Genomic DNA, 144,179 nt, shown 5'->3' with positions numbered 1-144,179 from the left:
ATGTGTCTATTTAATGCTTTAAATGAATATAAAGCTGAATAAGGTAACAAAGAGTGTATCTGAAGGGGTAGGAGCATTTTGAAATGATACCTTTAAAATGTGCACACATTTTTCTGCCAAAGACAGGATGTTGTAAATATAGAAGGAATAATAAGTTGTTAGACTAGCTTTGTGAAAGTGGTCTTTGATCCTAAAGAACATTGATTTTACCTCTTCATTCTGTTTAGATAGCCCTACAATTTCAATAATAGCTTTAACAAGACTAGCTTAAAACATTTAAGAACAGTAATCCTCATGAATGTGACCTTCCTCATGCAATGGTCAACAGCTTGTTGTACAGGCTTTCTGTCTCCCAAGCTGGTCAGGAAACTTCCTTCCTTCTTCTATCTCTCTCTCACACTTGTTGGCTCTGTGTCTGCAATAGGAGCAGCTGTACCAAAATGGTGGACATGTTAGATGGTGCCCAGAGCCCTACTGCAATCACCAGCTATGTCAGTGGATGTCTGGGCTTCTCATGGATCACATCTACTAGTCTCAGTGATAGGCCTTGATAAGATCTTTGCCTCTCCCACAAAATGACCACAATTGTTAGATGTGGCTAGATTCCTCTGTCCTCTTTAAGGGTCTTAACTATCTTGACTGCCAATGTTCACACCCAGAAAAGCTCACATTGCCTTCCTATACACAGAGGCCAGAGAGATCTGAAGATCACTGTCTGAAGTGTAAGACAATGCAATTGTACAAAGTCTTTATGACTATGAGAGGGCAGGGAAGCAAAGGCAGAACTGAAGCACTGTGATGGGGGTTATTGGAGGTGCACGCTGTAGCCATGAGAACCTAGTGATTAACAGGCCAGTTGTATTCTTCCTTTCCAATTTCTCTGTTGTTTTTGTTGTGTTTTTTTTTAGGATTTGGTCAAAGACACAAAATATTTTTATGTATATAGCATTTTTTGGAAAAGAAAGAAGGGGAGTTTAAAATCTTCATTTCATTACGACATTTTTATTTTTTTTTTCCTCTGGAATCAGGGAATCATAAAATATCCCGAATTGGAAGGGACCCACAAAGACCATAGTGTCCAACTCCTGGCTTCACACAGGACCACCCAAAAGTCAGACCCTATGTCTGAAAGCGTTGTCCAAAAGCTTCTTGAACTCCGTTAGGCTTGATGCTGTGACCACTGCCCTGGGGGTCTGTCCCAGTGCCCGGCCACCCTCTGGGTGTAGAACCTTTCCCTAACAGCCAGCCTGACCCTCCCCTGTCCCAGCTCCGTGCCGTTCCCTCGGGTCCTGTCGCTGTCCCCAGAGAGCAGAGCTCAGCACCTGCCCCTCCGCTCCCCTTGTGAGGGAGCTGCAGGCCGCCATGGGGCCTCCCCTCAGCCTGTTCTGCTCTGGGCTGAACAAACCAAGGGCCCTCAGCAGCCCCTCATACGTTTTGCCCTCCAGACCCTTTACCCTCATTGTAGCCTTCCTTTGGACACTCTCTAATAGCTTTATGTCCTTATATCTCAGCACCCAAAACTGCACACAGTACTCGAGGTGAGGCCGCACCAGTGCAGAGCAGAGCGGGACAATCCCTTCTCTCCACCAGCTAACCTTGCCGTGCCTGATGCACCCCAGGGTAGAGTTGGCTCTTTTGGCTGCCAAGGCACACTGATGACTCACATTTGATTTGCTGTCAACCTAAAGACATTTTTACTAGGTATTTTGTTCCTGCTCTATCCACTGCATAGGTAGCAAAGCTGAGGGAAGCTGTTCTTGACAGGAAATATTAAGAGAGAACGACGAAGCACATCTTAGCATAATTACTTCCCCAGAAAATAATAATATACTACACTATAAGATTTTGTTTTCAGTTTTCTTTCTTTCAGACACATATATTCCACTGGGAAAACTATTCAGCTTATAGAGATTGCTTTCAGAAGAGGAGAGGTTGGGGAGTGGAAAATGGGCAGAACTTTTCCTGTATGAAATTTATCTCAGGGCCTTTCTGTGTTGCAGCTGTTTTAAAAAATGTTCACTGTGTGTGCTTGAATGTCAGGACTGGAAAAATGCTGCCAAAATATTTCTCCCCACAACTAAATTGAAATTTTAAGAAGTGGTTTATAATTGAAGGAGAAACTCCTCCAACACTCACTCAAGTGAAAAAAGATAGATAGATACGTCAAAATAGAAAATTAGGACAGTTTCTGATTCACAGGAAAACATCCAATCAAAAATTCATTTACTTTACCTCAGGTGAACTAGATTACTCTCTTTATAGATTCCTATCCTTTTGCACTAGCAATGCCAGCACCATATCTGAATTAACTCTAAGGTCAGCCTGCCACAGCTTGAAGTTTTACAAAATGGGGAAAAAAAAAACAAAAAAAACTTCCAAAAATTCTAAGTTGGGATATAATCAGGGACAAAAAGAAAAAGGGAATACTTTTCCATTTTATGTTCTCATGGGTTAGTGCAGTTTTGAGCAGCTATTCTGAAATGATGAGGCAATCTCATTGCACGCATGCAAAGTTTAGGTTCAATGTAGTGAATAGCATAACCTATCAGCATAACCTGATATTTTAATTACTCACTGTTTGTAGCAACTTATCTAGGTTTTGATTCCTTTGGACCTATTTGCAGATAGCCTAGCAAACTGTATAGATCATTCTCACTAGACCACAGTAATAACGTCATTCATAAATTGAAGCAATATATTCAAATTATATTCCATAACATGTGCTTATCCCCAAGTTACTACTGGCTAAACTACATACACTGAAGAACAGCATAATGGTATTGCTTAGCCAGCCTGAGTAATTAATTCCTAGGGACCAAATTCAATACTATAGAAACTCCTGGTGGGTAATGCCATTACAACACAGTGAAATTCTTCCCACTCAACTAAATGCATCTGATACTCTAAGTTATGGATGATGGCAGGTAGAAGTTTTGTTGACTAGCAAGAAGAAAGGTATTGGGATTGCGTTATCCTTCTAATAGTTGAGGTGTTCAGAAAGTGAGAATTGCTTCCAGGGAAAACTGCATCATAAAATGTACCCCAAATTTTGTACAAGAACATAGACACACATTTTCATTGGAGGAAGTTTTCTTTAACTTTTGCTTTTTTAATGTTTGCTTTTAAGCATTCTTCTTACATTCTTGCAGCCACACTTGAAAGAAGGCACTACACCTTACTGGAAGTTGAAAATGGTTTGAGTAGAGGCATCCATTTAGAGGTAAGGGCAAGGAAACTATCTCCTAGTTCCTTTGTAAATCTACACTCACACTGTTGCTGGCTTCATATATGACCACTTAATCCTACCCTCTTTCAGTTCATTTGATTTTAGGAGGATATTGCTTTTGCAGTACATTAATTAGCTTTGGAACAGGTAGCAAGCTTTTCCTTTCAGTTACATGTCAAGATGTCTCACAGAACAGCAATCATAAAAGCTTACATAATGAACTTTGTTTTTTTTTTTTTTTTTTTTTTTTTTTAGGGAACAAGTTTCAGAGTTGATGAATCTATTTTGGACAAAATGTTAAATAATTGTAATAGAGCAAAAGACCTGCCTTTTGTGAATAAATTAGAGAGGAACCCAAAAGGTGAGGTAGCAGGGAAAGTATTAAGATACAGTGCTTCATTTTCTTGCCCCTCTCTTTCAAATTTCCATCCCAGTAGGATGCTGCTAAACTGGAAAAATAAACTGAAAGAGGAGACAAAAAATGCCATCCATACTGAGGAGCTGTGTCCTAAATTGGAAGAGAAAAATGGAAACCGGAAGCTAGTATTTTAGTATGTTCACAATAGAAAGTTGATTCTTTTATATGGAGCGTGTGATAAAAATCAACAAGGCTTTAAACCATTAGAAAAGAATCATGCTCTTTTCAGTATAACTAGTTTGCCTACCATAAATCTGGATAAAGAAGCACTTGATTGAATAAATATTGAAAATATTGAGATGGGAACAATTCAGGGGAGGAGAAACTTTACAGGAATTGGAAAAACCTTTCCCATGGTTGCTGCCTAGATAGAAAAGTTAAATTTGTTTCTTTTTTTTTTTTCTTGTTCGTCACACTTTTTTTCTAATTTCTACTTGCAATGACCAATATAGGTGACTTGCTAAGGTTGAGCTGTATGGCCTCCTACAAAAAAATGTTTATATTTAACTAATATTTGAACTCTGTATTTGGACAGAGCAAAATAGGGAGGTGAAGTCTAGACAGAGACAATGTCCTACAGCAAACTTTTGACTTGCTAATGCAATGCTTTTCATTATTCCCCATAGGAATGAAACAATTGTACTGATCTCCTTCCTCAGTCAGTGATCCCAGGCCAGAAACCTTAACTATTAATACCAGTTGGGATGAACTCATCATGATGCTTTCAAAAGCTTTGTGTATCCTTCTTACCTTATATTAGTCAGAGTAATCTTTGCAGAATAATAGATCAGCAGAGAAAATGGTGTAGTGGAAGGTATCCCTGCCCATGGCAGGGGGATTGCAATTAAATGGTCTCTAATACCCCACATGACACAATCCATTCTATGATTGTACAATCTAATCTTTACATATTTTTATAGTCTCATCCAATGACAATTTTAGTTAATTATTTATTTACTGCTTCAGGTGTACATTTCTTGTCCCAAACAGGTTCTATACAAAAATAGGTAGATAACCTTTATATGCACTATCAGTATTTTTACATTATGAAAACATGTTGGATGAACAGTATGGCATCTGCAACACAGAACAGGTAGGATCCACCTCCAGTAATTTTACCTTTGTTTAGAAGAGGGATAAGTATAAATTCTGCCTCGGTAATTTGACCTCCTTCTATAGAAAAGTCACCTGCTGTAGTGAATGCATAGTCTTAAACTGGGGAAAACAAGGAAACCCTGAAGAAAATAGGGAGGCTTGTCACCCTGTGTAGTTTTTAGCTGAGAAAATAAGGAAATCTTAAAGAAAACAGGGAGACTGGTAGCCTTGAGCTAGCAGAAGCAAGGGAAGTAAGTGATGAAAGGTAAAAAAGCAAGGAGAAAAACAGCTGCAGGAATATTCCAGACTGACCTATGGTAACTTTTTGCTCATTAAGGACCATTAACATATTGAAAACACACCCATCAAAATGCTAATGCATGCTAATATGGGATCCCTCCTGGCTGGTCCTCTGTAATCTCTGTAATGCACAAACTCCGTAGAGGTAAGTTAGGTGAGCTGAAACAGCCAATTAAAAGTAGCCAGGTAAATAGTTTCACAAGTTTGTTCTATATAAATAACAGCAAGCCAGGATTCAAGCCAGAGGTGTGCTTCCTTTGTGAAAGATTGTCAAGCACATGACTCTGCAGAGTTACATAATTAATTATTTAATTAAAAGACCTTCATGTGCATTCTGACTCTATGCGCTTATTGGTGGCGTGCACTGGGCACAAACCTACAGATAACAGATGAAATTATACACTTCACTTGAGAGAGAGAAATAGCAACGTATTTTATTAATAAAATGTAGCAATCTAACAGAGCAGAATCAAAAGTAAGAGTGACTTAAGATCCAAGACGGCAAGTTACACTAGATTATTTACTGGAGCAGCAAAGAACACTTAATTACGAACTACATAAAAGGCATTACATAAAAGACATTAGATACTACACAAAAGCCACATAGAGGACTGGGTCAGATGACATTACATCATGGAGACCCTCATGTTGAGTTATGGGATCTGGAATGGAGTCCCTGTCTGAACTCCAAGGAGTCTAGATATGACTGGATCCTATCCCACTCCCAGCCTTAAGAGTGAAACCTTTTTTCTTTCTCCAAACTGCTCCACAGAGGAGTCCACGTACAGCTGAATCCACCTTCAGTCCCAGACTTGGTCAATGGGTTACGAAAGCTCTGCAAGGTTTCTACTGGCTGTTAGCCCATTACAGGACGCAATCTAAAATATGACTTAGCCAAGCATACAAAGGTTTAGTATGCTACTCATCACTTACCAAGGATCAGTCACAGCAAGCAAGTCTCAGCTTCCTTAAGAGGTGTCCCTACTCATGGGGAGGTCCTGTCACAAAGCCCACTCTTATGCAGGAAAGCTCAAAAGGCTCTTGGGCTGTTTCTATTTATGGGGTAAGATGATTGACTCATAGTCATACTGTTTACCAGTTGATCTCAGTAGGCACATTGCTCAAATTAGCCCACAGCTGTTGAGCAAGATGCTTGCACATTAATTTCTCCCATTAGTCCCTCCAGTATCTTGCTTGAGCTGGACAATAACCAGTATTGTGGTTGCTGAGCAGGGCTCTGTAATTAGCCCTCAGCTGCTAAACAAGGCTTTGCAATTATCCCTCAGTTGCTGAGCAAGTGATTTGGGTCAGACAGTCTGACTGAAGGCAGGGGAAGCAAGGGGAGCACACTGTCATGCTTGGTGGATGAAGGTAAGGCAGTGGATGTAATCTTTCTGGATTTTAGTAACATTTTAACTACTGTCCCTCAGGGCATCCTTCTGGACAAACAGTCCAACTGAGAGATAAACAGGTTCATGCTATGCTGGGTGATGAACTGATTCAATGGTAGAGCTCAACATGTACTCGTGAATGAGGCTACAACAGTCACCAACAGTGTTCCCTAGGACTCAGTTCTAGGGCAAACTGTGTTGAATCTCCCACCAGACCAGCTTGCCAAAAGCCCCATCCAATCTGGTCTTGAACATTTCCAGGGATGGGGCATCCTCAATTTCTCTTGGTAACCTGTTTCAGTGCATCACCATTCTCAGAGTAACGAATTTCTTCCTAATATCTATTCTAAACCTACCCTCTTTTAGTTTAAAGCCATTATCCCTTGTCCTATCACTACAATCCCTGATAAAGAGTCCTTCTCAAGCTTTCTTGTAGGCCCCATTTTGGTACTGGAAGGCCATCTTCCCAGAGGCCTTTTTATTAGATCATTTAGGAAGGTCATTTTCCTCAAAGTGCTCTTGATTAACTTTTAATAAAGGAACATGCATGTGGTTATAGAAATCTGTCATGTAGCCTCTCTCAATAACCTGTTCTCATTTGTTTTCTTCTGTTGTTCAAATGTGATTTTGAGGAGATTTGGTGTATTAATAAGCCTAGTTGAAAACCAGCTCTTGTGACCTGTCATTATGTTGTTGGAATGAATGCTTTTGTTAGGTCCTCAGATGTATTTTCAAATACTCTACTGATGTCTCCCTCTGAGCATTGAAGGCTGCATCAATTATATGACTTTCCACATCTTCATGTAGTACTAATGACCAGATGCATTCCTCAGGCTCTGCAAATGCCTTGTTAACACTGTTCGTTCTTTGGACTAGACTCATTTCATCAATAATACAGACAGATGGCTTGGTACGGTTTCAGCAGGGATCAGATTCTCTCCTACCCTTTATCTAAAGGATTTTTTTTTTTTTTAATAGCAATCCATCTGATGTTGCCTTGCACTTGGAATGCATCTGTAGGGTTTGCTGGTTCTTTCTCAGTTTCCAACTTTCTGTGTTAAACAGCAGTTAATATATTTCCAAATAACTTCTCAGCTGCTTTGAAAATTACTTAGTTTCTAACGTACTTACAACCTGGTGTTGGCTTTCTTTTTTTTTTTCCTTTTTTTTTTCTGTATGTGTCTGGTGAGAAAAAAAAAGAAAAAAAAAAGAAAAAAAAATTCTATTTAGTCATCTCGACATGGCATTTCTGATAAAGAGTCTAATCATCAGAACTATAAATGTAAACATTGTGTACTCGCTCCTCCATTCTCTGTACTTTCTTCTAGTAATAACTAGTAGATCCAGATACATACCTATTCTACAGCATTTCCAATAAAGCTGCAGCATCTCCTCAGTCCTTGCAAACATTAGGTATCTGCACAATTTAACTTCAGGTTAAATGGCTGTATTGTATCTCTCCTTTGTCTCAGGCAACTGCTTCAGTGCTCAACAGTTAGATAGCTACTGACAATTTCTTGCTTGAGGTTCCTCCAAAGGAGCTTAAGGAGTCAAAGTGGAAGTTATTTCCATGCTGATCTAAGAAAATTCCTCGTATATATCATTGTGAATGGAATATAATGACATTGCCCTTCAGAACTGCATTTTGATTGCAAATCTGAGATGTACTCAGAGACATAGCATTAATGTCTCCAACTGACAGCAGATTGACATTAAGTTATTTCATATTTGCATGAATTATATTTTTTTGAGTTTACTTATTTGTCAGAGTGTTTGTTGTCTTTTCTTCTGCTGCTTAATGCCAGGGAGCATGCTTGTGCATTAAACTCTCAACAGAATTGCAGGTATTGTGAATGTCACAGAACTTTGTTGACATTGTGCACATAGGAGCAGGAATAGCACTTGCATAGCTCCCCTGATACTCTGTTATTGAATTTTCACTTTGATTATTGTCTTTGGCTATTGGAGAAACTCCTGCAGTGCTAAGAATGTTGCCTATAAAAAAAGACCAATGATCTGTAGACTAAGCCTATCTGATTCAAAATTTGCCTCGTGACACTTTACTGCTTTTTTTCCAAAGACAAGTGAATGTTCATAGAGATGAATGGAAGTACATTACAATTCATTCTTTTTTATCATTCTTTCTCATCACAATATGTGACTCTAACTGAGCTAATCACTGTCAGGGTTACTGGACTCACTATTGCATGCTGTAAGGGAAACTTTCAGAAGCATAGCTGTGATCAGTCACCCCAGGCACATTATGGTCCTATGTGTTTTAATTGCTCCTGCAAAGTTTGTACCAAGATCCAGTAATCAGTTATACATACTGTTTAATACTTCTATACAGTAAAAATAAAAAAATAAAAAACTAATTTTAGATGGAACATAGTGTTTGGGATATGGAAAGGCTTTACAGTGAATGTGTGCATTATATTGATTATGAAGAAGATGCTTTCATTTGACTTAATCCCTCTTCCTGTTCAGTGAGTATCTAAAGGCAGTCTAAGAGAGTTTACTGTCCCACATCAGGACAGAGTGGCAATTTTTTTCCTGTGCCCGATTCATCACAGGGTCTGAATGTGGGTTTCCTACTTTTCTGGGTACTTACTGGTTTCTCTACACTTTTTACTCAATTACCTTGAGCAAGACACAAACACATTATTAACCCAGAGATTGTAATAATTGTTAGGAGCTTATATTGTTGTGATGTGGTGAAAGGACAGGGGCTGGAGTGTGTGCAATTGTCCTCCTCTGATGGTATTGTGATGATGTTATGTTGACTTTGATGTGGGGAATTCTTTTTGTTGATATAAGTGGAGTTTGTGAAGATTGTGTGATGAATATGTGTTTCAATGATAATTCTTATAATTCCTATAAAATCTGGAAGTCTTACATAACAAAAATATTAATCTTCACAAAGTATCTGGACAATGCGATGGTAATTCTTACTACTAGGAATTCAGTACATAATGTATACAATAATACAAAATTTTTTGTACAGTGCCTGAGCATAGAGATTAAAAGATGAATTTTTAGCTTTTCACACATAGCTTGAAAGACAAACATCACAAATTAGAAGTGGTTGCATCAAATGAAATCAGATGACCAAACTTAACACAAGGACATTTTCTCAAGGAATAAGTTCTGGGCTATCAGAAAGCAGTACACAAAATAGCTAAACACAAAGAAGAGTGAACCAAAACCTCCAAATCAATCAATCAATCTATATATATATATATATATATGTATAAAGGTTTTATGCAAGGATCTAGGGTTGTATATTTCAAAACAAAACCACATATATAAAAATATTTTATGCAGAGGTCTAGCTTTGTGTGTTTCAAAGATGACGTATTCCTGGGAATAGTGGTGTTTGTTAAAACAGTTATGGAGTATGAATCTGAGTGGTTGCCCCAGAATCCTGCTCCAAAGGGGGACATTTTTTCTGTACAATATGTGTGGATCATAAGGGACAGTGGTCATACCCTACTCTTTGATGATGTTTATGAACATTTTATTAATATTTCATTTAAAGTTAATAGATGTTCCACCAAACTTTCCTTACATGTTAATAAGCATTGACTAAATTTTTAATTCCAGTGGCTACAAACTGATAAATTGTTCCTAAAAAAGCCCTTCAAAAATTGACGTTTTTATCTTTCATAAGTCTTCAAATATTTTAACACATACTAGGGGAAAAGGACTCTGCACAATTCCTGGATTTTTCCAGTAGAACATTTCAAGCTATTTTTCATCTTTTGTAGCTGTACTTTTAGGCGTGAAGTATCAACTTTTTGCCTACAGAACTGCAGTAAAAATTGTTCCACTAATATAGGTATATGGACCCTATAGCCCTGTAGCCGGGTAAGATGTTATATAAGGAGGACACATGAATCTAGCTACCACTGGTGTGTGCACAAATGTGTTCCCTCTCACAGGCAAGGTCTTCCTTTGATTTCTGGAGACATTTAAGCCTTCAGACTCACCACTTTGTACACTTCTGGCCTGCTTCTCATTGCTGTATCTGATACTCCACTGGTGGCTGTACAACCAAATTATTTCCAGAATTTATACTTTAAACACGGGAAGTTGAAAGAAAAAGAAGAAGGTTCACACTGTCTAAATTTTAGTCATCCAACTTAGCTGCTTAGAATTGCTTTCTAGAAGTCTCTTTGCTAATGCCATAGGAAATATCTACCAGGAAATTCAGATGTGGGAAATGTCCCATCATAGATGCCTATATACTCTAAAACACCTGGTAAACATTCTGCTGTACTAAAAGAATTCACTTTGGGAGAAGAAACCTTTACTTTCTTTGCAACAATAAATCTAGGAGAAAATGTTCATGTGTGCTGTGCAGGGCTGACAAAGGGGGAAAAATAGATTGTTCACTAATTCATTCAAATAATTAGTTATGGTATTGCATTGAGACATAAGGAAGGTAGAGTTCAGTATAGAGTTGGCTTTAAATATTCTCATGCCTTGAACTAGCCTAAAAGAAATTAGTGGTATATTAGAAAAATATATAAGACCAATACACTGCTAAAAGATACCACTGTCAGAATAATTCCGTTTTAATGTGTTGAAGATGTGAGACCTGCTTTTGCAGGATGAGCATTGCTTACTTGTGGGGAAGAACAATGTGTAATTGTGGGGAAGCTATGTGTAATACCTCTAGCTGCTGTTCCTACCCTACCATGGACATACATGTCACTGTTAGAGGCCAAAAGATTTGAGTACACTGAGTGTATATGCTCAGCTACAGACAAGGATAGTTGCAAGGTCACCAACAGAGAGCAAAAATGTGATCAACACTCATGTTTCTAATTAAAAGTGTTTTGTTCATAGAGTAATGACACAGAGAGCATGCAATGTCACCATGGTCCTGTGGTCACGAAAGGAAGACTACGATAAAAATGACTCATATTCTAACACGACAAATAAATCAAAATAACTTCTGGCAAACATTTTCCCTATTTTTAGATGTGTTGTCTGCTGATGTTACAATGATATAGCCAAGCATAGGAGAAAAATTGATTTTTCTTCCCATGAAGACATACTTCTTTAAATATCCTACTATATTTCACTAGCTTCTTTTCCATGTGCTAGAACAGGTTATTTGTGTATGTTTCATCTGGACTCCTTCTTACTCTGTGAAAAGTACATTGTAGTCCTGGCTACACTTTTGTCACTTTTTTTTTAATATTATTGTTTGCTTTACTGAAAAGAAGTCCACATTTGCCTCGTCTTTTTTTTTGTTGTTGTTGTTGTTTCTTTTTTTTTTTTTTTTTTTTTTCTGGAGGAAATCAAATATGTTATTTCTTCTTCTTTTGTCACTTATGTCTATTTCCATGGCACATTTCAATACCATATTTTTTAATTCTAGAAATTTTTTATTTCTTTATTTTTTATATTCTTTTTATTATAATATTCTTTTTATTTTTTATTTTAATTTTTTAATTCTAGAAATGGACATGTTTGAAACTCAGCTGTAAACTTTGTCATAGCCTAGCAAGATGATTCTGATACTACCTTAAAACCTATGAATACAGAGATGTAAAATTCGAAGTCCTATCATTGTATTCCTGACTTTATATCTTAATATATTCTGTGACGCATTAATGACTTAGATTATACTTGCCAAGTTATGGTTTGAATTTACTTTATTGAATTCTTACCTTTATATTATATATATAATTTTATATTTATTAATATATATTATTTTATATTTATATAAAAGGATATATAGTTAAAATTCTGTCCCAAAAGATTCATTTGAATCTACAGACTGCATTTTGCATTTCAGAAATGGAGTCTGCAGGATATGATAAACTGTATTTAAGATTCAGGCAGAACCATATATGTGAAAGAATAAACATTCATATTAAAATATATGGGCAAAAAGGTGTATATGCAGCAACAACAATTTAGATTTATAATGCTTTGGTATTTTTGCTGGGAGCCAAATTTTGGTGTCTGGGTTACCTCTGTTTTGGCTTTATTTTCCTTGATTTTGAGCTTGAGAAAGGAGTATGGGAATGGGAAAAATGAAAGGAAAAATGGAAGGAAGATCTTAGTTAAAGAAAAAAAAAAAAGTATTCTTTATGATGGGCTGCTTTGTTGTAGTTCTGGAATTCCCCTGCCAAAAGAACTGAAAATTTCAAGTGATCATCTCCTGCAGGCAAACACAACCCAAATAATAGACTTTAACTAGCACACACATAAATTAAATTTGGACAGTATTTGGCTCAGTATAAAAGCTGAATTGTCAGCTTGTACAGAGAAAGAGAAGCCAACTATGGTACCACTTTGCAATACCCTTCATCTTAAGGAGAGAATGGATTAAACATGACTAGTGTGATGATGTTTTGATTTCTCATGGATGCTGTGTGATCTGCTGAGGATGCTGCTCATCAAATTTGTCAAAGAATTAGTTGAAGAATCTCCGCTGCTATCTGAAAGCACACAACTCCTTAGATCCATGGAGAACTACACCCATCTTCTCTCTCTCCTCTGACATACACAGGTTATGAGAGGACCATCAACTATCTAGTTTTGCTGTAGTTAACTGCTTCTCTTTTTGGGGAAAGTCAGGCAAGTTTCGGTCAGAGTTGACACCTGCCATCTGGTTCCTCAGTCTTTTCTCATTCAATGGCACATATTTTCCACTAATTGTTCCAAGGCCCTTTCTATTTTTCATTATCCCCTGCTCTTAAACAGATGGTTTCAAAAACATCTATTCAATAATAGATATATATTTGGGCAAACAAGGACCGTGAGAATGGCTGAAACTACCAAAGGGGAATGGTGAACGTCACTCTGATGTCTCTGATGGTGTTAATATTGCTGTTCTGTTGGGCCGGACGACTTTTCTGTCCCTTTAGGTTCCTTGTGGCTGTGGTATATCATTCCTGACAGAATTCCTCTACTTGTGTGCTAAGCTGAATTCTTCCCACCTTTTTGAATATGATCAGAATTAAATTATTTCCTTGCTCAATACCAGAATGTACCTCTTTGCCTCAGTCTTCAGTAGTGGTCAGGCTTCGACATCTCTCAAGTCCCCAACCCTCTAGGTGGGGACTGGGGGAACAGAGTTCCTCCCACTGTAAGTGAAGAGCCCAGCTGTTCGTGATCTCCTGACACAACTTAACAGCTACAAGTCTGTGGGCCCTGATAACATGCATCCCTCGGTCCTGAGGGAATTGGCTGGTGTAGTCGTCAAGCCACTCTCCATCATATTTGAAAAACCATGGGAGTCATGTAAAGTCCCCAGTGACTGGAAAAAGGGAAACTTCATTCCCACTTTTAAAAAGGGCAGAAAGAAATACTCGGGGAACTACAGACTGGTGAGCCTCACCTCTGTGCCTGAGATGATCATGGAATGAATCCTCCTGGAAGCAATGTTAAGGCACAAGCAGGACAAGGTTGTGATCCAGGACAGCCAGCATGGTTTCACCAAGGGCAAATAGTGCCTGACCAATCTAGTGGCCTTCTATGATGGAATGAGTGGCAATGGAAGAGTGACTGATGTCATCTACCTGGACTTCTGTAAGGTTTTTGACATGGTCCCACATGACATCTTAACCTCTAAATTCATTTCTAAATAAATTTACTCCAAGTTGGTAAAACCAGGCCCGGATCACTGCTGCTTCCTTCGCTTTTCTCTTGTTTGTGCCTCAGCTCACATTCTAGTATCTTGTGGGTGATGAAGTAAAGACATGACCATCTAAAACTTCATCAGCACCAAAAATTCCTGTTTTCCATGTATTCCTATGCACGTACCCACCCACAGACAAGTTTGCTTTTATAACTGGGGTCTCATCTTCATGTGTCATTTCAGAAGGGTGTGAGGCGTCATTGCCACTTGTCATCAAAAGCTTTGAAAACAGCTGCCCAAACAAGTAACGCCCACTCATGCTCTGTTCTATTTTAACCACTGGTGTCACTGTCTATACCCACAATGATTTTTCTACTTACTTGGAGCCTTGTAGTCCCTATGACAACGATAGAAATAATCTGTGACATGGTTTGTGTTGCTTGGCACTCTGTTGCTGATTTGCCTACCCAAACTAGAGAGCGAAGAACCTGCCTTATAATAACTGTATTTCTTTATTCAGGAAGGATGAAGATGTCCGTGATGGTGAGCTGTGTTTGTGAACTGAGATGTGTCTCATTATAACCTTCTGAGGGATGACTCACCTTAAAAAGAAGTGATTCATGCTGCTTTAGAAGCAACTTCTGCTCAACTTCCCATGCATTAAAAAAAAAAAACAACTCACATTATTCCCATCTTGTAGATGTGTGGAAGCATGAATACGTGCTAATATCATAGCTCCTTCATGAGCCAGAACAATAGGTGATTATTAGTCCTGTTTGAAGGTTCTCCATCCTCATTCTTCTATTGGCAGGAGGCATCATATACTTTCAGGAAGGTGTGTCATATGGGTAACATGCTCAGTAAGTCTTCCATTCTTCATGATATCAGCAAGGTCCCAGCTTAAATGCTATTCTGGTTTTGGGTTCCGATCATCAAAAAATGACACAGTTCTTTTCAAACAACCACAGAAGTTACAATAGAGGATGACAGAAGATCTTCAAAAACATCCCAATAGCCTCAAAGAACAGCAGGTGACATTTAAATTCTGTAGAGAAATGAGTCGTTATGATTGTCTTCAAAGTATGTAAATGACTGCTGTGAAGTGCAAGAGAACAAATGAATAAATAGATTGTTCTGTGTTCACTATGGGTGAGACAAAGCTTTGGAGGCTGCAAATACAGTAATGGAAATTTAACTAGACTATTAGCAAAAAAAAATATCACTAGCATTGACACATGGAATAAGCAACAGAATGTAGGAGGGATGAGACACTGAGGAATTTTAAGTTGATATTAGATGTGTCTATTGGGTGGGATGGGACTAGAGATACATTTGTGCAAGGAGTTCTACATGGTTCAGCTTTATTTTTCTGGCCTCCTTTATCCAATTTTTTATATAGACAATAAGATAATAATACTCATCTCTAAGGAGTCTTCTCAGGGACTTGATATTTTAATGTATTAGATCTTTGTGGTCATTCAAGCATTGTAGATAGTTATATTTATTCTGGTGAATTTTCCAACCCTTTGTACCTACAAGTTCTTTTCGATTATCTGTTGCTGTAACTGTGATACAACCTTTTGAGGCCCTGAAATATTTGACATGAAATGGTTTATACAGTTGCCTCTTTCACCACAGGGACATTGGTAAGCAGGAGAAAATATCTTGTGATGGTAAATCACAAATTTTAAGAAGGCTGTAGATGGTGGCCATGCCCTCAGTAGTCTCTCTCTTTGTCAGTAATACTGATTGAAAGTGATGAATGGCACATGCATCTGAACATGAGGAGAAAGCTCTTTATGAACAATGACATTTCCCTCTTCCATGAATCAGTGTGCCTTGTGCTGGTGCTCAGCAGACCTTGTTTGATAACACAAATAAGCCCAGTCCTTGTTTTTCTGTATTATTGTTATGAGCTATGAGACTAGAAGCGTATGGTCAGCATTTGTTGATTTGTGTTCATGTATTGCTGTTTCACATAATGTCACTAAAAGTAATTTTGCTTGCCCAGCATGTGCTCGAGAGGCCTGGACAGAGGAAACTGCCGTACCTGTCTCATTTTCCTTACTAGAAGAACTCTCCTCATCCCCATGACAGCCTCGGTGCAGAAAAAAAACATCCTGCTGGCACCCTCACCAAGACCAGTGACTCCAGGCTAGTACATTGCCATATGCTGTGAGGGAGAAGCAGCACTGGACTGCATCCGTGTGGAACATATATTGTAACAGCGGCTGACAGAGCATGACAGCTAAGAGCCTGTCATCAGATCACAGAATTACAGAATCACAGAATTGTAGGGGTTGGAAGGGACCTCAAGAGATCATCGGGTCAAACCCTCCAGATCTGGAGTCAGCCCAGCCTGCTCCCTTGCACAACTGTGCTGGTGGAGAGAAGCCTTCACATCCCCACTTCCTGCCTCCCTGCCCTGTGCAAAACAACACACTCTTGCTTCCCACCCATTTAAATTTTACTGTCTGGCCCCTCAGACCAAATTCTGCATTCGTGTCAAGTTCACTCCTCTAAGTGCAGAAAAATTATTTATTCCTACCACCGGCTAATTGTACTTTGGTGAACCATCACTGAAGTTATATAGATTAATAAATACTCCTAATAGGACTATAAACCTAAAGAAAGTTCTAACTCTCTTGCCCCTAGAAAACCCCAAGGAATTGTAATAAAAAAAGGAATTAGCCCTGTATAAGCAATTATACTTGATTCTGCATGCATTTTTACTGCTATTAGCACCTTGCTGTAAAAGCAGCATTTCTACTTCCTACTAATAAGAGGAAACAAACTACATTTTCATATCCATTTTTTTCAGTTTTAGGGCTTTAGTTCTTTCAATTTCTTCTATCATATAATGAATTTCATCGTGGCAACAAATTGTGATTGCATCTTTCAACCAAGGACAGATCAAAGTCTAACGCTGTTCCATCCTCAAGGGAGTTAGTAACTAAATTATCTGATTAAATTCTAAGTAAGGAGAAGTGACAATATGCATACATGTACTGTACATATCTGAGTCTACCTGAACACTTCTGGTCTTTTTATGCCTGTTATTTATCTAGAATCATGTCGTTATTTATCTAAAATCATGTCGTCAGATTTTCATTACAAATCTGGAATCTCTATTGCAGACATGCCATCTTTATGTCTGCAGGCTGAAATTAAACTTATTTAAAATAAGTGAATAATAAGACTGGAGGAATCTGGAACCTGTAAGAGGTGTAAATTAGAATGATTGTGGCACGGATCACTGTAAATTCTTGTAGTAACCAACAGACAAAGTAACATCTCTTTTCTGTACTTCGGTCTGCAGAATGGTGTCTGTGACCTGGCAAGAATTTATGCTCTACAGAAAGGCTTGTTGGAAAGAAATTCGAGAGAGAAAAATAATAATAAGGTACAAAACCCTTTGCTGTTAGAATATTGGTATCAAATTGGTCTAGGGTCAGGTGTCACCGGAAGATACGAAGTTAGAATTGTTCATGGACTTTGTAGTTTCTGGTTATCCACTCCAAACAGGCCCACGTCACAAAGATGTTAAAGAAATACTCTGAAATAAGAAATACTTACTGCTCTAAGTCAAGTTTCAGTTGATGTCCAGGCAGTTTCTGATATGTAGGCAAAGTACTTGCAATGAAGATTACTCTCCTTGGACGTAAATTCTGAATAAGACCAATATGCCACCAGTTGTTACATGGCCATGATCTGACTACTGAAGTTTATATAGCAAAGTATCAATATCAAGCCAAACTTTTTTGTAGAGATGGAACAGTCTTTGATTAGGAAACATGATGAATTGGTTCCACTGTGATACATGAAGTATACATGAGAGTGAAAGCATCATGCTTACCATTACCGAAGTGAGACTGCAGAGTTAGAGGAGATGAGGTGGAAGGAAAAAGCAATGAATTCAGGGGAAAATTTTAAAAAAGGCAGGGGAAGGGCAGATGGGTGGCAGAAGAGAAAAGATAGATGGTAGCTTAGCACAAAAGGATATAATAAAAGGGGTGGGAAAAAAAGGGGGAAAAAAAACAAATCGAAACAACAAAAAGACAGGGAATAAGGAACAGATAAAAAAAAAGCAAAGATAGAAAAGGAATTTACATGAGACAAGTATTATTCTTTCACTTACAATCAGAGTTGACTGAAATGATCAGTTATTTACAGTTGGAAATTGAGGTCTTGGGTGGCATGAAGAAGATGCTTCCTATTACTTCATGTAAAAGGTGAATGAACCTGGAAAAGGAACGTATTATTGGAAAATACCTAGATAAAAGTCATGGTCCGAAAGAAAATCATTTTATGTCTCAGAATTCATGTTTTTCTCTTTTTGTTTCTTTCTTTCTTTTTAGGGGTGTGGATGGTTTCTTTTTTCTCACCTGAGAGAGTAAGAGGAGGCATGGGATAAATTTCTAAAGTAGGAGTATACAAGTTATATCAACACAACTCCTTAACGAAAATATCCCTGGTTTTCTCCAGGAAAAGAAATAAAAAAAAAAAAAAATAGGAGAAGTAAAGATACATCAACTATTGTGAATTATGAATGGTCAAGTCAAATCCAGGATAAATTCATGTGTAAGTGAGTAATGGGGCTCTAAATCAAGAGTATATCCTCCCAGATGCTTCTATCACTCAAAGAACAACACAACTCTAACATTTCAGGTTGTAATATGCAAAATGAAATTCAATTGCCCATTGATAAATGTGGATTCAGTTACTCATTTGACAAAACAGCATCAACTGTGAAATAAAATATATGTTTCTTTGGTCATTAAAAATAGCTAGGGTGACTTACACCGTCTCTATTCAAAAGTTAATGGTCTACTGCTAGAAATAAAGAAGACAGAAGAGAAGACCTGTGTTACAAAATTTGAATGGAACAGGGATAAAGTATAGAAGGAAAGAAGAGCAGGGAAATGGGTAAACTTGGGGGAAATCGATGTCCATCTATCTAAGGTGGAATACATGGGAGACAGTGATCAAAAACACTTTCAGGAGAGAGTCAAACTGAGTCAAATTGTATGATTTCCAGTAAGGTATCTAGAGTGCAGTAGAGTTTCCAAAGCACATGGACTTGACTCCCAGAAAAGCATGAAAGTTAACGCAGAGTCATGAGGGGTTGAAAACATTATTACAATTTAAACTGAGAGAATCTCCCTACACAACTTAAAATAAAAGTCAGGCTTTCTTGCCAAACTCTTGAAATAAGTACGAATCAACTAGACAGGCTTTTATCTCTACTATTGTTTCTATTCCGATAGTGAAAGTAAGAAGGCTGGAAAAAGAAAAAAAAAGGAAAAAGAAAAAAGAAAAAAAAAAGAAAAAAAATTGAACTTCCAAATAGAAAAGCAGAGAAAGGCTCATCCAGGACATAACTCATGGAAAATTCACTCAATAAATTAACACACACTTCCATTAAAGCATATGTGTAATTTACTCCATAGTCATCAGAGAATTAAGTCTGTGCTACACATGGATTTAGTGGAACCACAGTACACATACAAGATTAAACACGTGTTCAAATGCTTTGCTGAATCAGGGCATGGGTTAGGTGACAAGAAACTGTGGTTCTGCTCTCTCTGCACTTACTAAATTTGGCAGAGTTATGCAGGTTACTTCCCTTCTGTTATCATCTGTGGGAATACCATACTGTAGCACTGACATACAAGGAACTAATGAATATTTCATGAAACTCTCAGTTATTGTTTAATCACAGCTCCTTTATGAGCTGATGGAATTTGTGTTGACTTGATACAAAGGGAAAATAGCATGGCACTTTCTGAAATGTAATAGCGAAAACAAAGCCAAAAATAAACTAATTTAATATTTAAAATGTGAGAAGTGCAAAGGAGAAATATGAAGAAATGATTTAAAGTTAAATACAGACATTTAGAAGTCTTTACCAAAAAGATCAATGCAACAGCATAAGACAGAAGTGCTTATTTCTACAATATGATATTTCTATTCTTATTTATGTTGAGGATCAGCTCCTTCCATGAATATCCCATGAAACTACTGATTAATCTGAGTCAGGGCTAAAATGAATTGTAAGTAGAATGAATGTGACAAGTACATAAAATGCTGGTCCAAACTGCTCAACTTTTTTTCTAAACCTATCCTTATCTGAGAATATGCAGTATGGAAATTATGGCTATTCAAAAAATGAAATCTTTTCTTTGCCTACTAAACTCCTACTATCACAGTTAACAGCCCAATCAAGATTATTAACTCTAAGGTTAAATTTTTAATAATTTATTTAAATTAACTGGATGCAAGGTTTGTTCTTCCAGACCATTGTTATTGTGGCCAGTCTTAAGCAGAAACACACAGTACTTCAGATTTCTTAACATCCATGTGCACAATCACTGTGCACATACTGTGTTCTCTTAACTGCTGTACTAGGGCCTAATCTAAAGCCCTTTGAAGCCAATGAAAAGACTTCCACTAACTTCAAAGGATTTTAGGTCCAGGGTATTTTCTTTGCAAGGCTTTAGTACTTGGTAATATCTGGTCTAGTAGGGAAAGAAGGTGAGAGGGAAATTGATAGCAAGCTTAGGAGATCTTCCTCAAAGAACTATGTGTATCTGGCTATTTCAGGTCAGTCACTGCTTAACACAAAATTGCATTTAATTGTCCAGGTCCTTGCAAAAACAAAACAAACAACAAGCAAACAAACAAAACCACACACAAATGAAAATACAGCTTTCTTAACAAAAAAGCCAATGGCATCCTGGCTTGAATCAGGAATAGTGCAGCCAGCAGGACCAGGGAGGTGATCGTCCCCCTGTGCTCTGCTCTGGTGAGGCTGCACCTCGAGCACTGTGCTCAGCTTTGGGCCCCTCACTACAAGAAGGACATCGAGGCCCTGGAGCTTGTCCAGAGAAGGGCTACGAAGCTGGTCAGGGGCCTGGAACAAAAGTCCTGTGAGGAGCGGCTGAGGGAGCTGGGTTTGTTTAGCCTGGAGGAGAGGAGGCTCAGGGGAGACCTCATTGCTCTCTACAGCTACCTGAAAGGAAGGTGTGGGGAGCTGGGGGTCAGCCTCTTCTCACAGATAACTAGTGACAGGAGAAGTGGGAAGGGCCTCACATTGCCCCAGGGGAGGTTCAGGTTGGAAATGAGGAGACATTTCTTCTCAGAAAAAGCAGTCAGGCACTGGAACGGGTTGCCCAGGGAGGTGGTGGACCTGGGGGTTTTTAAGGAAAGGTTGGATGTGGTACTTAGGGATCTGGTTTAGTGACTAATATTGCTGGTAGGGGGATAGTCGGACCAGATGATCTTGAAGGTCTTTTCCAACCTATGAGCAGCTTGCTAACTACTCCACTCTATATTAGTGGAGAAGTAAGGCAATTAATAGTGGAGATGCAAGCTGTTTTTGGAGGTGGCTGGGCGTAGCAAGCAGGAGTGCCTTTACCCCAACTGTCCTGAAATGTAGTGGCTATGGTGCTGGATCTTCTCAAAACACGAGAATTTTTCTAGCTGCTGTTTTCCCTGTCACATGCATGTTCCAACACCTCAGATTTTTTTTTTTGATTTATTTATTTTTTTTTAATGGTTTCCATCCCTCTCTGCTATGCCTTAAAAAGAAGTTTCTGTTACTACTATTTTGCCTTCTCACATGAGGCAAAGAGTCCTCCTGTGCATTCTGTTGAAAACTGTGGAATCTAGTGGGGAGATGGTAGCTGATGAGTGTTTTGAAGAGCTCAGGTTTTGACAGGAGGGACTAAAACCTCTATAATCCCTACTTCTGGCACATAAGACTTGCAGTGGAGCTGGAAGCACAGGCTTTATTGCTGAATGGTGTGCAATCCTCTATCAATTAAAACAGAAAAGTTGTCCACATTCACTTGCCAATGAATCATATTATTGCAGTGGTTGTAGAGTGTCACTTTCCTGCAGACCAACTGGAAGTTGACCACCACTTCAGCAGTTACCAAAATCTTTTCTCCTGAATTTTAATGTCACTAATTAGTGTTACTGAGTAATTGCAAAAAAAAATTTGGTGTGATTTGTCTGATATTTCTTTACAAGTAGGGCACGATCATTTCCTAATAGGATGCCTTTCCACTAAATAAATAGCAGTCCAGTCATAAATCAGAAGAGCAGTAGTGCAGGAATTTCTTGGATTAAGATACAGTCATAAAAACAAATCTTGATAGAAAAATGAGTGGACATTTCGGACTTATGCATGATACTGAGCTGTGCATTCACACAATATTTGGCGAGTGTACGTTTTTAGTATGAGACACAGCAAGAAGGGTAAACCTAAATTGTCTTGCACTGACAAGGTGATTTACCTGCTGGCTTCCTGCTTTAGCTCTTTCCTTACACAGCTATTCTTTGAGGACACTGCATTTCAACTAATTTGCTTTTTATAAGACTAGGTAGATATGATTTTGTAATTAACCAGAATGTAATGAAATGTGGCTTATCATTTATCATGATTAGCTTAATATTCTATTTAATGAGTTTTAAAATGCTGCCAGAAAGCGGAATGCACATCCCAAAGCAGTAGAAGTGCCTATGAATCCCAATTGCTAATAGCTGGAATAATAATTGACTTGCATTGATGTGCCATTTTGTGTGCTGTTATGGTTCATGTTATGTCCAGGCGTCACTACTGTATCCACTACTATCTGTAGCACTCACATTTTATTTATGCATTCTATCTCAGCACTACACAAATGTCCGTCTTCTTGTATCTCTTGTCTAGGAGGGCCTAGATCCAAGACCTACTAACACCAATGGAAAGCTTCTTCCTGAGCTTCCTGGGCTTTGGATGAGGCACACAACTCACTGCCAGAATGATATCAAGTATCCCTAAATTACTGAGCCATCATTTTGACAATTTTGATAACATTTTTGTTATTTTCAAAGCAAGTGATTTTTCACTAATTATGATGATGATTACAGTATTCATCTCCTAGCTGGGAAATTGTTCTTGCAAAGGAAAAATGCTAGAACACATCTCATAAGGAACAAATGAGTATCCCAATATACAACTACCTTAGTTCCCGTAGGTCTGTTGGGGAGCTTGTTGCCTGAGCAAGTTTCAAGCAGACCAAGCAAAAATGGGGGCACACAGGAAAATACATACAGAGCTGTCTGTTCTGCATTACTTCTTGAATGAGACAAGATTTATTTGAAAAATTGTTTGCTGAGACTAGCTAATTTGGTTTAATTTAACTTCCAGAGTAGTCCTCTGGGTTTCTAGGCAGATCACCTCAGGGTCTGAGGCTCTGAGACCCCAGTGTCTGTAGCAATTTCCAGAGACTATAAACAATGTCACGTTTTCGATGCAGGTCACTCACGATTACCCTTCTAACAAGGTGTGCAGGGGGTATACTGGCTTCTTTTCTCAAAAGCAAGTACTGCAGAATTTGTACGGCCTGTCCACAGAGGGTACCTGGCTTTTAAACACTGTTCTTACCCAGGCCCAGTCATCAGACTCTGTTGACACAATGAAGAGGCAGGCACATCAAATCTTAATACATTTTACTGTCCTATGTCAATCTTAAAAATTAGCAGTCCTTTCCTCAACTTTGGGATCTCCCAGATCCATTAAAATTAATATGTTAGTAAGGCATTATTACAGTGTGGAAGATGGCTTCAAAATAAAAGTGTTTTTGAAACTCTGGGCATGGATTTGTTTCATGACAACAAAGGTCACATTAGAAGAATAGTATCTATAAGCCGATAGGTAATAATGGTTCAAATTTTTCAGAGGAAACACAAAGGCTGCCAATGAGTGTTAGAGCCTTGCCTTGGCAAGAATCAAGGCCTAAGAATGAGCTTTTCAAATATTTTTATAGTTAACTGCCCAAATTCCATGTAATAGGAGAGAAAAATCACTAAAACTTTTTCTCTTTAAATCTTTCCAGACGTTGGATGAAGAAAGAGAGAGGCTTTCTTGGAGAGGCTTTCTATTTTCAAAATAGCTTATTTTTAGCTGAAACCATCAACCCTTGTGGCCCAGATGAAACATTTTGTGATGAGGAACAGCAGTTTGCTGGTTGGTAGCAATGGTAGTGGTAGTTTGCCTTATAGCAGTGTTGCAGAAGCATTGTCTCTGCAGGCCCTGAGATCATGGAGATCTCTGCAGTGAGAGATTTGGACAGCTGAGGGGCATGTGGAGCTTGTTGGGCAGTGGACCACCGAGCCACCTGCTTAGCTACCCACTGGCATGGAATAATGGTACAAGAGAGAGCTGGCTCATCAATCTCCTGATATGCAGGGATTTCTTACCGGTGGTGTTTGGGTCTGTTTTCAAGAAAGATTTTGTTCTGCTCATGTCACCCAACATGCCTACACCACTCTTACCCAAGACAGAACTTGCAGATGACACCACTTATTGCAGAGAGGCCTAGAAGCATGACAATATCTTTGCTACGTTGGCTGCTGCAGCTCAGCCAGGACAGCCAGACCATGGAATATCATGGCTTCCATCTACACGTTACCACAGAAAAAGCTGTTACACAATGATCTCCAGGAAGTTCAGCCTGAATTAACCAGAATAAGAACTACTGGGTCACATTCATAAAAAGCTAATGTTAAACAAATTTCCACCCACCACTTTTTCTCTGGATTTCCTGATGGAGCAGGCAGAATGGCACAGTGGTTTGGTGGAAGTCAGGGCAAAGCCGATGCAGTGGCTATGTGTGTGTTAAGACATAGAATAACATTGGGAGTTGAGCATATCTCAAAATTAGTAGCCTGGATTGACCCATTTCTCTAATTCCTTGGTTTGGATACCCCTACAGTAGCCAGGCTTGATCAAATATTTCTACTGTCTGGCCACATGAAATTATGCACATAACAGAGCAGTAAACAGGACATCGCTTGTTCAGAATTACAAGAAAAACTGTATTTGTGATGGACCAAATTGTGATGGCAGCTGTCCTGGGAGATTGTGCCATTAGCATCCTGTCTGTCAGAGTAAAACACCTTGGATCAGGCTTCACAAGCTGAAAGAGAATTGTGTCCTCACCTCTCCCAACTGGCAAACATAAAACTGAGCAGCCTTGGCATGTTACATATGGGGAAGACTGAACCATGATAAAGGGGGAGGAGAGTTTCCAGCTTGGCAAGCCCTGGAGGCATGCACCTGTTCTCATCCTGAGCCATCCAGAACCATCTCAAGCTCTCAACCTTTCTTTTCCCCTGGCACCACAAGAGAAGTTCATTACACAGCACTATCCCTTTCCCTAACATCTCACCCAATGTATGGAATAAAGGGGATGTTTCTTTCATAGCAGAGGTAATTATCTGCATATCATCTAGTAATGAGGCCATAGCAGAATTAGAAAATTGAGTGGATTTTATATATTGAGCAGAAAAGGGAAAGGGAAGAAAACTCACAGCTCACTTCTGTGCGTTACCCTGCTGCTGTTCCTCCATCTCAGTTCAATTCAAAGCTCAGTATCCCACCAAAAATAGCTTTGTGGCTTTTGCTATGAAATTAACCCTTACGGGTGTACTTAGTAGACTAGAGCAAAAGAGTATGAGACCTTTCTTTCCTCACCCTTTCTAATGTCTCCAGCAGCTAACATAAGACCCAGGAAGATGGAAGCAATGTACAAAACCTATGTGATACTGCTGTCCTGCCAGTTCACCTGGGTCAAATACACTGCAATGTTACTGTAAACTCCCACAGCTGATGTGGGGCATGGTCTAATGGTCATTATGTAAATTCACAAGTGCTCACCCCTTTTAACATAATCCCCATTGCACTCAAGACTACAACAAAGGTATAAATTGAATCTACTCATTTTACACTCAGGTTCATCACTCCCATCTTCATGTTTTCCTCTTCAGTATCATGCACTTCTGCAAAATCTCCGTGTACTAAAGCTGAGTTGTTGTCCAAAGCAAGAAGGAATATTGCTGCACAGAACAAAGAGAAAGGAGAAAAATAAATAGTTGGGACCAGGTCTATACGAGATGGTTCCTATGCTGTCTCTTGTGCTTTGCCTTCTTTATGCATCACCATCCAGTGGGAAAGGCTTCCAGTTGCATGAACTGCTGGTATTCAAGCACAACAGCATTAAAAGTGGAGGACAGTTTTAAGCCTGTTATAGAGACCAGATTATTCTCTGTGTAAACTGTGATCCTGAGGGTGCAGGTGAAAGGTGATCTTGGAAACCTATTTGGTAACTTAGTTTGGTATTAGTCATGCCCAGAGGGACTGCCAGGCTGGGAGCACCGCAAGAGGACAGGGCTAGTGTTTGTCACATTATGGACAAATATTATAGACAGAGTCTTTATGGCAACAGCCATGGGCCAAAAAGATGCCCACAATGCCCTCTTCCCTGAACTTACCTCTCATGTATCTGTGCTGTCCTCTCAACATTAAATAGAGCCCATCCTGGTGGAAAGCACAGGATCATGCTTTGTGAGCAGAAAAGTTAGGGGCTTGTGCCATTTATATGCTTGTTATTTACTTTAGCCTATCTCGTTTTGCAGTGCACATGGGAAAACAGCAGCTCAGAAAGCCCTCTGTGGAGTCATAAATAATTCTTTTGAGAGCATATTGGAAGTTGTGCTCATCAAAGTTGGAATGAGAGTTTGCTAGAAAATATCATTTAATTTTTTAAGCGTATTTGATAATTGACTTCTATTTTGGCTCTGTTGTGTGCCAAAAAGCACAAAGGAGTATGTGTTATGTTCCCAGCAGAACTTTCTTGTGGTCTGTGGTTCTGTACCAGAGGAAAAGAGGGTGGGAGAGAAAAGATACAGAAGTGATGCAGGGCTCTTTCTGGATCTCAATAAGAAAGGCCTGACAACAACCGGTGTAATAAAATGGTTGTTTTAATAAGATAGAATAAAGAGGCATACAAGTAGTGAGTAAATCTTACATCCCTTTCAGATGCTGGAAACTCTGCTTTTGTGCAGCATTGAAAGGAACCTGCATGGATTTTCTGGTGACACGTTGCACAGAGCGTGTCCTGTTCACAGGGAGCTGCTTGAGGGAGCCCAGCACAGGGCCACGAGGATGATTAAGGGAGTGGAGCATCTCCCTTATGAGGAAAAGCTGAGGGAGCTGGGTCTCTTTAGCTTGGATAAGAGGAGACTGAGGGGTGACCTCATTAATGTTTATAAATATGTAAAGGGTGAGTGTCAGGAGGACGGAGCCAAGCTCTTCTCGATGACACCCAATGACAGGACAACGGGCAATGGGTGCAAGCTGGAAAACATGAGGTTCCGCTTAAATATGAGAAGAAACTTTTCATGGTGAGGGTGACAGAGCACTGGGACAGGCTGCCCAGGGAGGTTGTGGAGTCTCCTTCGCTGGAGACTTTCAAAACCCACCTGGACACATTCCTGTGTGATCTGATCTAGGTGTTCCTGCTCCAGCAGAGGGATTGGACTAGATGATCTTTCAAGGTCCCTTCCAATCCCTAACATTCTCTGATTCTGTGATTCACGGAGAGAGAGAGACATTCCTCCTTTTTGGACATTGAAGATATTGTTTGTAATTTCTTACAAGAAAACAACTCTATTTCTAATGCTTGCTCACATGAGAACTTCTTGCTATGCAGCTACATAGAGGCCAGGCCACACAGATGGTGCAATTGATGGTACCCAGTGGGTACTACCCTCAGGCTCCTCTGTTACAAGGAGCTGCTGATCTCATCCTGTGGCCAAGGCACCTGTGCAACACAGCACAGCCTGATGGTCACATGGGACATGCAGCACAGAGCATCACAGGGCTTCACCTACTCAGGTTTGACCATTAATCTGGATAACTAATTCCTCCATGTACAGTGGTCTCCTGGTCAGGCTCACTACAACTGCTTCACTAGTTGTTGTTCTGCTTTGCTCTGCTTGTTTATGCCACAGTGCTTGGCACTGAATCACATTTTTGTTTGTTTGTTTGTTTGTTTTAAAGAAAAAAAGACATTTCCATTAAAAGCTTTACCTGAGATAAAGTCCCATTTTCAACCAAGAAAGCAACCGTATAACCAGAGAACCAGTAATCAGTAAGACAGGACTCAAGAATTTTTCCTGATAGAGGGGAAGTGACACTGTACAACTCATTAGAATGTGATAAAGAACTAAACTTCTGCTCAGCTTCAGTAACTCTTGGTGCCACCTTTCCCTGACTGCTTTCCAGTATAGATTACTGTTTGGTTGAACAGAGAAAGTTATTAGATCTATGCCCCTCAAGTCCTAATCCAACAAAGTATCCCAGTATCAGACTTGCATATTACTGCATGTTTACATTTAAGCACTTAACTTAAATCTGATCTGTGCTGGTGTGGGTGCATATATTGCCCCAAATCATGACCAAAAGGCCAAATCCAACTCTTATTGTTGACACTGGGCATTTTCCACTAACCACAGTGAGCACTACGTTATAAGAGGTGTTAGCAAGCCCTCAGAAAGAATAAGTGATAAGATCATAGAAAAGTTGGAAACTTTTACCAGTTGGAAACTGATAAGATCATAGAAAAGTTGGAAACAATTTAGTTTAGTCAGGAGACAAAGGATAAACACCAAGTCCCCCTGCATTAATAACTATTTACCGTATTTTCAACATTTTTGGAGTCACAACAGGTGACTGGTCTCTTTATTCAAAGAATTTAAAATATATAATACTGAGCAAGATTTTTATTCTATCTGTAGTCCTTGTTTCTGCTCCCTTTTCCTACATATTACTTCACAATTAAAAAACAAAAACAAAAACCAGGCTGTCTTTCAAATTGAGCATCTTTCTCCTTTTTGGGGGGAAGAAAGAAACAAAGAGTTCAGATGGTTTGAGACCACGGCTACTAGAATGCAATCTTTCTTCAGGAAAATAAATAAATAAATGGGAGAGAAAAAGACTAAGTAATGTTTCTCTTCACATGCAAACCTTACCTGAAGAATTGTTTTGAACTCTGACAGACACAACACTACAAAATCTGGAGGCAAGGGTGTTAAAGTGATATTAAATAAAAAATCAAATGGCTTTATCTGGACATCTCTTCTGATATATCTTTCCAAAAATCTACTTCCAGAACTTACAGTCACAGCTGTGAAAGCATAAAAGAAAAGACTTCAGTGTTAAAGAAAATGTGCATCATATCTATGCATGTCACAAAGCATGCTGTCATAATTTTAAATCATAACACCGCGTAGGATGTAGTGTGTCATGGAATAAAAATAAAAATCTGATTAGGTACACGCAACAGCTTTGTCTACTTAATATCCAGTCCGAGAAATTAGTGGTCATTCAGCAACCTGGTTCTGTTCCAGCAGTGGGAGTTTCAATTATTAGAACTAGATCAGATCCAGGGATAATTTAGTATCAGCACATTTCTGATTGAAGGCTTTCTCCCACAAAGCATCTGATGAGGCTAAGGGGTTCTTTTCTCATTCTGTTTCCTCACAGTTGATTTTTCTCCTTGCTTTGCATTTTCTCATAATTAATATTTTATCTTAGCTAATTTAATGCCATTCTTTCCTCTCCTTATGTGTAATTTATTTCCACCTAGAGAAAAAAAATCCTTCATAGTGCAAGTTACATACAGGAAGGTTGAAAAGGAGAACGGCAGAAAAAGTTCTCTTGGAATTCCTTATTTTTCTCTAACCACTCAGTAGTATCTAGTCCCCTCAATAGTATCTATTCCCAGCATTACCAGTCTTCCTCACCCTGTGTCTGCAGTTAAGGTTCTTCATATGGCCAAGAGTTCAAAGGCTTGCACCAAGTATCTCAGGCAGCAAAGGAAAGGATTCACAGCTAGCACCAGATAATGTTTCTTATGCTTTCACTGTTCTGCCAAGGCATGGAGTTCCAATTACAGAGCCTTGTTGGCAGTGCAAACTGACTGATAATGATTCACAAATGCTTAATTGGAACTGAGCCTTTATAGCCATATCAAGCAGTTTGGTCCCTGCTAATTGCTCAAAGTAATGCAATCCTTTTAAAAGGCTTGTGTTATTGCTCCCAGTCTTACAATCTGACAACAAGAAGACATCCTGCCCAAAGCTCCTGAATGTATTAACTCAAGACACTAAAGACACAAGCAAAGACGTTTACAGTAGAAGCAATGGAACAAGCCAATCACCAACCCAACCTTGGTTGTTGCCTATTTTCATGCTGTAGGATGTAGGCACCATTAAGCAAAGGGTTTGTACATAGGAAGGACAGCCATGAAAGAAACATAGACTTGTCCTCCACTCTTAGTTGCTCACCATCAAGCTACAGAGGCAATGCATGGGCATGCTGGATAGTGGTGGGGGCACCAGTCTTTCTGGTGCCCAGCTTTGACCATGCTTGGTTTTCCAGCTACTTTCCCATTAGGGCAGCCCGTCTGCTCTGTGGCTATGCAGAGATCACAATGGCCCAGTCTTTAAATATAGAAGCATTATTGTAAGCTGCCAGCCTTTACTGGTGGGTGTAGCTCTGTTATATAGACATAATGGATATCAGTGGTACATTGCAGTTATTTTTGAATATAAATGTGTATGTATATATACAAACACATATTCATGTTTGTGTATATATACGTATTCTCTAACAGTTTTCCATCTACTGCTTTTTCTTTCTTTTTCTTTTTTTTTTATCTTTTTTTAACCCCTTGGTGGATAACCTTGGGAACCCCTGCAAGGAAGGACGTGAATGCTGAAGGGAAGGATGTAACAGAGATTGCACAGAGGGAAGAAAAATACTTAAGCAAGCAAATGATTGAATCAGCGACTGGAACAACCAGTTCTCTGCTGGAGATTAGTATGAATGAGATGTGATGCTTCATTGACTGAGTTTACCTAATTTCTTTGAAAAACAGTATTGTTTTTATGTTGCAGTTGCCTAAGTTAGTTCCAATTTGCTATTTAATCTATAGAGCCACTATTAGCTGAATGGTGATTGTTAAAGCAGAAGAAAGATGCTCCAATTGTGCCTTAATTATTGCCCTTCACCTGATCTTCACAGAGAAGATGCATGGCCCTACCCTTCCTTGTTTTTCTCAGAAACTCACACTTTAGCCATAACTAACATTATTGCATCTGTTTAAGAACAGAACCAAATGTGTTTCCACTGATTTTCAGAATAAGCTGTAAGTCTACAAAGCTTTGTTTGCCTTCCCTTCCTTCCTGTTCCCAGGCATCAAACGGAGATATTTGGTTAACAGCTAATTAAACACTTCCAATGAGCAAGCCAGAGCTCTGTAAATCCACATCTTCCTAGCTGCACATTGGTTTGGAATCAGTTGAAAGTTTTGAGTTTGCATTTCGCCAGGTTGAAGGCTATATTCACACAATTGGAAACTGTGAAGCAAACCAGCAGGTTCTTAGACCAAGAGGTATGAAGTGGAAAAAAATCCACAACTCTCCCTTTAGATAGAGACCTGAAGATATATCCTTGATAATGAGGTGCCGTGCTGGCTTATTAGACCTCTGATCATTTAAAATGTAAATCCTAACAAAGATACAAAGAGCTATGGCAAATAGAAAGAGTGGGTTGGTTTTTAATAAAAGAACATGCCATCTGCCTCTCATATCCCTCAATAAATCAAGCAGTGCCATCTTTGCAATTAGCACTTACAAACAGCACATTCCCAGGAAACAGGGCAGCGAGATAAAGTGGATTAGTTTTGCACCCCCCCTTCTGAGCTAGCATGGGGCCAAAACTTGGTTCATGTTATGAAATGATTGCAGTTCTTGCCCAGCAGAGAACACCGGTACAAATAACCGATAGAGTAACTGAGGTACGCACATTATCACAAAAGCCTGTGAAATTTCTCTTGAACATGCAGTTACACCACACTGGAGGTGGCATTTAAAACCTAGGGGGAGGCCATAACTGGGTAGAAATAGGGCTCCTTCTGGCTCCCTTCTTTATTTCCTACATGGTCAGCAGGGAGCACAGATAGATTAAGAATAAATCCCACTGGAGACCTATGATAATCTCATAAAAATTCATCTGTAGGAAATATTTGACCTGAAAATAGGAAGATGGTTGTCTTTTAAAAGGCAAGCTTGTTTACTTTGTTGAAAGCCTGTATCAACAATCTTTTTTCAAAGCAAATTGCTGAAAATATACTGAATCAGTTGTTTCAGCTCCTGGTACAGGCAGCCATTAAAGAGGCACGGATATGTTAAAAGTGGACATTTCTAGTATATACAGACTATTGCAAATGGAACTAGCATTTTGCCTTTCCTTCCTAAAGAAGAGAGGAAATGGCTATTTACATTACAGAGGAATTCACTTCACTGCAATTTTGCTGATCTGCACAGGAGGGAGACACAATTTACCTCTTAAGGCAGTCACAGAAGCTTTGCCTGATGCTTACATCCCTGGAAAGTACTGCTGAGCTACTTGCAAACATACATTTAGGGATTCTGTTGTGGAGCAAAAAATGCACAGGATACCCATGAAACATGCAGAAAACATTTATATATATATATATATATACATAAATATAAAAGAAGAAATTTGTAAATAAGTACATAAATACATGGAAAATAAATCTTTTCTATTTGAGATGGTTTTTTGAATTTTATTTTTTAGGGAACACATAGTAACTGAGTGTCACCATTAGACTTGTCAACATAAGATTATTCATTTTTGTTGTTGAACCTTTTCGAGGGCATTTGATGAGGAATATAATGCAAGATCAAAGAATATGCAAGAGACTGCCCAGCTGAGTTAAATACTGGCTAATTTTGCCACTTGTTCTAGGAACTGGCATTTCAGAGGGGATTGGACATTGCTTATCAACAGTAATTTATACTGACATTAAGAAAAGTTCTCTCCTGGTTTTATCTTCTATTTGTTATGTGGTATAGGAAATTAAAAGTAAAATAAACAAATTAAATGTTCCATTTAGTAAATTCGGGTCTGCAATCCCAGAAAAAAAATTAATACTGTTTCATTTGGTGACAGCTACACATTTAAAACTGTAGGAGAGTATGAATTCTTGAAGGTCTATCTCTAAGAACTGAGAACATAAATTTACCTGACTTAGAGATATCAGTGTGCATTCACCAACTTCAGAAAAAGCTAGTCAAAAAGGACAATAAAGTTTTATAAAGAAAATCAACAGTTCATAGAATTTCATAGAATTTATCGTATTTAAGAATTTCAAGAATTTATTGTATTAAGTATTTAACTCAGCTGGTTCAAAGATGATTTGCAATGCTGGAATCTTTCCACATCATGTTTTAATTTATAAAGAATTCTTTTTAATATGATTCACTTTGTTTTGATTAGAAAGACCTACTTCTTGCTTTTTAAATGTCTTTCTCCACGATAAAAAGGCAAGAGAATAAAAAGCTGAGATAAAATGAGCTATTCCCATTTATTTTGGAGCAAAAAACTTTCAGAAGTTGCAAAAAAAACATAGTCTGTGAAATTACTGTATTTTGAATGTTGTTGCAAAGAATTGGCATTAAAAGGAGCTTTCGTTCTTTCACAAAAAGTAACAGAAAGAAATAACATTGCTACAGGTTTATTTTTTTTAATCAGAATTCTCAAACAAATAAGCAACACAGCTTTCTACCCGTTTTACTAACATGTTTTTGAACTTTTTTAAAGGGTTTGTGGCTTGCCATAGCTGCAGGGTGAGATGGGTACACTTTTATATATTAGCCTGGTCTCTTATATGACACAAATGATCAGTGCACTTGATACTGTGGAAACCACACCAGACTGAAAAAGATTAAGTTTCATTATTAAGAATCTCAGGCAAAACCAGACTTCTCACTGGCCAAGCCTAGTTTTGTATGCCTCTGTGCAGAAATGGAGCATGATTCCTAACAATTTAGTTGAGTTCCCAGACAAGTGTTTGGCCACTCAGAAAGAACACAGATTAGCAAAGAGTAATATAAGTAAAACAGGTCAGTAAATCCTGCAAAGAGCCAGAAGCACTTCTGGTGAGGATATGGAAGGAATATTAATTAAGTCAACAGAAGTTTGGGTTAAGCCATGAAGCAAAAGTATTTTAAATCATAGACACGACAGAGTTGTAAGACTGAAGGAAGATATGGGCCTGGTGTCGCCTGTCCAGGGGATCTCCTCTTTCCTTTCATTAAAGGTCATCTACTTTTGGTTGCTTGCTTGTTGTGCTGCACAAAGCCAGATGTGGTTCAAAATAAATAATTAGGTCAGCAAGGGAATTCTAACTACAAAGTGAAAGGGGCAGGCAAGTTTTTACAATGGAACATTTTCTGTTCTCAGCTACGGAAAGGAGCCAGAGCACTTTTGCCTTGTAAACTAGAGATCCTTAGAGCCCCAGAACAACCATTATTGTCCAATTTGATTAGGGATAAGTGTAGAAGAAGGGCTCTCTTCATGCTTAAAAATACAGTCAGACAGTACAGCTTCTTTCTCCCGTTAACTGCTTTCTTTGGGTCATACTAAACAACTGAAGAAACCCACAGACTTTAATAGATAGCCAGATCATTTGAGTCTGCGGCAAATGCAATAAAAAGTCCAGGGGAAAGAACAGCAATGCTAAAGATAATCACAGAATCACAGAAATCACCTAGATTGGAAGAGACCTCCCAGATCACCCAGTCCTACCTATGACCTAACACTAACAAGTCCTCCACTAAACCATATCGCTAAGCTCTACATCTAAATGTCTTTTAAAGACCTCCAGGGATGGTGACTCAACCACTTCCCTGGGCAGCCCATTCCAATGCTTGACAACCCTTTCTGTAAAGAAGTCCTTCCTAATATCCAACCTAAACCTCCCCTGGCACAACTTTAGTCCATTCCTCCCCCAAAAAAGAAGCACTCACACAACCCCTGAGAATCATCAAGAGTTGTTTTTTGCTGGGACATCTTGCAGGCAAGCCTGCGGGATGTCCGTGGTGTTTGGTGGCTCCAAGCTAATGCTTGCGATGGAGCCTGAGCAATGAGTAGGGGGCTCGCCGGGCACTCCTGCAATGCTGTTGGTGCTCTCGGATGGCAGAGCACAAAGACATGCCGCAGTAGTCCCAGGTCTGTTCTGGCAGAGGTGGATCCACTTCCACTGATTCCTCCACATCTGGTGGATCCAGCTCCATGGGCTCCACAGTGTCGGGCAGAAGGCTAAGCCAGTCTTTGCCCGGGACTGCCCAAACGGGATGCCTTCCATCCAGAATGTTCTCAGGCCAGAGTGCTGAACCAGGGGTTGTCCAGTCCCACACCTCGGTCCCATGCCACTGTCAGCTTGATTTTCATGCATGGGTCCGATGCTGCTGTCTGGTTTATGGCCATTAGTGGGTCACACACTGTGCTCTGGACTATTGGCACACCTCTGATCCCTGCGGCTGTCTGTCTGATGCTCCCACCTTTGCCCCACATCACTGTTGCTCATATGGTAAGGCCCAGGCCCCCTGTCGCTGGGTGTGTGAGGGGCCGGCCTGTTCCCCGCATCATTGCGGTGCCAATGGTACCGCCTGTATCTGTCTGTGCGCTGGGTGCCAGAGGTCCCTTGGGCACTGGTGTCTCTTGTGCCACTGGTGCTATCCCTCCGCCCACGACACATCTCCTTCTGGTCAGGTGCATTCCTTCTTGGTGCTTCACCGGACTGCATGGCTGTCCTCACACACCAAGGAGGCCTGCCACTCGCCTTGCTCTTCTAGTCTCCTTCCTGCTGCACAAGCTGGCAGTCAGAGGGCCTAGATGCTCTCTGACCTTTTGATTCGATGTCAGTCCCAAGGGGTGGGAAGTGCTTTACTAAAGCACCTTTCAACTCACAGAAAGCTGAGAGCCTGATGTGAGCTTTTGAAAAAATCTGTAGGCCTGGCCATACATACTTACATACATTTTGAGGAGCTCAGTGCAACAGGTTGTGGAGGTAGGCTTATTTGTTTCTTGTCCAGAAACAAGTGCTTGTTTAGAACAATACTACTGAAATAAAATGACTTGTTTTTAGCAGTGTAAGCAATGTACCAATACCACTTGTCTGTGCCACTAACAGAGATTGAAACATGATGTGAATAAAAGCGTGAGCTCCAATAAAACTAGATGTGATAACTGGAAACATTAAGGGAGAAGAAGAGTTTCTCAGCTTTTATTCTTAAACCTTAAATACAAATGAAAGTGTTTCAAGTATTTTTTTTTCCTGAAATATATTTACATCTTTATGTGTTTCCATGTTGTTTTATAGTACCTCATTCTGTAGCAGTAATTTCCTCTGCAACATTACTAAACACAGGCAGATTCAGCAATTATGAATATAGATACATATATAAACACACATACAAGTATAACAGAATCCAAAGATTTAGAATCTGGTTCACAAATATTTAACCTACTAGGGAAGTTATTCTTTAACTTAAGTTGCAACAGAAGACTATTTTCCTTTTGAACAAAAAGGAAAATTTACTGGAAAAAAAATGGTAAAACAATCACTCAACATTGCTGCACTCTCCAATAATTTATCAGGAAGGGTCTTAGAGAAGTAATTTGTAACACATTATCAATGGATCAGGCTATGGCAACCTGCCTCCCAGTGCAGCACATAAGTTAATTTTCATTTAATGCTTTTCCATGTTTGATACATTATTCCATGAAAACCATAATTAGGAGTAACTGAGAACAGTATAAGGAGCTAGAACTTGTCCTCAGCAGAAGGTAGCAGGTATCCGAGCTTCTCTTGAGGAGCCCAAGCCTGCTGCTCTGTCCTTGATAGTCTAGAGCTCCCCATTTTCTACCTGTGTGTATATTTTATGTCAGCAAAACACTCTGTGACCTGGAACAGGGGGTACAATTCCTTGTTATCTTATATATTTCCTAACCTACCTACTCACTAATTTGTGGGAAAATGTGTATTTGGGAAGCTAATGATGAAAGCGCTGCTATCAAGAAAGTCAGAAATAGGAGGTTCAGGTGGAGTGGCTCTAGGTGATGGCCTCAGCTTGCTCACACACCGTTGAAAAGATATAACATCAGAGGACTAAAAAAATCAAGGCAAATTGGGGATGTCATCTGGGGCAATGAGTAATTGATTGCTAATGCACAAGCCTTTGTATAGTGAAACTCCACAGAACAATGTTCTGCTAACGGGTACCAATGATTTAAAATGCCTCTTGTATTTATTTTTTAGATCTTCTGGGGTGCAGGGGATGCTAATCTGCATGGAGTATTCTGTACCTGTTTAACTTAATAAACTGCATCAATTAAAGGTTTATTTATTTTCTGTATTATATATCAGTTTTAATTAAATTCATGTTGCTTGCTAGCTTTGGGACATGGAGTGCCATTTTATAGGTATCTATAACTCACTTCTTTATTTTTCATGTTTCGATAAAACATTCTGACATAGCTACATCCTGTTTCCTTGCAACCGAATGGACAATGACAAGTGCTTGAACAACCATAGAACATTACTAAACTCATAAATATAAACAAGTAAAGTATTCAGATTCACTCATTTTTGAGAGAAAATTCATCTTTTCCTTATATTTTCTTTTTAACCTATAGTACAAGACAAAACTCTTTGGAAACACAGAGTGCAGAGAGAAAAACAAAAACAAACGCAACAAATAAATAAAAACCAGCTGCTTTTAACGGACAGTGATTTGAAAATCAATCTACTAACACTATTAAATCTCCCAAGTTGAGGAAAGGGAAATCACTGATAAATAGCTTCATAGTTCTGACCTGCAATGGTACAGGGGGCTTGTAAACAGAGGGGATTTGTCTTTTTCTTTCTCATTAGAGCTTGTAAAGACTACAGGAATCACAGAAAATTATGTTAAATTTTACAGGTCTAAAAGGGAGGAAATAAAATCCCCACATTTCATTCCCCCCCGCCCCCCCCCCCCCCAAATTATGAATGAATGAATCCATTTCCTAACATCCACACTAGTTTTTTGTTTGTTTGTTTGTTTTTTACAACGACAGCATAGGCTGCAATGTTTTTGGTAAATTCCCCTGTGTTTTGTGATTTGAGTTGCCTAGAGTTTGCAAGGCAACAGGAAAATATACTAGAAAGCATTCCCTTACTATAACGATGGTAACTGTTGACTGTTCATTGATGTTCAGGTCAGTGGCCAGCATAGCATGAATGTCCGAATTAATTTTTCTTCTGTATTAAAGGCATAAGAGGAAAAGGGAAGCAGTCCTGAAAGCCCAGGGAGTGATGGCTTACCATACAAGAGAAGGTGTACCATTATAAGATACAGAGCTGGAGCAGCAGCATGAACTGGGTTTTCTTAACCTAACTGACCACGTTCTCTGCGACAGCAAAGCCAGGTCAGCTCATTTAGGTGGACAGTCTGGAGACACATTCTTTCCACCCAGGTGCAAAAACCCCATTCCTAGAAGTGGCTGAACACCTGCCTCCTGACGGGAAGTAGTGAATGAATTCCTCGTTTTGCTTTGCTTCCACATGCAGCTTTTGCTTTAACTAGTAAACTGCCTTTATTTCAACCCATGAGTTCTCACACCTTTACCTTTCTGATTCTCTTCATCATCCCACCTGGGGAGAGTGAACAAGCATCTGTGTCCCTGCTAGGGATAAACCACAGCACAGTGGCAGAATTTGGCAATAGGGATCTGGTTTGGTAGTGGTGGGATGTTGTTCTCCTTGAACCACACAATTATTTATTATTATTATTATTATTATTATTATTATTATTATTATTATTATTATTATTATTATTATTATTATTATTATATTTCAATTGAGAGGTCAAACAAAGGATTTTTAAAGTCTGGCTCTGAATTGGATTAATTTCTGCATTCATTCTGTGTTAAAAAATAAATAAATAAAAGAATGTCAGAATTTCGCTGAAAAATTGTATTTGAAATTGTACTACTTAAGGCTACTCCCCAGATTACGGATGTGGACAAGGAAATCTGATTTAGTATCTGCTTGTTTGTTTTTTCGTTTCTTTATTTCTTTATTTGTTTGCTTGTTTTGTTGTTATTGTTGTTTGTTGTTTGTTTGTTTTTGGACTGCTTAACTAATCCTGATCCACCTCTTTGTAGGATACCAAATAAAAGCTGTCACCTAGACCTGTGATATTAAGTTTCTCATTTCGTCAGTACTAGTCCTTATGTCAACTTTAGAAAAATTAAGTGGAGAGGAGGGTTTAGTAGAAAGGGACTGCTTTACACAGAGCCAGGCTGTGAAACACTTCTCACTAAGGTGTAATTTTATCAAATGACAATATTATTCAAAAGCCACTGAGACTTTTTATATGAATAGATGTTAAATGTTAATAGAAGAGCTGTTCGTATAAATTTAAGGGATATTATTGTCAGAAAATGGCAAGGGGAAAAATATATATATATATTTTTTACTGATGAAATGTTTCAACATTTAAAGGAGAAAAATAAAGAACTCTTTGATTTTATTTTTTTAAACAACATTTTTTCAGATCACAAGAAAAATAAAATTTTCACCCTAATTTGAGAGGAAATTTAGAGATGAATTCTGAGAAGACTTAATTCTATAGAAAGGATTCACAAATTGGCTCATCAGAATCTGTGAACTTCTAAATTTTCATCATTACATTTTAGGAATAAGGGTGATGTTGTTACATAGAAGAATATTTACTTCATGTTTTTCAATCTCAATTTTGTACCAATGTCCATTCAAGAATAAGAAAGAAAAAAAAAGTTAATAAAATAAAGTATCATCCCATAATTAAGATGACTTGAAGAAATGTTTGATCTCCTGAGATTATTAGAGCATAATCATTCCAAAGTGTAGTGGGTTTACGTGGCAAGGTTTTGGTAGCAGGGGGGCACAGGGGTGGCTTCTGTGAGAAGAATCCAGAAGCTGCCCCATGTTAGGTAAGGGCCCTGCTGCTGGCCAGAGCCGGGCCAATAAGTGATGCGATTTGCACCTCTGTGAGAACATATTTAAGAATGTTTAAAAACAAAAACAAACAAACAATAAACAAACAAACAAAAAACCTGCTGGGGAACAAAGGAGAGGGTGGGTGGGAGGAAGGTGTTTTTGGTTTATTTCCTTTGTTTCTCACTTCTCTAGCTTGTTGGTAATAGGCAATAAATCTTACTGTCTCCCTATGTTGAGTCTGTTTTGCCCGTTGAGCGATTCCAATTGAACTGTTTTGCCCGTTGAACTGTTGAGCAATCTCCGCATCCTTATCTCAGCCCTTAAGCCCTTTACATTGTATTTTCTCCCCCTTTCTCTTTGAGGAGGGGGAGTGAGAGGGTGGTTGTGGTGGAGCGTGGCTGCCCACCTGAGTAAAACCACCACACTAGACTTTGAAAATAACTGATATACTGAATTGTACATTTCTACTTTTTCTTAGACTTGTTTTCCTCAGATAAAGACAGACAGATTTACTGCCTGTTGTGTTGTTGGATCTAGAGTAAACAATAGTTCTGGAAAAGTTAATGACCAAAAATATTTTTCTTTTATTCCATGGAGTCCTTTCATGGTACAGTGTTCTGTAAGTGCATGGTCTTTGTTTCTGTATAGGTAATCCCTAAAATTAAAACTGCCAGCAAAAGTTGAATTTGAGCAAGTACCATGGCAATATGGAAGTGAACTATAACAAGCTGACCACTAGGCTGTATCCCAGATGGTATTTCACTTTCTTCAGAGTTTAGTTCTATTTAAATGCAATTTGTTTATGTTTTAATTATATGCCTAGAAAAACACTATATTACTGATGCTGTATATAACACCGCTATTTGCATTTATATCAGACAACCAGATTCCATACGATTTTTCTCCAGACTTCCAGTGAGCTCTAAAGCTGTCTGTGGAACAAATACTTCACAAGGTCAGAGCCTTAGAAGCTCTAATCGGATTTAAATACATTTTCAATGCTGAGTTTTTATTTATTTATTTATTTATTTACTTTTATTTACTACATCTTGCATCCTGATGTTACAATACAAGGAAAGGGCTGCTTTATTCACTTACACTGGTGAGAATTTTCACTCCTGAGTGAACAACTGAGTAGGACAAGCACCAGTTTGCCAATTCACAAGTAACTCTTCTTTAAGAACATTGGGAAAAAGCACAGCCAAAAGCAACCTCAATCCCAAAATTTTGTAGACAGGAAGGGAGGTTGTGTGGCCTTCACCCTCTAAACAGTCTCCTTCTGTTCCTGGGCTGAGCCTGTCTGCTCCAGCACCACAAACTTCTGTATCTTCAGCCTTCTGTACCCTCACTTCATTGATTTAATTGTCTCCCTACAATTTTCACCCTGAGCCCAGGCTTTCTTTTGTTTCCATTGCCTGAAGGCTTCACAAGGTGCTTGTTCTCAAAGAGCAAGAAAGTAAAGGTTTGAGAAAGAATCAAAAAGGAAATGACTGTTTCTAGCATGACCATTCTGATGGATTGTCTGCCTTCCTCAGCAGACAGGTTCTCCCACTAGGAGAAATTTCTCCAATGTGTTTAGATTGACGTAAGAGGGAAAGCAGCCCCAGGTTCTTTTTATTTTGCAAGACATTGCTATGTAACGGCTCCATTGTCTTGACCACATCCCTAAGCACCAACTCAGGATCCCACTAATGTTTTCATATGCAGACAACATCCATTCCCTGTTGCTATTAGGGTTAGAAACACATTTACTTACAGACTGTGGACATGATGTCTATCAATGGATATGTCAGTGGCTATTTTAATCTGCAGGATACTGAAAGTATTCCCAGTCTGCCCAAGCAGAAAGACTGGTTGAGTTTTACCCTCTGATCACCAGAACAAAGAACATAAATAAAAAGACCTGAAAACACATTCCTGCTTTCCTGTGGATGTCACTAGCAAGTGATGAAAGTTGTCTATATAATTGTTGTCCCTGTCTGCAGCAACAAAGTCCATGTTTCAGGCAGAAGATGATGAAATTACAAACAAGGAAACTTTCAATTTTTTCATAATTCCTTCTCCCCATTCCACTGATAATGTATTAGTCTGAAAAGCCAATGTTCATTGACCTAAAGAACCACATATATGTTGTGCCACCATCTGGATCAAATGACACTTATCTCGTCCTTCTCCTCTTCCTCCTCCTCCAGGCCTGCAGCTACTCCATCATCATAGGTAGCTCTTTGGCCCTGTGTCTGACTTGCTAATATGGTGACTTACTAATAAGATCACTTGGGATCTGCTCCTTCAGTGAAACAGGGACCATCTGCAGCTGTGAAGCTCATACAACACCAGCACTCCTTCCAAAGCTTTTATACTTCATCTGCAGTTCAAGTCAGCATCCTTACTAGAAGATGTCAGGCCATTGTATGTGAGCTCCAAATAGATCTCTCTCCCTCTGCTGGCTCTGAAATAAGGCAGATGTTACGCACATGGCTGTGCAGCTGGGCAGGCAGATGGATGCAGTAGCTAGACACACAAACCCTAGATGTAAAGGGACGTTAGCACAAATGTGCTTTCCCACTACTGCTCTTGTGGGAGCTGCAACTGAAGATGCTAACCGGCCTGAAATCAGAGCAAATTTCAAATGAGGAAATGTCACAACCTGGGCATTCAATATTATTCTCTACCCTGTGTTATTTGCTGTATGTAAAATTAATTCACTGTCTCACCGAAGTGCTCTGTACCAATGAAATGGGTTGTATTCTCTCCCCTGCTCATGTGGTATTGAAGGCTTTTTACAACCCCTTGACATTATTTCAGCCTTAATGGATACATTATGAGTTAGTTTATATTTATTTTCTAATGCTCTATCAGCATAGAGAGAATTTTTTTTCACTAACTGAACTTGTTCCCTTCCGATCCCTACCAAAGTAATTCTGTATTCAATATATCTTTAAAAAATGTTGCATATGTAAAAAAGCACACAACACTTCACACCCTTCACCCCAAAAATCTACAGTCATTTCTAGTGAGTGTCTCAATAAGCTTATTCTATTACGATTTTATGGAAGATTGTAGAAAATTTATGGTTACCAAGAATATAAGAGCTGATGTCTGTATTTGGAGAAACATTTTCTGGACACATGCCAAGATATCTTCAATTTCTATAAAAGCAGTTAAAATTATTACTGTCACAATTGCCTGATTATGGTCCATTATAACAGAATTAACATAAAACTTGAAGCATTTCAAAGCATTGAAAAGCATTGAAGAAGCATTTCAAAGTGCATTCAAAAATTTTTATATAGTAATCTGATTTGAAGTGATCACTAACTGAGGAAAAATTACCTGAAGATTAACATGACACCTTGTGCTAATGCGGAGATAAACACTCCCATGCTCTTATTGGGAGTAGCCAACTGAATGCATTTGTCTCAACACACCCCTACAGATCTGAGGGAAGCCAAGAAAGCATCGAGGACTGAGAACAGGGGAACACACTGTACCATGACTGAAGTCAGCAAAAATTAATCAGATATCAGAGATCTGATCCACATCTAGTACAGATGATAATTTATTTTGAAATAGGAGAGATTTTTTTAAAGGTGAAGTCATGAAATATCTGAAGGAACCATGGTTTTCCAAGCTTTCAGTCTTTGTGGTTGCTCTCATGCTGGATTTAGATTTCACAGCCTGTTAGAACATAGAATATCACTGTCCTGTTCCACATTAGCATCTGTAAAGGCAATCTGATAAAGAGCCTGAAAACTTCAGTCTCAGCATTAGAACTAATCACATCAGAGCACGTAAGATGCCAGCCCACAGTATAGCCTAACTGCCTGAAACAGCACACAGTAAACTTGCTGTAACAACAAAAATGCCCAAGAATCATACCCTGGAAAAAAAGTATATATATATTTAGTAAGATATAATATATATATTTTTAGTAAGATAGTAGCAAAATTAAGATTTCAAAAATACAAATATATTTCCGTAAGTGCTCAACGCATTATCTTGCCTTCCACACTCATCTACCTCTGGAAGTGCTTACATCCATCATCTGGTGACCAACAGCAGTGTTTTTTACATTCAGGGCAAATCAACGCTGAGTCATTGAGAGTGTGGTGAACGCAGGCAAAGATGAGCAGCACCAGGAATATCTGGATTTGCCTCGACAGGCCAAGTATCAGTTGTGCAGGTGTTGCATTAAAGGTTAAAGTAATTGGGAGTGCTGCTCAATTAGCCTTTACAAGTCCGGTTGCATCCAAGGTATCAAGATATCACGATTATGGATTCACAATAATGACATTATAATGAGCAAATTTCACCAAAAGGACAGCATTTTGTCAAAAACATGGCAGACCATTGGCCCAGGGTAGCAAATGTGCATCTCATCGGTTCTGATGTACCTTTGAATTCCCATCTTATCACAGAGCCTGGCTGCAGTCTCCACTCCACCCTCCGTACAGTTCCTCTTAGAGTCAGCACACCACGTTCCCCCAGTGTGGCCAACTTCTAAGGTTGGAGGCCTAGGAAACGTCTATGGAATGCAGCTACATTCCACCCTGGAAGCTTCTTCAATGTTGTACCTTTTCTTAAAAATGTGAATATAAGCTTAATTTATAAGTCACCTTAGGTAATTATTCCACAATAGGAAGAAATGAGATTGTGAGCAGAGATGCCATTTAAATTGAAGATAAATCATTTATCAAACCTAAGAAGGCTTGGTATACTCTATTACTCATGATTTCAAATTACCAAGTGCTTAATTTAGTGTTGTTTGTTATGTGTGGGTAGCTCTGCTACTGGCTGAGTGGTCATTGTTTTTTTTTATATTACTGAAGAAGAGTTTTTCAAAAGAACACATTTCCAGGTACTTTGGGAAATGCCCAGATATTAAAAAGTTCTTTGCAGATGTGCTTAGCAGGAACTGCTTTGGAAAAAAATGACCTGTGATATGTTTCATAATTTTAGAACATAATACCCAGATGGTGGAGTAAGATACTTTCATATATTTGTATTATCACAGAAAAAAAATCTCCAAAAATGTCATCTCCAAAAATGACTGTCTCTGAGACAGTCTCAGTGTTAGTCATGCTTGCCTCCTTCTTTTTCTGGAGGACATTTACCTCCCGGTCCTCCATATCATATCTTACATCAGGCTTTTTTCTCTTCCTCTATCATACACAGTTGTTTTAAATACAGAAATAAATACATCCTTAAAAATTCCAAAATAAACATTGGTTTTAAAATTGTTTCTGATTTGTTTTTAACAGGAAGGATTCAAACTTGAGACAAATTTTGGAAACTTTTCAGTATTGCCAAATAGGCTTTTTTTTTTCTTTTTTTCCTGATGAAAATAAGCTCCAAGTGAAAAATTTTGTCAAGATCTAATGTTTGAGTGCTCTGCCATGTTGGACCCAAGAAGGTCAAGTGATTTGCTAAAGGTCACACACAAAGGGTTAATACTGGAGTGGAGTATGGAACCAGACACATCCTGGTTGTCCAAGTGCATGGACTTCCCTAAAATATTGCCTTTTGTCAAGTGCCTTTGCAAAGAGATGACCTGCGAAGTGTCATGGTACATTGTAGAAAGACTGGTCTCTTTTGATATGTGTTGGTGCCCTTATCATATATACCTTATTACAGGTCTTTGCATTGTAGTTCACTGTTCAGAATTAGAAGAATAATTCATTGTTTTATTAGCTGCCCTTCAGCTAGCTATCAAGGAGATATTATTTACACTGTTCTAACCTAAACTAAGACTTTACTACCTTTAGAGTATCCAACCTCCCTATAATGCTGCTGTATATCACTTTCTGAAGGACTCCGATATAAAGCAGAATGACTTCCCACTGTAGAGACTGTTCAGCAATTCTAGTCAAAGACATACATGAAGCAGGCATAAAACAATCATTTAAGCGTAGTTCATTCTACCTTACATTCATGACAGAGGTAAAACAAAATGATCAGTGTTGTCAACATAGGATGCTTGAATTCAGACAGCAAAACTCTATTTTATTTACCTTAAAAAGCAGTGCTCCAGGGAGCTGACCATCATACTGAAATCTATGGAGCATATTTTCTTCTGTGCTCAGAAAACTACACTATTTCTAGAGAAACTAATACAGGTGCTGCATTAGTTTGAGAAAGACGTCTTGATGTAAAAAGACAACAGACAACTGTTCCTATTAGAACAGCAGTTACACACTGCCTAGATGTGAAAGTCAAATCTTACTCAAGGTCAAGGCTGCATTCCTTAAGGCACTGAAAAAACATAAGGAAAGAAAATCCTTGCCCTCAGTAGGTCCTGTTCAAAGCTGAGAGGTGAAACGAGCTGCTGGAGATTTGACAGCTCCCAAGCAAAGCACACGGGCTTACAAATTCCCACTCCTAAGGTCTTGTGCACCTGCCCGCACTGCCAGGTATGAAACATAAAACTGAAGGATAAATTGTCTTTGTTTGAAAAGTGTGAGCTGGTATCACTAAAGCTAAAAGGAGATAAAGCTGAGGTGTCAGTGCACACACACAAAATGGGGGCAGTCTGTTTCTGACAGAGACTGAGATGGAAAACAAATCAAAACAACTCCTGTGGGGCTCCTGTTCAATTGACTGGAATTACTAATTGTTTCTGGTGCTCCAATACAAACCAAAAGGGGATATTAGGGTGTTCTTGAATACATACATGGTTTCCCCCCACCAGTAATAACATTTCCATTTTTAGAACTGGTGTTTGAATTGGTAGCATGCTTGGCCCAAAGCCTGAATTGTCTCCCAGGAGTGTGCAGTGCAGGAGTTCGGGCTCCAGAGGGGTCCTGGCTCTGAGCCTGACTATAAGCATCTCCAGTACTCTCTGCTAACTGGCTTGTGTGCTTTATTGAGCAGATTACCAGGTCAGTACTCCATCTGCATGTCTCAGATCATGAGTACAGCTTCTAGATACACAGGTTTGGTAAGAATCTGGCCCTTCTTAAAGTCAATAGGATTTTTACAGACTTCAGCGTGATATTTCGCACCATTTCTGGATGGCAGGACAAGTGGCTAGGGAGAAGGACTGTTATGAGAAAAAGAGAAAAAAAAAAAAAAGAAAGTTTGCTCACAGACAAATAAAGCCAGGGAACTGTCTGGGAGGTGATTTTTTTTTTATTTTATTTTTTTTTGTCTCCTGGAGTGCACACTGATTTTTGTTGTCAAACAACCCTTAGCAAGTGCTATCCTGGAATTGGTAAATTCCATTAGGAGCTGTGCAACTGTTTTCCCATTTTTATCTCCAAAATGTACTGACAGTTTCTTCTAAGTGCCAAAGTACATCAAATGCCATCCACAGGATATGCCAGTTCATACTGGCAGAGAATGAGAGATTGGCATAAGTCATGATTCGGAATTACATTAAAGCTTTTGGCATGCCATTGCTTTACATTCCTCTTGCAATTAATTATGTTCAGTCCTACCAGATGTGATGTGGGGTAGACTTTAGAAGGGTAATGTTGGCTTTTAAGTTGGCATATTTATGTTAAAATTAAGGGCTTTCCTTTTTTTAAACAGGAAAAAAGAGGATTGTTTGGGCCACAAATGACAAGTAAAGAGTGTTTTTCCCAATGTATGTTCTCAAATGTGTAGTCTAACAGTGTGATTAGCTACCACAGTAACACAGTTCATATTCTGTTTCTCCAACTGGATGATGAAATAATCATTAATTACCCACATGTTGGGACGGTTACCAATCCAAATGAATTTATTTAAAAGTCTGCTTTCGATGGACATCTGTATAGATTTTGTCTGTGACTGAGTAGATCAGCAGGCACATGAACAAGGTTGAAGAAAGAATTTATTCTCAGCTTTTCAAAATATCCCTAATTGCTTTCTGCTTCGATCCACCGGTAATAGTTGGTCCCAAAATACAAGTGAGTGGGATCCTCAAAATGATTTCCTACCATTACTCAGCCTCTTAAAGCTAGTCATAAAACTTTCTCAACTTCGATCAGATTTTGGCCATTACTTAAAGCATTTCAGAATGATCCTAAAAGACAACTCTGAGAGCCACACACTGTAGACAGAGGTCAAATTTTGCTCTGGACTCATCCTGAAGGCCACTTTTAGTTGTGGGTGCTCACAATTCATCTTAGAGAACAAAAGTCAGCAGGCTGTGAAGTAAAATTTACTTCTATACTGTAAGGTAGTCTTTATGAGGACATTAGCCTGGCTGTAACCTAGGCTTCAGCAGACTAGGGCCTAGGAAATTTAAGATGCCTACACTGTCCTTCTGAATCTATATCCTAACTATCATAATGAATAAGAAAGCAACTAAAATAAAGACTTTCTGGGAAAAAAAATAAATCTGTAAAGGCCCAAATCTTTCAGAGACACAGAAACATCCATGTATGTGACTTTTTGACACAGAGGACAGAACTGATGCCCAAATACCAAATTTTTCCAAAGGGCTTGGCTTACAATATGAGTCCAGAAGGTTTTGTCCCTCAGACAAGATGACATTGGCTTTTGTGTTACTTTAAGGAAGAAAACAAATGGTAGAGAAGGAGATATTATGTTTGCAAGCTCAAATTTTCCACAGACACATTCTTCAGGAGAATGACATGTTTGAGAAAAAGAAGGGAAAAAAATGAAAAAAAAATCAGTCAACCTAAGATAACTGTCTTAAAGTAGTAAATAATGGGACAGGTGCTTTCACATGAAATATTTTTCCTGGAAAAGGTTACTCAAAAGCCAGTATGATTGGGAAGACTGATGGTTTTTCAAAACATAGTTGCTTCAGTCAAGTTGTTGCATGAGTAATGATTCCCAAACATATTCCAAGGTATTTAAGATGTCTCCAAATGCAGGAGAGATGCCTCAGTCCAAATTCTAGCAATTGATTCCAAAGAACCTCAGAGAATCCCACCTGGTACATACTGCACAGTTTCAGGAGCCCTAAGTCTTCACAGAGTTCATTCTAGTCATTTCAGAGAACTTACGTTTCCCTCAATAATGAAATCTGTGCTGATCAATGTGTCATCCTTACAGGAACCCATTTTCTGTTGCAGTGTCCCTTGCTGCATTATTTCACATTCCTGCAATTAGTTTTCCCTTTGTTAATATCACGGTTATACAGTAACTCAAGTTGGAAGGGAGGCTTCAAGTTCAATCTCTTGCACAGAGCAGGGCTCCACCAGATGAGGCTGTTCAGGGTCTTGTCCAGCTGAGTTTCAAAACTCCTCTACAGGGACTGAAATTTCACAGTCTGCTCCAGTGCTCAGCTGCTTTCCCTGCATGGACATTTTTGTTAAATTTAGCCATAATTTCCACGTGCAATAATTCACTCGCAACCATAATTTCCAACCAAGCATATGTAAGCATTGTCTTCTCCTTCTCCTGTGCACCTCCAGAAGAGTTTGGCTCTGTCTTATCTGTAGCTCCCCACACTGGGTAGTTAAAGAGAGCAATTACCCTCTGTCCGGCAGGGTGCATCTATTGAAACAGCCAGGCCTGTTGGCATTCACTGTGCGGGTTTGTTTCCATAGACACCAGCAGTTACAGTGATCCCAGCAACTGCTGTAGAATTCCCTTATTTCAAGAAGAACAGTGTATTTTGAAGTTACATTAAAGCTACCAGTGCATCTAAGAAAAAGCAGCATCTGGTTCAGATACCAGATAACTACTTTCGATAACTGCTTATCAACTTTATAGAAGTCAGTAAGAGCTGGTTAATTAAAACATAGTGTGATCAAAAAACTGTATATTCATCTGATCAGAATAGCTGCCTCCCACGTCTTCACTCTGATGCTTCCACACACATTTTGAAAGTAATTAAGGCGGCGCCAGATTACATGTTATTTTTAACATTCCATGTAGTATTAACACTTCAAGAAGAGAATTTTCCCCTTTACGGCAAATGTAAACATTGATATTTTTACCACATTTATCACAAGGAGAGCTTCTATTTCGTAATAGGAGTTATTAAAAGTACTATTTGAGGGTTTCCTTTTCACAACAAACAAATGACTGAACATAAGCATATGCATAAAAATAAACATACATGCTGACACAAGTGGGTTTTCAACATATAATGTCAAATCTGAAGTTGTGCTTAATTTTTATCCTGGCCAGAAGAAGCCTTCTAAATTTTGATTTAAATAATACATATATATTATTATACTTATTTATTTATTTTCTGATAACTAGAAAGGCTACTTGCAATTCTGTTCTTAGGTACCAAATTGGAATCTATAAGTGACTTGATTTTGCTAAAGGTAGAATATCCAATACCACCCATGGTCCCTCTCTTTTTCTGAAAAACACAGCTTGTGTCATGAATGCATATGAACAAGAAAGCACAGCTAAGGCTCACAGCCTTACATTTTATGCTTTTTTTTTTTTTTTAACCTCATGTTTAAAACCATGTAGCCCTCAGTATGATCTTAATGTTGGTGCAGGCTGAATGGTTGTGTGACTTTTATAACAAAGTTTGCATCAAATGCCCTCAAAAAAATTCTTCCTTTGAAAAGTGCTTGTGCTGAGAAAATTGGGCTTTTTAGTACTTGCATGTTCCAGGAAGCTGTTTCAATGATGAATGCCCAGTGGGATCAGACATAGAAGCTATGAATGACAAGCTTGTAGAGGGGTATCGCGAGCTGTATCAAGGCAAAGGTGGTTGAGCTTGGGATCAGCCTGTGCCTTTGAAACTCCAGCTGACAAAAAGCCAGATCTCACATCTCAAGGTGACTCCTCCTTCATCCCATCTTGCTCACAGTGTGGCTAACTGGAAAGGTGTCATATAAAGCCTACTGTACAGAGAGCTCTTCAAAGTGCAATCAGTAAAACAAGCTATTTTTATATCGACTAGAGGAGAGTGTATAAAAAGTTATAATTGAGTATAATAATTTTCCCCTTGAGTAAAATAATTTCCCCAAGTTTGTACCATAGATAGAAAGCATTGACAGTATCATTGGAAAACGTCTCAAATAGTACAGAAGCTGTGGGAAGCCAGAATATATGTCATTAATTCACACCAATGTGAACTAGGAGGTTAGACTGGAGAAAAAAGCTCTGTAAGCATATAGCCTCTGATGTGAAATGAAAGTCTTCTTATGGAGCAAAAACCCTGCAGTAGGATTCAACCTATTCAAAATGAAATTTTATTCCACCACAGCGAAGCACTGCTCTTTTTCCTTTTTTTTTTTTTTTTTTTTTTATTTTATTTCCCAAATGAAGAGCATTCTGGAAATCCTTATTGCAGAGATTAATGAGCTCAGGCTCTCAACTCAGCTATCCCAAACTCACAGCACTGTCTGTCTGCACCTACCCCTACACCAGTCAACTATGAAGGCATAGGTATCACTTAAGCTAAACAACTCGTACGTGCAAAAAGGTACCTGGAAGCAGCAGGAGGTGAAACAATAGCCATCTTCTCCCGTCTGTGGAGGATTCTGGTGCGTGAGGATGTGGTGATTTCATATTGATGAACAGATAAGCTCCACAACACTGCTCTCTCACTCCCCCTCCTAAAAAGAACACAGGGACAAAATACAATAAAAACAATTTCAGAAACATATGGAGAAGGTGAGAATATGGTCAGTTCATAAGTTAAGGTGTAAAGTTAAAGATCAACCATTTTTTGATAGGTACAGTAAGACTTGAAATAGCCAAACCAGGATGAAATGACAGATGAGGCATCCTACAAGCAGCAGGCAGAACTCGCGCAATCGCTAGCACTTGTACACACGGTGGACTTCAACTTCCCAGACATATGCTGGAAATACAATACAGCCCTGATGAAGCACGGCAGCGGGTTTGGAGTTGGATGATCTTTAAGGTCCCCTCCAACCCAAGCCATTCTATGATTCTATAGTTATTCTGTGATACAGGCCTGCCAGTCTGACCTTGGTGCCAGGTGGTGGAACAGGTTGTCTTGAATGCAATCATGCAGAATATGAGGGACAACCTGAGGATCAGGCCCAGTCAGAATGGGTTCAATAAAAGCAATTCCTGCCTGTCCAACCGCATCTTCTGTGATCAGGTGAAATGCCTGGTGGATGAGTGAAAGGCTGCTGATGTAGTCTGCCTAGACTTCAGCAAAGCTTTTGAAACAGTCTCCCACAGTACTTTCCTGGAGAAGCTGGCAGCCCATGGCTTGGACAGGCACACTCTTTGCTGGTTTAAAAACTGGCTGGGTGGCCAGGCCCAAAGAGTGGTGGTGAACACAGAGAAATCCAGCTGGCGACCGGTCACCAGTGGTGTTCCCCAGGGATCAGTGTTGGGGCCCATGCTCTTTAATATCTTTATTGATGATTTGGATGAGGGAACTGAGTGCACCCCCAGTAAGTTTACAGACAACACCAAGCTGGGGAGAAGTGTCAATCTGCCAGAGGGTAGGAAGGCCCTGCAGAGGGACCTGGACAGGAGGGGTCAATGGGCAGAAGCCAAAGGGATGAGGTTCAACATGGCTAAGTGCAGGGTCCTGCACTTTGGTGACAAGAAACCCATGCAGCACTACAGGCTTGGGGCAGAGTGACTGGAAAGCTGTGCAGAGGAAAAGGATCTGGGGGTGTTGATCGATGCTCGCCTGAACATGAGCCGGCAGTGTGCCCAGGTGGCCAAGAAGTCCAACGGCATCCTGGCTTGTATCAGGAATAGTGCAGCCAGCAGGACCAGGGAGGTGATCATCCCCCTGTACTCTGCTCTGGTGAGGCCGCACCTCGAGCACTGTGTTCAGCTTTGGGCCCCTCACTACAAGAAGGACATCGAGGCCCTGGAGCGTGTCCAGAGAAGGGCTACGAAGCTGGTGAAGGGCCTGGAACACAAGTCCTGTGAGGAGCAGCTGAGGAACTGGGGGTGTTCAGTCTGGAGAAGAGGAGGCTCAGGGGAGACCTTATTGCTCTCTACTGCTACATGAAAGGAAGGTGTGGGAGCTGGGGGTCAGCCTCTTCTCACAGGTAACTAGTGATAGGACTAGAGGGAAAGTCCTCAAGTTGCCCCAGGGGAGGTTCAGGTTGGAAATGAGGAGACATTTCTTCTCAGAAAGAGCAGTCAGGCATTGGGACGGGTTGCCCAGGGAGGTGGTGGAGTCACCGTCCCTGGGGGTGTTTAAGGAAAGGCTGGACGTGGTGCTTAGGGACATAGTTTAGTGGGTGACAGTGGTAGTTGGGTGATGGTTGGACCAGACGATCTTGAAGGTCTTTTCCAACCTTAGTGATTCTATGATTCTATGAAATTTTAATCAACATAGGAACAGGAAATCATACTGTCAGCATGAAGAAGATAAAGAAGAATAAAATTACACTTCTTTCATGTTTTTATACAGATATCAAATGCAGTGCATGTCAATACTACTTCAGAAGCTTTCATTCTGGTATATGTGTATTGTTCAACACCTCAGCTGGATCCTCAGTTCTGAACAGCACAGAGCCTAGGGACAGCATAGCGTTAAAATAGCTGACTCAGCTGCTATCAGACAGGCGAACAGAAAAGTAATCCAGAAACACCACCTTACTCCCCACTCCCCAGAACACAAACAGGCAGACTGGCTTTGATACTGCCTTCAAATTTTGCTGTTGATCATAAATAAATCTGTCACTATACCTGATTCTCACCTGGAATGAACTGAGATAACAGACAATGGGCAAAATTCTATCTACAGATAGTTGAAAGTCTGTCCTTTTCTAGTTAGAATGATTAGGAAATATATGTCCTCTTCCCAAAAGGGAAACACAACAAATTAAAATGTGCCCACTAACCTGACTAAAATATCATTTATTGTTAAACTACAAGAACTTCCAAAACCACTAAAATTAAGCTCCCTTTTTGTTTTAAACAGATCTGGATGGTATTCAAAATTTTAAGCTAAACCAGTTTTAAAACTAAGATCTAAAGTCACCTAGGTTCCTTTGGCAAGTGCTTGTCTCTTATTTTAGTCTGTATCCTGTTCTGGAACTAAGAAACAATGGATCTAGCCATACTGCTAAACTAGTCTTCTGATTCTGTTTTCATGAGTAGCAGCTCCACCTCTAATGAAATAGGCACGTCCATAGAAAAGGGGGAATGTTCCCTGACATAGATAGGCACTTTCATTTTCTACCAGCGTATTTTGGGTTGGATTTGGCAACTCGATACTGAGATCAGATTAATGAAGATCTCTACACCAGGAATGGTCCTAGGAACTGCACCAAATACTCTTCTATCTGCTAGGAGTCTACAAGCACACTAAGAAGAAAAGCAAGTAAGGAACAGTAGGAGGGAGTCACAGAGAAAAATTCTGCTCTAGAAACATGTGTGCACTTGTGATTAGAGTACACTTTTCAAAATACTAGCGTAATGCGCCAATTTGTTAGTGCCTTCTCTGAAGTGCTGTGATCAAGACATCAGTTCATTTAATCATTCATAACATACATCACCATTACCTAATCTTTGGAGGATGCGTACTCCCCTGAGAATCCCCTATTTTGTGCTATTAATTATCGTTAATAATGATTTTGAATGCAAGTGCAAATGACACTCCCTTTACTCTCTTTTTTTTTTTTTTTTTTTTTGGAAGCTGCCAGAAGCATTTGGTTTGGAATTGATACATATTTCTCCAATACCGATAAAACAAGGCTTTGATTTCCCTTTTTTGCTCCCTTCTCTCTATCACCAGATTACACTCCATAAATCAGGAGCAATGAAAACTGCAGGCTAGGACCTAATATTAAAAATGTAACTTGGAAGAAATACAATTTGTACCATTGTCCTTTATCTTTCAAGCAGCTAATATGATTACTAATATTTCATAAATGAAAGGGGAAAATTAAAATGTAACCATTACAATTGGATTGGATTATAGATATAATGCTTACTAGGTAGATTTTGAGAACTCTTAAAAAGACAAGAGTCTCTGAGAGGAACTGAGCTGCATGCTCCTCTATGCCCTAATGCTACCTTTTGAAAAATATCCCCTTAAGTCATTAGATCACTTAGAAAAGTATCACAGAAACAGAGAAGACAGTATTATGGAAAGTCATAAATTTGATTTGGTTACTAAGGGACCAGAGCTTGCAGACTGTGTGTGGCCTTTTTATTTCATCACACTGCAACCCACTACAGAATGGTCTGCCTCCTCACTTATACAGTGACTTTTCCAGGACAACTTCCTTTTTTTTTTTTTTTTTTTTTAATCTGGCATAGATTCTGGACACTCTTCTGTTTCTCTGTAGACTAGTAGAGCAGTTGTTTCAAACTTTTTTGGACTAAACCTCATGACTCCCCTTACCTCCCTACAGAATCACAGAAGGGACCTCTGAAGATCAACTAACCCAACCCCACTGCCAAGCAGGATCACCTAGAGCACATTGCACAGGATGGCATCCAGGTGGGTTTTGAATATCTCCAGAGATGGAGACTCCTCAACCTCTCTGGGCAGCCTGTTCCAGTGCTCTGGAACAGTGCCCAGAACTGGACACAGTAGTCCAGATGTAGCCTCACCAGGGCTGAGTAGAGGGGCAGGATCACCGCCCTTGACCTGCTGGCAACACTCTTCCCAATGCACCCCAGGATCCCACTGGCCTTCTTGGCCACAAGGGCACATTGCTGACCCGTGGTCAGCCTGCCGCCCACCAGGAGTCCCAGGTTGCTCTCTGCAGGGGGACCCTACCTTCCATCCCAGCTACCGCCACAGCCTTCTAACTCACCCTCCTCCCTCCACAGTGTCTCTGTGCCCTCCTCACCTTCCTCTTTAATCCTGCCTCTTGTTCCAGCTGTACCAGTGGGGACCCCAACCTAACAGGCCAAGTAAAAATTATTAATTTGGGACCTGCTGTAGAGGTATCTTCCTCCAGTGCTATAGTGTTTCAAATGGTGAGTCACTATTTCAGCTAAAATCCAACACCACCAGGAAGTAGTGTTCCTACAGATTCTAGCTTTTATGATGCATCATTATTGATTTCTCTGTTGCTTCACGTTGATTCACCTCAACCGAAATGTGTATTTTTGATATAAAGTAATTCTCTGTTGTCTCCATTTCAGATCCCTAATTTGAGAAAATGTCCTGGAGTAATAAAAGGCACTTTTGAAAACCAAGGCTGTTAACAGTCAAAGAAGGTTTGGAGAGGAGTTTTGTCCTGTGGCAGTCACTATCAGTTTATCTGATGGAAAATTTTCTTTCTCCAGACAGTAGCACAGCCACAGCACAGTCCATGTCTGCAGCAGCAGGATCAACACCTGCCCTCCATGCAGTGTTCAACATAAACATTCGCAGCCCACCCACAAGCACAAGTGATCCTGTGCCTCAGCCTCCATTCTAGCCTGCTAGCCTGCATTAGCTCTGACCAGAGATGCCTCTGGATCCTGACTGAGAAAAGCCAAAAGAGATATTCCGGGAAGGAATATAAGAATAAGTCAAACATGCAATGATGTTTCCCTCATATATTCCCCTACCTCTAGCTTCCTTGTCTGGACATGGTTTTTATGTCTTGAAAACCCTCACAGTGTACTTCTCAATAACTTCTGTCTCAGACTGAACCCCCTAAACTCCTAGCATCCAGTGCAGTTTTGGTCAGTAGTGCCACACACAGGTCTCTGAAGAACTGCCTCTAGCTGCTGGCTTTCGATCTACCTCACACTAGTTTCATCTGACAGCCCTTATTCTTCTTTAACAGACATAGTGAGCAGTCATTTCCCTCTCCATTCACATCAGGGACCATTAAGGAACATTCAAGCAGACATATTTTAAAGATACAAATTAAGGAATCTGAGAATCGTTTAGAACCTAATCGCTGAACCAGTGTATTCAAACTTTTCGTACATAAAAAGTCCTTAGGTATAAGAGATTTTTCCAAGGTCACAGAAAAGGCCAAAAGCAAGGAATTCCTTGTATTTGCCAGTGCAAGCAGGCAGGTACTCAAGCTGCAAGACCAACTTTCTCCCCTGGATCAACAAAGAGCTCTACAACCTTGTGAAAGCTGGAAAGAATTCTCATATACAACACATCAATTCATTATGTCCCTTTTTTTTCCCCCTTTTGAAATGGCAGAAAAAGTTTTATGCAGTTTCACACACTTTAAATGAATAATGGTGATGACGAAAGAACTGCCTTTTGAGCTGCAGAGGAGATGTAATCACACACATCTCGAAGTTGGCTGCACTTAGCCTTAAATGAGACTCTCAGGAAGGGTCTATGGATGGAGAACATTACCAAAGCCCCTGCATACTGTTTGTGAGCTTTCATTTACATTAAATAGAGATAAGTTGGCCACCTACTGTTCGTATTTGCATATCAGATGGTTTTGTCTCACATCAAAAGAAACTAAATGGTTTTAGTTTAAAACAGATGGCAAACTGTTGGCAGGAGCTTTCAGAGGCATTAAACAATTGTACAGTAAAGTAGGACTCATAGGACAGATGAAAAACAAAATACCCAGTGATAGAAAAGTGACCTGAAATGAAATTCAAGGTATAGACCATCACACAGCATGATGTTGAAAACCTTCCTACAGATCTGCATTCTGCAACTAGCTCCTGTCTCTTTCAAGGACAGAGCAAAGCATCAGGTTGAAAGGAGATTTGCTCCTCAGAGCAATGAAAATCTACATCCAAGTCTAGATCAGAATATTTGCATGTTTCCCACAAATTATTTCAAGCAGAGTTTCCATCTCTCTTGAGCCAGGTGAGAAAACCTCTAGGTGAGACAGAACAGCTGAAACAAAACACTGTAAAATCAATTTGCAGTAATAAAAGTCTATCAAACAAGATTATACAAAAGATATTTCTGAAAAAACACACATAAATATGTACTGTCTAGGTTCTCACCTGCAGCTCACCTGCCTGAAATCCCGATTTAGACATCTGACCACCCAGCACCAGAGAAGATACTGTCGTCTGATAACAGGCTTGGATTCATTACCCAGTGTGCAATAAGCCAAATACACACACTAGGTTGAGATATTGTTTATTTCAGAGTCATGCAAGTCTAGGTACCAGCTGGTTTTCCACAGAGCTGGCCCAAATCTGTACCTTCTCTGTTGATTTTTATACAATTCTACGTAGTCATTATCATATTAGTACATCCTACTAAATTCTAACTGGACCTAATAATAGTCTCCCTGGTAACAATACTGCTGTTGGGATGCACAGGCAGATCAGTAAGCCTGAACATGCTGAGAGGTTACCGCAGCTGGCAAAGTTGGAAAGACTCACATTTCGTCTCGCCTCAGTGCAGATTCCTAAGCATAGGGGAGCCCATGGGACCGTGGCTGGCTCTTTGTCTGGTGCAGGAGCTGCTGCTGGGATGGGAAGCACTCCCTCAGAACAGGGACACAGCCCAGAGGCTGTTCCTGCTGCAGGAGATGAGTCTGAAAGCTGCCACATAAATACTCTTGCTGCTTAGCAAAGGAAGCACAGGCCAAGGGCTGTTTAATGCAGTCTGGAGGAAATGAGTCAGCCAGACATGCAGAGTAACAGCTGTTATGTGGCACTTGGATGAAGCTGGCCACACAAGCTTTTGCCACAGTGCAACCATTTCTACAATTTTGCACTATTCCTATATGCCAGTTAACTCTTTCCCTACCATTATCACCACAGACAGTCAATCACTATCCCTGATCCTCCTTCTAGCATTCATTCATATTCATCCCTTCATGATGCCCTGAACTTTTGATCCCAGGATCACACAGCCCCTTTCCCTCACACTTTCTCATAACTCTAGTGAGTCAAAAAATGCTTTGCAGATGAGCCTAAGCTGAACCAAATGCTTTCAGAAGATGGCGTGTTTTTCTTAAGCTCCTTTGCTTCATGGAACAGTTCTCAACTCGGAGCTCTTTCTGGAGCCTAGCCCTCCTGTGCTCATTTATACTACACCCAGGCCTTCCCAAATTCCCAGAAAAAGAGTAATGGTTAAGTGTGATCGGTGCTTAGGTTTCCATTTTCATGTGAAAGTTTACGTACCACTGGTTTAATTGATTCGGCTGTTGTTTTCACTGAATCATCAGAATAAAACTGTTACAAATCACCTAAAGTAGCACTTAGAAAAAAGTTGACATACAACATTTTTGCATCCTTTTGTATCCAGGACAAGTTGGCAGGATTGCTAGATATACATGTACTACACTGCTGAATCTTTCATTTTTAATACAAAAAATGCTTCAGTCCAAAATTTTTTTTAATCTCACCTCAATGTTCTTGCTCTCACTTTTTTCATTCAGTCCTTTCCAGCACATACTACTGCTTATCTCTGCATCTCCAATATCATACTGCTGGAAGTCATTCCACGTAGTAAAAGATCTTTTTTCCTTTGTTCAGAAAGGCTGACATTAGTTAAAATATATACGTGTTCTTACAGGCCATTAGAAATCAGCACACAACCATAAAACCAATATAGTAAAAAAAAAAAAAAAAAAAAAAAAAAAAAAAGTAATAAAAACAAGTACCCCTCCTGGAGGGGTACATTACCATGGATTGGAATGATACAGAGAAGATTAGCATGGCCCCTGTGCAAGGACGACATGCAAATTCGTGAAGTGATCCACATTTTTTAATTGTTATATTTATTTGCTCGAGGGTAGGAAGGCTCTGCAGGAGGATCTGGATAAGCTGGACCAATGGGCTGAGGCCAACTGTATGAAGTTCAACAAGGCCAAGTGCCGGGTCCTGCACCTGGGGCGCAACAACCCCAAGCAGAGCTACAGGCTGGGAGATGAGTGGTTAGAAAGCGGCCTGGCAGAGAAGGACCTGGGAGTACTGGTTGATAGTCGGCTGAATATGAGCCAGCATTGTGCTCGGGTGGCCAAGAAGGCAACAGCATCCTGGCTTGTATCAGAAACAGTGTGGCCAGCAGGAGCAGGGAGGTGATCGTCCCCCTGTACTCGGCTCTGGTGAGGCCGCACCTCGAGTGCTGTGTTCAGCTTTGGGCCCCTCACTATAAGAAGGATGTCGAGGCCCTGGAATGTGTCCAGAGAAGGGCAACGAAGCTGGTGAGGGGTCTGGAGAACAAGTCTTAGGAGGAGCGGCTGAGGGAGCTGGGATTGTTCAACCTGGAGAAGAGGAGGCTCAGGGGTGACCTTATCGCTCTCTACAGGTACCTTAAAGGAGGCTGTAGCAAGGTCGGTATTGCTCTGTTCTCCACGTGCCTGGTGACAGGATGAGGGGGAATGGGCTAAAGTTGTGCCAGGGGAGGTTTAGGTTGGATATTAGGAAAAACTTCTTTACTGAGAAGGTTGTGAGGCATTGGAATGGGCTGCCCAGGGAAGTGGTTGAGTCACCATCCCTGGAGGTATTTAAAAGACGTTTAGATGTAGAGCTTAGTGATATGGTTTAGTGGAGGACTTGTTAGTGTTAGGTCAGAGGTTGGACTAGGTGATCTTGGAGGTCTCTTCCAACCTAAATGATTCTGTGATTCTGTGACATTCATGTTTTGGCAGCAGAACAGAATCTTGAGGGACATGGTGCCCAGAGTGAAACCTTTTGCTTCATTATTTGTTCAATTAATATTAAGTTAACACCCCTGAATGTGACAATGAACTTAATGAAGTACGTGCTAAACATATATGACTATAGTACTTGGCTCTTCACCCAAATCATGATAACTGTCACCCCAGGGGAGGAACAGATAATAGTCTTTTATATCCTTTTTAGGATATATGCTTTTTAGGATATAAAAGAGTGTTAGGAGTCAGTGTAAAAAGTTAGGGTGTTAGGGAAAAAAAAAGTTAAGAGTGAGGGGAAAAAAAAGTTAGAGTGAGGGAAAAAAAAGAGACAGGGATGCCTTCTTGGTAAACTCTGCACCTTCACCCTTTGGAGAAGAATTTCCAGGACAGCATTTTGCTAGCACTATTATGATATATTAGCGCTATTGCAGTAAGTATCAATGGCAATTCCAAATCTGTTATATCTGATGCCTAATTAAATAGGTTCAACTCCGTGAAACTGTCTCAGTGAAAGTCCCTGACAGGGCTCTGAAGCAGGCAAATGTTTGACTCTTATAAGCCCCCTTTAACATGGCAACACTTCAGGCCTATTGGATTTTATAGCAAAAAAGAATAAAGTTAAACGTGCTCTTCCTTTAAGGAATACAACTGTTTTGGAAAGTATTCTCTAGATATTGTCCTTTATCTTTCAATTATTCACTTTGCTGTATCTGTTTTACAAAAAGGGTGAAGAAAGATGCAATGAAGAGCAAAACCTGGAGAAACTTACCTGTGTGCGGCTTTTACATTGCTATAAGAGTGAAATCATCTCTCAAGGAAGGGTTTACAGGCAGCCCCAGCCGTGTTTAAAAGGAGGCATGGAGATGAAAGTAGGGAATATAAATAGCTGGAATCTAACAGCTTCTAGGTCCTGTCAGCATTTATTAGCCATAAAGAAGATGTGATAATTTAAGAGGATGCAGAGTGAAAAGCACCTCTATTTCTGGATTATAGTCTTTGTTAAAATACCTGACTATAGTGTAGAGCAACAGGAGTTGAGGTAGGACTCTGAAAAGACTCTGATAGTTCTACCTTCTCATACTTTGTTGAAATAAAATGTAGAGAAAAGTGATAAGACACAGAAGGCTATAATCTATCTTGAGGTCATCAACTCCAACTGAACAGCAATCGCTTAAGAAGCACATTACATGTACTCTCATAAATGAAAGTATAAAGCTGGCATGTGAACTTTCCACCGCTGCAAAATTTACTCATCTGTTGATGCACCAGAGAGACAGTCACTCTGAGTGCTTAAACTGCAAATTTTACTCGACCGCAAAGTTATAGAAAATACACATAAGACCCCTGTGGTGAAAAAACTTATTAATGGGTAATTGTCAGCAACAGTTTTGTTTTTGTTGTTTTTTTTAACCTGGGAATTGGCCTTGAGCTTTCTAGTGTATGCAAGAGCTCACCGTTCCCATTTAGCTGCTCTCCCTGTAACTCACAGGGCCATGGTCTGAAGACCCTACAGTCTGGTAATGGTAAGGAAGTAAAAATGAGTAGCTGATATAAAACAAAAGTTTCATGGCTGACCAAAATTACTTCTGACTGGTTCTACAAAAAAAACAAATGGGATAAACCTGAGCAGAAACATTCTCCACCTGACCACAAAGAAGAACATTAAAAAAATAAAATATATATATATATAAAATAAAATTAACAACAACAACAAAACACACACACGAAAAAACAGAGCATAGCATTTTCTGGGTTTATTTTACACCTAAGAAAATACTCCTGAATCATGCAACAAGCAATGGATTTACAATCAGAGCCTTGTTCCTGTCACATGGCCATCAGCATCAAGACAGGATCTTGATGGGTCATGCCAGAGCACCACAGTGCTCCTCATCATCTGAGGGGACCTGATCTGCCATTTCACCTGTGGGTACAGGCTATTGGAACAAATATAATCGTGTTCATGCTGGATCAGTGAATTTTGTTGTGTGACTGCTGCATTTCTGGTCTGAGGAGGAGGGTTTTCATGTACTTTAGCCATTAGCTAAACCTTCAGCTGAGTTTTGATGCAGCTTTGCTGGCTGAGGAGGCAATTATAAACAGCCGGCTCCTATTTCTTTCTCACTTACCATCAGCAGAAATCTCCACCCCCTTGTATGAGCCTCCCTTCAGACACGAGCTGCTCAAGGAAGCACCCTGCTCACATGGCACAGCCAAAACTGAAAGATTATGTTTGCCCACAGCCTTATACTTTGGCAAAACATGAACATAAGGGACCACATCATCAGCTACTGTGGACAAGCTGTTGAGGATCTCCTCCCATCTCCACAGAGAACTGGGAGCCAGGCAGTCTTTTGTGGCTGTTTCAGCTGCTTAACACAGCATTGCTGCATCCATTCAATTTCCTGCCACTGATACTAAAATCACAAGAGTTGCTTAAAACTTCTGATCAGCAACATAGTAATGGTATTAAAATGGTGATGATAGTGAGGGATGTGAGATTTTTTTCCCTCCTTTCACAATCTAGTTGCTGCTTTTAGACATTACTCCATAAAGAACTACAGTCTTTCCTTTTGTGGGACATATTCAACTGCAGAGTTATTTCTACTTCTCACAGATGAGGTTTGAGAAAAAATTCTCCACTGACAGTGGTGAACTGGTGAAGAGTCCAGACATTTTATGCTGCTCAAACCTCAGAAGCCAAATGGATTGCTGAGGTCCACAGAGTCACTTCTGCTCTCCGAGACCCAAACAGTCCCACATGTAACAGGGGATTGTTTCTTTTCTTTGCAAAGCAGCTTGAAAGACACAAACAGAATCTACAAAAGCCTTGGCAGAGCAATTATAAGATATAATAATCTGAAAGCATGTCTGATGTACAGTAGTTTTATATCAGTGGCTAATTGTGTACACGAGCTGAGTGCATTCAAGGAAGAGCTTATTGTTCCTCTAAGTGGTTTGAAAGTAGCAGCAGGAAAAATATTTTGCAGGGCTGGATATGCTGAGTACAGAGTAACACAACAGAGCTTGGACCCACCTGTGAACCATGGGCCTTCTTTTAACGGGAACAAGTGAACAGACTGTCATTAAAAGCTGGAAACTCCTGGATTTTGAAGGGTTGGTTGGTTTGTTTTTGGCAAATATATTTCTACAGAGAACCCAGTTGGCCTCTGTCACAGTATGGGACTGAAAAGAAGTTCTCTCTACTATGAAGATGTTCAGAAGTTTTTGAACTTAATACTGTTAATGATTAGAAACATTTAGGCAAGCTTTCAATATAACCATGGGCTGTCTGAAATCAGCAAAGATTCTATTTAAAAGAAAGATGGGTGAAGCATTTTGGAAAAAACAAACAAACAAAAAAATTGAAAGTCTGCAAGATTATTATCCAATGATTTAGGTAACAACTGACTCTACCAGCAGCCTTATTTTCTGGTACTTTCTTCATACAGTAAACATTGTTGTCTAGGATCCTGATTCCCAGTGAAATAGAAGTGCCAATTTTGCTCCATTCACCTGGGTAATCACTGGCTGCTTCAGAAGCCCATTTCCAGGTAGATACTCCTGATCAGGTCCTGACAGCACTCCAGGTGTGCATCATCTGGCCAGACGCTATGGGAAGTAAGGGAGGTTTGAGGCACCGACCTCCAGGTCAAGGCCAACATGGTGCAGTACACCAAAAAGTCATTCCCACCCAGCTGGCTATGACATTTTACAAGTGAAAATAAAAGATAAGAACAAATGAAAAGATGCCGAGAAGAACAGACAAATCTGAAAGCAGAAAATGCTGATAAAAACTGACTTTTTGGCACAGATTACAAGTTTGTTACAAGTAACAAATCTTTCTCTGTTCAGGGCTCTGTTCAACAAGAGAAATAAGGTAGCATGAACAATGCTCTGGTTCTTTCTGTAATTTGTTCACTAGTTCAGGCAGAGAAAAGGAATAATTCCAAGCATATCACAGGTAGAAAATTCCTTCTCATTTATTCAGACTGATGAATGGACCATGCAAATATGAGTTTTTCTTACTCCAGTAACAACTGAAGCAAGAACACAACCTTACTGGACTAATGTAGAGCAATTATAGGAAATAAGGTTTCTTTTAGAAATGCGAATTCCAAACTGGAAGAAATTAAATTGTTTAGGAGAGGTTCAACAAGATGTCTTTAAGAAAAAGTAGATAAAGAAGAAGCAGTGGTTTGCAAGAGCTGTTGGAAAGTAATTAAGATATTTGTGTTGATACCCTCAAGGCGTAGATGTCTGCAAATAATCTAAATCGGCAATCTACTTTAAGGAAATTGTACTAAAAGGGACTTGCTTGTATTGTTTTTTGTTTATCTTGCTTTCTTGCTCTGTCATAGGTAATCTTTCTTTCTCTCCTTCTCTCTTCCTCTTTTCTTTCTTTTCTTTTCTTCTTTTCCTTTTCTTTTCTTTTTTTTTTTTTTTCCTTTCCTTTCCTTTCCTTCCTTTCCTTTCCTTTCCTTTCCTTTCCTTTCCTTTCCTTTCCTTTCCTTTCCTTTCCTTCCTTTCCTTTCCTTTCCTTTCCTTTCCTTTTCCTTTCCTTTCCTTTCCTTTCCTTTTCCTCTTTTTTCCTCTTTTTTCTCCCCTTCCCTTCCCTTCCCTTCCCTTCCCTTCCCTTCCCTTCCCTTCCCTTCCCTTCCCTTCCCTTCCCTTCCCTTCCCTTCCCTTCCCTTCCCTTCCCTTCCCTTCCCTTTCCAACTCACAGTAAATACAAATACTTTTAAAAGCTGGGAAATGTAACTTTAGAGCACAATCACGAGGACCAATATAGTTGTAGTTCTTCAATACTCCACCCTCACCCCTCTTGTCTTTTTCTCATGTTAATTCCTGTCCAGGAAAGTTCCTCTAAATAAAAATTTACCCAATGCAAAGACTAAAAAGAAGGAAAACCACAAGCAATATAACAATACTAATCTTGAAGAATAAAACTTATCACATCAAGTTTCCATTAAGTTGACCTGAAATCATAGTTTGAAAACAGCAAGAGAAATATTAAATAGTGTCATCATGCTGTATTTCTTAACCCTCTGCTACATTTATAGCTTCTTATGTCCTCAGATTAGGACTAGAGTAGGACAATTCTTTTCACAGGTAACCAACTTAGCCTTATGTTAGTAAAGACTACAGTGGCTTCCAGATTTCTTCATACAAACAACGATGACAACAAAGCTGTTCGCATCTTTGCTGCAAACATCTCCTTCTTTGTTGAAGGAATGTTGAAGGAATGGCAACAAGAAAAGAATACTTGTTTTGTCTCAATTTGCTTCTTTCCAAGCTAGTACACAAGTGGCACAGAAGCAACTACTACTCTTAGTTATTGACTGCCAAGGCTCCTTGGGACCTTCCTAGGAAAGCCTCATGATCAACAGAAACTACTGTTCTTCACTGTTGTCACCAAAAGATTTACAAGATGAACATCTTCCACATCTATCTATTGTGTACCTATCTCTCGCACTTGGAGCCTCAAACTGGTCTCAATGTCACCAATAATATAATAACGCTCCTACTGGCAGTGTTTATCAGTTAAATCTAAACCTTCTGACAACTCAGAGAAGAAGCTGATTTACTTGAAGTATCTAATTTTACCCCTTTCACTACCAACTCAGTGGCTTATATTTATACTTTCTCATGACCTTATTCCCGTTCTTGTCACAGCAGGGCCACCTGGCAGTGAACAGGACCACCAGGACCAACTTTTTCATAATGTTGACTAAGTCAAACACATAACAGGTTTTTAGAAAGTTTTTCCTCTGTGTACTGATGTGTTTGTTGTTTTTTTTAGCTAGGTACAGAATTTGACACATGGGTTGACCTGCCAGAAAATCTGAGCTGCAGCCAACAAAATGAGGTGGTGTTTTATTGGTTTATTGTTTTAGTTTTCAAATCTTGAGCTTTTCATGGAAAAAAAAAAATCATGTGACAGGTGGAATAGGTATGAAGGACATGAGACACAAGAAAAACACAAAAGGTGAAAAGCTAAACCAGCATGGCCAGTTGCCACAGATTTACTGCATGCCTACCAACATTTATAGGTTTTCTGAATCCCTTAAGTGTCCCTCAAATAACCTGTCAGTTTTCTTTCTTGGATGGGTTTATGAATTTGTTTTAAGTGCACAATTCTAGCCATATTTAAAATAGGAATTCTAAGTACTAGACACAAAAGACTTATAAGAATATGATGCAACTCTCAAAGACCTTTCATAGCCTAAATGTTATGTTTTTCAGCAAATAGCATAATTTCAAAGGTGTCACTGTTGTTGGATCAACAGTGTAGCATTGTTATATGGTTTTAGAGAAACAGCCTGATGTAACTTCTTCGCCTGATTCCTTAAAAACTGATTTTACTCACTGAAAAAAATAAACTTCAGATTCTGGGGAAATACAAATGCATCAACAAGGAACACTTTTAGAGCACTGTGACAAGTTTTCACTGAAGCTGAAGTGCTATTTTTGGAATGTATTTTATAGATTATGCTCATCTTGCTTATTTCTTTAAACTTCTGGATTGCACATTCTTAAGCCAAATTATTTTGCTTCTTTGAAATAAACTGAAATTCTAGGGACTTCCTTAGTACTTCATATGAAGAAAAAATATACAAACTGACAGTATATTTATGTCCTTTAAGCCATCAGTTACACTCTTCCTCAGATACTGTACTTAGGTGTGACATAGGAATCTAGATGATAGACTCGACGCACCCTTCCATTCTGCATTTAGGCTCAAATGAGTTTCCCCACTAATGTGTGATTAATCTGTGTATCTCTTGTCTGCACACAAGATATTAACTCCCTAAATTCAGATTCTGCTACCTTTCATCAGGAGATAGATTGTTTGGGTTTACGTGATCCCATGGAAAGCCATGAGTCCCAGTGCACCTCAGTCTAAGGGAGTTAGAATTCTTCCCCTGGTCACTGCAACTGCACTGACAGTGCTAGCTGCAAGCAGATGTTCCAGAACTGAGGGAATGTGTGCTTCCTTCAACCCTTCAGAGCTGTGTTTGTGGTGAAAGAGCAGGATGTGCTGTGAGATGAAGAACATCATCCTGTAAATTCATTAAAAGTATCCTGTAAATTGATTAAAACCTTGATGCTTTATACACATTCTGACTATACCACTTTCCAATTCCCTGCCCTTCATATTCTCTTTTTCTTTCACGTTGAGCTTCTGTCACTGTCCTTAGAGAGAGGGCTGAGGCAAAAAAAAATCGCTCAACCTGCATAGCATATTAAACTACCCTTGATATTTGTCCCATCCTTACAGCAACAAGGTATAGAAAAATAATAATGTCAATGTTCTGTAAGGGAAACAGAAGAGTAGCCATAGTAGTTCAGATAACAGGTTAGTCTGAACCAGTACAGTGTCTTTAAGGCAAACACAGAACAACCTTTCCTTATTTGTGCAATCCCAACTTCTGTTATTGTTCTGAGGCAGACCTTTAGATGATCATACTTATGGGCACTGGGTGTGCTCTATATCATTCTGCATGGATTTATTCTTGAGCTGTCCTTCAAGGAGTTCCACAGGTTAACTATCTGTTATGCAATATAAGTTGCTCCCTTTCATTCATCTTTAAGTTACTCTATATTGCTATTTCCTTAGAGGTTTTAGATCTTCCTTCACTTAAAAAGTGAACAACTTCTCCCCATCCTCTTTCATAATTTTATGCAGTTGCATTAGGTCATCTCTTCCAACAGGATAATTAAAACAAAGGCTCTGCAAAGGTCTATTTAGAAATGCTGTTGCTTATCATAGTCATGTCATATCACATGAACAGACGGGACCGGTATGTTCAAATTACTTATCAGGAAAAGTTGCGATGAATTTTAGATGCAACTAACAAAATCATGTGAAGGTGGGATGAACTGGCAGAGAAGTTCAGTAAAGGTCTGTTGAAGGGACAAGACACCAGAAGGAATATACACAGTGACGGCATGTTGTTCAAAAGAGCCCAAATAGTCTCTTACACTTATGGCTGTGAAAAATAAAAAGCACAGAAAATTATACTGAAACCATTTAAATGCATGAAGATAGTATCGAGGTTCAATTCCCTGAGGGAATCCTGTTCACTTCTGATTATCTACTGGGAGAAAAGAAAAAAGAGAGAGAGAGATGGAAGAGATTCTGCAAAGAGGAACTAAAACAGCCATAGACCCGTCAAGACATGAACAGTCTGATAGAGGAAATAAACCAACAAGGAAGACATGGAAAAGTGTAGAAGGTGTTTGTTGCCCAAGAATGTTTTTGAGAAGATGAACTGTAATCTTCTTAATGTTAAAAAAAAAAAAAAAAAAAAAAAAAAAAAAAAAAAAAAAGAGAGAGAGATTCAGTGAACTAGAAACGTAAAAAAGAAATAAAAAGAAAATCCAAGAAATAACACCTAATTAGAATGGTAGAACATGGTATATTTCTCAAAACCTAATATAACAAACTGATAAAATCAGTATCAGTATTTAATGATTGTGGCTCTAAGTCTTTTTTTTTAAAGACTTGCCAAGCAAAAGCCATCCCCACTCCATTTTACCACAAGTTAGACATTTCTATTGAGAGCACGCAGGCGTATGTCAGAGATGATTTTAATTCTTAATGGTCTTAGGAATCTGTGGAGGTCTCAGTCAATAGGAAGCTGACAAATGTTGTCCCAATTTTCAAGGAAAGCAAGAAAGAAGACCTTGGTAATTAACGGCCTCTCAGTCTCATTTTTGTGCTTGGTAAAATAATGGAGAAGATTATTCTGAGAGTTACTGAAACAAACTTGAAAGACATCACAGTCACTGATTACATTGCCAACACAGTCTCACCGAGGCAATCGGCTCCGGGGTAGACACGTTCTATAGAGGAGCAGGGATGGTGGTGTGCAGGGGTTCCCTGCACTGAGGCCACTCGAGGCAGCCAAAGGAGCTGCCAGGAGCCAGCAGCCCTTGCGAGGGCAGCTGAGGAGGTGCAGGCGGAGCCAGGAGCACCCCCTCCTCTCATACAAAGGCAGCCCCAGGGGGACCTTGAGCGACCAGGAGTGCAGCAACAGAGTGGAGCAACACTGTGCCATGCCTGCAAGAAAGGCAGTGGGGTGATACAATCCAAATAATGGTGGACCCCCTCTGCCCTGTAGATGCTGGGCAGAGGGAGGGGACTTGGGAGATGAAAAGGAATGGAAACAGGTCCCTGCTTGGCATCGCAGGCAAGCCCCCTCTTTACCCACCTAACCACCTCCCCAGGTGCCCTTACTCAACAGGTTTGAGGCCCTGGAGCTCAAGGGATGAGTAGGTGAGGATGTGGGAGAATGTCCACTCAGGAGATTGTCTGGGGCAAGGAAGTCGACTCCACACGTCAAGACTTCCTCCACCAAGAAGGGTAATGATCGTAGGTGACTGCCTTCTAAGGGGAACAGAGGGCCCCATATGTTGGCCAGACCCTACTCATAGGGAAGTCTGCTGCCTCCCTGGGGCCTGGGTCAGTGACATTACCAGGAAACGTCATGGCCTCGTTCACCCCTACGATCGTTAACCCTTAGTGATAATTCGAGCTGGCAGAAATGAAACAACTGAGAGAAGTCTGAAAGCTATTGAAAAGGACTTCAGGGGATTGGGGCAGTTACTGGACAGAGTGGGTACGCGGGTGGTGTTTTCCTCTATCCCTTCAGTGTGTGGGGAGGGATAACTGAATGGACGTGGAAAGCCCAGCTGATCAGTACATGGCTGAGAGGCTGGTGCCATCACAGGAATTATTGTTTTCTCCAGCTACCTGAAAGGAATCACAGTATCCTGTGAAGGAAGTTGTGGGGAACTGGGTGTCAGCCTTTTCTCACAGGTAACTAGTGATAGGACAAGACAGGATGGCCTCAAGTATCACCAGGGGAGGTTCAGGTTGGAAATTAGGAGACATTTCTTCTCAGAAAGAGCAGTCAGGCACTGGGACGGGTTGCCCAGGGAGGTGGTGGAGTCACAGTCCCTAGGAGTGTTTAAGGAAAGGTTGGACATGGTGCTTAGGGACATGGTTTAGTGGGTGACATTGGTGGTAGGGGGATGGTTGGATCTTGGAGGTCTCTTCCAACCTTAATGATTCTCCGTGATTATAGCCAATACGGGTTCACAAGGTGAAAGTCCTGTTCAATGAACTTAATTTCCTTTTATGACAAGTTTGCCTATCTAGTTGACTAAGGGAAGAGAGTAGATGGAATCTTTCATGATTTCAACAAACCTTTTGATACTATTTCTCACAGTATCCTTCTAGACTGAATATTCATCATACAGCTAGACAAGTTCATAATATAACAGGTGAACAATTGCTCTTCACTGAGAGCGTGGTTGGGCACTGGAACAGGCTCCCCGGGAAAGTGGTCACAGCACCAATCCTGCCTGATTAAGAAGTGTTTGGACAATGCATTCAAAAACATGGTTTGATTTTTGTGTGGTTCTGTGTGGATTTGATATATATATTTGATTATCAAGTTGGACTTGATAATCAAGTTGGACTTGATAATCCTTGCGGGTCCATTACAACTTGGATTATTGTAAGATTCTATGATTATCTTTCTCCTTAGGAGTTCTTGAAAATATTTAAATTATTTACTTCAGGACACATGAAACTGTTCATCTCTGGACATCTGAACTGAAATCTTGTCTCTAAAATAAGGTCTGATCTTAGTGTGTGTGTTGTTGTAAAGAACCACCAGCACAATATAACCTACCAGAAAAATAATAATAATTAAAAAAAAAATAGTCTTAATAGCTGCATGTCTATAGAGATAAGTTCCACAGCAAACACTAATAGCTCTTGGAAGAACTAATCCCCCCCAAAAAAAAGTTGGTACATCTGCGTAAGGCCTGTGTAAGGTACTGAGCACTTATCCAAGCATTTTGCTCACAGGCCACTGATTCCTAATCATTTTGTTCAGTAAATGACAGTCTTCATTACCCCAGTCAGCTACAATTAAAGCTAAGTTTTCAGTCTTGCACAGCATGTCTAAAATCACAAGTGGAGCTTATTTCTTCTTTAGTTAAGCAGAGACAGAGAGAGAGGCCACTGTTGCAATTTTACTTCACTAGATCAGCCTAGCAACTCTAATTTGCCTGTGGAAAGAACAATTTGTGTAATATTTTATCTGGATTTAATTCCAACTATGAATTTATTCAGCCTTCCTGTTTCCTTTCATCCGTGAGACTTTCTGAACTCATAATATTGTACATCTCTGCACAAATGTAGACAACTTGTGACCACTTGAATTGAATTCAAAATGTTTCTCTGGATCAAATTATACAGTAGCAAAGTGTTTTGAAACCACCTTATCAGTATGATAAGTTGCTTGTAGCTGAAGCTTGTTTATATGTGTACAGGCAAGATGCGTGCACAGGAGATCTAGAGACTAACCTGGAAAATGTGTTTTGTTTTGTTTTGTTTTGTTTTTTAATTACTATTATTATTTCTAATCTGAAGTCCTAAAAGCAATAGCTACTAGGATTTCTTTCCAATTGCTGTGTGAGATTTTTTTTTCTAACTGTAGTGCTCTGTGCCCCACTTCATTACATAGAACATTTTAAACTCTCCCCTGTTTATATCAGTCACAATGAGAATTGCTTCTAGCATACAAAATTGAATTATTTTACTTTTTTAGAATGGTTAAACCTTTTCCATTTAGGTAGTAGTTCAGCAGGCTTCTTAAAAATCTTAAGCTGAATTTTTTCGTAGTAAGAAACACATCCTCCTAAATAAAACTTGTCTCAGAGGTCATAGTGTTGCGTATGTTCAAGATGCACCTAAATAATGCATATTACTGGGAAAAAAAATAAGCTATACATTTTACATGACCTGAAAGTTTGACATCTATAATTCAGATAATGAAGAATATCAGGTGGGAAAATGATAACATAATAGGAAACAATTCATAGCTGTGCAAAGCCATACTAATATTCTGTAGTACTGTTGGGAAAACTGTAGAAAGGATCTCAGCATTACAGTTTTGCGACTGAGTTGCTGTATATTTGGGAGTAGGTGGACACAGTTTGACTCCTGGTCCATCGCAAGTTAGATTTTCTGAGCAGTGGTCTTTCCTTCTGACAGTGGATGGAAAACACTTTCTCCTAAATCATATCTAGTGTTTAAAGAATTCCAAAATCATTTTTAGTTATTCAGAGATTTTTTTTTAAGTATCATGTATGTTAGAAAATGAAACTGAAATGACTCTGTTTCTTTTTATTAGTCTGAATTCTGCATGTGGTTTTGTATCCAGGTACTGGATGCTTGCAATGAAATGTGACATTTACATTGGCTTTTGTAAGTGTTGCTTTAATTAGTTTGGTTTCCATGGGACCCTAGGTGTCATGAGATATGGCTAACGGGCAAGGACAATATTCATAAAACAAGTGAGGTCACTTCTGTAAATGTTTGCACAGCTTTTCCAATACAGGAATGGATGCTGTCAGATCACTTATACTAAAGAGGATTTTTTTCTAAAGCCCTTCAAGAAATAAGGTATAACCCTATTGTGTTCTCCTCCAAACGCTGGTTTGTTGGGACTGGGGAGGAGAAAACCTTTGAGAACTATACAGATGTTTTCATTGTTATTCTCCTACATACCAGAAGGAAAAGCAAGACCATCACATTGCAACACACTGAACACCTGCCTGACAAGCAAGGCAATATAAAGGCAAAGAGCCACTAACACCTGATGAGTTACAGGGCCTGATGGAGCGCCCAGACAGCTACTTCCCAGTTGCGTTGAAAGAACAGTTATAAAATAGTAAGTAAGTTATAAATAATAGTAAGTTATACAATAGCAAGTGACTAAAAGCCTTGTGGGATCCATCCCCCTACCACTCGCAGCCATGTTCCCTGTCAGCAGCCAGAGGGACTGCAATGCATTGCAGGAAGCTAAAAGGCAGGGGGATCGATGAGTCCTTACAAACTCACTTAAGTACAGGAGTTCTTGGGGGGAGGGAGGGATATAGGCAGGCAAAATACACCAAGAACCACACATACACAAACATGCCAAATGTCACACAAAAAATACAAGCTCAACTCACCAACCACCTGATCCTAGACAAATCAAACTGCAGTATTAATAGATGTATGTCAAAAATAATAATGTTTTAGTAGATTTTTCTTCATTGACACCATCTGGTGCACTATGATGTTGCTACAGTAACTGGGAAAAGCACCCTGGCAGAGGCATTTAATGTTAAACGACTGTGTTTAATGATAAGCCAGTGTCAAAGTTTACATTCTCGGCAGAAAAATAGCTCATAAAACATGCCTTCTGACTCTTTCCCTTGGAAATGAGTCAGATTCAGACAGACTGCCACAAACTCTCCTGGAGATCTTCTGAAATGGGGAAGGAAAAAAAAAATACCAGTTTTTCAATTGAGAAATAGATTGTGAAGTTTGTAAAATTTTGCACAAATTAAAGACGGACTAAGACTTTATATCAGACATTTGTCCCCTTCACACATGTTTTCTGTTTGCATATATTGGATATTGGATCTTCCAAGGATGCTGAGGCAAAAGAGCAACTGGACATGGTATGAATCTGTGCATGGTTTGAAGCACTTACAGGAACTCTTTTCTTCCAGAAGTGCTCCCTCCTGCTAGACAAACTCAAGATGCTACCCTGTCTGGCTTACTCTTACTTTTTTTTTTTCCAAATGCCTAAATGCCTGCCTCAAACAAATTTAAATGTCATGGTTGCTGTTTCTGTCCAGATCCAGTGTGACCCGTGCACTAAATAAAACCTGAGTGATGTGAATTGGACAGCTGAAGCCACTTCAAACCTCCTCGTATCTGTCCCTGCAAGATACCACCCCTCTGAAGAAAGCACATGCAACTCAGTTCATCTGAACAACTGCAGTTGTGCTGTCACTCATTGTAGGCTGTTTAATGCATAGTAGCACCACACCAGGTGATCAAGAGCACCTTCACCTCCCCAGCATCCATGAGAGAATGAACTGTCATTTCCTTCCTCCAGCCCTGGCTTTGCAAGTGGGAAGCACATTAGTATAAAATGCAGGGACTTACCCAAAGCCAAACACAGGAATAAAACCTATCTTTCCAGTCTCCCAGGATGCTCTGTATATCTTTCATGGGCCAGGTGGTAAATATCTTTAACCATACTCAATGGGGCCACTATTTCCAGCAGCACTCAGTGTTTCTTACGGTCCATGAAAAGGAAAACCATTTCTGATCTGCTTTGTACCCAGGCACCCACTGCATGATTAAACATCTGGCTCTAAGACCCTGACACCCAGCTTTACTCAAAGGTTAGGTGTGTCATCAAAGTTTTCAGGTACATAAACTATAATTTATCACTTCCTCTGAATCAGGAGACTTATGATATTGATGCCATGTGCTATGTTATTGATTAGCAGTACTAAGACAGCATCACTCTGTAGATGTGTTTCCTTTAAATTGTGTGACAAACATCTACATTAATATTGCTAGAAAAATTTAATTTATTTCATAAGACTTTGATTTTGCTGTGTCAGTTTACCGATATTTGGAAGAGAAATGAGTCTTTGCAGATGATACCTGTAACTCCTGGTTTAAAACTCTAAGAGTTGTTTTTTTTTTCCTTAAACAAAAAGGAAAGCAGAAGAAAAAACAGTTAAGATATCTGTTTTCATTAGTAGTTCTGAATAAAGCCTTTCTGTATTATCAAGACAATAATGACAAGGTTGCTGCTGTGCTTGGAAGATCTACTGGCCCTTTATGAGCTTTGTTGGACATTTCAGTAGAAAGACCTGGATCTGGACCATAAGCAAAGCAATGACTGCATTAGCAGTCAGCTGTAAAATACACTCTGAAGAGACCCAGAGTTCAGTACAAAAGGTTTGGCAGTAGCAATATCCAGTATTCTAGTAGTCATTAGTTCCAGATGATCTACTCTTCTTGAAATAGAAGAGGTTCATTTCAAACTGTTTTAACTCAAGAGGTCTCCTCAAAACGAAAATGAAAAGCCTGAGGTGAAAGCGGTAGAGTTTATGACTTAATTCTTCTGTTTTTATGGTGTCATAGCCATTTCAGCATCACAACTGTGTTAATACTTTATGTTTCATTGAAGACATCATGGAGGACCCTTCTAGGCTGCACAAGGTTGCCGCTTACAAAGTCTTTTTCCAAACAAATGAAAAAGCCACTTCAACCCCCCAGAGGATAGCTGGAGCTCTGGTGCACAAACCTTGAATTTATCTAAACAGATAGAATCATAGAAACACAAGGTTGGAAAGAACCTAAAAGATCTTCTAGTCCAACCGTCCTCCTCTCACCAATACTGCCCACTAAGCTACTAAACCATATCTCGTAGCACCTCATCCAGGCGCTTCTTCAACAATGCGAGGGACGGTGACTCCACCACTTCCCTGAGCAACCTGTTCCAGCGCCTGACCACTCTTTGAGAGAAAAAGTTTTTCCTGGTATCTAATCTAAATCTCCCCAGGTGCAACTTGTGGCCATTTCCTTGAGGCCTATTTTAGTTATCTGGGAGTCGAGGCCGACCCCCTCCTCATCACAACCTTCCTTCAGGAAGTTGTAGAGTGCAATAAGGTCTCCCCTGAGCCTCCTCTTCTCCAGACTGAACAACCCCAGCTCCTTCAGCCGCTCCTCACATGACTTGTGCTCTAGACCCCTCATCAGTTTTGTTGCCCTTCTCTGGACACGCTCCAGGGCCTCAATGTCCTTCTTGTAGTGAGGGGCCCAAAGCTAACAGTGCTTGAGGTGCTGCCTCACCACAGCAGAGTACAGGGGGACGATCACCTCCCTGGTCCTGCTGGCTGCACTATTCCTGATACAAGCCAGGATGCCGTTGGCCTTCTTGGCCACCTGGGCACACCGCTGGCTCATGTTCAGGCGAGCATCGATCAACACTCCCAGGTCCTTGTCCTCTTCACAGTCTTCCAGCCACTCTGCCCCAAGCCTGTAGCACTGCATGGGGTTGTTGTGGCCAAAGTGCAGGACACAGCACTTAGCCATGTTGAACCTTATCCCATTCACCTCAGCCCAGCAGTCCAGCCTATCCAGATCCCTCTGAAGGGCCACCCTGCCCTCTGGCAGATCACCACTATCTCTGAACTTGGTGTCGTCTGCAAAGTTACTGGGGGTACACTCAGTTCCCTCATCTAGGTCATCAATAAAGATATTAAACAAGATAGGCCACAATACTGAACAGTAGGGGACACCACTTGTAACGGGATGCCAGCTGGACTTAACTCCATTAACCACTACCCGCTGGGCACGGCCCTCCAGCCAGTTCTTTACCCAGAGATGATTATACCTCTCTAGGCCACAGGCAGACAGTTTCCCCAGGAGAGTACTGTGGGAGACCATGTCAAAAGCTTTGCTGAACTCTAAGTAGACTACATCAACAGCCTTTCCCTCATCCACCAGTCTGATCACTTGGTCATAGAAGGAGAGGTTGGACAAGCACGACCTGCCTTTCGTGAACCCATGCTGGCTGGGCCTGATCCCCTGGATGTCACACACGTGCCGTGTGATCTCACCCAACATGATTTGCTCCCTAACTTTCCCTGGCACCAAGGTCAGGCTGAGACGCCTGCAGTTCCCCAGGTCCTCCTTATGGCCCTTCTTGTAGATGGGAGTCACATTGGCAAGCCTCCAATCCTCTGGGACCTCTCCAGATAACCAGGAACACTGATAGATGGTGGAAAGCGGCTTGACAATCACCTCCGCCAGCTCCCTCAGCACCCTAGCGTGGTGCCTTTCTGGTCCCATGGACTTGCGACATTTCACGTGGAGGAGCTGGTCTCTAGCTGTCTCTTCCTGGATCAAAGGGGGTGATTCTTTACCTGAATCACAGGGGACTTCCAGGTCATGGCGTAAAGTAGCCTGAGGACAACTGATCCGACTATTAAAGACAGATGTAAAGAAGGCGTTAAGAATCTCAGCCTTTTCCTTATCCTCAGTGATCTCATTCCCTGCTGCATCAAGTAAAGGATGGAAATTTTCCTTGGCTCTTCTCTTGCTGTTAATATATTTGTAAAAGGATTTCTTGTTTTCTTTAACTGCAGTGGCCAATCTGAGTTCAAGCTGGGCTTTTGCCTTTCTAACTTCCTCACATCTCCCACCAGTACTCCTCTGTTAGTGAAGAGCAGGTCTAGCGGGGCACCTCCCCTGGTAGGCTCTTGAACCAGCTGTGTCAGGGAGCTATCTTCCACACACTCTAGAAACCTCCTGGACAAGTTTCTCTGCGCAGTATTATACCTCCAGCATGTATCAGGGAAGTTGAAATCTCCCATGAGAATAAGTGCTGGCAATCATGTAACTTTTGCGAGCTGCTTATAGAATGCCTCATCCAGCTCTTCATCCTGATTAGGCAGTCTGTAACAGACCCCCACCAAGATGTCACCCCATCAGGCCTTCCCCCTGATCCTTATCCATAGACACTCAACTTTATTATTCCCAACCCCAAGCTCTTCAACATCAAAACACTCTTTAATATAAAGAGCCACACCACCACCCTTCCTTCCTTGTCTATATCCCTTCTGAATAGCTTGTAGTCCTGCTAGCTCCTTAGCTAGGATTCGTTTCCCCCTTTGAGACAGGTGAGTTCCATCCATTGACAACAGGCCAGGGGTTGAGTAAACTGCCCCATGGTCAAAGAACCTAAAGTTTCTGTCTCGACACCAGCCTCTCAGCCAATTATTCATTGTCTGTGTTTTCCTAGCCTGCTCAGTGTCCTTCACCTCCCCAGAATGAATACAACAAAACATGACTTGTGCTCCCGCTCCTTGAACCATTTGCCCTAAACCCCTGAAATCTCTTTTCATAGTCCGCAGGCTTCTCTGAGCAATCTCATCACTGCCCAGCTGAACTATGAGTAATGGGTAGTAATCACCCTTCTGAGAGCACAAGAGCTCTCCTTCCCCCAGCAGAAGAAATCGAGCAGAGGAGATGGGCAAGTGCCATGGCTGAGCAAGGACCTGCAGCTTAAACTGAGGGAAAAGAGGGAAATGTACAGGCGGAAGCAGGGTTGTGTAGCCTGGGAGGAATACAGGGGTGTCATCTGGATGTGCAGAGACAGGATCAGGAAAGCCAAGGCACAGATGGAGCTGAACTTGGCAAGGGATGTGAAAAAATAACAAGAAGGGGTTCTACAGATACATAGGCAGGAGGAGACAGGCCAAGGTGAGTGTTCCCCCTCTGACAAACGAGATGGGAGAACTGGCTTCCAAAGACGTGGAAAAAGATGAGGTACTCAATAAGTGCTCTGCCTCAGTCTTCACTGCTGGTCAAGTTTAGAAGGACTTGCGGGTCCTGATAGACGAGAAGCTGGACACGAGCCAGCAGTGTGCGCTTGCATCCCGGAAGGCCAGCTATGTCCTGGGCTGCATTAAAAAAGGGGTGGCCAGCACGGAGAGGGAGGTGATTGTCCCCCTCTACTCTGCTCTTGTGAGACCCCACCTGGAATACTGCGTGCAGGCCTGGGGCCTCCAGCACAAGAAAGATGTGGAGCTCTTGGAATGGGTCCAGAGAAGGGCCACTAAGACGATCAGAGGGCTGGAGCACTTCTACTATGCAGAAAGGCTGAGGGAACTGGGCTTGTTTAGCTTGGAGTAGGCTCCGGAGAGACCTCATTGCGGCCTTCCAGTACTTGAAGGGAGCGTAGAGACAGAAGGGAGAACGCTTGTTTACATGTGTTGATAGTGATAGGACAAGGGGGAATGGTTTTAAGCTAAGACAGTGGAGATTTAGGTTAGATATTAGGAGGAAGTTTTTCACTCAGAGGGTGGTGAGGCACTGGCACAGGTTGCCCAGAGAGGTTGTGGATGCCCCATCCCTGGAGGCATTCAAGGCCAGGCTGGATGCGGCTCTGGGCAGCCTGCTCTAGTGGTTGGCAACCCTACCCAGCGCAGGGGGGTTCGAACTAGATGATCTTTAAGGTGCTTTTCAACCCAGGCCATTCTATGATAACCACTGGGGTGCCGGGAGTTTTCTAGGTATGTCCCTGAGCCGGACCCCAGGTAGACAACACACAACCCTACAGTTCCGGTCTGCTCTGCAAATGGCGCCCTCCGTTTCTCACAGGAGGGCACCACCTCCCACAACCACCCTCCTTCCCTTCACCCCCACACGCACGGGGCCGCCCCCTTCGTGCCCGGCGGGAACCGCGCGGCGCCGCCCTCCCGGGGTTGTCTCTGGGCAGAGCGCAAGAGCGCAGTTGCCGTCAGCCTGTGGCGAGAGCCGCGGATGCAGCCTGGTTGCGACGCTGCCCCGGGCCGCCCCTGGCGAGGCCAGGGCCCGAGATCCCCCAGTAACGCGCGGTCGGGTGCTGCGACCTGGTTTTCTGACCTATTACCACATCTCTTTTTTTTTTTTTTTTTCTCTCCTATTTAGATCACCCTCACTGACCTCGATCTTTGAAAGCACTGTGCTTTTCAGAGAAAAATAGTTTGACAGACAGCAAACTGGGACATTGTGAAACTTTGTTCTTCTGAAAAGAAAAAAAAATCAGTCTAAACTGATGCTGGAAAACATGGTAAAAGTGGCCATCACATAAGAACAAAGTATAGATGGAAGTTCTTGACAAAGAACTGGTTTCTATCACGTGAGATCCTGGAAAAAGGGAGTAAGGCCCTTCTAGTAGACAGGTCTTTTCAAAAACATCTTGTAGTGTCCTTTTTTTAACCAATATGGTTTATTTATGCACAACCTCTTATTTGTAGATTGTTAATAAAGAGACTACTCTTACTTCTCTAATATACCTTAAAGCATCCCTTTAAAATGCCAGAAGATAAGCACAAATCCTAAAGAAGCTCTTTGTTTCATTTAACAGAATAATTTTGAGTCTAAGAAAATAGCACACATCACCAGAAATAACCAACTGTGCTGAAGAATAGTGTAAATTTGGACTTGAGCTATTTTTGTGATTGTTTAAAAAGTTAATAAGCAGACAAACTATTTCATTAAAAATCATTTAGCAATTCCAAGCTATATTTGCATTATTTGATAGCTAAGAGAAAGGGAACTCCATCCTCTTTTATTTTCCACAGGTCCCAATGTTAACTTTCCTGAACCTATGAATGTTGAAGGTCTATATCCAATTAATGCATTTGTGACATGTTTTCATAGTGAAAACATTGGTTCAGCTGAACAAATTACTTCCAAAACCCAACATTTTTGGTGTAGACTGTGGTACTGCTGCAAAGTGAAATGAGCTGGAATAGAAGCACCTGCTACACATCTGTAACTCCAGGTATCTATAAAATCCTAGTGAGTTTTATTGAACCATTAAGCTGTGATACCATTTACAAAACTATTATCACCAACAGAAGACCATAATTATGAGAGTGTCATAACAGTGCCAGCCAATCAGTAATCTGAAGGCTGCAATATGACTTTCGGAGACAGTGTGCAATAGTGGGGCAAAACAATAAGAAAGTTGCTAACAGCAGCAAAGTTGTGGTAGAAATACGGCTATTCCTTCTTGGGCCACAATGTGGTTTCACATTAAGGTCACGCCATGAGCAAATGAGGAATACAGTCTTGTACATGCCCTGGACATGCCAGTTTTGGGGCCAAAGGAGTCATGACTGTAGAGAAAATTAATCTGAAAGAGACTTTCCTTTGAAGGGCAGCACCCTTCTACTGGTAGCTCTGCCTCAAAGGATTTCTTCCAAAGGCCTAAAAGCACCCTCCTGGAAGTAGCTTGTTTCTCTGCCCCAGACACTTTCACTGGGTCCCAGAAACTTGCCATTTTGATGGCAGGAACCTCCTCGTAATTTCTGTGCTTCTGAAATATATGGCAACCTTCCTCTCCATGTTTTTCTTTCACCAGAATGCTCCATAGAGCACTTACTGGTCCTGCTGTACTTCCCACAAATGACAGTAATATTCACCTGTCTGCTAGAAATACTCTGATGGGCATGCTGTACTACCTGAGCTGCAATGTCCACAGTAGCACTGTTAGTAGCCAGTAGCCACCCTGGAAATAAATAAAATCTCTTTCCTCAGTAAAGCCCATGCAGTGGTCTTGCCATGAATGCTTTGCAGGGCTAGACTATCTTTTCCAGGAAGAGATCCCAATTAGTGTAAATGATTTGGTGACAAAGAGCCCTCCCACTGTTACACCAAATGCCTCCCGCTGACAAGTTTCCCTCAGCACATGAGAACACGTACTTAATTTATCACAATAAACCCTGTTCAGATTGCCTGTAAAGACCTTCTTTAAGACCTCATTTTATCAGGGAAGACAAAAATGGTGTCAAATGGTCTGACTGGACCAGAACATTGTTTCTTTCCAAAACTCTTTTAATCTTACTTACTGCAGGAAAGGAGGAGGGTTTTGGTGACTCATTCCTTTTACGTAAGGCATGCTGATGTCCTCCCCTTTTAAAACTTCCACTGTAGAGAATATTTTTTAAATTTTAATTTCATTTTATTTATTATTATTTTAAAGAATAAAAAGAATAAGTGTCTCAGTGTTTAATACAGGAAAAGGAAATGTGACTCCTTTTCTCCATGTAGCCAGTATGACAGCATCAGCATTTGTGTTTGGAGTCTGGGCAGCGATAGGAACAGACCATTAAATTTTTTCTTTCCCTCTGTAGACTCTTCCAGCCACAAAGCAAGCCTCAAATGAAGGATAAAATCTGGTAGCTAAATGAATTCAAGGGAACCCACTAAGATCTTGAACGGCCTTCAGGAATTCAGCTCAAAATGTTCCAGAAAGAATGCGGTGTGTTCATATATTAGAGGCAGTAAGATAGCACTGAATTATTTAAAAATTTAGTTAGCTTCCTTTGCTTCATCACCAAATGTTATTAAATTTTAATAAGTAAAATGGTGCAATAAAACTAACAAAGTTGGTTTTACTAGGAAAATGCAATAAAGAACAGTAACTTTTATTTTAAAGGAAATATATGTTTAGTACAGTTTGTTTTATAATATAATAAAAGGAAGATTATCGGTTTTCATAGTTCTGGCATAAGCATTCAGTTTGCAGTTAGGTCTGCAAATACAAGAACAATAACCTTAGGCAGCTATCATGTGAACAGTTGTTCACACACAAGCTTTCCAAGCAGAATCTCAAGGGGGGGGAAAAAATCATCATGGGAAAATATAAAGAACCTTTTCACAAGTGTTTATGGGGTCAGTGCATTAGCCTAGTGCCATCCTTAAGAAAGGAAAACAAAATCTGAGTATAAAATACCTCACAAGACATTATGCTATCTGTGTTTTAGATATGAACCAAATCTTAATATCCCTCTCTCAATTAAGGAGGCCTTGGAACCAAAGCGTGTGATAATCTATTGCATAAACTTGTGACTCTGGGACTTGAAATCAAATGGCATCATTGCCTTCGGGGCCCTTTTGGTATCCCTTTCCTTACTATTGCATAAAGAAAGCAGAAATATTATGTTAATATTCTGGCAGCCCCTACTCTCGTCTTTTTTTTTTTTTTTTCTGAAAAGGATCGGGTAGAATAACAACACTAAATATCCAGGAAGCAACTCTGTGCAGTATGTTTATGCTTCCCTTGGATCATACAAAATTCCTTCAAAGCTGTTTGCATGGCTATTTCAGGCCATCAGATAGTTCTATGAGTGCATTGCTGCTAACTATTGTTCCCTGTGCTGGCTCTTTCCTGCAGTCTTTGGCCTGTCTCGGCAAGTGTCAGAGACTGGACTCATGTTCACACTTGAATTCATCTTTGCAAGAGATGTCAGTGCATGCTTTGATTGATACCTGCTACAGAACAGCTGACGAGCCGTTATTTAGAAGACAGATGATATCAAGGGGGTATTGAAGCTCCTGAAAGCATCCAGTAACTTGTACAAGAACACAGAAGCCTTGGATAGACAGATGCTTACAACACAAGCTTCTGCTTTAGCTTCTTGAGGACAGTCACACCAGTAGGACACGAAGTGTGTTGATGGGCCTGCTGAAGCCCATGGGGGGCAGCTTTTCTGTACAAGGGCACAGAGTGCTGCAGAACCCTCATCTAGTACAGTGGCCAAGGCCTTAGCAGAAACTCTGTGCTGCTCATTTGGCAGGAAATGCTACTTGATCAGGCAGCCTGCTGTTTCTCAGGGCACTCGCATTCAGGAAATTATACAAGGAATCTTCCTGGCCTGGTTCACCTCTCCAATTTTTACCCCTTAGTGATAATTCAGGCTGGCAGCGATGAAATCACTAAGAGAAGCCTAAAGGCTATCAAAAGGGACTTCAGGGGATTTGGATGGTTAGTGGATGGAGTGGGAGCACAGGTAGTGTTTTCCACTATCTCTTCAGTGGCACAGAGAGATACTGAGTGGACCTGGAAGGCCCAGCTGATCAATACATGGCTGAGAGGCTGGTGCCATCACAGGATTTTTGTTTTATTTATATATTTAAAAAACATGCATTTTTTTTTTAAAAAAAAAAAAAACATTTTAAAATATATGATATTTTATATATATATATATATATTTGTATTTAACGAAATATTCTGGTCAGCACTGCTCTTATTTCTACAGAGCACAATGGCTCATACAGTAAGATTGTAATTCAGGTGGCCTCTGGGTTAGGCTCCTGCTATGATCCATCAGATTGGGGGGAAAAAAAACACACGCCTGTCTGTCCTGACAAGACAGAACAATTAAGAACAAAGTCTTCCACTGACAGATAAAACAGCACAACCATCTGTTACTCCACAGTGCTTACCCTTACTGTTGTAAGTTCACCCCACAACCTACTAATGACCCACTAATGACTTGACATCTACAAATCCATGGGCCCTGATGAAATGCACCCACAGGTGCTGAGGGAGTTGGCCGATGGTATTGCTAGGCCACTCTCCATCTTTGAAAGGTCGCGGAGAACAGGAGAGGTGCCTGAGGACCAGAAGAAAGCCAATGTCACCCCAGCCTTCAAAAAGGGCAAGAAGGAGGACACGGGCAACTACAGGCCAGCCAGCCTCACCTACAAGCCTGGAAAGGTGATGGAGCAGCTCCTCCTGGAGGTCATCTCCAGGAATGTGGAGGATAAAAAGGTGATCAGGAGTAGTCAGCATGGATTCACCAAGGGGAAGTCATGCTTAACCAATCTGATAGCTTTCTATGATGGGATGACTGTCTGGGTAGATGAGGGGAGAGTTACAGTTAGCTTTTAACAAAATAAATAAATAAATAAATAAATAATAGAAAATAGAAAAATAAAGAAAATTATATAAATAAAAAGAAAATAATAAAAATAAAGAAAATAGAAAGAAGGTCCTGTCTTGATGACAGATTTAGGGTAGTTTTCTGTGTGCCACCTGAGCATCAAAGACTCCAAAATATTTTCACATCAATTGGTTCTCTATGCTGCCTTAAAACAACTCTTGTGAAGCAGGCAGGCAGTGTAAAGAGACAGCATCCGTGTGTTATAATATTACAGCTAGGTAACTAACGTTCTGTTGAATGTGTAATGGCTACGCTTTCAAAGAATACATATCCAGATTTCCAAATAGGTAACATTTCATGTATAGTAAATGGGCTTACTTTTCGCCAAGATATGTTTCATTTAAAGTCCGTTTCTAAAACCTTTATTCACAAGCACAGTTAATTGGATAGGGAATAGGGAGGAGGGAAGCAAAACTCTTGTTAGTTGGCATAATGCAGCTTCTCTAGTGGTTAAACTTTTGATGGTTTCTCTGGTTTTCCTTAAAGTCCTATTTGAGTTTGTCCATGGGTGTGCTAATTAGCAAGAAAAACAAATTTCAAAACACAACAGAAATTAATTTTACTTCATACTTAAATCTTTTATATGTTATCTTAGGAACAATCCATATCTGTTGAAGAATATGTAGAGGTGTGTGCACACCTAAGAACTGGAGTCAGGTGTAGATTAAAGGAAACCCTCTAGCAGTTATGAATCGAGTAAACATGGGATTTAACCCCAAGCACAAAAGTCTCCCCAGGCCACATGGCTCATTCAACAACACAGAGAGGCATTGCTGAGAATCTGCCACTTCAAAATACAGAGAATTTAGAAATAAATTTACAAATCTCAAGCAGTGTTTTCTAAAGGAGGAACAGTAATAAGTAAAGGAGATTTTAAAGTCCATCTCTTTGATATGGAAAGGTATCTAAATATGTTGCCATATTTCTCCAGTGAAGATGACATTATCCAGTTTATTAAGCAGAGTTTTCCCAAGTTGCCAGGGCTCATTTTGACGACCCAGGTAGGCCTGGGAAGATTTTACTGAACTGCTGTTTGAGACGCAATTTGCCAAACCCAACAGTCTGAGCTCCAGGACTTGTTCAAGCACAGTATAGTGACACAGAAAAAAAAAAAAAAAAAAAAAAAAAACAGCAAATCTACAACTTATTGCATGTTTTCATTCTCACCCCAACTTACTCAGCAAAACAACATTTGATTATGTAAAACCACCATATCAATCTAAGATTATAGGACAACTCAGTCAGGAACATTTCTAAAACCAACCTAGAGACAAAGCAAATCTTTCTGGACTATGCTTGCATACAGCAATGAAAACTATTTATCATGTGATATCCAGACAGTTCAGAAACAACGTAAGTCAAGATTGTAAAATGCAGTAGAGAAAAATTAAGCTTCTAAATCTGTATAAAGTAGACTTAGATCAAAAGCTTTTCATCAAAAATAGCTTTTCGTGTAACCCAAATATTTTCATGGAAAGTTCACAAAGCCAACTTCCAGCAACATTTGCTCTTCTTAAAGATTCATGAGATTCTTGTCCATGATGGGAAAAAAAAAACAAAAAAAACATTTTCCCAAACAGCTCTAGAATATCATCCTAGTTTTATTTTATTTATTTATGTTAAGGCAATGGTGCATCACCTTTATTCTAACAAAACCTTGATTCTTTACCTAATACTGAAAATCTCAAGTAAGTGGTATCATTTCTAAAGCTTTTGATCAACTAGCAACTTCTGCTGTAGTTAACTAGCTCTTGAGGACAATTTTGCACAAAAATCAGTCCAGGCTCATTTAAAACTTACAAGCTGTTAATGGACTTAACCTTATTTGCTCATTAAATTATTAATAATGATAGAGGTGAGCTGTGACCATGACCCAACAATCAGCAATATAATTTTTTTCTTAGAAAATGGTAAGCTCCAGAAGGCATTTTATAAGCACCACTTTCCAAGTAATTATATATGCCTAGTTAAGAAAAAAAAGAAGTGACATTAATGCCAGTTAATGCTGAATCACAGGCAAAAACATACTGAAAAAGCACCACTCTCTTAACACCTGCAGAGCAAGTAAGTCCTAATGTAGATTTGGCATCTACCTATTTCACGCACCAATATTAGCATAATTATTTATCTTACAACAGTGCTCTGGAGACCAGCTTTCTCCTCCTCCTTCTGTACTACAGCAATTAGCAGTTGCTGATGCATTTAAATTAGCAGTCCTCAGACTCAGAGGAGCAGGGGCTGACTGATGGGCTTTTCCTGTGAGGCAGTTCCCACTTTAGGATCTTGCTGCTCTCGTAAATGAAAAATCTTTCACATCTGATGTCGAAGTAGGTCTAGAAGTTAGAGAAACTCCAGAATAAACATATCATTAAGAAAGGTGATGTGGTAAGAAACAGATGGGCATAGGCCAATGGGATGTGAAACAAAAATTTCATCTTCCATTGCTGTACAGAACCCATAGCTCCTGCAAGCCCTGGTTCTTTCCAGACATTTCTAACTTGACATTGCTATACGCTGCAGATTGACCAAATTTAGCCTTGAGACACGCTAGAGGAATGCTACTTTCTTTTTGGTAAGCACCAAAGACTGACATAAGGGACAAAAATAGTTATTAATGGTAATCCCACCAACAAAAATCCACCAACAACGTCCTGTGGTTTTCCTTCAGAATTAAGGAACAGGGGCCAAACATTCCTCTTCTGCAAGAGTCCTGATAGCTGATCTGCAGCCTTCAACTTGTCAGCTCCACTTACTTGATACTTGGAAGAAATTAACTTGTAGACCACAGCATCCCACTACTCCTCCCTGTGGGAGGTTCTCACATAGATGTTCTCGTAATGAAGCTCCACAGCAGTTGGTGAGGCTTATTATGTCAGAGGTTTCCCATTCATCACAGGTCTACAACACAACTTTAGTATTAAGAAATTAAGTCAGTGTCTGTTCATTATGTAAAACTGTTCAGAAAAACTCCTGTTCTGCTGCTTAGCATGTGTTGAAGTACAGACTTTCAACAAGGTGGGTGATGCAATGACCTAACAGAAGCCCTAGGAACACCTTCATTTGCTGAATGCTTTCAGCTGATGTAGTCTGACACAGATCCAGGATCAGGACATGGTAAATGTACCATCAGTGATGCTCATGCAGAGGTTACTGACCAGTTTAGCTGACAGGGAAAATGGACAGCATCTTTAAGTTATTTAAGCATATATATACAGCAAGAACTATGACATGCAAGCAAGAAAGCAGCAAGTCAACAGGGGGTACATGTAGCAGGCAGTGTTTGGAGGACCTTGGTGTCAAACTCTGTATATTGTCTTCTCACCTTAAAAAAGTCATAATGGAAGGGGGAGTTGTCATTCATCCTTATTTAAAATTTGGAGGCAGGCAATTTGTACTTTTTTTATTATCATAGATGGATGACCACTGCCAGAAGTGGCCTACTGTAAAGCAAACTTTACAGGTGAGGAGGCTTTAATAAAATTTAGGAATATTTCTAGAAGATTAAGCTGAAAGACAACTCCGTCCTTTTTTCTTTAAATCCTTTTCTCTATAACCGTCAAAACTATAGCAATACTTGCTTTCAGCAGGCCTAAGGGAGCAGCCTTGTGCTTTAGGTGAAGTTAGAATGACAACACTGGGAAAAATTATACCTTCTTAATATGGATCCTGCTGAAGTTCCTTTAACATCCAAGTTATTTAGAAGAAATTTCATTGCTAGTTTGTGATGGCACAGGGAACTACAGAAAAAGAAAACCCAAAACCTCTGTATGCAAGACCCATATTTTTCTTGACAAAGACATTTAAAGAAATCAATTCTAATTTCTTTCTGAAGCCCATACTTCAGCAAGGGAGCACAAAGAAGAAAATTGAATCTATGCCTTTGTATGACAGTATTATATATACTGTCCCTATTGCATTTATTTACTATGGTTTGAAGAGAGGGCAGAAGATGGAATGGATTCTGATAGACTGAGAGACAAATTTATTCCAAGGATATACACATGCACAGTTCCTACTGAAGTCTACTGAACTGCTATACGTTTAATGAAGTCAGCAAGCCAAAAGTTAAAAGCATATAGTTGAGGGCACTTTCCAAACATCTCTCGAACACTGACAGTGTTCAATATCCTAGTCATTACCTGTGTCCAGCATTACTGTCCTAGGTGCAAGACTCAGTGAAATAAACTCACCAATAACAACTATCACAGGTGGAGGATTGCGCTAGAGTTACATAAGGGAGGAAGCCTTATGAAATGATGCAAATGGTGATATTGCCAAACACTATTGGAAATGTCTGCAATAATCCTCTAGACTCCCTTCCACTCAGCGGAGACAAATTGTGTTTTAATCTGTTTTAATCTTTTTATCTGTAGCAATTAACCCTAATTTTTTCCTCAGTTGGACTTGTCTGCTAATGGTCTGCAGGAACATCATGCAGGATACCATGCTTGCCCTCTCAGTAGTCTCTACAGCATTCCCATTTGAATGATGAGAGTCTCTTTTGTACATTTTATGCCACAGGAGTAACCCAGGAGTTCGTGCCTCAGATTCATTTAAAGGCACAGCTTCACTGCTGGCTGCATGCAACACAACATAGAGGAAATGCTTTTCTTTGAACAGATGTTCAAAAGCTTTGTAGAAAGAGGTCACCTCTGCCAGTTTTCTTGTTGAGATAACTGAATCATGGGGTGATTGAGGTGTCTAGATACTCAGCAGGACAGTAGTAAGGCCAGAGTTGATTTCAGTTGTCCTGAAATTCAGCGCTCCTTTTATTAACACTCATGACTCTTTAAGAGTATGCTGTTGCTCTAGACAAGAGCTTCACATGAGTCACTGACCTTTCATATCAATACCCTGGGGAGTTCAAAGAACAGAGACAGATGGTATTCCCATATTTATTTTTATTTATTTTACTCTTGGCAAGATCTGCGATTACCTTCAGTGCCTTCCACCTGCAACCCAAAGAAGCTCACTTCATCACACAAATTAACGTGCCACATGGTCTTCCCTTTTCATTATGTTGTGCAACTACAAGTGAATTAACAGCATTAAAGTAGAGATATGCCTTCAGCTACCTGCAACCAATGAATAAATAGTACATGCAGCATCAGTAGCAAGTATCACAGGTCAGAGAACTTTCTGCACTGCTCCTCAACACATCAGAATAAGCCAAGTAGAGCACACCACTTATTACTATTTCTTTCACTCATACCATGAAGAATCAAGTTGCAGATAAATTGACCTTTAGGAAAAAAAAAAAAATAAAGAAAACATGAAACAATGTTTCCTAGGTATTTTGTTCTTTAGAAATTCCCTGCCCAGGGACTTTTTATAGCCTATGAGATCACTATCCCCAACCTGGTTCCTTCAAGTATGCATTAGCTAGAAAAACGTTAGCTGTGGTACTTCAACACCTAGGCTTTTTGCAATACTTTGCCATTTAACAACATCTCTTCATTCCTTCACAGCTGTCTCCTCTGCTCTTCATTTCTATGCTTATTTAAGCTCCTAGATTAACTTCAAGACCATGATGTGCTATCAGTCCTTTCTCAGATAGTTGGTGACATGTCATACAGGCCTTCTCTTGGCTGCGTAGTTTGTCTAAACATTCTTACTGATGACATGAACCTTTATCTGGAATTTTCATTTAAACTTGGGTTCAAAGTTCTATTTGTATGCATCCTGCATCTTCATAGCATTAACACAGCAAGACTGAAAAATGCCTGTGACAAAACTGGCGCTACTGTTCATTTTCTGTGGGCATACTTATCTACAAAGAGAGATGCCTACATAAATATCTATCCATACACACACACACAAATGCACTTAGAATCATAGAATCATTAAAGTTGGAAAAGACCTCCAAGATCATCTGGTCCAACCATCACCCTACCACCAATGTCACCCACTAAACCACGTATTTGTAGAGTGCAATGAGGTCTCCCCTGAGCCTCCTCTTCTCCAGACTAAACAACCCCAGCTCCTTCAGCCGCTCCTCACAGGACTTGTGCTCCAGGCCCTCCACCAGCTTCGTAGCCCTTCTCTGGGCACGCTTCAGGGCCTCGATGTCCTTCTTGTAGTGAGGGGCCCAAAGCTGAACACAGCGCTCGAGGTGCGGCCTCACCAGAACAGAGTACAGGGGGACGATCACCTCCCCGGTCCTGCTGGCTGCACTATTCCTGACACAAGCCAGGATGCCGTTGGCCTTCTTGGCCATCTGGGCACACTGCCGGCTCATGTTCAGGCGAGCATTGACCAGCACCCCCAGATCCTTTTCCTCTGCACAGCTTTCCAGCCACTCTGCCCCAAGCCTGTAGCACTGCATGGGGTTGTTGTGGCCAAAGTGCAGGACCCAGCACATGATCAACTGCAGCTGAGTGACAGTTTAGGAAGCTGCTGCTGCCTTTTGCACATTCCTGGTTCCTGACTGAGACCCAGTTTCTATCTAGATATCCACAGATTCAAAGGGATACTGCACTGTGCCTCTGGGGCAGCCTGCAATGATTCAATGTTTCTCATATATTACATAACCCTAGCACTTGCGCTGCCTTACCATGGAAACCAGAGTTAATTAAAATAGTTAATCAGAGGACTTATCATGGAAGGAAAACCAGGTGGGTATGGAGTTTGGGGGGAAAAAAATGCCAATGCACATCCACGGACAGTAAAGCTTCCAGCATAGAGTCCTAAATTTGTCCATACTGAGGTAAAAGGACTTTGGCTTGACATTTTGCCAGTCAAACCACATAGGAACCTCAGGATCTAAAGCAAAACCATGTAGCTACACTCAAAAAAGCATTAAAACCTCCTAAAAGACAGGCAGGCTATACATGTGACTCTTACAAATTTTGCAAATTTCAGCATTAGCTCCTCTGCCTTTTGAAAAGCCCAAGTCCTTGTTTATATGCCCATCTGTGTCAATATAACTGTGCATTTACAGGATGCAAAGTAGCAAATTTGCTCTGGGTTAATTAAGAACTATAAACTAAAACTAAATATTGTGCTAATGCATGGGACAAAACAGCAAAGGGAAAGGAGGTAGCAGGCTGTCAGGCACATCAGCATCCCTAAACCATTCTGCAGTGATTCTATAAACCTGGAGAGTAGCACACACACACTGAAACAGCCATCAAATGAAGTCTAGATTGATCAGTACCCCTGGTGCTCTGCAGGATCTGAGGATGTAACTTCCATATGGAAAGACATCACTGTCCAAGAATCTGTTACTGTGAAGGCATTAATGATTCATGTTAACAGAGCTGTTGGAAAGCTATCTATCCAGCTATTCTGGCTCATGCAGCAGTGTACTAGAAACCCAATGGGGAATGTCTGTGATATGGAGGTCCTGAAGTTCACATCTGAATTAAGAGCAATGCTAAATACGCTCGAAATTCTTTTGGGAAGAACTCCCTCATTCCTTTTTTTTTTTTTCCTTCCTTCCCTCCAGAATTCAGAGAAGCCCATTTACCATTTTGCTATGAGCTTTCTATTCTCCCTCCATAGGGATTACTGAAGTATTTACACATGAAGTCGTTTGTATGCATTTTCTGAGTGGTCTGCTTATAGAAGTAATGCAGGAAATTTTCAGATGATTACTTTGTAATTTGGGAGTTACAACAATCTATATTTTCATGGCATATACAGTAGCTATCCTGTGGTTCATCCCAGGTCCAATCTTAATCAATACCATCTTTGTAATACTGTTTCCTACACGGAAAAGAAAAAACAATTTCACTGGGGACTTGCTTCATGCTCTTCTCACAGGACATGCCTTCTAGCCTTTTTACCAGCTTTGTTGCCCTCCTTTGGATGCTTTCAAGTACCTTAACATCCTTTTCATATTGTGGAGCCTGGCATATGGAAGACCATGTAAAGCAAGTACACACTGCAGTAACAACGTAGTACCTCTGCAGTAGCACTCAGCAATCAATCTGATGAAGGCTTGACCAGGCTAGAAGGTGCACACAAGCAGACAGGTTGCAAACTGGCTCTGCTTGGAGATATTTCTAACCAACAATTCAAGACACAAGTTCAAGACACTTGCCTATGTTCCTGTACAAGGATTAAGGCAGAACGTTACCTACTTTACAATGAAAATTATTTTCACACCTTTTTGTTGATACCTCATTCAGCTTGCTTTGAGGACACGTGTAAATGTAATGTTAGGAACCAAAACAGCTTTCTAAGATCAGCGATGAGAACCAGATGAACAAAGGAAGATTTATCAACCCCTTTGCCAATCAATTGTTTGGAGATACTTGTGGACAAAATACAAACAAAGGCACCTATTATCAGCCAGATGATAAAGGCAGAAATTAAATCTTTGCCTGCTTCATTTCTACCCCTTCAAGAACAGAAAGACCCTTTGCCCTCTGGGAGCGAGGAGAATTCCCGTGTCGAGAGAGATGTGGGCATTTGCTCAGGAGACAGGAGAAGATGGGAGTACATTCACAGAGCTCACATGAGAACCCCAGCCCACATCGACCCTAGGCAGAAGTCAGTGTCCAAAAAGCAAAAAAGCTCCACTGTGTGGCAGAGGCACAGGGCTTGCTGCTTGCAAATACTACCAGCTGCTACTGATGGGTCAGTCCCATGTCAAAGGCTGCAGTGAGGTACACCACGGACCAGAGGCCTCTGCTGCACCACCTGAATGCTTTAAATATCAGCTCCAAAAAGAGTAGGGGAAGAAGAGTTAGGACTCTTCTCCCAGAGAGAGGAAACATGAATGCTTTCAGCCTTTAGAGAGAAGTAGCTTCTATGTTCATTGCTACCAAAGAAGGCCTGACTGGTTTTGCCCACCTGCACAACAGGACGCTGCCCTTCTGTCTTTGATAGGATTAGGCTTTTTGTTTTACCCTGGACTGCTTTTTAAATTGCTACTTTTGACCATTAAAAGTTCAGTTTTACCCTATAAAGAAGGAAAAAAAATGACTATATGGTAGAAATTTACAGAGCTGAATTTTATTTTTCAACTTTTTCCATAGTTCCTTCTGCTAGTCATTGCATCAGCAGCCAAGTGCACACTGCCTAAGGTGCTCTGTCTCCAATACTCAGCATGAATCAAAATGCAGAAACAATAAAGCAGACATTTAACTCTGGCATTCAGGAAAAAGGACAAAGAGCAGCATGGTTAAAAACATTCTCTCTTCCCAGTCTCCATAAGGGCACACCTTTCCAAGGATAAAAAAATTCCTCAATTGTGGATAGAAGCAGTGCTCTACCATTTGCTTTTTCCCCCTGTTGTGCACCCAGCGTTCAAAATTCTGCCGCCAGTTGGTCTTTTTAATTTAAAGCATATTCATAAGTAAAGAAGTCTCCCCCCTCCAGGTTCATTAAAGTCCCTGGGTATTTGGAAAGCCCTGCAGCAAGAATTAAATGACAAATACGCCTCTGTATCTGAGCTCTTGATTCACAAATAAATCAAGCTAAACAGGCTTCCAAAACTACCTCTCTACCCTCAAGTCAAAGCTGAACTTTTAACAGTAGTAAGAAATTTTAAAAGTATTTTCTTTTAGTTATTATGGTAGCTCCATGTTACTTAGTTTACCTTCAAATTTTCCTTTTTTTTTTTTTTTTAAATAACACTGTATGAGCTGCTATTACCTTCTGATAATGAGAGGGACAGAGGGAAATTAAAAGATCCACTACTACACTTTCTGTACACAGTCTCTAGTGTGCATCACCTTCCTATTGTTTATTGTTGTTAAGATATACTTGATTTTCACCTGCTTAAAGCTAATAATACTCCTTAATGCTTTAGAGACAAAATGCATTTAAACAATCAGTGTTCATAGCTGAGAAAGCGCATGTCATCTTCAGTTTCTAGTTGGTCAAAAAATGTTTAGGACCCCCCAGTTTCTCATTCTCTCACCTGGCAAAGCTCAGGTGTCCAACAACACTTGCGCATTTTGTAGGGGCTCTGCTTAAGTCACTCAAAGCTGGGTCAATATAAAAACAAAGAAAAACCACCACCACCACCACTCACCCACATGCTTTGCTCACCCCGCTGCACTGAAATTCATTCTCTGGGTCTAGTTTTTCATACGAGTGCCACAAACAACCATGGCAGTACAACTGAGAAAACACAGAATAAAGTGCACAGAATAGTGTTAAGCTGTGGAGGTGCTGAGGAAGGCCGGACAAGATCTCCTGGCTTGTCCAGTGCAACATGTAATTTAAGAGTGCACAGGTAACTGTGCATGTTTATTCTACGTCCACAAACTTGCAGCTCATCATGTTCTGGGAGCTTAGTGCTCTGAAGATTTTACAGAGCAAATCTGCTTCATCCACCTTGAGGCACTCCCTTGACAGTATGGGAATAATTCAAGGACTTCAAAAGTGAGCATTTAGTAACTACTCCAGGACCTGGCCTGCACCCATCTGAGTCATTCCATCACCTGTTCACTTGATTTAAAAAAAAAAAAAAAGGACTGATATTGCCAAGAGGCAATTTTAGCCTTTCCATTTCCAAACTCTTTGTAATTGTTAATATCCAATAGATGCATTTCCAGGTATGCATTTGATTTATATCCAACATAATCAACACAAGTGTAACAGTAACTAGCTAACCACTAATTCAAAGCTTATGCCAAGCTTACACTAGCTGAAAGGTAGAATCCAATTCAGAGCAAGTAAGAAGTGTAAAAAGGCAATTTTGTATTTGACCTAATGTAGTAATACCAAATTAACATTTTACCATTTTCAAAGCAGTAAGTTTATCAAAGGTCAGCAATGGGCATTTTTGACAGAGTTCTGAGAGCCTTGGCTCAGATCAGCATGACCTGATTTTTACTCCATGGTGATCTTTTCAAGGGCCCTTTCCCTCATCTCAATCCTTAATAATGATCTAGAAATATGGAGCAGATAGTAAAACAAGCACAGTACCCATCTAACACCTATACCAAGTTTAATATACCTGATACAGGTAAAGCACTCTTTCAGAAGGTCCTGATTTTTTTCATCCTTTCTAGGATGTTATAGAAGGCAAACATATCCATGCATCTAAAATTTTATTCTCCATTTCTAGGAAAACAAGATGTCTTGAAGTACGTTATGCTTTAGAAGACCCCTAAACATCTAGCTTTTCACAAGTTTAATCTCTAAAAGATTTGTGGAGAATATATTCTATGCAAGTAGCAGAATTGACTATCTGTCCTGTTGGGCAATTAGCTGGCCTTAGGATAACCCACAACGTGTTGTATGATCTGCTTAATTTTAATACTCCTAATGCTTATTTTTGCAGGAACTGTTAATTCAGAATGATTGAACATGCAAAATCGTTTATGTTCTTTTACTATTTTCAGAAGAAACACCAAGGATCTGATTATGTTATTCTTACTCATGAGGGGTTATACCTTCCACAGTAGTAAGTGTAGTAATACTGAAGGAACTTGGGGAATTCTTTTGTTCAATGTAGCTAAGAAAGCATCTGATTCAAACCTGGATTGACCTTTGATACCTTAGTATACCACAGAAATGCGGTCCAATAAATTTAAAGTATTTAGAGTTAGGATTTTGTCAACAGTTTAGATATCCACCCCTTGGAAAACCCTGTAACTCTTGAAGATGGTGAAGGCACAAGTAGAAGCGTATCCAGTGAAGAGTGTTGACAGAAAGTCTGTATAGGTTTCAGGACAGCTCATAATACCTGTAGCATCAGCAGCTGGAGCTGAACAAAATGACACTGTTTGCAAAGATACAGGCTGCACCTCACAAACACATAGGTGTTTCCTATACATAGTCTCACTGAAATCAGATCACTTATGTAAGTAGATGTGTGTCTTCAAGGTTGGGGCTGTAATATGCTGTGGAAAATAGCATCTTGGCCTCTTTCTTTTTAAGGGAGAGGTGCCTTTCTTATGTTATTTCTGACAGCAAGAACCCGTGTGACAGACATTAAACACCACATACCGAGGGAGTAGTAAAAAGTGCCAGAGAGGGTTCATTTAAACAATAAATTGCTTATTTGTAAGCAAACAAGGCAAATTCACAGTTTAAGCAACTGCTTTGGAATACAAACTAAAGTGAACTCATAAAACTGTCGGCATCCTGTAAAATAGAGCTCTATAATGCTGTTGAGCTGTGAGTATAAACTATGTAGGAATCACTGCCCTGGCATGCATTACATATGCATATGAGTATCTGCCTTAAGGTAAAACAGGAGTTTAATGACAGGGGTGGGTAGATAGCTGTATATTTTTGGAGAAAAATTCTGAAGGTCAAAATGGAACATAACTGGAGTGAGGGTGGAAAGAACAAGCAAATCAAAGAAACAGGAAACAGTAGGGCAGAAGACAGTCTTAGAACATAAGGCACACAACAGCTGCATGCAAATGGAGCAATGGTTTATGAACTCCAAACTACACGGAGAAGAATGAGTTTGCAGTATTTTTAATCTCTAAAAGAGTGTAATTCTGCACCTGCTGGCAAGATGCACGTTGGACACCAAGGCTGGTAATAGATTCATTGTGCACAGGGTTTGAGACATGACAGCCAGTTTGTATTACAATTTCCTACCTTCCTAGTTCTGGCAGAGAAATAAGGAAACTCATTTGCTTTGCATTATAATGGTCATGCTGAAATTTATTTACCTAAAGGGAAGAAGGAAGAAGATAAATTCAAGGTAGCGAGTCCCATATCAACTACCAGCTCCTCATTCAAGACAGAAATCTTTGAGCCTGGTAGAGCTCATGATAGATTACGCTCCTTCCAGAGCGCTAGTAGGGTCTAAAGGAAGGCTGCTTTCTTTTAGGATACCGGGATGCTTCTGACCTACCACAGCAAGTGGCCGGTTACAGCCAAACTTAAACATAAGAATTAAAGACTGTCAATCATATTTTTTGCAGTCATGTCATACTGGGCACAAGTTTTCCACATTGCATTTGTAGTAATAGAAATATTCCTGCACGGTTTTCTATACCACTTTGTAAAGAGTGTTTCAGGTTGGAGACAAATTCTGTTTGGCCTATTCATATCGCCAGTGACCGGGAGAGGATGCCATACAACGCACAGCAAGTTAATCTTGGACTCAGAACAAGGCATTAGCTCCACGGATGTATGTGCCTGAGAGCAATGTTAAAGAAAAACTTGAGCTGCGCACTAACCACCATTAAAATTAGACTCATGAGAGGGGAACTTTAGCTTTTCTACCTGCAAAATTAGTGATGTAAGATCAAAGGCTGACAAGATTTCTTAGAGCATTAAATCTTGTCTCCTAATATTCAGGACAAGCCACATTGCATAATTCACTTCCAAAACTGTTCTGTTTTCACATCATGTATGTATCAGTCTCTAGCATACCCTGCTTTGAGCAGGGGTATAGAACTGAAAAAATACCCAGAGGACCATTTCAACCTCAAGTGTTCTGTGATTATATGATTAGAGTTTGGCCCTGAGATACCAGATCTCAATTTCTTCTTCAAATCAGCCATGACTTTACTTTACGCAAATATTAGAATTTGGAAAATGAGAAACAAGCTATCTGAAATGCCTAAAATTCCTCTTTATTTTGACTATCACAACATATTGAGATACAGTAGAACATTCACCAGCCTGCTTATCCACCTCCTACTCAGACATAACTGCTGCACATCTCAACTCCATACAAATACCAGAAACATACTGCTAAATTCATCCTGCTCTGGAGACTGCATTCTACTTATACCTTTACTCCCATTTACCCTGTCCTTGGTATCATCCCTAGGGTGGTTATTGTGGTTTGTTTTTTTGTTTGTTTGGTTGGTTAGTTTGTTTTTCAAGTTTTTATTAAATGAATTTCCTTCAAAAGACTGCGGTCTCCTGATCATCTCAGGCCATCACAAATAGAAGATCCTACCTTGAAATCAGCTGTTACTGAACATTACTGTGGTGGAACCCTCTGAACAACACCAGGCACAGCCTTCAAAATACTGCAAACTCCACACCCCCCCCTCCCTCCCCCCCCCAGCACAAGGCAAATAAAAGGGCAACACAATAACATCATACAGTCACACCTTGGTTGGAAGGGACTTCAGGAGGTCATCTAGTCCAATCTTCTGCAGAAAACAGGTCCAGTTAGGGAAGGCAGCTCAAAATTATCCAGTCAAATTTTGACATCCTGAAGGATACGTAGATCCCAGTCTCTCTGATTACCAAGAATGACTACCCTCGTGATGTGCCAGTGCCATTGCAAGCATCACTGCTTCCTTCTGGATGGATTCAGAATGGCCGTACTGGATTTTGGTAAGAACCTAGAATCCTTTTTATAATCAAGTGGAAAGACTGTTGTTGAAACTAGATCTTCCAAAATGCAACTATACTGAAACTCTGTGCGGTTGCAACAGAAGACTGTCTCTATGCTGCCTTTTCCAAAGCTCATAGCTCCACCACACTCTTTAAATTGGCCATTATTGCTGGTAATTAGACTCTTAATCTATACTGCTGAAATTGAAATAACAGTAAAGAAGGTATTCAGGGGAGAACTGAAGACAGTGAAGAAAAAAATCTGAAAGTTTCCTTTCTTCAAGGCAATCCACTAGACCTTCAATTCGATGGGTACTGAGAGCAACCCCCAAGCCCCTTCTGCACCTACCCACCCAGCTGTAACTCAAATAATGTAAAAAAATCTCCTGTGAAGTTCTTGTTCCTAATACATTTAAGAAAGCTTAATATTATTTGGTAACTTGTTCCTCATATTTCTCTTTGCCCTTTCTGCTTTCACTCTTAGTATTATTGTATTAGAGAAACTGAGAGGTCTTCATGACAGGACAAAGTAACAGTAAGATAAAGTACTGTGAATTAAAGTACATATCAGATATTTCTGCTGAGAACCTGGATGATGTCTTTTTTCCTTTTCATGTAGATTTTTTTTAAGCCTTGCTACTCATACAATAGTTTGTTTTGTTTTTCTTCTAAGAATACCATTTTCATGTTTCTGCTTCGTATACCAGACAGTACCAAAGCAAACTGAACACTAACTGCTGGGGAATAAGGGAACTACCAAGGTGAGATTTATCTTCCCTTCTTTTCTTTGCTGAATGTTGCAGCCCAGGGGCATGGCATGTTTCACTGCCGTCCTGTGGATTGCACTGCCCTCAAAGTAATACTCTGCAAGGTACCTGGAAAAGCTCTCCTCTTTCAAATGCAAGAATTTCTCATTTCAGGTCTTGCTGTTGTCTCAACAAAGTATGGTGGGTTTATGTGGCAAGGTTTTGGTAGTCGGGGGTAGCATCTGTGAGAAGAATCCAGAAGCTGCCCCATGTTAGATAAGGGCCAGTTTCAGCTGGCTTCACATGGACCTGCCACTGCCCAGAGCCAAGTCAGTAAGCCATGTTGTTTGCACCTCTGTGGGAACAGATTTAAGAAAGGGAAAAAAAAAAACGCTCCACAATAGCAGCTGGGAGAATGAGGAGAACCAGCCCTGCAGCCCCCAAGGCCAGTGCAGCAGGAGGGCAGGAGGTGCTCCAGGCATGCAGCAGCAGTTCCCCTGCGGCCTGTGGAGAGGCCCCTGGTGGAGCAGGCTGTCCCCCTGCAGCCCATGGGTCCCACATGGAGCAGATCTCCACGCTGCAGCCCGTGGAGGAGCCCCCGGTGGAGCAGGTGGATGTGGCCTGGAGGAGGCTGCGGCCCATGGAGAGCCCCCGCAGGAGCAGGCCCCGGGCTGGAGCTGCAGCCCGTGGAGAGGAGCCCACGCAGGAGCAGGGGGTCTGGGGGGAGCTGCCGCCCATGGGGGACCCGTGCTGGAGCAGTTTGCTCCTGGGGGATGGACCCCGTGGTACAGAGCCATGTGGGAGCAGTTCCTGAAGAGCTGCTACCTGTGGGATGCCGCCACAGGATCAGTTCCGGAAGGACTATATCCTGTATGAGGGATCCCATGTTGGAGCAGGGGCAGAGAGTGACCATGAAGAAGTGGCAGAGACAAAGGACTATATACTGACAGCAGCCCTCATTCCCCTGCACCAGTCAGTGGTGGATCAGAGGGGAAGGTGTTTTTAGTTTCTTTTTAATTTCTCACATCTCCAGCTTGTAATAATAGTCATCAAATTCCTCTAATCTTCCTACACTGAGTTTGTTTTGCCTGTGATAATTGTTGAGTGATCACCCTGTCCTTGTCTCAGCCCTTGAGCCCTTTTCATCATATTTTCTCCCCCTTTGCCTTTGAGGAGGGGGAGTGAGAGAGTGGTTGTGGTGGAGCTTGGTTGCCCACCTGATTAAAACCACCACACTAAGGCATTCCCTAACAAAACCTTAATTCTATTGACTAAAATATATTTTCATCTGATAAAACTACATGGGAGTCCCTAGTGATGCCTTTGGGAACACTGAAGCAGCCCTAACTACATTACAATCATCCTCTGTCATTACTCACCAGCTTTTTAATAAAGAAAGTTATTTCCGTATCTTATTGGCATTTCAATTCTTAGCCAGGAAGGTATAGGAAGCAAGCTCTGTTATATGCCCTACGTCCCTTTAACTGCATGGAAACCTTTGAACACGGATGTCCACAAATAAGGTATTGGAGCATTAGATGTGCAACATTCCATCAGCATATCGTAGGTGCTGCCATAGTTGTTGGGCATGTGTGCAGATTTTCTACCAAAATTCTCTCTCTTGCAGCCCCTCAAGAAATTAAGGTCTACTTTCAAGAGCAGATATTACACATTTGACATTTTGTTGCAACACTACAATTTGTTAGTTTTTTCTTTTTTTTTTTGATTGGGGGGGAGGTTGGGAAAAGGAAGGTGTTCTTTCAGTTTATTCAGTTATTCTGCTAGTTCTTAATTGCACACAGCTTCAACAGTTTTTCCAAGATCACATCCTCCATGAGGCACACGATGGACATGATGGTCTTTTAGAAGTAAGACAAGCATGGCAATCTCAAAAGAAAAGTAACAGCCACACGAGCGAAACCCTCTTACTACTGTTAACAGGGCCTGGGTAATGCGCCAGTAGGCACTAAATATACAGAGGTCACCAAGAACTGCATTCAGTCACTGGTATTTGATTAGCTTTATTCCTTGTATAGTGCTGCAGCGCACATTTCAATTATTCAGGTCCATGATGAAAGCAGAGATCAAGGAAAGTGAGTGAGGTGGAGTAAAGAATGGTTTAAGTTTTCTGTGATCAAAAAGTGGAAAGGTATATGCAGAATAGTATCCCAGCTATTTCTACTGCAATTTCAGATTCCAGAAAAGTTCTCATCTTTATAAATATTTATTTTAGATTTACTTAGTTACAGAAGACAATCACTGACTGTGCCTGTGATTAATAAATCCAATGCATCCAACTCTTGAAAGACCTACCCTGCAGGGTATACAAGAACAAACTCCCTGCACAGCAATAAGATGTACAGACTGCTGCTAAGTAAATAGAAGGAACATACTATTCATTCTCTTCACTCTCCTGTTCAGTAAATCAGACAAACAAGCAAAAAGTCAATGTTTAAGAGAACTTTTTAATTATTCAGACCACACAGTAGCTTTTCTCCTTGGGTGATGATAAAGATAATACAAGAATAATGTTCATGTCCTTATTAAAGTTTTTAGAGCCTGATCCTAATGAGGATCTTGCAGCAAATGCAATCCCCCAGCAGGGACAGTGACTAGAACCCTATTCAGTCACTTCGTATCCCACAAGTATCCATCCTCAGCAGAGTTTTTACATCTGCAGTTCAGCAGGTCTTTCCTTCCATCCAGATCTGCATAGCCTGTCAATTATGTCATATACAGGAAGTCCTCAGTACACATATAGATATCTATAATTTTCTTCCTCTTATGAGTACAGTCTACATTCATCTCAAGAAAACAATGATGTCATTAGGGCTAACAATATTTTACATTGCAATCATGGCAAAGACAGAACAACCACACAGCTGGTTACCAAAGCTCAGCCAGCAAGCAAACACTTTCTAAAGTGACCATAATTGAATTATGTTCAGTTGAGAAGTAATACCCATATTTTCAGGAAATGAGTTGTAAAGGAGGTGAAAAAGAATATTTGTAACAAATAAGGCATCGTCTCCAGCTAGAGATCAAAGCTAACAGTGGATCAACATTCATTTCATCAGGTCCCTGGAGCAGATTTCCCTCTGCTCTGCTTACAGCATACCAGAAGTCCTACAACTTTGCACGTGACCTGGAGCCATTTTGCCTTTCACCAATGTGATTAGCAATACAGGGTGAAAACAAAATGAGTTGTTTTTCCCTCTCAGATTGTTAGGATACAGAAACCATTTATGATAGGAGGTTGAAATAAATGTTTACCTAAGGTATTAGAAAACCCTTTGAATTAAGCTGGTCTCCTTAGCACGTAAGGGACAGTGACAACTTCATAGAGCATCAGGTACAAGCTTTCACAGCTGCATCAGAAAGCCAGCAACATTCTTACCTGAACACTAAAGCTAAGGACACTCCCTTTTTTCATGATGGGAGCAATAAACTCCACTAAAACAGAAATGGCTACTGAACCCTATCTAAACTTCTCACTAACGCAAACAACTGGTAGACACATACATAATAACGCACAAAGACCTCTTAGCTTTAACTGTCTTTTATTTACCACAGATGTGCAGTGCTTTGACTGTGTGGTGGTTAAAGATGTAACATGCAGCCAGTTGGAAAGCATGGACAGATATTCCCTATCCATCTCCAAATGGGATTACAAGCTCTCGTTTCCCTTCTTTAAATAAAGAAGACTGGATAGTTGCAGATAATTAGGTTAGAAGGCAGTCAATGAATACTCTCCAGAAAAGTTTGAATCTTGTAGTATTGATCTACACTGTACTTGCTTCTACATAAATTAGGCACTACAAAGTAGATGGCATAATACAATATGTAAAAAGTTTAAATCAAGTATACTTCATTTCCACACATAAAGGGGCAGGAAGTGGGGACAGGAACAAGTAGAGAAATCATAATAAGTTCTGTATGAGATCAATAGTTTGTTCCTATATATACGGACAGTGCAGCTCAGAGGCTGTATGCATCCAGCCTTCTTACACTTCTCTCTTTACAAATACTTCCAAAAAAAAAAAAAAAACTGTGGGAGGTATGCACATTTGAGATGTGTAGGATGATCTCAGAGGTGAGACTACTCAGGAAAAACAGCACAAAGCATCTAAACCAAAAACATTCCCAGAAGACCCCACAGCAAAGTTTCCTAGAAGTCAGATGTTCTGGAAAGATTAATGAAAACAGAACCTTTTTCCCCATCCAAGACAGAGGAAAGGGAACAAAAGGTTCTCTTCAGCTTTATTTTGTGGTGTTACAGACACACAAGCAAGGACAAAGAAGGACAAGGCTGGCACAAATCTGCCATTCTGCCTCCAGTAGAGGCACAAGAGATATCAACCAGTGATGTGAATACTGATTACCTTAAATGGAAGGAAAAAGGAAGGACAAAGGAGTGAACAACTTGGAATAAGACAAGGATTACAAGCTTTGAAGCAGATGGGTCTATAGTACTGTGTGAAAATGCAGAGCAGAACTCATTGAGCCCAATTCTTCTTGCATCTCTTTGTCCAAACCTCAACACAGAAGCACAGAGTCAAGCCAAGATCATCCCTTATTTGAAGCACTTAACAACAAATCAGATCAAATCTACCTAATATAATCTACATAGACCTGTAACTCTGTTGGCTAATGCCTCATTGTTTTTTTCTTTTCCTCAAGACTTCAATTATTTGCTAATTGCTCCTGGGAAATCTGCATCCTAGTTTTCTAAGGAAACACAGAACTTCATAATTACATAAAACTGACTACTTCATAGTTAAAGGAACAAACCTCACAAAAAAAAGTTTTAAATGATAAACAATGGTAAACAAGTAGGAACTAACAACATAAAGATTAAAAAGAGGAAATTATTATTCAGAGCAGTAATAGAAATGGATACAAAATAAAATATAAAATGATTTACATCATTTTTGGTCCACTATGACTTTACTTTGATTTTGAAGTATGCTTTACTCCTTAAATCAGGAGACAGCACACTTCTCCACGTAGACGGATACGGATTTTCATTAAAATTGTTATGATTTCATATGCCCTCCTCTACAGACTGTTTATAAAAAAAAAGGAAAAACTAGTTCACAAACTTCATCATTTTAACTGTTGAATATTACGCACAGTTCGGGGCTTCACAGTATGAAAAGAACGTTAAGATACTTGAAAGCATCCAGAGGAGGGCAACAAAGCTAGTAAAAGGGCTAGAAGACATGTCCTGTAAGGAGAGGCTGAGGACACTTGGGCTGCATAGTCTGGAGAAAAGAAAGCTTAGAGTTGACCTCATTTCTCTCTACTACTTCCTGAGGAGGGGAAGCAGAGAGGGAGGTACCATTCTCTGCTGAAAAGGAAATTAAATTTCTAACTGCTTAGCAATAGTAATTAGTGGGGAAAAAAAAAATCTGGCATGGAAGACAAGAAGGCCTAACTGCTGCACTGGTTAAGCTGTTTGGAAGCAGGAATGACAGACAGAAAGACTTCATGCAACTTCATGTAGTCGAGTTTCCCTTGGTGATAACAAAGGCCTCAACATTGTCTTGCAGCAAAAGCAGAAAGTGACCACTCTAGGGTCTCCTTTGTGCAGTAGGACTGGCACTGTGGGATGAACAGAACACTAGGCTCACGTGGCTGATGTTCACATGATTTCTGGTCATACAAGTGTTTAAAAGGAATCAGTTCATGACACCCCTTGGCAGACTCCTTGTAGAACCACTAATAGAGGTAAGACTGTCCAATTTATTATTCATTAATGTCTTTATATTTAAGAACAAAAATACGCTTATTTACCTCAGGCAGTGCGATAAGAATTCGCCAACATTATATTTCTGTGTTTCACAGCAGCTGCATGATGCCTTCAGCACAAAGATCACTCCAAAATACCTCCCCAGTAGGAAGTCAGATACAAAACCAGCTTTATTTACACAAGAAAATCTAGTTCTACAGTCTTACCCCAAAAGGGACTAAAAGCAGAAAGAAGCTTTAAGGAACTTCGATCAAGGTAGAACGGTCTTCATGGCAAAGTGTGGCAATGCCTTTTTTTTTTTTTTTAATTAAAAACTAGCTGTTCACAATGTTGGCTTAAGAAGAATAAAAATCATTAAACTATTTGCTGAGCAAGACAAAACTACTTAAAAAGAGATCTGCCATAGCTTTTGTGAAATATAAAGTGTCTTTCATGAGGTGTCACACATTTACCAAGAAGTAATCATGCCTGTACATTTTAAAAAGCTTTTTTTTTTTTTTGACCTGACACCATACAAATTCACTTGCTGACACTGTAAAGTGAACAGCTCAAAATGGAGAGGGCAGTCTACAGACTGGGTCACAGCTGTACTTACAAGCAGAAACCAGAGGAAGCCCTGTTAGATATTGATCCAAATCAGTCAAATTAAACCATAAAACACGACCATTATCTAATAAAAGTATTCTGGAGAACCCACAGCTGAGCTTTTAGAAATGAAACCATTCTCAGCATTAGATAAAAGACACCTTCATCAACTACCATGAGGAGGAGTCTCTATCTGAGCCCAGATAACTCTGCAAACTCACATAGGTAGTGGGACCATGCACACCCATGGGTGTGCACCATCTAGCTTATCTGAGCCAGCTCTGGTGGAGTTGAAAGCTCAGGAAAGGTCCCACATCTTGTTAATCTTCCTCTGGTGACCAGGTGCCAGTTCTAGCTTAGCCTTCTTAAGCAGCTCCCAGACTTTTCTGACTGCTGGGAAAGCATCACCACCTCAAGGTGGGACAAGGCCCCCAAAGGATAGTTGCAGTCAATGGCTCAACGTCCAGGTGGAGACCAGTGATGAGTGGAGTTCTTCAGGGGACAGTGCAACCACAGACTTGTTATCCTTGCCCACGAAAGAGAGGTTGGAACTAGATGGTCCTTAAGCGTTTCTTCCAACCCAAGATATTTTGTGAAGACATATGAAGGCAGATAGGACTGAAGCCTAGCAACACTATAAGAGGTGATATGAGCATGAACTTTAAAGTATGAACATGCTTTAAAACAAACCATCCCACAGCCCCTAGATGCACAACCCTAAGAGTTATCTGGATTGCCCCCCAGGTAGTTTTAAGTTTATGTTTTAAAATGGATAGCAAGGCTAAGAGACAAGTTTGGTTTCAGGACTCCTCAAACACAGCAAGGTAACAACAAGCAGAGAGATTGTTTACTTTAGGACATTTATTTCCCTCGATTTTAGCCTAGTTTTGTTATATTTAAACAAGCCTAATCACAGGTTGAATGCAGGTTCATAGAAAATTAACATCACAGACCACAGAAGATGCGAAACACACTCCATATCAACACTGTATTCAGATTTGCAGTGTACAGCATTATAGCAAAACTGCCAGAACAACAACAACAAAATACTATTATTTACTATTATCTCACAGAGGTGCAACTGACATCGCTTGTGACTTGGCTCTGGCCAGTGTCAGGTCCCTTTGGAGCCAGCTGAAACTGGCCCTTATTTAACAAGGGACAGCCTCTGGACTCCCTCCACACACACACACTTGGCATTTACAATACAAGTTGGTAGTTACCATTTTTGTCAGAAATGGCACTATTCCATCCTGGGTATCTCTGCTTTTGAGCCAGGAGAATACACTGGAGGCCAAAGACAATAAACACCAGGAATTTGGTGTGACATAAGTTTTCAGTCACGTGAGAAGAAACACCACATTTCAAGGTTGACCACAGATCAACAGTTCTCCAAGCCCACAAAGTTACTGAAAACCTCAATACCTTTAGAGCATATGATGCTATTTTTGAGTTTGCTACTTGTCCTTTTATGCTCTTGTACAGTTATGCGTCTACAGAGGAGGCAGAGCACCTGGATTTTCAATCTTGTGGGATAGAAACACAAAATTCGAAGTATATTACTGAACATTCACCTGAAGGCTAAGTCTCCCCAGTCTATGTGAACTAAATCCTTTTCCTCTCTTCCCCCAGCCCCTCAGTTCCTTACCTCTCTTCCAAAGCTGACTATGGTATCTCTGAAGAGCAGGCAGCTTGTAAGCCTGCACGTACAGAACAACCTCTAGTTATCAAATAGATTTCCACAGATCATATAGGCAACAGTAACTTCTCTCAGCAGCCAGACCATGAGATCTCTCTCTCTGTGAAAAACTCAAGGACAACACTTGTGACAAAATCCAGTGCATTTTAACATCTGTGAAGGATAACAAGCACTGACAGCGCTCACAGTTAAAAATAAATAAATAAGAATTGAAAGGAAATATATTTTAAGTATAGTTAGAACATTAAAAGCTAGGCCATCTTGCACCTCTTGAAGGAGGAGGATACTGAAAAGTCACTGCCCCTGCCTCAGCTAACACCCTCACCTCACACACTAACATTAAAAGCAGCGTTTTTGTGATGCTTTACCTTCTGCTTCTCAAGGTGGGCAGAGGCTACAACACCCTACTCACCAGACTGCAGCCACCTCCTAGAAGACATGCACAATTCCTCAAACCACAGTGTGAGCAAAATGAAAACAACCTCTTGCATCCCCTAAGTAAGAGAGGTGCAGATGCAGTCCCCCCAGCCCCAAGAACACAAGGTCTTCAGCCACTCTCCTTGAAGATGGGGTCCCTAAGATCACTGACTCCCACAGCCATATGCTTTCTGGCAGGTGAACACCATTTACCATCATTGTGATAAGGGTTGCTCACTCTATAGATGAGCTTGCTTCCACAGTTGCACCACCTCTGTTCCCTCTCCTGCCTGGGCTCTAGGCCCATGGCCCCCACCTGTGTCCTGATGGCAGGCTTCACAGCTTCTTCCTTCAGGTAACTGCTAGCTTTGACCCAAGTAAAATGTTGTGTCCTCCCTTCCCTGGTATCACAGTTATTGAAGGATGAAAATGCGATGAGAGTAATACAGCAGACAAGCCTCCCAGGCAGAGAGTGCTCTGCCACATGCCAGTGGAAAACAAATAAATAAATAAAGTGAAAGTTCTCTGTGGGTTTTTCCACTTCACTGTGCTCTGAACTAAACAGAGCTCTTAAAATGCCTTAATGTGTGGCAATAAAGTCAGTGGGTTTGGCAGCTTCAGCCACGAGTTTTTCCTCTGAAATGGCTAAGATGTAAAGTACAAGCTCCAGGGGAAAAATTTTTGTTCATTTGATTTTGACATAGCTCACATTTAGTGTAAACTTCTGGGGAATAAGACCTTTCCATACTTTCTCCCTGTGGGTGCATGCCGAACACAGCACTCCCCAGACAGCTTTCCTAACCCTTTCTTGACATCTTAAAGAAATGTTTCCTAACGTTTGATAACTGGCTGGACATTGGAGGACTTCTCCCATTTCTTGATATGTGTCTTTTTTGCACAAGCTGCTCATCTCTTGTGATAACTTACATGAAAGAATTTACTACCATTATAATCATTTCCTACTTGAGGGCTATAAATCAGATGTGCTCTCATAGTAAAGATCACCTTTTTCAACCTCTTTTCATTCATGCTTGAATATCACTAGACTGTAAGGAGAGTTTGTGTGTGGCTTTTAGGCAGCAAGTACATTTGGCAGCAAGTAGATATCAACATATTGTGCTTTAATATGTAAAGTTGTTCAGGCGCTGCAATGGTAAAGTGATTTATAAGATGAAAAAATATTATAAATAAACTCTAGTGAATACACACCATGGATTTATCCATAGAAAGGGGTAATGAGAGACTGTCTCCTACAGCTATAGAATATATAGAATATAGTTCTTTTAAGAGGAAAACGTGATTTCTATTATATCCCATCTAGTGCAACTGAAACCTGAACTCTGGTATCCTATCAGAGAATCAAACAAAAACTGTCCTTATTTGCAAATCCATCATTCCTGTGACTTCACAGGGAACAGGACTGCTACAGAATGAGATCATGCTAACAAATTATATTGAGTCATTTAACATCCAAATGTAATTCTCTGAAGAACAGATTCCACCCAGACAGTGTATTTATATGTCCTTCCATTCAAAATGCCTTTGGAGGTCAGTGTATTCAATACACTCAAAAGTGAAAAGCCCATTTACAAGAAGAATATTCAAATATTAAATACCTATAGTGCTAAGGAAGTGCCTGGATCGGGGGTTTAACTGTAGATCTGCCTCTGGTTAGAAAGCCATTACTCTGAAAGAGTAGAAAAATAACTGACCTACAGTGAAAGCAAGTAGTCTTGGGAAATACATTTCAAAGAGCCCAAGGACACAAATTATCAACATAAAACAGACAAAACAAACACACAAACAAACAAAAGCGCTTTCAAATGTATCAGTCAGAACAGTCTTAGAAAATTTGTTTGTTTTTTTTTATAATTATTATTATTATTATCATCATTTTTAATGAGTTGCCTCTCTTTTCTATCTCTACAGGTTACCTTATTGCACTGGAAAGCAAACCTTTAAAATTTCCAAAATAGAAGATAAACCACTATGCCTGCTATTAGTTAGAGCTTCTGTCAACGTAAACTGCAATTGTGGTTGAATTCAAAGCAAAGGGGAAAAGTAACCTTAGGATTGTTAGTACGAAAACTCAGCTGAAACTCACCTCTCTTTAGCAGTAATGCACCTAATGAAACTCTGCCAGCATCTGAGCTATAGATTAGTTGATTCACCTAACTTTATAGTGACTTTTAATTGTTGAGTAGCAAACCCCATTTCTTTCATGCTTCATGGTTGATGTTAGTGGCTGGAGAAAAATGTGGCCAGAGATGGTGGCTTTGTTTCAGCATAGCACAGCAGCTACCTGATCACCAGCTTGTATTAGACTATATCTCCTGTCTGTCTTTTTTGCCCGTTGTAACCCCAAACAAGATTTCTTGATGTTATTATAAGGTAAATAAATGACAGCATACATGAGCAATACCAAAGGCAGTTACAAATCCAAAATTTACCCCATAACTTTGTAGGCTGTTTATTTATTCAGTGTCCATTCTGCACTCTGACAGCTGTCCTTTCATTTGCCTCCATTAAAGTTTTACTCCCTTGACAGCAACGTTCCCTGTACCAGGCGATGTAACTGCTTAGGCTGAAGAGTAAGCAGTAAATGGACCTAAAATCAGAGGGTTGCAGGAAAATCTAAGGGAAAAAATCTAAGCAGAAAAATCTAAGGGGGTTACATACTGCCAGAGGCAGTAGATACTTCACTGCAGAGGCATAGATACTGAAGCTGGAGTTCTCTTAAAGAGCTTTTTAAAAGGGTCTAAACAGCTATCCAAGTGAGTGACACGCCCTCTGCCCCACCAGAGACAGTGTCAATACTCACAAAAATGTCTCCTTCATTCCCTACAGAGATAGTTAGAGGTGATGCTAATGTGTCTGTGTAGACCACCAGTGTCCAAGACTGCAACAGAGTAGATTGCGGTACTCCTTCAATTTACCATCTTCCACAGTGACAAACAGCCCTGTCTCAGCAAGAAGATAGTAGACAGCCAACAGAATTCCTCCACCTAAGCAGCATGAGGGATTAGATCTCTCCAAGGCTGCCTCCTGCATAGCAGCAGACCAAAATAGTCTAGGCAACAGGGTAGTCCACGTCTCATGTCATGTAGCTTATTGCAGTACCATTCAAAATTAGCTATCCTTTGGCAGGGAGCATGGTGGAGTTTTATTCTTTCAGAAGTTTTTCATATCATACCAAACATTTTAATCTTACATAATAACAGACAACAGGAGTTTGTCTGATTGCTCAATTTTGAGTACATGGCTATTTTTAGACTTACAATAATACTATATAGATGTCTGCTTAAGTGCTGAATTGAAAATGCCATCACTGTTGACTACTAGCCCTCAGCGTGGGTTCCACATATTCTAATTGTGGAGCAGAAGTATTGCACAGGAAAGGACACTGCTACCTCCCTTTTTCTTTCCCTCTGTAAAGAAACCATCTCTACCTCTTACATATTTCCTCTCTAAAATGAGATTATATCTCTTCTTCCTTCTTCTCATATGCTAGGAGAAACAAGCAGGCTGCATTCAACCAGCATCAGTACATGGATTGCATTGTAAGCTCCTTTGGATACAGAACATCACATTCCAGTTTGCCCAGATGTTGTCAATGAGCAAATGTTTACATATCGTTTAAAAGTCACACGTGATATGCCTAGCAATGCTTTTCCCAGCTTTCTCAACAAGCACTACTCTGTAAAAAAGTGTGAAAATGTCACACATTAAAACTGATTTTAATCCTGATGCACGCTTGCTCTTTCCCTAGCATTTTGGTTTTCAAAACAAGCTTCTTTTTTACAAAAACATTTTGGGACATGTAACTCAAGGTCAAGATTAGAGAGTGCCATAAAAATCATCTAGTGTGACTAGATCAGAAGAGATCACACACAGGTTCACATCTTGCATAAGCGCAGAGTTGTCTCAGACAGACCCAGCTGGAGGGTGTAAACCCTTACAAAGTTAATTCTCCATGCAGTGCTTGGAAAAATACACACATTTGTTTCTGCTGAAAAACAAAGGGGAAGAAAATAAAGGAACACAACACAAGCATCAACCAAAAGTGAAAATAGCATTTTGCCTAAATAGGCAAAATCATCAAGCTATGATTTTGTGACTCTTTTAAACTGTTTGAAAGAGCCTTTTAAAGACAGATATTCTTAAGATTACAAAGTTTATTCTCCATGAAGTACCTGCTGGAAAGAAAACGCAGTGCCTTTAAAAACGATATACATCCACATGACACCAGCAGATGTATTTTTACTGAAAACTATTTTTGGTCAGATCACAATTTCCCATTCTTTACGTTAAGCTTTCAATCTTAGTCATGGGCAACAGCTAAAATACCTCACTGTCCTGTTCATTTTCAAAGGGCATCCATCAGTTGTGCCTTTCCATATGAGAAAAGCAGGGTCAAGAATGAGTCTGGCAATCTAAACCCATGTCTCTTTCTGGAATTAACAACCTATTTATCCGGATTTATCCAGTAGAACTATTAAGGAGTTAACCAAAGTACTTCATGTATCAGCAAGAAGAGCAAAGGTCACTGATTTTATTTTTTATTCCAGTTGGAGGCATTTTCTACATCCTTGTCTTGGTTTTGGCTAGTATAAAGTTAATTTTCCTCCTAGTAGCTGGTATGATGCTGTGTTTTGGATTTAGGATGAGAACAATGCTGATATCACACTGATGTTTTAATTATTGCAGAGCAGGGCTTACACTAAGCCAAGGACTTTTCAGCTTCTCAGTCTGTCCTGCCCGCTGGCAGGCTGGGGGTGCAGCAGGATTCTATCCCTAAAACAGTGAAAAAGTTTTGATACTTTGACAGGATTGTTTTAAACTAATCTCATTAATTTGGGTAGGGAAAGCTCATACTTTCTAAGAATACTTGTGACTGGGGGTACTATGCACAACACAATTTAAAGCATAACCCATTTTTCTAGTCCAGGCATACTTCCACCAGTCATGAAGAGAAGTGCACTTGTTTTTCAAGAGAGCAGACACTCTGAGGTTATTAGTTTTACAGTAGCTGTGATTCCTTGATAAAGTACTGCTGTGTATAAATTAATGTAGTAACGAATAAATGAGTTATTTTCTGACACACTAAATGAAAACAAGGTCCAGATTTATGCGCTGTGCAGCGGCACTCAGGGTGATACGCACCTTTAAAAATAATTTGTTTCTTTTTAATGGAAAAATGCAAAACTGCCATAAGCCTCAGAACACTGAGAACTTACAATCTATATACTGGGTATGTTAGGTCCTAAAAGGATTCCCCGGAATTGGAAGCTCACTTCCTTATGTTACTTTGCATGTTATACCAGAAGAACGTATTTTACTGAAAGGAACAACAGAGCAAAATGATGGCAAATGCAAGTGTACTTGTTATCTTTCTGTTCTGATTTCAGAGCAATTCAGTTCACGTATTCTGTTTAATTGTCATAGGCAGAGGAAAAAAAACAAAGATTCCCAGAAAATATATTTTTGGATAAATATTGTTTTACTTTTTTCTCCATTAATTGCTAAAAACATACTGAAATTTCTCACCTTAATATATGCAAACCTGTTTGAATATTTTTGGATGGAGGACAGCAAATGAGCTTTCACAAATATTCAGTTGTTTTCTAGGTTAATCACTTCTGCTAGGTGATTTCATATATACAATTCCTTTAATATGTGTTTTATGCAAGCAATCAGCAAGACATAAGTGGAAATTTCACAAAACCAACTTCAAAGCAAACTCTTTTGGGGGAATATTTAAGCATAGCAACCTTAATATTTGATATTTATCAATACTGTAATTATGTCAGTATAATTCCACTATTGCACATTTATAGAACATGATCCTCAAAAAGACTGTTTACTTTACATTCTAATTAAACATCTGTAGACAAATGTATCTGCTAGAAAATAGCATCTTCTTGTGCTTCTCAGTTGGAAGAACTCTGCAGAAATGATGGAAAATTAAATGTTATAACATATATGCTTGCTCCCCAAGAGATGATAGAAAGGTGAGCAGTGTGCATCTGTAAGAAGAGAGAAACAGCTGAGTCACTTTTTTCTGTCTTATGTAGGAGGTTGCTTTGTTTCATAATGCTTTTTATACAGAACTTCATGTAACTGTGCTCCAGATCAGCTTATCATCCTACTTCAAAACACTTAAGTTGAGGATAGAACCCATACATAAATACACTTGTTTAAGATGCCTTGAAGCATATGCTGATGATCAGAAACACACTAAGGAAAATAGTTTGAAATGTGATCTTTTTATTTTGATGTTAGGAGTTATCATGCTGTTTTTGCCTGCAATTAAAAGAGAAAGAAAATGCAACAGGGAGACCTTTTTTATATCTATCTATCTACCTATCATCAGTATGTTTTAATATAACTTAAATCGTCACAAAGTTGACAAGATGTCTATTGTCAGGATTTGAGGCACTCTCTAAAATTCTGAAGGTTTGCTATCCTGTAGCTATGTTTTTCTGAATATGCTTACTTTTAGATGCACCGATTTCTAATCTTTTTAATACAGATTTTGACAACTCTGTAGTAATTGTAATTTTGCTTTGACAGAGTCAAGATGAATGACTGCAGAAAAGGACTTTTCAACTAATTTTTCCAAAGAAATGAAGGTGCAATAAATGAATGGTAGAGATGAAACATCTATGTTTCTTGGGTTATCAAGAACAAGTACAAAAATGACTAGATGGACTAGGTGGCTCTATGAGGACATTACCAGCCCCTTTACTTTGACTCTATGCATAACTTGAGCAGCCCTTTAACGTCCAGCTGTGAAGAATGTGTTGCATTAAGCAAGGATAACTGTGCGGTTTTGCTCCATTTTGGTATTCATTCACCTTAAAGATAAAGTTCTACTCTGTAATACCATTAAAAAGAAAAGGAACTGAAGATACAGAACAACCATAGATGAATTTCTGTATTGGTGATAGTGCACATATCAATTAAGAAGATGGTGTAAATTCTTTCCTGTTATTTCTTCTGAATACCATGATTGATATGCCATACATAATACTCTGAAAAACATCTTATTTTGACGTTGCAAAATTTTGACTTATAATCAAAGTTTGCTACAGCATCACTGAGTTTCTCCTTTTCTTATACATTCTGATATCTGTGAATGGTGTTCTACTCAGAAATCAAGGCACTCCCAATTTAAGGGGGAAATGTAACACATGCTACTGTGGTGCTGTCTCTTGAAAAGTGAAAACTAAACATAGTTGGCATTGTGGATACAGAAGAGGGAAAGACAAGACATGGTACTTAATTATAAAAGCAGCTTGAGAAGATCTTCAGAATGGAGGAAATAAGATTATATCAGCAGGCAAAACTTCACTGAATAGCAATTTACTTCACTAAAAGTCTATTCCTATATGTGTTTTATAAGTCTAGTGAAGAAAACAAAAACAAACAAACAAAACAAACAACAATGAAAATCCAACAACCCTCATATTCAGAATTTAACCTTGTTTGCAAATCAATTGCCTGTTTTCCTGCCCAAATCAGCCTAGTTATCCCCTTTATAGCATTACTTACAGCATTGTGGCTAGATTGAGAAAGGTCGTCGTAGGGAGAACTATGGTAGCAGAGCATGGAAGACAGTATTTCTGTCTGAAATAATCATGGTGACTTATATCTTCCAAATGGTTTTCATGGACTTTCTTACTTCTTACTTGGAAAATAAAACAAATCTATTTTAACAACTAGGGAAATAGATCTTAGGTTAGCATGGTAATATAATAATGTTGTGTTAACATGGTAATCTTATGTAACATAGTAATTTTATGTTAACATGGTCCTTCCATATCTAAACATATAACACGCTACTTACAGAAAATAATCATTTTAAAACCATATTAGTAAGAGGCACCTGTGGGGTGGTGCTACAAGGCCTTGGCACAGCAGGATCCCAGGACCTGTGTGTATTGAAATCAGTAGCACTATGGCTACTATATGTAGCATAACATTTTGCTTCCATGTTCCTTGTATGAAAGAAACCAAGATGGATGTTGGACACCTAGTCACTGTAGGAGGATCTCCTTCAAAAGCACAATGTATGTCAGACATTTACTGAAAGGGGTAAGAGGAAAAAAGATATGAAGGGGTCTTTTATTCCCGCCTTAATATTTTCTGTTGCTTTCAACCTCCTGTCCTCAAGCCTTCATCTCTCTTCATCCATATGATTGCTGAGATATGTAACACCACTTTCACACATTTCCCTTTTTTGGCTTCATTGGAAGCTATTAGTTCTTTTGACCTTTAACTGTGCAAGTCCTCAGACTGACAACAGTGAAAATTGTATTTCTTTCTTCCACTACTTACACGTAGAGATTTTTTTTCTGCAGTATATTTTATATCAAAAATGACTGTGCATCAGAAGTAAACTGTTTTGTGAAATTATTTTTGAAATGAATATTGAAAAAAAAAATGTTTAGATAGGTAAAAGCATTTCATCTTGACCTTTGTGGAACAAAACATTCTAATCCTCTATTTGGAAATTCTTTTTTATTTCTGTATTTTCTTTGCTTCGAATTTATAAAACAATAGAAAGGAAAACCTCAAAAATGAAATTTAATATATTGATTTTTCAACCCTAATGCAATATTGAGGGATGTTTAACTTATCAGAGCATTTACATGAAAAGCTTTTGTTCTTCCACAGAAGACATTTCAAAATTATGAAACTCAGCTAAAGATATGGCTCCTGCACAGTTTTAATGAACAGAAAAAATATATGTGTGTTATAGCAGTAAGAGATTTCATGAAGTGTGCTATCATTCTGTTAGCTAAAAACTGATGCCTATTTAAAACTGCATTTGCCAGTAATGAAACAGTTCATACTGTATCTCACTCATAGATGATGGTTTACGCATATACCAGTTTTAAGACTTTAGGAGTTTTAAGCACTTAAGGTATAAGTTTGATGGCTTCTCTTCTCAGAAACAGTCTATGACCAGCAGCTGATTTCAGAAGGGCTGCCACACAGCAATATAATTGTAGTTCCTTAGTGAAATATTATTATTTATAATATTATCATTAATGATATAGGACTAATAGGACTAATTCCAACAAATGCTTACATGCTTAAACATATAACTAATATTCTGTAAAATATTCACCTTCCTCTAAGTTTTGAGGGGAAAAAAAAAAAAGGAATCACTGATTAGCAACATAGATACAAAAAATCTAAGCTTATGCATAATACTGTAACAGCCTATGTAATATTCTTCAGCTCGAATATTGGGTTTTAGATATGTGGGTGTAAGTAACATTTGAAGAGCATAGGACTGTACTATGAAGGATGACAAAACCTACCTAACAGAAAACCAGCTTTTATGCTTGTTATATCCATGCTACTGGTTCTTCAAAATGTTTTCATTGCTATTAAATGCTCCTGTTACTTTTTTATCAAGTTGAAAGCACCAGCAAACTAGGAAAAAAAGTTGGGAGCAGAAAGTTCTGTTTTATATTGTTACAGCAACTGAAGTTTGATACTAACCAGATTTACCAGAAACTTGTGAAATGTTGTACTTGGCAAACTTACATTAAACAAATTTCTAACTTGTATAATTATAGTCTCTTAAATAAGGCCATTCAAATATCATGAATAATGCAAATCTCATTCATATTCACCAAGGACTTTACTCATAATCATTCTCATCAATCTGGACAATTTGCTTTTGGGGGCAGAAGAACAGGGGTTTATCCAAGACTTATTTGAAGCGTTTTACCCTCTGCAAGTCAAAGAAAATAAGGATGACAGTGTGTGAGGGCTGATTTTATTTGTGTTCCTCACTGCAGTTTTACAGCAGGACTTGCTCTTTTTGTCTATTACTTCAGCTCCTCTTGGTGGCTCCAACTCTCAAGGAAGTCTGCCTTACTTCCCTTCTCTTAGAATCAGTTTTCTACTTCATTCTTCCCATTTTTTCATTCTTACTCTTCTTTCACTCTTCCCCTTCTTTCCACTTTGTGCTTCTCACTATCTGTCTTTCTAACCCCTACTCTCTTATGCATTTCTCATTTAATCTTTTAGATAATTTAATCATTAATAAAAAGTTGTAAAAAATAAAAATAAAAAATCTAACAGATTCAATTACCTCAGCTAGCATCCAGAATATGCCAGTTAACTTTGCAACCTGCTCATGTACTGTAGGTGACACCCTTGGCCCAGGTAGGATTTATCCAGTGAGAATGAAAGGCCCAATAACACTGACAGCAGAACAAACACTTGGCTTTGCTCAAAGATTCTGCTGATGCTCCCCTACTAAAAAAAAAAAAAAAAAAAAAAAAAAAAAAAAAAGAAAAAGTGGGAGACTTTGACACAAGTCTCCCAGAAGTAAATATATTGATGGGACACAAGAGATAAAGCAGTTGACATGCTTAATAGAAAATACTGATGGAAATTGTCACAGGCTATAGACATAGGACATCTTGTGACATGGATAGCATTTAACACCTAACACAATTCCAGTCTTTGAGCATTCATCCACTTTAAGTCTGAAATACTTCAGCAGAAAAATGGCAAATCTCTCAAACTAAATAAGAATTTGATAAAATTCAGCACTGCCTAATTATCTGATGAAAAATTACAGCTGCAACTGATGATGCTCCTCGACAGGCTTCTGAAACTCCCTATTATCACAGAAGTCAGTAGTAGAGGCCGAGACAATAGGCCTAATTCATAACCACAGTCTATTATTTAGGATAAAGCTTTCCTCTCTAAAGCAAAGATAATGACAAGTGCATTTAGCCATGAAGAAGGCAGACAGCCTGCATGAAGAGTCCTCTTGGTCCAATTTATTTTTAAGAAAGAATAAGTTCTGCACTTTTAAATCAATTATTAAAATGAAATTACCACTAGAGAAAGAAACAGAATGAAATTCTTGTCCAAATGAAGCCAGTGGCCATTCAGATAAATAGGACCAGAATTAATCTCCATAACCTCATTTTCTATTTATAGCATGGAAAACCAGCTTTCACCAAGCTAGCAACATCTGGCTATTCCAACCATGCTGTTTACTGTCATTCCATCACCCTCCTAACAGCAGATGAGCTTTTTTCACCTTCATAGGCCTCTGCCTATGGTAAGATCATTTTATTTCCTCCTGCTACCTGAATCCTAATCTACAGTTAGCAATTTGTGTACAATTGACGGATCCATAACATAGTACTCTGCCAAACAGAAGTACATCAAGTGTTCTTGTCATAAAAATATTAGTGCACATTTTCTGAATGCATTATCTACATATAAGAAATCTCAGACATACTTCCTCTCAGATAACAGTGCTGGATTTTGCTGTGTGAAAGGGGAAAGGGGAAGGAGAAGCAAGGTAGCCTATAACTTAGCTTTATATGAGAAGTGGATTTACATGGCAAGGTTTTGGTAGTGGGGGCTTCAGGAGTGGCTTCTCTGAGAAGAATCCAGAAGCTGCCCCAAGTTAGATAAGGGCCAGTTTCAGCTGGCTTCAAAGGGACCTGCTGCTGGCCAGGGTTGAGTCAATAAGCGATGTTGTTTGCACCTCTGTGGGAACAGATTTAAGAAACGGAAAAATAAAAATTAAAAAAAATGCTCCACAATAGCAGCTGTGAGAATGAGTGAGAACCAGCCCTGCAAACCCCAAGGTGAGTGCAGCAGGAGGGCAGAAGGTGCTCCAGGCATGCAGCAGCAGTTCCCCTGTGGCCTGTGGAGAGGCCCCTGGTGGAGCAGGCTGTCCCCCTGCAGCCCATGGGTCCCACATGGAGCAGATCTCCACGCTGCAGCCCGTGGAGGAGCCCCCGGTGGAGCAGGTGGATGTGGCCTGGAGGAGGCTGCGGCCCATGGAGAGCCCCCGCAGGAGCAGGCCCCGGGCTGGAGCTGCAGCCCATGGAGAGGAGCCCACACAGGAGCAGGGGGTCTGGGGGGAGCTGCCGCCCATGGGGGACCCGTGCTGGAGCAGTTTGATTCTGGATGATGGACCTCGTGGTACGGAGCCATGTGGGAGCAGTTCTTGAAGAGCTGCTGCCTGTGGGCAGCCCATGCAGGATCAGTTCAGGAAGGACGGCATCCCATGGGAGGGACCCCGTGTGGAGCAGGGGCAGAGAGTGACTGTGAAGGAGCAGCAGAGACGAAGTGCTATAGACTGACCGAAACCCCCATTTCCCTGCTCCCATGTGCCGCTTGGGGGGAGACGGTGGAAGGGGGAAAGGTGTTTTTAGTTTGTTTTCTTTGTTTCCCACTTCTCTAGCTTGTTAGTAATAGGCAGCAAGTTTCTCTAATCTCCCTATGCTGAGTCTGTTTTGCCCATGATGATAATTGTTGAGTGATCTCCCTGTCCTTATCTCAACCCTTGAGCCCTTTTCATCATATTTTCTCCCCCTTTACCTTTGAGGAGGGGGAGTGAGAGAGTGGTTGTGGTGGAGCCTGGCTGCCCACCTGAGTAAAGCCACCATAATGTATTCTCAATTTTCAAGTTAAGGAGACAAGTGGCCACTTTCTTTCAAACCTCCCATTATAAATGGATTGATCTTAAAAGCTTGATCTTAAGCTTAGGTTTGAGTCAGGTGACCATTGGACATGTGGACACAGCCTGTAAACAGCACATTATTGAAGAGATGTTACCAGCTCAGAGGCACAACCATCCTGAAGGGAGACTTTTTTGTGTGGTTGAGACATGATGATGACAGGGACCTCACAGGGCTACACCAAATCCTGCACCAGGTGTGTACAAATCAATTCCAGGAATAATATTTTGTCTAAGTGAACCAAAAGTATAAGTAAAGATTGTTATCTTCAATTGCTTGCCTGGGAGTAAAGTTCTTTCACAAAAGAAAAAGAACCTAAGTGTGTTTTCCACATCCCACTCCTTGCACTTGCAGCAAGAACAGCTGTGGGCTGGGCTAAAAATAAGGTTGTTTTTATATAGCATCTTTCACCCTGATGGTCTTTCCCCAGTGTCTCACATTTCAAGAGCTCTCACTCATGTTAGCCTAGCTCAGCTTTGCCAGTTTTTCCTTGCCTTTTTTTCTTTTCTTTCTCTTTTTTTTTCGTTTTGTTTTAATCTGTTTGTGGTTTTATTTGGTTAGGTTTTGTTTTTCCTTTGGAAAGTGACTGATGTGGAAAACTGAACCCATCAGGATGAAGTATCAGTGTGCCAATTAGATTCCAGGAAAAATTAGTTATAGTCTTCAGCATTCAAAGGACTCTGCATAATTTTTATTTTTGTGTACTGCCCAACAGTATTTTTGTTGTACACTGACTTCCTATTTGGCTTTGAAAAGAATGAGAGTTTAGGGCAGTGCTGCCAAATCACCTTATACCGTGCAGTACAGGGATCATGTGCCTCAAATCTCATCTCTTTAGGTAGAAACAGGATGTCCGTTCAGCCCTTGCTAGTCTACATCATAATTAAGTTTTGAAAGGGAGAAATTAAGAGCATCTTCCACTAGGTCCCTCTAGTAAAATCAGAGGCATATAAAAAGTACCTCAAAGATTTTTATTTTTAACTCAATAACACTCTCAGGCATCTAAGATATTACCTACAATACAGTCACCAAAATTATCAGTGAGATATTAATGAATGCTCCATACCCTCCACAGTGGAAAAAACTGCACATCTCGCATTTAAAAGAAATGTCTCTGCTTGCATCTACTTACAGATTATTAAAATTTTTGTACTTATTTCTTGCTTGCAGCTTATATTAATCTTCCTTGTCTACATTTCACTTATAGAAAATCAATGGCAGTCAGCACATTATGATCAATATTGTAGCAATTTCCCCAATTTCCCTTTAAGCTTGCAATATATAACAAAACCATACTTTCTATTAATAATCCTTGTATACATGCAGTTATTCAATATTTAAAACTTACACTGTAAATTCAATATAGTGACTTACTGCAGTTTATGGCCTGTACAGAAACAAACCCTTTAAAAAATCAATCAGCTCTTTCAAAATCCATTAAAAAGTAGTATGTAATATAAAACCTTCATTTTAAGTGCCTTAGTCGAGCAATACTGGAATATTGTCTTTCTTTATATTAAACTTTGGAAGGACACACCTGTAAAAAAAAACAGTCATGAAGAGATTTCTATCAACATCTAGGTCAAGCAGGTGGTGTATGCACAGTCTGCCAGAGATGGACAGCACAGCTCTCCCACATGCACTCAGGAATTTCAAGGCTTCATGATGCCACTGATGGAAAAAGTGTTGGCAGCCAGGAAATAGCATTGCTTAAATTTTCTAAAACTCTGTGATTTATTTTCCTCACTAATTTGGGCTTAATTCAGGAACTGATGTGGGTTGTTTCATTTTGGCTCTAAGCTGTATTTTTGAGATTTTGGTTTCCAAAAGCATGTCTTTTTCATTGTAAATCAAGTTTTGTTTTGTTTTGTTTTTTTATTGAGGTATTGAAAATCTTTTTGTGCAGGTTGAATAGAACTTTCCAGATCAATACACATTTTCTTTTGTCATTGTTCTTTCACGTCAGTCCAAGTCCCCCCAGAATTGCTGTTTCAGTTCAAGTAAAACTAATTCGTCCCTCCTAGATTTTTTTTTTATTTTCCTACTGAACCAAAAAAAAAAAAACCAAAACCGGTGTTCATTAAGCTTGTCTCTGCATTTCTACACTTCCACCTTCTCTTAATGCCCCCAGTTCATTTACCATATCATCCTGTCTCCTGTGTGGGCTCTTCATCAGCATGTGAAGGTTATATGTGTTCACCTTTTTCCCTAAGGTCAAGAAAAAGAGGTGGTTTCAAGGGCAGGTTTACAATGTTGTTGCCCTTTGTGAAAAATATAGCCATTTAATCTCCCTAATAGTGGCTCTAGTTTAGGATGCAAATGTTCAATTAATCTGGAATACACAGTGGGCTTCACAGTTGAGTGAAATAATGTGAATGAAGTATTTGGCCCGGGACCACAATTTATCTTTATGTTCTCTCCTCTTCACAAAAGCAGTGTTTTGCTATGAGTTATGTTTTATTCAAACACTTGGGTGCCAAAGTCCTGGAGATTTGGGATATTTAATTACATCAAGTCTACACCCCAGTTGCATGCACAATGGTGACAACTCACAGGCCACCTTTTCTATTTTCCCAGCATTGCTAGTGTACTATCCCCCCATTGCTGTCCTGGAAAAGAGGACATACATATAATTCCATACTTTCCTACATGGAAGGGCAGTTTTGAGGAATGTCTGTTTACAAAGTACCTAGAAGATTGTATCTCAAAGTCATTCTTTTGCATGGGTAAGACTGTTAAATCTGCTCCAGATTTTGTGTGAGCTGTTGAATAAATTTTCTATACAACTTGCAACTCTGTAGTCCCTTTGTGATGGGTAGGGCATTTCCCTTTCCCTCCCTAGCTCATTTATGCTAATGATAGATTTTCTAAATTCTACCCATCATCTGGAGGTTGCCCAGAAGGCACAGTGGAGACAACTTATTTCAGGTATAATACAAAAAAGCAACCTATCAACCGGAATAACTCATTCAACTCACCTCCATCCTTGACCCTGCCACAGTGAAAGCCCTCGCAAAATATACGTCTTTAGTGGGAAGGGATTCTTGGATGAGTCTGCTATTTTAGGAGCCTTTTGCCCAAGTGAACAGGGAAGCAACTGGGATACCAGGTTGTACACCTCACTGCTTCCTGATATGAGTTAAATGGATGTCTTATCTTACAGCAGCTGCTCAGATTAGGTAGTCCCTTTTTCCAAACAAAGGAAGGAAATATCTGATGAGTTCTCAGCCAGATGATCATTCTGCCTGGCTGGAGAACAAAACCAAAAAGCTGGCTATAAAGCTCTGGAACAAGCACTTTCAGGTTAATGGTAATTGCTAAATATCTCATTCTAGGGTATCTACTATCTTAATGTCGATCCATCTCCAGTAACTGAAAAAATATACCTTATTCTTTTAGAATACACGTGTTTTCAAAGAGTACTTTCTTCATAGTATTGTGCTTTGAGTTCATATTTTTTTCCTTAAAAAAAATGTTTTCCCCAAATACTAGGAAGAAGGTAGGGAATGCATATTCTTTTCCAGACAGATAAATATGAGGGATCTATGTGACACTGAGTGATTCATAAGAACGAAAGTGACAGTGCTACAAACACAAAACAGTATCCTACAAGAGCAAAATAATAGCAGAGGAGATATTTTTCCTGGTTGAATAAATGATATTCTTTCATGAAGCCAATTTCACAAATGTCTTTGTCACTAAAATCCACTTCAAAACTACTTCAGCTGCAGCACTAAGTTCAACTTTTATAAAGCTTGTCATAGAATTAGGGTTCAAATCCATGACCTTGTCAGAGTAGGATCTGCAACTTCTTATTTTATGTTAAGTTCTCAAAGCTGGCCTAATCATTGCTTGTAAAGCATTTACACTGTAGTTCCTCACATCTCCCCAAACATTAATGATAACTCCTCTTGTCCCTTAAAAAAAAAAAAAAAATCCAGACAAATGATTTGCGTTTTGAAGCAATACTATAACAAGCAAATGTGTGTATAAAGAAAGCTGAGGAGAAAATCCATTTCAACAATAAAACATATTTCATTTTCAAGTTCCTGAGATATTTTTAAAAAGAAAGAGCAGAACAAATAGGCAAGGAAACATGAAAGATATGTTGACAGAGTTACAGCAAACATTCAGCAGGATATTTAAAGTTAAGACGATGCTCACATTATGCCTCTAGTAATGGCATCCATTAAGGATTCCTTGGGCAGGTTTTCATTTCATCTTGAAAGCTAAAGATCACTATAATCTTAATTTAACATGCTGTCTCTGGTTGTAATACCTACTCAGAATGTGAGAAGTCTTATATGGTTAGTGCTCTTTTTATTTGGCATTGCATCAAACAGTTCAACAGACAACACAAGCTTGCTCTCCAAGCTTGCAAAAACAATCACACACGGCAAAAATGCCATATTTTATCCACTGCCCCCCAACCTTCTCATGTATTTGTGTATTAGACTATGGGAAAGAAACACAATGCCCAGGTCCATCTGGCTTGTTTCCCTAAGACTGTCTCTCTAGTTCCTGCAGAATGCCAGTCATCTCAGGAAGTGGCAAGGTTGAGGTAATTGTCTTCTTTGGGTACTCTGGAACGGCATTGCAGAGAAGCTGCTCTCTCGCTTTATTTGCAACAGAAGCAGCCTAAGGAGACTTCCCAGCTGCCTTAAACAAGTAAGTCAATTATTTGAAGTATGGCCACATTAACACTCCCCATTTATGAGACAAGGTTATACAGCCATAAAGTACATTTCTCTAACACATATTTTCAGAAGATCTGGTTGTTGTCTTCAGTATGGAGCCATTTGGTACCTGCCATGCATTATGCAAGAAAAAACGAAATTACCATTAGTTGACACATGCTGTTTCTGAAACTTCTGAAACTGAAAGATTTATTGGTTCAGCTTTTGCCATATTCACAACTCCATTCTTTCCCAAACCACACCGTAAGTTTGGGAGAAACCCTCAGTACCACAGTTTTTTGTACAAGTACTTTTACACTTAGAAGTTGCTTATTTTCATTTAGCTCTTCATTTTATTTACCATTATTATCCTTAAAATTCAGCCCCGATGAGAACTGCTAGAGGGGTTACCCACGCTTCTCATCTTTCACTGTTCTTTTAAATCTTCCTAGACTTTCCAGAGAACTGAGAACAGGAGCTTAATTCAGGTACACTCAATTGCCCCTGCAAGCAGCTCTGTCCATGGTTAGAAGAGGGTGATTCCCTGTCTGTGGACCTCAGTTATATGGTAGAGTTAAGTACAGGGAATACCCCTCAGACTTGCTATGGAACAGAGCTTTTCTTGTATTTAAGGCATAATTTTGGTCCTGTAGTCCCAGGTAGCAGCTATTTTAAAAGGATTTAAAAGCATGTGATTTGTATGCTACATTCCCTCTCTTTTCAACTGTTCATACACATTTTGTGTGTTTTGCTCTCTTTATAAAAATCTGGTGTGCATGTGCAGTATGAATATGAAGCCGCTAAAAATGTGTCAGGGTAAAATTGTATATAATATTTAACCAGTCTCCAAGAGCAAGGGAGAAAAATACTGAAGTGTTTGGAGTTTAAGAACAAAATTAAAAGAACACTTTTTATTTCCCAGTTTACCGTGAATTTTCAATGTCTAAGATGGTGGTCTGAGGTACATTACCTGATGTTTTAATAATACATGCATGCAGTCTGCAAGCTAGTGCTCACTATTGTTTAGCTTGGTTATTCCTGGCATTTTACCCTAAGGCTCACCTTCTCCATGGGAACCAACCAATAACTTCCCTATTTGAAAGACAGAAACTAATATCTAAAAATATACAAAAGTCATTAAATAAGAGGATATTTTAAGTTGCAACTGACTTGCTACAAATTCCAGCAGTGGGTCAAAGGGTGGGAGAAGGGGAGATGGCATGTAGTATCTGTGCAGTAAAGCATTACGTTCGGACTGAAGAGCACTCTGTCACTAAGGACAGTGTGTCTGCCTATTAGTGCATGCTCCTGACAGCATCTCACAGCACACTCCTGACTTCTGATGGAGCTATAAATTTTAAATCTTCCCCTAAATTGATCATATACAGTGAGCTCTTCACAGGTAGTGATTTACAGGGAGTTCTACAAAGATGTGCTACCTTGCAGTGTGCCTTGACAGAAGAGTAAAAAAGAAGAGGAACTTTGAAAGCCACCGTTGACATCACATGGAAAATAAGGAGGTGATTGGTGAGAGCCAACATGGCTTCACTAAGGGCAGATCATGCCTGACAAACCTGGTGGCCTTTTATGATGGGATTATAGCACTGGTGGATAGGGGGAAGAGCAACTGACAACGTCTACCTGGACTTGTGCAAAGCATCTGACACTGTCCCGCATTTGACACTGTGCAAGGTGCTGTCGTCCATCCCCCCGCCCCGCTCAAAGCAGGGCCAACAAGATCACAGTAAATAGAGCCACATTTGCTCCAGATCTTTCCCAAATCCCAGACACACAGTATTCCCCACATCCCTATGGGAATTTTGTTGTTGCTGTTGCTTTTAAGTCATTCTCTTGGTCTCTTGGAGAGCATCTGCAGCATACCATTTCAGCCCGTCTAAACCACAATCCAGATAGGGAAGACTTTGGGAAAGGATTACCTCCCAGTTGCTATAATATGCACCATCACCCATACACACATATCAAACTGATTCATCTATCCTGGGAAAGGGATGAACACCACAAACCCCATGAAAACAATATGTATGTGTCCAGGCATATAGATTTCATTTTCCGTATGACTTATGAGGTATCTACAATTTAAGCCTTTTTAGCTCATCCCTCCTTCTTGCACTCCCCAGTAAGATGCTTTCCAGGGATAAGAAAAATCTGTTTTTCATCAGATCTCTTTTGTCATTCTGTTATTCACAAGGAACATGTTTCAGGGACTTCACTTTCTTCCCTCATTTAATTAAGGTCATCTTAATTAACTCTAGTGTCTAGTTCAGCTACTGTAGGTGTCTCCTCCAATTTATATTTAGATTTCATCCAAAATATTTGGAATCATTCCAGAGAAATGTTGTTAAAGGGGAAAATTACCAGAATTGTATAACCTAACTCACAGCAAATATATTGCAGTGGCCTATCTGCATGTATGCAGAATAGTGAGTGAGTCTATATTAGTATTTAGTTTTAACTAAGATTGTAGCCTCTCATAATTTGCTTCTGCCTTGCCCTGAAAAGCCCCATAAGGCATAGGTTATACCTAAACATAACAGAAATAACAAACTACTATTACAAAACCTATTTGCCCATTGTGAACTACTAGGAACTATTTGTCTTGTCCTGTACTACCACCCTAGCACCCATCCAGACCATGCTCATTGTAAACCATCAACCCATTCTCAAGATGCACACTTCTAGCTTTAAAATGAGAACAACCTTAACATTGATATAGGAAAGCAAGCTATCATTTAAGCATCATTCATTTTTTGATGTGTTTATTTAGGCAAGAGATAGATCCAACATCCCACTTTTCAGCACTCTTATGCATCTGGTATTATGAAACAAATTTTAGAGCTATTAGACACTAAATAGGTAGAAAGATTTTTAAAAGGCTACAGCTTAAGAACATAAACAGGCTCAGTAGAAAGTGCATTTGAACAGAGGCCAAGAATTTTAATATATTTTCAAGTTCTGTTACTAGACTAGAACATGATGCATGACCTCAGACAACTATTTTGTTTCCTTTTTCCTTCAGGTAAGGATGCGTGAATAACGCTTTGCATGGGAGTACAGAGGTTCACACACTTTTTGTCTCACATGTGAGGGTCCAAAAGCGTTCATTAGCTGAGCAGTGCAGTAACCAAAGCCCAGGGAACTGCAGAGATACTAGTCTCTAGACTGGACTGCAAGCTTCCTGAGTTTATTGCATGTATGGAACAAAGGAGATTCTGAAGCAATTTTGCACCATTCTCAAATTCCATTAACTTCACTAAATTCATGTCGGTTTCTCCTCTAGGTCATTAATAAGCCCCCAAAGTTGTTATGTAACACTTTTTCTCTGCTTGCAATATCTTACAATTAATTTGCATTTTCTCGATAGATTATTGTTAAGGAATCTATATTTCTTTTTCTAGTCTGCTCACCATCCAGGAAGTCTTTGTTTATTATGCTATAAATATTTATTGTGCTTATTTGCTGACTAGTGTCTACTTTGTTTTTTCCAGTGATTTTTTGGAGTTTAGAAAAGATCATTCTGGCCTCTCCTCCGGCCTCACAGAACAAATTCTACTGATGCTCTGTCTGTCTTGGACTTCCAGAATCTTTACATCAGGCCTAGACTTAGGTAGCATCACTGCAACATTGAGTCTCTGTGAAATATCTAAGGTGATACAGGAGTCCCCACATTGCAGGATCAACCTGGCAGCCCACCTCTGCCACCTCCACAGGGGAAGGGGATGTGTGATGAGCACCTTTCTGCTCCTGTTCTCAACACCTTGGCAGATATCAGCCCCTGGCAGCAGGCAGGCAGTAAAAGCATGCTAACAGCTAGCCTTGCTCACTCCTCTGATGCGGCCAGTGCTGGGGCTGGGATGCCAAATGGTGGCTGGCCACTTGCTGCTCCTCTCTTCTGCCAACCGCACTCTGTGCTGAAGCTGACTAGGAAAAAGCAGCATCTACCCACTTGCACTGGCTGGTGTACAACTGAGGGTTACAGTATGCTGCCTATATGTTGGATGCCAGCTTTTTGACCTAGGCATCCCGTGAATTATTTGGGCTGATACAAGCACCTGAAAAAAATGTGCTGTTTCACACAACAAATCCTGAAGACTCATCCAGTCTACCGACCACCTGGAGTGAAATTCAGCTTTCTTATATTGGGCAAGACTTCCATTTTAAAAGGATGATTTGTTTTGTCCTAAACAAACCTCTTTCCTTGCCTTGCCTTGCCTTGTCATGTAAATGCAACTCTCCCTGTACCATCCATTAGGATGCTCTTAAAGTTTCCTGCCATCTTAACTTTTTTGTATTCACTTTGCTTTTCATTGTACTTTTTTTTTTTCATGCTGGTAACTTATAAATATGTCCTTTCTAAGTTCAGTGCCATTGCACTTTCCCTAAGGGAGTCATGCAACAAATCTAATTGTACAGCGATCAAAATTGCCCTGTGGAGATTCTAGATTCCCTGCCTCTATTAAATCCTGACTCCTACAGAAAAGTCAAGAGTCATCTCCTTTCCTGTAGGCATCAAAAACAAAGCTTTCAAAAAAACTTTAAGCTGATTTATTTCTGTGGTTTTTGTTTGTTTGTTTGTTTTGATTGTTTGTTTTGGTGTCCTTTGGGTTGACCAAGGCCTACTTGTTTTGTATGCTGAATTATTCTGAAGCCTGTAACATAAATTCCTTTAAAGGGGTAATGGATCTGGGAGCAATGGCTCAAATTATCCCTAAACTGCTCAGAAATATTCTGTCATTAGGGTAGAAAAATAGCAGTTGTGAAGGTGGGAGGAGTGTCTTTATTTTTGCTAGCTTTAAAACATAACCAACTTTGATTACAAGGTTCAAAGGAAAAAAATTAAATAGTGGAAAAAAGTCTGAGTGCAATTACCAAGATGACAACATATGCTAATGCATGTGCAGGGAAGTTATTTAAGGATTTAGAGTGGCAGAATAGAAATTCCATTTGGAGGAAGAAGGAAAAGGAGGAAGTATTACCGCCAAAGGAAATGAACGCTACCACTGGCAAACACCCTCTTAGATGCCAAGATACTCTGCTAACTACACTTCTGGTGGCTGTTTGTAATCTGTTAAGCAGGCTACCACCACACAAAGCACCCTGTAAATAGCACCCACAAGACAACCCAATGAGAATGACTGTTTCCCAGGCTTGGGTGTTGCTCAGGAAAGCCTACCTGACTGCTAGGGGCTTAAAGCAATGCTCAGAAGCTGAGACTGCTCCAGAGGTTCTTCAAGACCCAACTAGACTGATTCCAGAAAAGTAAATGTGCTGTAATGATGTAATGATTTGTCCTATGCCATTCTTCTAGTTTCTAATTATGACCACTAATTAGAGAACTGCTCATCCAATAAGAGAGTAAGTACAAAATGCCACCGTGATGAGAATCACCCATCACAACGGAAATAATGAACCAGGTCTCAGACTTTGTTCTTTTCATTCAGGGCTGGGGTTTGCAGGCGAGGTAAGACCCAGGCACCTATATCCCATTAACAAACTCCAGTACTCACCTACAGCTGTATTTGCTATCACATTGTCATTGATTTATGAACTCATCTGACTACAGTTTTGCAATAAACACATTTACTAATTCTCCTGTGAATATTTTAACTCTAGGAACTTGTCATTGATAGCAAAGAGAAAACAAATGTAAGCCACAAATATGGTAAAATAATTTTGAAAGTTGCAAGGTCCACTTAGCGCTGCTGTCATGGTTGTTTGAAGGATGTAACAACCTGGGCAACCCGATCTAGTGGGTGGCATCCCTGCCCATGGCAAGGGGAGTAAAGAGGGGGTGGAATTAGATGATATTTAAGGTCTCTTCCAATACAAGCCGTTCTATGAATCTATGTGTATAAGCTTGTCTTTGCAAGTGAGATTCCCTATAACAAACACCCAGGCTAAGGTGATTTAAAAACACATCTGACATTAACATACCTGTTTATTATTATTGTTGTTATTATTATCATTATTATTATAATCATTGTTATTACTATTATTATTATTATTATTATTTAGGAAATATACAGCAGTCATGCCTTGTCCTCTCACTTCCAGAGGACCAAGAAACTGGACAAACTACCAGGGACCTAATTTCACCCACTCACATCCCAAATGAAATGTGAAAGTTGCTCTGTAAAATGGGGGACTGGGCACAGGAAAAAAAGTGGAGCATTAAAGCAGAGTAATAAAGAGAAAAAGACCAAATCAATCTATGAAACATCAGGTGCTTAACCACTCCTCTCTGTGTTCTCCTTTTATACACACATACAGGTATACACAAACATTTTTAAAGAATTACAAACAAATGAGATCATAAAAAATGGTACACAGTCACATTATATTAGCAAAACTAAGACAAAAGTTTCCTTGAAAGAATTCTCTGAATAATGACTCCCCAATTTCTATTTCGTGTCTGCAAGAGAGGTGGTCACATGTAGGTGACCTTGGATTAAAAGGCTTGCTCAGGTAGTTATGCAACTGTTGGCATAAAAATAGCAAAATGACGTCCTGCAGTTTTCTGTGCACCAACCCTTTTATAGTATCAGTAAGATTCAATGTAGTCATACAGGATCATTTGCCTGGGTTTCTCACAGGCTCAGCTTGTTAATATTTAACATGGCCTCCAAGAGCCTTCTTACAGTTGCAGTGTAACCACATATACCTTATACAGTACAAAAATGTGGAGTAAATCAAATAAAAGCCAGATCCTTTGCAAGACAAAATTGGTGCTAAAGATGATTTTCAGGAGCTGAACATCTCATTTATTGTTTTTCTTTACTGTCTTTGGTGTGAGCCCAAAATTAAACAGAGCAAACATTTATGATAATTAAGGTATGCTAGATTGCTAATGTACCCTTATGTTATGCTGAAACCTTGTCGCACAAATCAGAATCCACAAGTCTTCCCCAGTAGAGTTGCTTAGTTAGGCAGCGCTCATTAATGCTGATTAGGTCTGTTCCCTGAAGTACAGGTCTTTAATTTAGTTGTGGTTGTTTGCATGTTGCTGAAGGTCTCAGTTATGAAAGGAAGGGATGTACAGATACACAACTTTTCTTCTCTGCTTTTAGAGAAGCAGGACTGGGGAGGAGTACACAGACTCAAACAAAGACAACCACAAATGAATCTGAACAGGTTTTTCCATCAATAGGAAGGATTGTGATGACAGCAGTAAATAAATCTATTCACTCTTCGTCTTCTATGAAACTGGTGAAGAGCCTGGAACACAAACCCTATGAAGAGCATCTGAGGGCACTGGGGGTGTTTAGTCTGGAGAAGAGGAGACTCAGGGGAGACCTTAGTGCTCTCTACTGCTACATGAAAGGAAGGTGTGGGGAGCAGGGGGTCGACCTCTTCTCACAGGTAACTAGTGATAGGAGTAGAGGGAATGGCCTCAAGTTGTGCCAGGGGAGGTTCAGGTTGGGAATTAGGAGACATTTCTTCTCAGAAAGAGCAGTCAGGCATTGGGACGGGTTGCCCAGGGAGGTGGTGGAGTCACCGTCCCTGGGGGTGTTCAAGGAAAGGTTGGACATGGTGCTTAGGGACATGGTTTAGTGGGTGACATTGGTAGTGGGGTGGTGGTTGGATCAGATGATCTTGGAGGTCTTTTCCAACCTTAATGATTCTATGATTCTGTGATCTGCACTACCATATTCCTTAGTGAATGTATTTAGTCCAGCTGTGAAACCAGTGTGCTGATCCGTGTTTTTAATTCAAGAAACAAGAGAAGAAGGAAAAATAGCAAGAGAATATGACAGGAGGTAGGATCAATTCTCCAGTGCCAGCAAACAGGTGAAATTGAATTCATCTTCACATCCAGTGCTATTCCTTGTTACAGACGAGGCTTGTCTTTAATATTTTTCTGTCAAAGTCCTATACAAAAACAGAGATAGATTCTTGCCATCACTGGTGCTGCTCTGAGCAGTGCACAATGCTTTTTCTTACAAGACAGCAACTCAGAGGAAACAGCTGGGAAATCTGTGCACAATGTCTGAACAGCCAGTCATGGGGTGCGGGGGTGAGCAGAGAAGGAGTCCCTAACAGCATTGCCATGTCTGGGCTTTCACATGCTAGATGGACAAGCAACAGTTGATTAACGTTTCCTTCTGCAATTTTTTTGAACTTAAAAATATATTTTTAGAGTAAAAATGTGTTTGAAAAGTTGATCTTAAAATATAATTTGGCAGGGGAAGCGGTGAGTGGGACAAAAAAAAAAAAAATCCAATATTAGATTTTTACCAAAACTTTTCATTGCAACAAATATCACTTCTGGACCAGCTCATGAGCATCTGTTGGTCTGAGTACACTTCCATGTATTTGTGTGATTGTGAATATATCCCTCAGGAGGTAGAATGGAATTCTTATTTTGTTATGTCTCATACCTTACTAACACAAAAGAGGTATTGCCTCCGACTTTCCACATAAAACAAGCTCCCCCAAAAAAAGTTTGGGGCTCTTGAATACCTAAGCCTCTCTCCCTACTCCGTTAGTTCAAGTATATATGGCTTGTATATTTTCAAGTATATATAAGAAATCCCTACAATGCTGGAGAGGTGTAAAATTGTTCAGTATAAATAAGGATCAGACCTTCTTGTGTTCTATATTAATTATCACTTTTACTTTTCTCATTAAAGAGGAGCTCCACTAAGGATCCATTAGAGTGCATTTTTTAATCAAGGCTTAAATTACAGTGCATGCTGCAATCAGAGCTATTGTGTGACAGCATGAACAGCAAAAGCTGTATACAAAGCAGCAAAAACACTGAAATAAAAACATACTGTTATGCTAGACACAGTGTTATGAGATAAATTTGCAAAATATTTGGGTACCAACCAGAGCTATAGGCACATGAACAAACTTTATACAGTTGATTATTCAGCAAGTTACATAATGTATTTGTTTAATTTTCTAGAATTTTGATAGCTGCTCTTCTCCTAATATAAGGAATCAGATTCCTCATATGCATTATAGCATCAGACATTTGTTTTAAATTTGTAGGCGTACACTCTCTTGATATAAATTTCCATTCCCCATTGAAATGCACATGCACACATCTTCTTTTGAAATCTTGTCTTTCAAACAGCTTCTCTCTCCTCATGCAAATCCCCTGCCCACTCACAACCAGGTGCTGCAGCATTGCTCACTTCTCACATTTCATCAAGAACTTTAAAAGTATTTAGTCCTATTGATTGTAGGAAAGAAAACCATGACAGAAGCCCTCAAAATCCTAACCTGCAGGTGACAAAGTAAAAGACTACCTCTTCTTTGTACTCAACATTCTTTATGTTTAAATCAATCCTAACTTCTCAGTTTTTCATTTTGTCCCCTACTCAGTTCCCATGGGGTTGACTTCTTTTCTGGATGATCACACTGTCCTGCTGCTTCCTTCTTAAGCTTCCTCCCCTCTGAAGCAGCCAGCCTCCTTTGGTCTCAGCCTCAGCAGGTCTTTCTTAGATCCAATTCAGCTGGAAAATATTTCTGCTCTCCTCCACCTGTCCTGTGTTACAGCCCTGTTTTAGCATTGGATGGCATGCTGTGGTATGCTTAGCCTCAGAAAACAATTAAAAAATAAAACCAACAAAAAAAATCCAACAACAACAACAAAATGATCAAAGATCTAGCATATAGAGCTGAACAACCAATGAAATACATTAATACATAAATTTGACATTTCCTTAAAATCTATAAATTCAATAGTTTCTCAATTCTATTCTTACAAGCAGATAAACCATTCATTTGCTCCTTTGAAGCCAAAACTGACTTCTGGAAGCTCGACACTGTGCCTTCTCTTGCTATTACCAGTTGAACTCCAGACTAAACATCCCACTTGAATTTCCTCATTGGCAATCCTGAACTGATTATCCTTGTGCACATACCTCCAGGCTACTAACACTCAATGCCCATCTGGTAGGATGGCCTTGTGCCAGCTCACAAGCTTGCTCTACAGCTTAGGTAGCTTGCCCTACAGCTTAGGCAACATAGACAGGTAGCTAGCATAACTCCAACAGCTTCCATCTCCTCTACAGAAACTCCTTCTTCAGTGGAGAATGATGAAGCATTTCCAGAACATGCCCAGCCATAGCACACACCATCAGGTTTGACAGTAGAAAAGGTGCTTTTATAAAAATTGCAGGATCATTCTTGTTACCTGGAACTGTCCAGCTACTCCTAGGGAGTCAATCATTCTCAGTACTGATGAGAAGCAAACAGCTCAGCTGCACTTGTCAACCTGGCCCAGAGGAAAGCTCCTGACTCTAGCTAGAGGTACACAGCTTTTATCTAAGGAAGCCAGGCTGCAATCAACATCCATTTCTGTGGGAGGCTGATTAGAGCAGCCAAAGGCCAGCAAATCTAATTATACATTTAGGAATGAATGAATGGAGGAAGGACACTGAGTGACTGGGCAATAAACTTGCAGATAACATTCGTTGTAAAGTGAAACAAGAAAAAACAATCCCAACATAAGTGTACAATGTCAGCTTCTGAGCTGACTGTTCCTGCTCAGAAAGGAACTGCTGGATAATAACACCTAATTGCATGAAAATATCAGCTCAGTGCTCAGCAGTGATCATAATTATTAGGAAAGTAACAAAGAGTAGATTATGGCGCTAAATCAATGCAGCATCTGCATTTTCAGCACTGTACAGAGCTCTGATCTCTTCTGAAAAGACACAGTAGGACTGAAAAAAGGGGAGAGAAGTTGGTCTCAAGATGACCAAAGGCCTCAATAACAAGAACAGCTAAAGAGTGAGGTTCATCAGCCTGGAAAACAAATATAACACCCACACACATACAATTTCCTCAGAGGCCTGTCAGTTTTTCTGTGCCATCAGTGGGAAGAAGAAAACATACCCAAAAGAAAAAAAAAAAAAATAAATAAATAATAATGATAATAAAGGTATAGTTGTTTAAACTTCTGCAAATTTGAGAATTGCAATAGCTTGATTCTAAGAAGTAGTATTTTAGATTGTAAGGCTATTTGAAGACATAGCATGCCCTGAAAACTCTGTATTCTAGATCAGATCACAAGCAGTGTATTAAAAATATTTTTAAATTGAATATTCATACTAGAAAGCTGAATGCGCAAATTAGGTTTCAAAGTTTCCTTCTGAAGTCACTTGAAAATCTAACCATTCATGTGTTTAAGCATCATGTGTGTTTACTCTGCTAATCAATATCCAGTAATAATGCTTACAGTAAATGAGTTACATTTGTTTTAGCATGCAACCAATGCTTTCAGAGCGTCAAGCTTTGAATACATATAAGTACTTTGACAGGATATTTTATTTTTTTAATGCTTTCCTCATTTTTTTGCTTTCAATGAACAGCTACAGCAAAGTCCAAACATGTATCTAGTAAGCACAGATGTTTGCTCAAAATAGGCACAGACTAGACAGTCATAAGACTGCCAAGCCCCTAAAGTCTTTTCCATCCCACTATGCCCGTCATTCATAGCAGCATTACAGTACCTTGCACGAAGGGCAGTGATTAATAGTTCCCTGACTCATCCCAGAGAAGGGTATGAGAGCGCAAGATGGGATGCCATCCATGTGCAGTGGCATGCTCAAGTGTTTTGTTTTGATGGGACGTGATGTTTTTCAGGCCATGTTTTGCTGTGCCTACATCTAAAACAGTCAGGCTTAACGAGAAAGAAGGAGGAATGGAAGTTCAGCTTCTGAAGTCAGCAGTACTAAAAGCTTTGTAAAGAACAGCAAAATTTTCAGGTTATAAACAAAGTCTTTGCTCAGGTTATATACTGATACCAAACGCAAAGCTTGCTTCAGATCTCTTTTTCACAGAATCACAGAATCACAATTTTCCTCATCACAATTTCCACCAATATCAATTGAAGATTTTTTTTTTAATCCAAACTATAAGACAACAACAAACAAACAAACAAACAAAACACACCCACAATCTAATTACAGCTGTATTGGAACAAAATAAAGCAAAAAAAGCTGTCAGCATTTCTTACCAGACAGCATACATGTGAAAAATGTTCACCAATTAATTTATTGTGAACAAAATCTACTCATTGTATGCTCGTTCTCACTTTTTGGAAACTGTGAATGTATTTCAAATCTCAAACTTCAAAAGAAACTATTAATTGATTGTTTAGAACAGACTGTTTGAGACTTTACTAGAGTTCCCTTTCTTCATATTTTGTGATCAAATACAAGACTTAGGCAAGTATAGTCATCACTGACGTCAGACAGAGAAGTAGCAGGCTGTTGGCAGGGAGGTTTTTGAGACTGGTTAGTATGGTGGAAGTAGGTCAATTATTTCAATGACAATTTAATCTGATAAATAAATCACACTTCTATTTACTTTGAAAAAAAAATGACCATGTTTTTTAGCAATGCAATGTCCAACAAAACTAGTTCGGACAATTTTTCAGTACTGAAATGCCTTCCCCAAACTACCTAAGCATAGCTAACAGGGCAGATCTGTATATATGTATTTTCTGTATTTTAGGTATTATGTTAACTTCATGAAAGTTATTGTTTAAGAAAACAAACAAACAAATAAATAAATAAATAAATGGACTTAAAGGACTTAGATATTCCAGTAATCCAAAATCAAGTGGTCTGCTCCAGCAGTACTCTATGACGTATTTTTTCATTAATTCAGAACATATTTCTGTGCTATTCATGTAGTTTGGCTTAAGGAAACCTGAATCCTTAACTGACAGGAGTCAAATGAGGAGAGTGAAATTGTTCTCTTACTTTATAGATTAACTGTCCAATTCTTCTTCATCAATGTCTAGACATGAAGCTTAACTGAAATTGGGAAGTAAAAGTATAATAGAGTCTACACCTTAATTGTTTTGCTATCAGTACATTTTAACACATCATGAAAAGTGGAAGTACAAAATATCCCAATTCTGTTTTCCAATGTTACATATAATAGTCCTACAGTTATATGTGCAAACAGCATGTTTTTAAAATGTCTAACAATGTAGAGCACATTAACAAATTACACTGCATATTTTCTTAATTTAGAACAAACACTAATTCTATATGTAAGTGCCTAAATCTTGTGGGCAAAATAAGCATGCATATCTGCTTTGAATTTAATGGGGTTTCCTCTGCCTGTGGAGAAGTAGAATACGCACACTATTACTTGTCAGCATAACAAAGGAGAGGAAACCTGAAGGAGCGTGCATCTAGGGAAAATCACTTTTACAATTAGTCCCAGTTCCTGTAGCTTTAAATCCTTTAGTTATACGTAGCAAATGCATAGAAATAATGTTTAATTGTATTAAGCATTTTGCTCTTCCTAGACCGCAGGGCACATTTTATTCAAAGCTCTCAGTTCTTGGGCTGAAATATCTATAAGGGAACCACGTCTTCTTTTTCCCTCCAATTCACAATAGTGATATCCTTAAAAGTGTCACCATTAATGAATGGTCAAAATCACTTTGGGTCTGGATAGCAAACTATACCCATAAATCACCAGCCTCTCTTTTACTTTCCCATTCAGAGAGTGAAGTTGGCTTAGATTAATGTGCACAGCTAGCAACATGGCAATTCACCTCTCATCCTTCCATCAAGTACGGAAGAAACCTATTGGACCTCTTTACAGTCAGACAAGTCAACAAGTTGGCATCTAAATAATTCATGTGAGTGTCAATGACTGCATACACCAGAATGTGGAGCTTCATTAAACCTCCATAGAATTAATATGAAGTATGGATGGCACTTTATATTCACTCACCTCTGCCCATTTAATAAAGTGATACTGTGCTGATATCTCCAATCCTATCATGCTGCTGACTAGCCTTGTCCAAGCCTTTCTGAAAGTTTAATTACTTTTGTGTTTTAAAACCTAGCTCATGCTAGATTTTTCTCAGAGGTCATGATATATATATATATACATATAAATATATATATATTTTTTGGTGCAGGACTATATCATTGGTCAGTACTACCACTGTTCACATGTGTTAAAAACATTGATTTGGATTGATGAGGTTTTTTTGTTTGTTTGTGTTTTTTTCTTTTTTTCCCCGAGTCTCCAATGTTCATGTACTCTGAAATCCCTGCTTTTACAGTAATTCACATACCCATCATTCTTCTCTGCCACAGTGTGCTCTGTTGAAACTGAGGTAGGGAAGAAACTACTACTATGAACAGCAAGAGGCCTGGCTGGGACAAACCTCAATGCAGCTGATGTGGTTGTCACTAATGGTCAGACTTACCAAAAAGACCATGTCAATGTGCTGATGAACTTACCTAATGCAAGGACATCTGAAATTGTCAATTCCTGACATACAGTCCACTAGTTCCTGCCCATCTGATCCAAGCAAGGAATACATAAGTAAATAGACTGTCTCTTTTCTGCACAGCCAAGGCTCTGGCTGTATGATACAGAAATTCAGGACAAATCATGTTCCGTCCTCACTCTGGTCAATTAGAAGAGCAGCAGATAATGCTCTGTCAAGGCAAATGGATCACTTTAACTAACAACTCAGACCCTGAGATATGGGAGTAAACCAAGAATTCATCAGGCAGAGGCAGAGCAGCTCAATATCCAAAGCACATACTTCCTTGTGAAAGACTTTTTTTGCCTGAAGGTATTTTATCCTCTACACGTAATATCAAGCTTTTGAAGGAGACAATGCAATTCAGCATCTAAAATATCATACTCTGAAGACATCACCCAGCTCTTCTCATGCTTCACGAAACAAAGAGATGGAAGAAATGAATCCACATTGATGGTTTTGTTCCATTTTTCCCAGAGAGTATATTGAGGCAACTTTCTCTATCACTCAACAGTTCCAATCTCTCTTACATCTAACACGGGTTACTGTGTTCACCCTATTGCACTTGAATATTTCATTTGCCTACTTCTCTGAAGCATAACACCAAGTTTAACACCATGGTGTGACATGATAAATGTCCCTGCTTTCCTGCGTGGCTGAAGAGGATTTGTTCAACCAAGCTTACAGGTACTGTGTATCCTCACCTCTCTTAGGCTGTGTCCTCAGAAAAGCATGTAGTACCTTCAGGCTTCTACAAGAACCTGAACATTTGGATCAGAGACTATCTTAATGTATTTTGACAACATCAGATTCCTTAAAATTTCCATTTACCACAATGACAATACATGGTTCGAAATTAATAAATTTGGAGCTGCAAATTTAATTTATGGGAGAGACCTTGCATGCCACCCATTTAATTCATCAGGAACCTTCACATTTATTTTCCTGGGGTTAGGTGGGAGAAGTCAATTCACTGAAGAGCTTCATCTAAAAAGGCTCCTTGATCTCTTTGAGACAGCCCAAAGACATCAGTGCAGTTTTTTCTTCATAATTCCAATTCATCTTGGCCAAGATTTTAGATTGTGACTAGATTTAATTGAATTGTTTGAGTTAATACCTTCATTTTGTAACTTTGAGACAAAGGTGTTTAAATAAATTGATTGCAACTGTCAAACAGCACGCACGGTAACCTCAGAATACGTAACTGCAGCACCAGTCTGTCCTTCATATTTTTTATTTTATTTTTTTAAATTTTTAAATGGAGAATAATTATAGTAAAGGCATCTCCTATTCTCAGAACAGATACACGCACTTAAAGAAATGTTCGGAACAGTCTAATTTAAAACAACATATTTATTCAAGGTTTGTAAGCCTTGGGTAAGCGTACTTAAAGACAATGGAGATTTAAAAAAAAAAAAAAAAGAGAATTCAGAACAAGACTGTGACTTATAGACCTCACCCAAACTCTTTGTTGGACCTCCCTTTTCAGCAACTAGCTCCCGCTGCACACAATACAGGTCTTAAATTTCTTTTTGTGTTTGCAGTGTAAGTGACCATGGAATCTACTTCTTGCTACCTCAGAGGAACTAAAAAACAATATGGGTTGTACAGTGATGCTAAATCAATCCTAAAGCCCATCAGTAAAATTTAAAGCAACCTCTAAATGTTGTCTGGCAAATTGTAATCTTGGTATTACAGTTGTATCTGTACCTCTTTGTGATATCTTACAGAAATCAAGAGACACAATTTGGAAGGGTGCTTTCAAGCCACATACACGGCCTTTATTTGAATGAAACCAAATAAGCCAAAGGATACTGCTAAGGACTGAGGTATGAAAGATTGCAGAGAATCTATATAAGACAGAAGCTGATGTGTACATGAACAAGTAAAAAGGAACCCCACATTTGCAAAGCAGAGTCAGGAGAGAAGTGAATGACAATATCTGTCCTGCATCAGTACTGAAATGTTTGTGCAAAATCCTGACATTTTTGATGGATCAGAAATTTTAAGTCAAAGAACTTAGAGAGCTCGGCAATCACCAACCATATGAAATGTAAATAAGCAAGTGCCAGATTCTGCACCTGGGACAGGGCAATCCTGGATATACATACAGAGGGGGACAAGATGCTGGAGAGCAGCCCTGCAGAAAAGGATCTGGGTGTTTGGTTGACAACAAGATGAATATGTCATTGTACAACATGCCAGAAATACTGGGCAGTTGTGGCATCAGGAAAAAAAAAATTATTAAAACACCACTGGCTGTGAGGTTTGTCTGAGACAGTGGGAAAACTGCAAATACATACCAGACCAGGCAGAGAGAGATTTAGAGGAAGAAAGTGGAAGGGGTAGAGTTGAAGGGAGCAAAGAAGAAGTCCTGGGATCCTCCTGTTATTGTTTCAGACCTTGACATAAGTTGGAAGTAGATGGTAGAGAAGTTCTAAGCACTACTTTTCTTTAGTCCCTCCTCAAAGAGCAAGCAACTTGAAGGTAGAAGCTAACTTTTGTGGGCATGCATTCTTCAGGGTGTGGCATACAATGTTTGGCTAGCCAAGTCACTTTTTCACCTTAGACTAGGACAGAGTATCAAGCTTGCCATGCTGAGAAACTGGGACAAGAAGGACAAGGTACTCAATGCTTTCTTAGTCATTCAGTGCGTCTTACTTTCAGAACCAGGCAGATAAATGATCTAAATGATGTATTTGTTGAGGTTTGCTACCTGCCCCTCTCAAACTGGGAATCAGCACTATCTTGTATGTGGCTTCCCTAAACAGGCCACAGCTTTTCAGTGAGTGAAATCATTGCACCAACAATATGAGTGTGAGTGCAATGGAATGGGGGAATAAAAAATTAAAGGGGCAAAAAAAGTCTTTTGGCATCTCTAATACCTAGCTGCTTTACAACCTTGGGTGAACAAACTAGAGAACAGAGAATAGCAGTAACAAAACAAAACAAAAAAGGCAAATATAAGAATTCACAGCAGTGGAAAATATTGCCCAAGTAGTTCTCTATTACTTATAGGTTCTGTGCAAAGTATTAAAAGTATTATACCAACTTTATTCCTATCCCATAAAGTATCTTTGTATCCTCAGGACAATGGACACAACCAACATACAGAGCCAGGATGCAGAGAAGTATATGGAGGTGTTTTCAGTAAAAGGTCTTAAAACATGAAACTTCTTGTGAAAATGAAGTATGTCAAAGAAAACAGGGAAATCAGTCTAAGCAGATCATAAAACCAAAACTGAGTTACTCTACTTACTGATGAAAGAAGTGAATCAACAGACCCCTTCAGTGTGAGATGTTTTTGCACACAAACATATAGACTCTTCTGCAGTAATCAAGAGTGGATTTCAAAATTGAATTTGAACCTTCTTTCCCTTTGCAATGAATAAGTTTTGTAGTGGGCGGCACACAAGCACCTACCTAAAGCAGAACATAATCAGATTTACTTAGCTTTATTATTTGTTAACTGACTTACTACTAATGAAGAAGCTCATGAACCTTTCTGTTGTGAACATGAACTATCATCAGGGTCTTTTGATGTCAGCTGGATTTATTGGTGTCAACTAGACCTGAACCAAATTGATTGCTCTCTGAACAATTTAGCAGTAGATATAATTTAGTATGTAAGTGATACAATGAATAAACATTACTCAAGAAAAAGGTGAGGTCATTCTCCGAAGGACAGTCTTTGTAATGACTTGCACATCTAATATAAAAGATGTAATATTTTACACCATGATAGGAGTCAGATTCTGATTTCATCTGTGTTTTAATATATTGTATCCTTAATTTACCTTGACATATATATGTTATTTTTCAAGTTTACTTTAGGAATGTGGAGTTGAGACAGTCCTAAAATAAATGTCTGTATATCTTGCACAATTCAGAGAAGGTCATCAGTAAGCAAAACCATACTCCTTGTTCTGGAACCGTTCAGGGTTACATAGCAACTCAGGCTCAGGAAAGATCCAGTGTTAACATTGCCTTCAGTCCTTAATATGACACATGCCATGTGACAGCCACCAAGAAACTCAGATGTGAGTAATGAATTGAAATTACATTGCAATCCCATACAAAGCCTAAACTTCAACTTGAGACTCTGACATTTGCTATAGTTGATAGGTAATAACACAATCTCCAACATCATCATCATCATCATCATCTTGTAAGGAACTGCCATAAGGGGAAGAAACACAGTCAGTAATTATGCGAGGCTCAGGCAAGCACATTCTTCATATTTTATTAATTTTACTACATATTTAACCACTGAGCAAAGGTCTCTGGTTTCCATGCCTTCGGTTGTTATGTGAAGGCTTTTATCTTTGAAAAAGGAGGATCCTTTAAAATCTTATTCTTGGAGAAAAGAAAAACAAATCAACCAAACAAACAAAAAACTACAAAGCAAGGAAATAAATATTGAACAATGAACTACTGAACAATTCAGACACAGTCTGAATGCTGAAGAGTTCAGAGAATGCTGTGAAGCATTCTTTGTTAACTTTGGAGGCAGTATTTAGGTAGAGTAGGAATTGCAAATTTCTGATAATGTTGATGGGCATGTGTAGCTTCTTCTGTAATTCATTATATATGTATTATTTTGCTGAGATTTTTTTCCATGTTCTTCCCTCACCTTCAGAAGTGCAACATACTTAAAAATTTAAAATGCCACTTCAAAAGATTGTTCATTCTTTATGAAAACAACCCTCTTTAGAGTGAGAATGGAAAAAATTAAACCTGTTTCTAAATTCTGATTTTAACACACATGCAAATTCCAGGACAAGCTCATGCATGAGGTCATTACTCATACTGCACACGTATAACAATATACAGAATGATGCCATAATGCATGATATTACTTAGCACACAATACAATACAACTGATTCAATACACACAGCCTGAGTTCCTAGCACGTCTCCAATGCCTGCAATGAAGGTTCCTTTTGAACCAGGGATGTAGAAGCAAGTGAATCCCAACACACTCACTCTGATAC

At 39.7% G+C, this 144,179-nt stretch overlaps 1 long non-coding RNA gene and 1 other non-coding gene across 3 annotated transcripts; one reads left to right on the top strand and one right to left on the bottom strand.

The window, feature by feature from the left end:
- Positions 1–46,916: 46,916 nt before the first annotated feature.
- LOC121069902 lies at positions 46,917–107,845 on the bottom strand. Of its 2 annotated transcripts, none has more exons than XR_005819744.1 (3): positions 107,665–107,845; positions 51,115–51,243; positions 46,917–49,306 (listed from the first exon to the last, which is right to left on the bottom strand). It is a non-coding gene; the product is annotated as an uncharacterized LOC121069902 (long non-coding RNA). The 2 variants fall into 2 exon arrangements; XR_005819743.1 differs by lacking the exon at positions 107,665–107,845 and adding an exon at positions 57,905–58,572.
- Positions 59,130–59,238, top strand: LOC121070278. The gene has a single exon (XR_005819984.1). It is a non-coding gene; the product is annotated as a U6 spliceosomal RNA (small nuclear RNA).
- Positions 107,846–144,179: the final 36,334 nt, after the last annotated feature.

This window comes from Cygnus olor, chromosome 4, assembly GCF_009769625.2.
Source record: "Cygnus olor isolate bCygOlo1 chromosome 4, bCygOlo1.pri.v2, whole genome shotgun sequence".
Taxonomy (NCBI): Eukaryota; Metazoa; Chordata; class Aves; order Anseriformes; family Anatidae; genus Cygnus; species Cygnus olor.
The sequence above is the reverse complement of the archived record's forward strand: the minus strand, read 5'-3'. Positions and strand labels throughout refer to the sequence as shown.